Here is a 144,179-nt window from a genome sequence, read left to right as displayed (position 1 = left end):
ACCCTTCCCCGAAGCCTGACCCTCACCCGTCCCCAATCCTAACACGTACGCTAACACTAACCCGCGCCCTCACACGCACGCTCCCCCTAAAGCGTTGCCGTACCCTCACCTGGACCCTAAACCATCCCATGTCCCCTAACCCTAACCCTAGCCCGAACCCTAACCCTAACCCTTCCCCGAAGCCTGACCCTCACCCGTCCCCTAATCCTAACCCGTACGCTAACACTAAACCGCGCCCTCACACGCACGCTCCCCCTAAAGCGTTGCCGTACCCTCACCTGGACCCTAAACCGTCCCCGTCCCTTAACCCTAACCCTAGCCAGAACCCTAACCCTAACCCTTCCCCGAAGCCTGACCCTCACCCATCCCCTAATCCTAACCAGTACGCTAACACTACCCCGCGCCCTCACATGCACGCTCCCCCTAAAGCGTTGCCGTACCCTCACCTGGACGCTAAACCGTCCCCGTCACCTAACCCTAACCCTAGCCCGAACCCTAACCCTAACCCTTCCCCGAAGCATGACCCTCACCCATCCCCTAATCCTAAGCCATACGCTAACACTAACCCACGCCCTCACACACACGCTCCCCCTAAAGCGTTGCCGTACCGTCACCTGGACCCTAAACCGTCCCCGTCCCCTAACACTAACCCTAGCCCGAACGCTAACCCTAAACCTTCCCCGAAGCCTGACCCTCACCCGTCCCCTAATCCTAACCAGTACGCTAACACTACCCCGCGCCCTCACATGCACGCTCCCCCTAAAGCGTTGCCGTACCCTCACCTGGACCCTAAACCGTCCCCATCACCTAACCCTAACCCTAGCCCGAACCCTAACCCTAACCCTTCCCCGAAGCCTGACCCTCAACCGTCCCCTAATCCTAACCCGTACGCTAACACTAACCCACGCCCTCACACGCACGCTCCCCCTAAAGCATTGCCGTACCCTCACCTGGACCCTAAACCGTCCCCGTCCCCTAACCCTAACCCTAGCCCGAACCCTAACCCTAACCCTTCCCCGAAGCCTGACCCTCACCCGTCCCCTAATCCTAACCCGTACGCTAACACTAATCCGCGCCCTCACACGCACGCTGCCCCTAAAGCGTTGCCGTACCCTCACCTGGACCCTAAACCGTCCCCGTCCCTTAACCCTTACCCTAGCCCGAACCCTAACCCTAACCCTTCCCCGAAGCCTGACCCTCACCCGTCCCCTAATCCTAACCCGTACGCTAACACTAACCCGCGCCCTCACACGCACGCTCCCCCTAAAGCGTTGCCGTACCCTCACCTGGACCCTAAACCGTCCCCGTCCCCTAACCCTAACCCTAGCCCGAACCCTAACCCTAACCCTTCCCCGAAGCCTGACCCTCACCCGTCCCCTAATCCTAACCCGTACGCTAACACTAACCCGCGCCCTCACACGCACGCTCCCCCTAAAGCGTTGCCGTACCCTCACCTGGACCCGAAACCGTCCCCGTCCCCTAACCCTAACCCTAGCCCGAACCCTAACCCTAACCCTTCCCCGAAGCCTGACCCTCACCCATCCCCTAATCCTAACCCGTACGCTAACACTAACCCGCGCCCTCACACGCACGCTCCCCCTAAAGCGTTGCCGTACCCTCACCTGGACCCTAAACCGTCCCCGTCCCCTAACCCTAACCCTAGCCCGAACCCTAACCCTAACCCTTCCCCGAAGCCTGAACCTCACCCGTCCCCTAATCCTAACCCGTACGCTAACACTAACCCGCGCCCTCACACGCACGCTCCCCCTAAAGCGTTGCCGTACCCTCACCTGGACCCTAAACCGTCCCCGTCCCCTAACCCTAACCCTAGCCCGAACCCTAACCCTAACCCTTCCCCGAAGCCTGACCCTCACCCGTCCCCTAAAACTAACCCGTACGCTAACACTAACCCGCGCCCTCACACGCACGCTCCCCCTAAAGCGTTGCCGTACCCTCACCTGGACCCTAAACCGTCCCCGTCCCCTAACCCTAACCCTAGCCCGAACCCTAACCCTAACCCTTCCCCGAAGCCTGAACCTCACCCGTCCCCTAATCCTAACCCGTACGCGAACACTAACCCGCGCCCTCACACGCATGCTCCCCCTAAAGCGTTGCCGTACCCTCACCTGGACCCTAAACCGTCCCCGTCCCCTAACCCTAACCCTAGCCCGAACCCTAACCCTAACCCTTCCCCGAAGCCTGATCCTCACCCGTCCCCTAATCCTAACCCGTACGCTAAAACTAACCCGCGCCCTCACACGCACGCTCCCCCTAAAGCGTTGCCGTACCCTCACCTGGACCCTAAACCGTCCCCGTACCCTAACCCTAACCCTAGCCCGAACCCTAACCCTAACCCTTCCCCGAAGCCTGACCCTCACCCGTCCCCTAATCCTAACCAGGACGCTAACAGTACCCCGCCCCCTCACATGCACGCTCCCCCTAAAGCGTTGCCGTACCCTCACCTGGACCCTAAACCGTCCCTGTCCCGTAACCCTAACCCTAGCCCGAACCCTAACCCTAACCCTTCCCCGAAGCCTGACCCTCACCCGTCCCCTAATCCTAACCCGTACGCTAACACTAACCCGCGCCCTCACACGCACTCTCCCCCTAAAGTGTTTCCGTACCCTCACCTGGACCCTAAACCGTCCCCGTCCCCTAACCCTAACCCTAGCCCGAACCCTAACCCTAACCCTTCCCCGAAGCCTGACCCTCACCCGTCCCCTAATCCTAAGCCGTACGCTAACACTAACCCGCGCCCTCACACGCACGCTCCCTCTAAAGGTTTGCCGTACCCTCACCTGGACCCTAAACCGTCCCCGTCCCCTAACCCTAACCCTAGCCCGAACCCTAACCCTAACCCTTCCCCGAAGCCTGACCCTCACCCGTCCCCTAATCCTAAGCCGTACGCTAACACTAACCCGCGCCCTCACACGCACGCTCCCCCTGAAGCTTTGCCGTACCCTCACCTGGACTCTAAACCGTCCCCGTCCCCTAACACTAACCCTAGCCCGAACCCTAACCCTAACCCTTCCCCGAAGCCTGACCCTCACCCGTCCGCAATCCTAACACGTACGCTAACACTAACCCGCGCCCTCACACGCACGCTCCCCCTAAAGCGTTGCCGTACCCTCACCTGGACCCTAAACCATCCCATGTCCCCTAACCCTAACCCTAGCCCGAACCCTAACCCTAACCCTTCCCCGAAGCCTGACCCTCACCCGTCCCCTAATCCTAACCCGTACGCTAACACTAACCCGCGCCCTCACACGCACGCTCCCCCTAAAGCGTTGCCGTACCCTCACCTGGACCCTAAACCGTCCAGGTCCCTTAACCCTAACCCTAGCCAGAACCCTAACCCTAACCCTTCCCCGAAGCCTGACCCTCACCCGTCCCCTAATCCTAACCAGTACGCTAACACTACCCCGCGCCCTCACACGCACGCCTCCCCTAAAGCGTTGCCGTACCCTCACCTGGACCCTAAACCGTCCCCGTCACCTAACCCTAACCCTAGCCCGAACCCTAACCCTAACCCTTCCCCGAAGCCTGACCCTCACCCGTCCCCTAATCCTAACCCGTACACTAACACTAACCCGCACCCTCACACGCACGCTCCCCCTAAAGCGTTGCCGTACCCTCACCTGGACCCGAAACCGTCCCCGTCCCCTAACCCTAACCCTAGCCCGAACCCTAACCCTAACCCTTCCCCGAAGCCTGAACCTCACCCGTCCCCTAATCCTAACCCGTACGCGAACACTAACCCGCGCCCTCACACGCATGCTCCCCCTAAAGCGTTGCCGTACCCTCACCTGGACCCTAAACCGTCCCCGTCCCCTAACCCTAACCCTAGCCCGAACCCTAACCCTAACCCTTCCCCGAAGACTGACCCTCACCCGTCCCCTAATCCTAACCCGTACGCTAAAACTAACCCGCGCCCTCACACGCACGCTCCCCCTAAAGCGTTGCCGTACCCTCACCTGGACCCTTAACCGTCCCCGTTCCCTAACCCTAACCCTAGCCCCAACCCTAACCCTAACCCTTCCCCGAAGCCTGACCCTCACCCGTCCCCTAATCCTAACCCGTACGCTAACACTAACCCGCGCCCTCACACGCACGCTCCCCCTAAAGCGTTGCCGTACCCTCACCTGGACCCGAAACCGTCCCCGTCCCTTAACCCTTACCCTAGCCCAAACCCTATCCCTAACCCTTCCCCGAAGCCTGACCCTCACCCGTCCCCTAATCCTAACCCGTACGCTAACACTAACCCGCGCCCTCACACGCACGCTCCCCCTAAAGCGTTGCCGTACCCTCACCTGGACCCTAAACCGTCCCCGTCCCCTAACCCTAACCCTAGCCCGAACCCCAACCCTAACCCTTCCCCGAAGCCTGACCCTCACCCGTCCCCTAATCCTAACCCGTACGCTAACACTAACCCGCGCCCTCACACGCACGCTCCCCCTAAAGCGTTGCCGTACCCTCACCTGGACCCGAAACCGTCCCCGTCCCCTAACCCTAACCCTAGCCCGAACCCTAACCCTAACCCTTCCCCGTAGCCTGACCCTCACCCATTCCCTAATTCTAACCCGTACGCTAACACTAACCCGCGCCCTCACACGCACGCTCCCCCTAAAGCGTTGCCGTACCCTCACCTGGACCCTAAACCGTCCCCGTCCCCTAACCCTAACCGTAGCCCGAACCCTAACCCTAACCCTTCCCCGAAGCCTGACCCTCACCCGTCCCATAATCCTAACCCGTACGCTAACACTAACCCGCGCCCTCACACGCACGCTCCCCCTAAAGCGTTGCCGTACCCTCACCTGGACCCTAAACCGTCCCCGTCCCCTAACCCTAACCCTAGCCCGAACCCTAACCCTAACCCTTCCCCGAAGCCTGAACCTCACCCGTCCCCTAATCCTAACCCGTACGCGAACACTAACCCGCCCCCTCACACGCATGCTCCCCCTAAAGCGTTGCCGTACCCTCACGTGGACCCTAAACCGTCCCCGTCCCCTAACCCTATCCCTAGCCCGAACCCTAACCCTAACCCTTCCCCAAAGCCTGACCCTCACCCGTCCCCTAATACTAACCCGTACGCTAACATTAACCCGCGCCCTCACACGCACGCTCCCCCTAAAGCGTTGCCGTACCCTCACCTGGACCCTAAACCGTCCCCGTCCCCTAACCCTAACCCTAGCCCGAACCCTAACCCTAACCCTTCCCCGAAGCCTGACCCTCACCCGTCCCCTAATCCTAACCAGGACGCTAACACTACCCCGCGCCCTCACATGCACGCTCTCCCTAAAGCGTTGCCTTACCCTCACCTGGACCCTAAACCGTCCCTGTCCCGTAACCCTAACCCTAGCCCGAACCCTAACCCTAACCCTTCCCCGAAGCCTGAACCTCACCCGTCCCCTAATCCTAACCCGTACGCGAACACTAACCCGCGCCCTCACACGCACGCTGCCCCTAAAGCGTTGCCGTACCCTCACCTGGACCCTAAACCGTCCCCGTCCCTTAACCCTTACCCTAGCCCGAACCCTAACCCTAACCCTTCCCCGAAGCCTGACCCTCACCCGTCCCCTAATCCTAACCCGTACGCTAACACTAACCCGCGCCCTCACACGCACGCTCCCCCTAAAGCGTTGCCGTACCCTCACCTGGACCCTAAACCGTCCCCGTCCCCTGACCCTAACCCTAGCCCGAACCCTAACCCTAACCCTTCCCCGAAGCCTGACCCTCACCCGTCCCCTAATCCTAACCCGTACGCTAACACTAACCCGCGCCCTCACACGCACGCTCCCCCTAAAGCGTTGCCGTACCCTCACCTGGACCCGAAACCGTCCCCGTCCCCTAACCCTAACCCTAGCCCGAACCCTAACCCTAACCCTTCCCCGAAGCCTGACCCTCACCCATCCCCTAATCCTAACCCGTACGCTAACACTAACCCGCGTCCTCACACGCACGCTCCCCCTAAAGCGTTGCCGTACCCTCACCTGGACCCTAAACCGTCCCCGTCCCCTAACCCTAACCCTAGCCCGAACCCTAACCCTAACCCTTCCCCGAAGCCTGAACCTCACCCGTCCCCTAATCCTAACCCGTACGCTAACACTAACCCGCGCCCTCACACGCACGCTCCCCCTAAAGCGTTGCCGTACCCTCACCTGGACCCTAAACCGTCCCCGTCCCCTAACCCTAACCCTAGCCCGAACCCTAACCCTAACCCTTCCACGAAGCCTGACCCTCACCCGTCCCCTAAAACTAACCCGTACGCTAACACTAACCCGCGCCCTCACACGCACGCTCCCCCTAAAGCGTTGCCGTACCCTCACCTGGACCCTAAACCGTCTCCGTCCCCTAACCCTAACCCTAGCCCGAACCCTAACCCTAATCCTTCCCCGAAGCCTGAACCTCACCCGTCCCCTAATCCTAACCCGTACGCGAACACTAACCCGCGCCCTCACACGCATGCTCCCCCTAAAGCGTTGCCGTACCCTCACCTGGACCCTAAACCGTCCCCGTCCCCTAACCCTAACCCTAGCCCGAACCCTAACCCTAACCCTTCCCCGAAGCCTGATCCTCACCCGTCCCCTAATCCTAACCCGTACGCTAAAACTAACCCGCGCCCTCACACGCACGCTCCCCCTAAAGCGTTGCCGTACCCTCACCTGGACCCTAAACCGTCCCCGTACCCTAACCCTAACCCTAGCCCGAACCCTAACCCTAACCCTTCCCCGAAGCCTGACCCTCACCCGTCCCCTAATCCTAACCAGGACGCTAACAGTACCCCGCCCCCTCACATGCACGCTCCCCCTAAAGCGTTGCCGTACCCTCACCTGGACCCTAAACCGTCCCCGTCCCCTAACCCTAACCCTAGCCCGAACCCTAACCCTAACCCTTCCCCGAAGCCTGACCCTCACCCGTCCCCTAATCCTAACCCGTACGCTAACACTAACCCGCGCCCTCACACGCACTCTCCCCCTAAAGTGTTTCCGTACCCTCACCTGGACCCTAAACCGTCCCCGTCCCCTAACCCTAACCCTAGCCCGAACCCTAACCCTAACCCTTCCCCGAAGCCTGACCCTCACCCGTCCCCTAATCCTAAGCCGTACGCTAACACTAACCCACGCCCTCACACGCACGCTCCCTCTAAAGGTTTGCCGTACCCTCACCTGGACCCTAAACCGTCCCCGTCCCCTAACCCTAACCCTAGCCCGAACCCTAACCCTAACCCTTCCCCGAAGCCTGACCCTCACCCGTCCCCTAATCCTAAGCCGTACGCTAACACTAACCCGCGCCCTCACACGCACGCTCCCTCTAAAGGTTTGCCGTACCCTCACCTGGACCCTAAACCGTCCCCGTCCCCTAACCCTAACCCTAGCCCGAACCCTAACCCTAACCCTTCCCCGAAGCCTGACCCTCACCCGTCCCCTAATCCTAAGCCGTACGCTAACACTAACCCGCGCCCTCACACGCACGCTCCCCCTGAAGCTTTGCCGCACCCTCACCTGGACTCTAAACCGTCCCCGTCCCCTAACACTAACCCTAGCCCGAACCCTAACCCTAACCCTTCCCCGAAGCCTGACCCTCACCCGTCCGCAATCCTAACACGTACGCTAACACTAACCCGCGCCCTCACACGCACGCTCCCCCTAAAGCGTTGCCGTACCCTCACCTGGACCCTAAACCATCCCATGTCCCCTAACCCTAACCCTAGCCCGAACCCTAACCCTAACCCTTCCCCGAAGCCTGACCCTCACCCGTCCCCTAATCCTAACCCGTACGCTAACACTAACCCGCGCCCTCACACGCACGCTCCCCCTAAAGCGTTGCCGTACCCTCACCTGGACCCTAAACCGTCCAGGTCCCTTAACCCTAACCCTAGCCAGAACCCTAACCCTAACCCTTCCCCGAAGCCTGACCCTCACCCGTCCCCTAATCCTAACCAGTACGCTAACACTACCCCGCGCCCTCACACGCACGCCTCCCCTAAAGCGTTGCCGTACCCTCACCTGGACCCTAAACCGTCCCCGTCACCTAACCCTAACCCTAGCCCGAACCCTAACCCTAACCCTTCCCCGAAGCCTGACCCTCACCCGTCCCCTAATCCTAACCCGTACACTAACACTAACCCGCGCCCTCACACGCACGCTCCCCCTAAAGCGTTGCCGTACCCTCACCTGGACCCGAAACCGTCCCCGTCCCCTAACCCTAACCCTAGCCCGAACCCTAACCCTAACCCTTCCCCGAAGCCTGAACCTCACCCGTCCCCTAATCCTAACCCGTACGCGAACACTAACCCGCGCCCTCACACGCATGCTCCCCCTAAAGCGTTGCCGTACCCTCACCTGGACCCTAAACCGTCCCCGTCCCCTAACCCTAACCCTAGCCCGAACCCTAACCCTAACCCTTCCCCGAAGACTGACCCTCACCCGTCCCCTAATCCTAACCCGTACGCTAAAACTAACCCGCGCCCTCACACGCACGCTCCCCCTAAAGCGTTGCCGTACCCTCACCTGGACCCTTAACCGTCCCCGTTCCCTAACCCTAACCCTAGCCCCAACCCTAACCCTAACCCTTCCCCGAAGCCTGACCCTCACCCGTCCCCTAATCCTAACCCGTACGCTAACACTAACCCGCGCCCTCACACGCACGCTCCCCCTAAAGCGTTGCCGTACCCTCACCTGGACCCGAAACCGTCCCCGTCCCTTAACCCTTACCCTAGCCCAAACCCTATCCCTAACCCTTCCCCGAAGCCTGACCCTCACCCGTCCCCTAATCCTAACCCGTACGCTAACACTAACCCGCGCCCTCACACGCACGCTCCCCCTAAAGCGTTGCCGTACCCTCACCTGGACCCTAAACCGTCCCCGTCCCCTAACCCTAACCCTAGCCCGAACCCCAACCCTAACCCTTCCCCGAAGCCTGACCCTCACCCGTCCCCTAATCCTAACCCGTACGCTAACACTAACCCGCGCCCTCACACGCACGCTCCCCCTAAAGCGTTGCCGTACCCTCACCTGGACCCGAAACCGTCCCCGTCCCCTAACCCTAACCCTAGCCCGAACCCTAACCCTAACCCTTCCCCGTAGCCTGACCCTCACCCATTCCCTAATTCTAACCCGTACGCTAACACTAACCCGCGCCCTCACACGCACGCTCCCCCTAAAGCGTTGCCGTACCCTCACCTGGACCCTAAACCGTCCCCGTCCCCTAACCCTAACCCTAGCCCGAACCCTAACCCTAACCCTTCCCCGAAGCCTGACCCTCACCCGTCCCATAATCCTAACCCGTACGCTAACACTAACCCGCGCCCTCACACGCACGCTCCCCCTAAAGCGTTGCCGTACCCTCACCTGGACCCTAAACCGTCCCCGTCCCCTAACCCTAACCCTAGCCCGAACCCTAACCCTAACCCTTCCCCGAAGCCTGAACCTCACCCGTCCCCTAATCCTAACCCGTACGCGAACACTAACCCGCCCCCTCACACGCATGCTCCCCCTAAAGCGTTGCCGTACCCTCACGTGGACCCTAAACCGTCCCCGTCCCCTAACCCTATCCCTAGCCCGAACCCTAACCCTAACCCTTCCCCAAAGCCTGACCCTCACCCGTCCCCTAATACTAACCCGTACGCTAACATTAACCCGCGCCCTCACACGCACGCTCCCCCTAAAGCGTTGCCGTACCCTCACCTGGACCCTAAACCGTCCCCGTCCCCTAACCCTAACCCTAGCCCGAACCCTAACCCTAACCCTTCCCCGAAGCCTGACCCTCACCCGTCCCCTAATCCTAACCAGGACGCTAACACTACCCCGCGCCCTCACATGCACGCTCTCCCTAAAGCGTTGCCTTACCCTCACCTGGACCCTAAACCGTCCCTGTCCCGTAACCCTAACCCTAGCCCGAACCCTAACCCTAACCCTTCCCCGAAGCCTGAACCTCACCCGTCCCCTAATCCTAACCCGTACGCGAACACTAACCCGCGCCCTCACACGCACGCTGCCCCTAAAGCGTTGCCGTACCCTCACCTGGACCCTAAACCGTCCCCGTCCCTTAACCCTTACCCTAGCCCGAACCCTAACCCTAACCCTTCCCCGAAGCCTGACCCTCACCCGTCCCCTAATCCTAACCCGTACGCTAACACTAACCCGCGCCCTCACACGCACGCTCCCCCTAAAGCGTTGCCGTACCCTCACCTGGACCCTAAACCGTCCCCGTCCCCTAACCCTAACCCTAGCCCGAACCCTAACCCTAACCCTTCCCCGAAGCCTGACCCTCACCCGTCCCCTAATCCTAACCCGTACGCTAACACTAACCCGCGCCCTCACACGCACGCTCCCCCTAAAGCGTTGCCGTACCCTCACCTGGACCCGAAACCGTCCCCGTCCCCTAACCCTAACCCTAGCCCGAACCCTAACCCTAACCCTTCCCCGAAGCCTGACCCTCACCCATCCCCTAATCCTAACCCGTACGCTAACACTAACCCGCGTCCTCACACGCACGCTCCCCCTAAAGCGTTGCCGTACCCTCACCTGGACCCTAAACCGTCCCCGTCCCCTAACCCTAACCCTAGCCCGAACCCTAACCCTAACCCTTCCCCGAAGCCTGAACCTCACCCGTCCCCTAATCCTAACCCGTACGCTAACACTAACCCGCGCCCTCACACGCACGCTCCCCCTAAAGCGTTGCCGTACCCTCACCTGGACCCTAAACCGTCCCCGTCCCCTAACCCTAACCCTAGCCCGAACCCTAACCCTAACCCTTCCACGAAGCCTGACCCTCACCCGTCCCCTAAAACTAACCCGTACGCTAACACTAACCCGCGCCCTCACACGCACGCTCCCCCTAAAGCGTTGCCGTACCCTCACCTGGACCCTAAACCGTCTCCGTCCCCTAACCCTAACCCTAGCCCGAACCCTAACCCTAATCCTTCCCCGAAGCCTGAACCTCACCCGTCCCCTAATCCTAACCCGTACGCGAACACTAACCCGCGCCCTCACACGCATGCTCCCCCTAAAGCGTTGCCGTACCCTCACCTGGACCCTAAACCGTCCCCGTCCCCTAACCCTAACCCTAGCCCGAACCCTAACCCTAACCCTTCCCCGAAGCCTGATCCTCACCCGTCCCCTAATCCTAACCCGTACGCTAACACTAACCCGCGCCCTCACACGCACGCTCCCCCTAAAGCGTTGCCGTACCCTCACCTGGACCCTAAACCGTCCCCGTCCCCTAACCCTAACCCTAGCCCGAACCCTAACCCTAACCCTTCCCCGAAGCCTGAACCTCACCCGTCCCCTAATCCTAACCCGTACGCGAACACTAACCCGCGCCCTCACACGCATGCTCCCCCTAAAGCGTTGCCGTACCCTCACCTGGACCCTAAACCGTCCCCGTCCCCTAACCCTAACCCTAGCCCGAACCCTAACCCTAACCCTTCCCCGAAGACTGACCCTCACCCGTCCCCTAATCCTAACCCGTACGCTAAAACTAACCCGCGCCCTCACACGCACGCTCCCCCTAAAGCGTTGCCGTACCCTCACCTGGACCCTTAACCGTCCCCGTTCCCTAACCCTAACCCTAGCCCCAACCCTAACCCTAACCCTTCCCCGAAGCCTGACCCTCACCCGTCCCCTAATCCTAACCCGTACGCTAACACTAACCCGCGCCCTCACACGCACGCTCCCCCTAAAGCGTTGCCGTACCCTCACCTGGACCCGAAACCGTCCCCGTCCCTTAACCCTTACCCTAGCCCAAACCCTATCCCTAACCCTTCCCCGAAGCCTGACCCTCACCCGTCCCCTAATCCTAACCCGTACGCTAACACTAACCCGCGCCCTCACACGCACGCTCCCCCTAAAGCGTTGCCGTACCCTCACCTGGACCCTAAACCGTCCCCGTCCCCTAACCCTAACCCTAGCCCGAACCCCAACCCTAACCCTTCCCCGAAGCCTGACCCTCACCCGTCCCCTAATCCTAACCCGTACGCTAACACTAACCCGCGCCCTCACACGCACGCTCCCCCTAAAGCGTTGCCGTACCCTCACCTGGACCCGAAACCGTCCCCGTCCCCTAACCCTAACCCTAGCCCGAACCCTAACCCTAACCCTTCCCCGTAGCCTGACCCTCACCCATTCCCTAATTCTAACCCGTACGCTAACACTAACCCGCGCCCTCACACGCACGCTCCCCCTAAAGCGTTGCCGTACCCTCACCTGGACCCTAAACCGTCCCCGTCCCCTAACCCTAACCCTAGCCCGAACCCTAACCCTAACCCTTCCCCGAAGCCTGACCCTCACCCGTCCCATAATCCTAACCCGTACGCTAACACTAACCCGCGCCCTCACACGCACGCTCCCCCTAAAGCGTTGCCGTACCCTCACCTGGACCCTAAACCGTCCCCGTCCCCTAACCCTAACCCTAGCCCGAACCCTAACCCTAACCCTTCCCCGAAGCCTGAACCTCACCCGTCCCCTAATCCTAACCCGTACGCGAACACTAACCCGCCCCCTCACACGCATGCTCCCCCTAAAGCGTTGCCGTACCCTCACGTGGACCCTAAACCGTCCCCGTCCCCTAACCCTATCCCTAGCCCGAACCCTAACCCTAACCCTTCCCCAAAGCCTGACCCTCACCCGTCCCCTAATACTAACCCGTACGCTAACATTAACCCGCGCCCTCACACGCACGCTCCCCCTAAAGCGTTGCCGTACCCTCACCTGGACCCTAAACCGTCCCCGTCCCCTAACCCTAACCCTAGCCCGAACCCTAACCCTAACCCTTCCCCGAAGCCTGACCCTCACCCGTCCCCTAATCCTAACCAGGACGCTAAAACTACCCCGCGCCCTCACATGCACGCTCTCCCTAAAGCGTTGCCTTACCCTCACCTGGACCCTAAACCGTCCCTGTCCCGTAACCCTAACCCTAGCCCGAACCCTAACCCTAACCCTTCCCCGAAGCCTGAACCTCACCCGTCCCCTAATCCTAACCCGTACGCGAACACTAACCCGCGCCCTCACACGCACGCTGCCCCTAAAGCGTTGCCGTACCCTCACCTGGACCCTAAACCGTCCCCGTCCCTTAACCCTTACCCTAGCCCGAACCCTAACCCTAACCCTTCCCCGAAGCCTGACCCTCACCCGTCCCCTAATCCTAACCCGTACGCTAACACTAACCCGCGCCCTCACACGCACGCTCCCCCTAAAGCGTTGCCGTACCCTCACCTGGACCCTAAACCGTCCCCGTCCCCTAACCCTAACCCTAGCCCGAACCCTAACCCTAACCCTTCCCCGAAGCCTGACCCTCACCCGTCCCCTAATCCTAACCCGTACGCTAACACTAACCCGCGCCCTCACACGCACGCTCCCCCTAAAGCGTTGCCGTACCCTCACCTGGACCCGAAACCGTCCCCGTCCCCTAACCCTAACCCTAGCCCGAACCCTAACCCTAACCCTTCCCCGAAGCCTGACCCTCACCCGTCCCCTAATCCTAACCCGTACGCTAACACTAACCCGCGTCCTCACACGCACGCTCCCCCTAAAGCGTTGCCGTACCCTCACCTGGACCCTAAACCGTCCCCGTCCCCTAACCCTAACCCTAGCCCGAACCCTAACCCTAACCCTTCCCCGAAGCCTGAACCTCACCCGTCCCCTAATCCTAACCCGTACGCGAACACTAACCCGCGCCCTCACACGCACGCTCCCCCTAAAGCGTTGCCGTACCCTCACCTGGACCCTAAACCGTCCCCGTCCCCTAACCCTAACCCTAGCCCGAACCCTAACCCTAACCCTTCCACGAAGCCTGACCCTCACCCGTCCCCTAAAACTAACCCGTACGCTAACACTAACCCGCGCCCTCACACGCACGCTCCCCCTAAAGCGTTGCCGTACCCTCACCTGGACCCTAAACCGTCTCCGTCCCCTAACCCTAACCCTAGCCCGAACCCTAACCCTAATCCTTCCCCGAAGCCTGAACCTCACCCGTCCCCTAATCCTAACCCGTACGCGAACACTAACCCGCGCCCTCACACGCATGCTCCCCCTAAAGCGTTGCCGTACCCTCACCTGGACCCTAAACCGTCCCCGTCCCCTAACCCTAACCCTAGCCCGAACCCTAACCCTAACCCTTCCCCGAAGCCTGATCCTCACCCGTCCCCTAATCCTAACCCGTACGCTAAAACTAACCCGCGCCCTCACACGCACGCTCCCCCTAAAGCGTTGCCGTACCCTCACCTGGACCCTAAACCGTCCCCGTACCCTAACCCTAACCCTAGCCCGAACCCTAACCCTAACCCTTCCCCGAAGCCTGACCCTCACCCGTCCCCTAATCCTAACCAGGACGCTAACAGTACCCCGCCCCCTCACATGCACGCTCCCCCTAAAGCGTTGCCGTACCCTCACCTGGACCCTAAACCGTCCCCGTCCCCTAACCCTAACCCTAGCCCGAACCCTAACCCTAACCCTTCCCCGAAGCCTGACCCTCACCCGTCCCCTAATCCTAACCCGTACGCTAACACTAACCCGCGCCCTCACACGCACTCTCCCCCTAAAGTGTTTCCGTACCCTCACCTGGACCCTAAACCGTCCCCGTCCCCTAACCCTAACCGTAGCCCGAACCCTAACCCTAACCCTTCCCCGAAGCCTGACCCTCACCCGTCCCCTAATCCTAAGCCGTACGCTAACACTAACCCGCGCCCTCACACGCACGCTCCCTCTAAAGGTTTGCCGTACCCTCACCTGGACCCTAAACCGTCCCCGTCCCCTAACCCTAACCCTAGCCCGAACCCTAACCCTAACCCTTCCCCGAAGCCTGACCCTCACCCGTCCCCTAATCCTAAGCCGTACGCTAACACTAACCCGCGCCCTCACACGCACGCTCCCCCTGAAGCTTTGCCGTACCCTCACCTGGACTCTAAACCGTCCCCGTCCCCTAACACTAACCCTAGCCCGAACCCTAACCCTAACCCTTCCCCGAAGCCTGACCCTCACCCGTCCGCAATCCTAACACGTACGCTAACACTAACCCGCGCCCTCACACGCACGCTCCCCCTAAAGCGTTGCCGTACCCTCACCTGGACCCTAAACCATCCCATGTCCCCTAACCCTAACCCTAGCCCGAACCCTAACCCTAACCCTTCCCCGAAGCCTGACCCTCACCCGTCCCCTAATCCTAACCCGTACGCTAACACTAACCCGCGCCCTCACACGCACGCTCCCCCTAAAGCGTTGCCGTACCCTCACCTGGACCCTAAACCGTCCAGGTCCCTTAACCCTAACCCTAGCCAGAACCCTAACCCTAACCCTTCCCCGAAGCCTGACCCTCACCCGTCCCCTAATCCTAACCAGTACGCTAACACTACCCCGCGCCCTCACACGCACGCCTCCCCTAAAGCGTTGCCGTACCCTCACCTGGACCCTAAACCGTCCCCGTCACCTAACCCTAACCCTAGCCCGAACCCTAACCCTAACCCTTCCCCGAAGCCTGACCCTCACCCGTCCCCTAATCCTAACCCGTACGCTAACACTAACCCGCGCCCTCAGACGCACGCTCCCCCTAAAGCGTTGCCGTACCCTCACCTGGACCCGAAACCGTCCCCGTCCCCTAACCCTTACCCTAGCCCGAACCCTAACCCTAACCCTTCCCCGAAGCCTGACCCTCACCCGTCCCCTAATCCTAACCCGTATGCTAACACTAACCCGCGCCCTCACACGCACGCTCCCCCTAAAGCGTTGCCGTACCCTCACCTGGACCCTAAACCGTCCCCGTCCCCTAACCCTAACCCTAGCCCGAACCCTAACCCTAACCCTTCCCCGAAGCCTGACCCTCACCCGTCCCCTAATCCTAACCCGTACACTAACACTAACCCGCGCCCTCACACGCACGCTCCCCCTAAAGCGTTGCCGTACCCTCACCTGGACCCTAAACCGTCCCCGTCCCCTAACCCTAACCCTAGCCCGAACCCTAACCCTAACCCTTCCCCGAAGCCTGAACCTCACCCGTCCCCTAATCCTAACCCGTACGCGAACACTAACCCGCGCCCTCACACGCATGCTCCCCCTAAAGCGTTGCCGTACCCTCACCTGGACCCTAAACCGTCCCCGTCCCCTAACCCTAACCCTAGCCCGAACCCTAACCCTAACCCTTCCCCGAAGACTGACCCTCACCCGTCCCCTAATCCTAACCCGTACGCTAAAACTAACCCGCGCCCTCACACGCACGCTCCCCCTAAAGCGTTGCCGTACCCTCACCTGGACCCTTAACCGTCCCCGTTCCCTAACCCTAACCCTAGCCCGAACCCTAACCCTAACCCTTCCCCGAAGCCTGACCCTCACCCGTCCCCTAATCCTAACCCGTACGCTAACACTAACCCGCGCCCTCACACGCACGCTCCCCCTAAAGCGTTGCCGTACCCTCACCTGGACCCGAAACCGTCCCCGTCCCTTAACCCTTACCCTAGCCCAAACCCTATCCCTAACCCTTCCCCGAAGCCTGAACCTCACCCGTCCCCTAATCCTAACCCGTACGCTAACACTAACCCGCGCCCTCACACGCACGCTCCCCCTAAAGCGTTGCCATACCCTCACCTGGACCCTAAACCGTCCCCGTCCCCTAACCCTAACCCTAGCCCGAACCCCAACCCTAACCCTTCCCCGAAGACTGACCCTCACCCGTCCCCTAATCCTAACCCGTACGCTAACACTAACCCGCGCCCTCACACGCACGCTCCCCCTAAAGCGTTGCCGTACCCTCACCTGGACCCGAAACCGTCCCCGTCCCCTAACCCTAACCCTAGCCCGAACCCTAACCCTAACCCTTCCCCGAAGCCTGACCCTCACCCGTCCCCTAATCCTAACCAGGACGCTAACACTACCCCACGCCCTCACATGCACGCTCTCCCTAAAGCGTTGCCGTACCCTCACCTGGACCCTAAACCGTCCCTGTCCCGTAACCCTAACCCTAGCCCGAACCCTAACCCTAACCCTTCCCCGAAGCCTGAACCTCACCCGTCCCCTAATCCTAACCCGTACGCGAACACTAACCCGCGCCCTCACACGCATGCTCCCCCTAAAGCGTTGCCGTACCCTCACCTGGACCCTAAACCGTCCCCGTCCCCTAACCCTAACCCTAGCCTGAACCCTAACCCTAACCCTTCCCCGAAGCCTGATCCTCACCCGTCCCCTAATCCTAAACCGTACGCTAAAACTAACCCGCGCCCTCACACGCACGCTCCCCCTAAAGCGTTGCCGTACCCTCACCTGGACCCTAAACCGTCCCCGTACCCTAACCCTAACCCTAGCCCGAACCCTAACCCTAACCCTTCCCCGAAGCCTGACCCTCACCCGTCCCCTAATCCTAACCAGGACGCTAACAGTACCCCGCGCCCTCACATGCACGCTCCCCCTAAAGCGTTGCCGTACCCTCACCTGGACCCTAAACCGTCCCTGTCCCGTAACCCTAACCCTAGCCCGAACCCTAACCCTAACCCTTCCCCGAAGCCTGACCCTCACCCGTCCCCTAATCCTAACCCGTACGCTAACACTAACCCGCGCCCTCACACGCACTCTCCCCCTAAAGTGTTGCCGTACCCTCACCTGGACCCTAAACCGTCCCCGTCCCCTAACCCTAACCCTAGCCCGAACCCTAACCCTAACCCTTCCCCGAAGCCTGACCCTCACCCGTCCCCTAATCCTAACCCGTACGCTAACACTAACCCGCGCCCTCACACGCACGCTCCCACTAAAGCGTTGCCGTACCCTCACCTGGACCCTAAACCGTCCCCGTCCCCTAACCCTAACCCTAGCCCGAACCCCAACCCTAACCCTTCCCCGAAGCCTGACCCTCACCCGTCCCCTAATCCTAACCCGTACGCTAACACTAACCCGCGCCCTCACACGCACGCTCCCCCTAAAGCGTTGCCGTACCCTCACCTGGACCCGAAACCGTCCCCGTCCCCTAACCCTAACCCTAGCCGGACCCCTAACCCTAACCCTTCCCCGTAGCCTGACCCTCACCCATTCCCTAATTCTAACCCGTACGCTAACACTAACCCGCGCCCTCACACGCACGCTCCCCCTAAAGCGTTGCCGTACCCTCACCTGGACCCTAAACCGTCCCCGTCCCCTAACCCTAACCCTAGCCCGAACCCTAACCCTAACCCTTCCCCGAAGCCTGACCCTCACCCGTCCCCTAATCCTAACCAGGACGCTAACACTACCCCGCGCCCTCACATGCACGCTCCCCCTAAAGCGTTGCCGTACCCTCACCTGGACCCTAAACCGTCCCTGTCCCGTAACCCTAACCCTAGCCCGAACCCTAACCCTAACCCTTCCCCGAAGCCTGACCCTCACCCGTCCCCTAATCCTAACCTGTATGCTAACACTAACCCGCGCCCTCACACGCACTCTCCCCCTAAAGTGTTGCCGTACCCTCACCTGGACCCTAAACCGTCCCCGTCCCCTAACCCTAACCCTAGCCCGAACCCTAACCCTAACCCTTCCCCGAAGCCTGACCCTCACCCGTCCCCAATCCTAACACGTACGCTAACACTAACCCGCGCCCTCACACGCACGCTCCCCCTAAAGCGTTGCCGTACCCTCACCTGGACCCTAAACCATCCCATGTCCCCTAACCCTAACCCTAGCCCGAACCCTAACCCTAACCCTTCCCCGAAGCCTGACCCTCACCCGTCCCCTAATCCTAACCCGTACGCTAACACTAACCCGCGCCCTCACACGCACGCTCCCCCTAAAGCGTTGCCATACCCTCACCTGGACCCTAAACCGTCCCCGTCCCTTAACCCTAACCCTAGCCAGAACCCTAACCCTAACCCTTCCCCGAAGCCTGACCCTCACCCGTCCCCTAATCCTAACCAGTACGCTAACACTACCCCGCGCCCTCACATGCACGCTCCCCCTAAAGCGTTGCCGTACCCTCACCTGGACCCTAAACCGTCCCCGTCACCTAACCCTAACCCTAGCCCGAACCCTAACCCTAACCCTTCCCCGAACCATGACCCTCACCCATCCCCTAATCCTAAGCCATACGCTAACACTAACACACGCCCTCACACACACGCTCCCCCTAAAGCGTTGCCGTACCCTCACCTGGACCCTAAACTGTCCCCGTACCCTAACCTTAAACCTAGCCCGAACCCTAACCCTAACCCTTCCCCGAAGCCTGACCCTCACCCGTCCCCTAATCCTAACCAGTATGCTAACACTACCCCGCGCCCTCACATGCACGCTCCCCCTAAAGCGTTGCCGTACCCTCACCTGCACTCTAAACCGTCCCCGTCCCCTAACACTAACCCTAGCCCGAACCCTAACCCTAACCCTTCCCCGAAGCCTGACCCTCACCCGTCCCCAATCCTAACACGTACGCTAACACTAACCCACGCCCTCACACGCACGCTCCCCCTAAAGCGTTGCCGTACCCTCACCTGGACCCTAAACCATCCCATGTCCCCTAACCCTAACCCTAGCCCGAACCCTAACCCTAACCCTTCCCCGAAGCCTGAGCCTCACCCGTCCCCTAATCCTAACCCGTACGCTAACACTAACCCGCGCCCTCACACGCACGCTCCCCCTAAAGCGTTGCCGTACTCTCACCTGGACCCTAAACCGTCCCCGTCCCTTAACCCTAACCCTAGCCAGAACCCTAACCCTAACCCTTCCCCGAAGCCTGACCCTCACCCGTCCCCTCATCCTAACCAGTACGCTAACACTACCCCGCGCCCTCACATGCACGCTCCCCCTAAAGCGTTGCCGTACCCTCACCTGGACCCTAAACCGTCCCCGTCACCTAACCCTAACCCTAGCCCGAACCCTAACCCTAACCCTTCCCCGAAGCATGACCCTCACCCATCCCCTAATCCTAAGCCATACGCTTACACTAACCCACGCCCTCACACACACGCTCCCCCTAAAGCGTTGCCGTACCCTCACCTGGACCCTAAACCGTCCCCGTACCCTAACCCTAACCCTAGCCCGAACCCTAACCCTAACCCTTCCCCGAAGCCTGACCCTCACCCGTCCCCTAATCCTAACCAGTACGCTAACACTACCCCGCGCCCTCACATGCACGCTCCCCCTAAAGCGTTGCCGTACCCTCACCTGGACCCTAAACCGTCCCCATCACCTAACCCTAACCCTAGCCCGAACCCTAACCCTAACCCTTCCCCGAAGCCTGACACTCACCCGTCCCCAATCCTAACACGTACGCTAACACTAACCCGCGCCCTCACACGCACGCTCCCCCTAAAGCGTTGCCGTACCCTCACCTGGACCCTAAACCGTCCCCGTCCCTTAACCCTAACCCTAGCCAGAACCCTAACCCTAACCCTTCCCCGAAGCCTGACCCTCACCCGTCCCCTAATCCTAACCAGTACGCTAACACTACCCCGCGCCCTCACATGCACGCTCCCCCTAAAGCGTTGCCGTACCCTCACCTGGACCCTAAACTGTCCCCGTCACCTAACCCTAACCCTAGCCCGAACCCTAACCCTAACCCTTCCCCGAAGCATGACCCTCACCCATCCCCTAATCCTAAGCCATACGCTAACACTAACCCACGCCCTCACACACACGCACCCCCTAAAGCGTTGCCGTACCCTCACCTGGACCCTAAACCGTCCCCGTACCCTAACCCTAACCCTAGCCCGAACCCTAACCCTAACCCTTCCCCGAAGCCTGACCCTCACCCGTCCCCTAATCCTAACCAGTACGCTAACACTACCCCGCGCCCTCACATGCACGCTCCCCCTAAAGCGTTGCCGTACCCTCACCTGGACCCTAAACCGTCCCCATCACCTAACCCTAACCCTAGCCCGAACCCTAACCCTAACCCTTCCCCGAAGCCTGACCCTCAACCGTCACCTAATCCTAACCCGTACGCTAACACTAACCCACGCCCTCACACGCACGCTCCCCCTAAAGCGTTGCCGTACCCTCACCTGGACCCTAAACCGTCCCCGTCCCCTAACCCTAACCCTAGCCCGAACCCTAACCCTAACCCTTCCCCGAAGCCTGACCCTCACCCGTCCCCTAATCCTAACCCGTACGCTAACACTAACCCGCGCCCTCACACGCACGCTCCCCCTAAAGCGTTGCCGTACCCTCACCTGGACCCTAAACCGTCCCCGTCCCCTAACCCTAACCCTAGCCCGAACCCTAACCCTAACCCTTCCCCGAAGCCTGACCCTCACCCGTCCCCTAATCCTAACCCGTACGCGAACACTAACCCGCGCCCTCACACGCACGCTCCCCCTAAAGCGTTGCCGTACCCTCACCTGGACCCTAAACCGTCCCCGTCCCCTAACCCTAACCCTAGCCCGAACCCTAACCCTAACCCTTCCCCGAAGCCTGACCCTCACCCGTCCCCTAATCCTAACCCGTACGCTAACACTAACCCGCGCCCTCACACGCACGATCCCCCTAAAGCGTTGCCGTACCCTCACCTGGACCCTAAACCGTCCCCGTCACTTAACCCTAACCCTAGCCAGAACCCTAACCATAACCCTTCCCCGAAGCCTGACCCTCACCCGTCCCCTAATCCTAACACGTACACTAACACTAACCCTCGCCCTCACACGCACGCTCCCCCTAAAGCGTTGCTGTACTCTTACCTGCACCCTAAAGCGTCCCCATCCCCTAACCCTAACACTAGCCCGAACCCTATCCCTAACCCTTCCCCGAAGCCTGACCCTCAACCGTCCCCTAATCCTAACCAGTACGCTAACACTACCCCGCGCCCTCACATGCTCGCTCCCCCTAAAGCGTTGCCGTACCCTCACCTGGACCCTAAACCGTCCCCGTCACCTAACCCTAACCCTAGCCCGAACCCTAACCCTAAACCTTCCCCGAAGCATGACCCTCACCAATCCCCTAATCCTAAGCCATACGCTAACACTAACCCGCGCCCTCACACACACGCTCCCCCTAAAGCGTTGCCGTACCCTCACCTGGACCCTAAACCGTCCCCGTCCCCTAACCCTAACCCTAGGCCGAACCCTAACCCTAACCCTTCCCCGAAGCCTGACCCTCACCCGTCCCCTAATCCTAACCAGTACGCTAACACTACCCCGCGCCCTCACATGCACGCTCCCCCTAAAGCGTTGCCGTACCCTCACCTGGACCCTAAACCGTCCCCGTCACCTAACCCTAACCCTAGCCCGAACCCTAACCCTAACCCTTCCCCGAAGCCTGACCCTCAACCGTCCCCTAATCCTAACCCGTACGCTAACACTAACCCACGCCCTCACACGCACGCTCCCCCTAAAGCGTTGCCGTACCCTCACCTGGACCCTAAACCGTCCCCGTCCCCTAACCCTAACCCTAGCCCGAACCCTAAACCTAACCCTTCCCCGAAGCCTGACCCTCAACCGTCCCCTAATCCTAACCCGTACGTTAATACTAACCCGCGCCCTCACACGCACGCTCCCCCTAAAGCGTTGCCGTACCCTCACCTGGACCCTAAACCGTCCCCGTCCCCTAACCCTAACCCTAGCCCGAACCCTAACCCTAACCCTTCCCCGAAGCCTGACCCTCACCCGTCACCTAATCCTAACCCATTCGCTAACACTAACCCGCGCCCTCACACGCACGCTCCCCCTAAAGCGTTGCCGTACCCTCACCTGGACCCTAAACCGTCCCCGTCCCTTAACCCTAACCCTAGCCCGAACCCTAACCCTAACCCTTCCCCGAAGCCTGACACTCACCCGTCCCTTAATCCTAACCCGTACGCTAACACTAACCCGCGCCCTCACACTCACGCTCCCCCTAAAGCGTTGCCGTACCCTCACCTGGACCCTAAACAGTCCCCGTCCCCTAACCCTAACCCTAGCCCGAACCCTAACCCTAATCCTTCCCCGAAGCCTGACCCTCACCCGTCCCCTAATCCTAACCCGTACGCTAACACTAACCAGCACCCTCACACGCACGCTCCCCCTAAAGCGTTGCCGTACCCTCACCTGGACCCTAAACCGTCCCCGTCCCCTAACCCTAACCCTAGCCCGAACCCTAACCCTAAATCTTCCCCGAAGCCTGACCCTCACCCGTCCCCTAATCCTAACCCGTACGCTAACACTAACCCGCGCCCTCACACGCACGCTCCCCCTAAAGCGTTGCCGTACCCTCACCTGGACCCTAAACCGTCCCCGTCCCCTAACCCTAACCCTAGCCCGAACCCTAACCCTAACCCTTCCCCGAAGCCTGACCCTCACCCGTCCCTTAATCCTAACCCGTACGCTAACACTACCCCGCGCCCTCACATGCACGCTCCCCCTAAAGCGTTGCCGTACCCTCACCTGGACCCTAAACCGTCCCCATCACCTAACCCTAACCCTAGGCCGAACCCTAACCCTAACCCTTCCCCGAAGCCTGACCCTCAACCGTCACCTAATCCTAACCCGTACGCTAACACTAACCCACGCCCTCACACGCACGCTCCCCCTAAAGCGTTGCCGTACCCTCACCTGGACCCTAAACCGTCCCCGTCCCCTAACCCTAACCCTAGCCCGAACCCTAACCCTAACCCTTCCCCGAAGCCTGACCCTCACCCGTCCCCTAATCCTAACCCGTACGCTAACACTAACCCGCGCCCTCACACGCACGCTCCCCCTAAAGCGTTGCCGTACCCTCACCTGGACCCTAAACCGTCCCCGTCCCCTAACCCTAACCCTAGCCCGAACCCTAACCCTAACCCTTCCCCGAAGCCTGACCCTCACCCGTCCCCTAATCCTAACCCGTACGCGAACACTAACCCGCGCCCTCACACGCACGCTCCCCCTAAAGCGTTGCCGTACCCTCACCTGGACCCTAAACCGTCCCCGTCCCCTAACCCTAACCCTAGCCCGAACCCTAACCCTAACCCTTCCCCGAAGCCTGACCCTCACCCGTCCCCTAATCCTAACCCGTACGCTAACACTAACCCGCGCCCTCACACGCACGATCCCCCTAAAGCGTTGCCGTACCCTCACCTGGACCCTAAACCGTCCCCGTCACTTAACCCTAACCCTAGCCAGAACCCTAACCATAACCCTTCCCCGAAGCCTGACCCTCACCCGTCCCCTAATCCTAACACGTACGCTAACACTAACCCTCGCCCTCACACGCACGCTCCCCCTAAAGCGTTGCTGTACTCTTACCTGCACCCTAAAGCGTCCCCATCCCCTAACCCTAACACTAGCCCGAACCCTATCCCTAACCCTTCCCCGAAGCCTGACCCTCAACCGTCCCCTAATCCTAACCAGTACGCTAACACTACCCCGCGCCCTCACATGCTCGCTCCCCCTAAAGCGTTGCCGTACCCTCACCTGGACCCTAAACCGTCCCCGTCACCTAACCCTAACCCTAGCCCGAACCCTAACCCTAAACCTTCCCCGAAGCATGACCCTCACCAATCCCCTAATCCTAAGCCATACGCTAACACTAACCCGCGCCCTCACACACACGCTCCCCCTAAAGCGTTGCCGTACCCTCACCTGGACCCTAAACCGTCCCCGTCCCCTAACCCTAACCCTAGGCCGAACCCTAACCCTAACCCTTCCCCGAAGCCTGACCCTCACCCGTCCCCTAATCCTAACCAGTACGCTAACACTACCCCGCGCCCTCACATGCACGCTCCCCCTAAAGCGTTGCCGTACCCTCACCTGGACCCTAAACCGTCCCCGTCACCTAACCCTAACCCTAGCCCGAACCCTAACCCTAACCCTTCCCCGAAGCCTGACCCTCAACCGTCCCCTAATCCTAACCCGTACGCTAACACTAACCCACGCCCTCACACGCACGCTCCCCCTAAAGCGTTGCCGTACCCTCACCTGGACCCTAAACCGTCCCCGTCCCCTAACCCTAACCCTAGCCCGAACCCTAAACCTAACCCTTCCCCGAAGCCTGACCCTCAACCGTCCCCTAATCCTAACCCGTACGTTAATACTAACCCGCGCCCTCACACGCACGCTCCCCCTAAAGCGTTGCCGTACCCTCACCTGGACCCTAAACCGTCCCCGTCCCCTAACCCTAACCCTAGCCCGAACCCTAACCCTAACCCTTCCCCGAAGCCTGACCCTCACCCGTCACCTAATCCTAACCCATTCGCTAACACTAACCCGCGCCCTCACACGCACGCTCCCCCTAAAGCGTTGCCGTACCCTCACCTGGACCCTAAACCGTCCCCGTCCCTTAACCCTAACCCTAGCCCGAACCCTAACCCTAACCCTTCCCCGAAGCCTGACACTCACCCGTCCCTTAATCCTAACCCGTACGCTAACACTAACCCGCGCCCTCACACTCACGCTCCCCCTAAAGCGTTGCCGTACCCTCACCTGGACCCTAAACAGTCCCCGTCCCCTAACCCTAACCCTAGCCCGAACCCTAACCCTAATCCTTCCCCGAAGCCTGACCCTCACCCGTCCCCTAATCCTAACCCGTACGCTAACACTAACCAGCACCCTCACACGCACGCTCCCCCTAAAGCGTTGCCGTACCCTCACCTGGACCCTAAACCGTCCCCGTCCCCTAACCCTAACCCTAGCCCGAACCCTAACCCTAAATCTTCCCCGAAGCCTGACCCTCACCCGTCCCCTAATCCTAACCCGTACGCTAACACTAACCCGCGCCCTCACACGCACGCTCCCCCTAAAGCGTTGCCGTACCCTCACCTGGACCCTAAACCGTCCCCGTCCCCTAACCCTAACCCTAGCCCGAACCCTAACCCTAACCCTTCCCCGAAGCCTGACCCTCACCCGTCCCTTAATCCTAACCCGTACGCTAACACTACCCCGCGCCCTCACATGCACGCTCCCCCTAAAGCGTTGCCGTACCCTCACCTGGACCCTAAACCGTCCCCATCACCTAACCCTAACCCTAGGCCGAACCCTAACCCTAACCCTTCCCCGAAGCCTGACCCTCAACCGTCACCTAATCCTAACCCGTACGCTAACACTAACCCACGCCCTCACACGCACGCTCCCCCTAAAGCGTTGCCGTACCCTCACCTGGACCCTAAACCGTCCCCGTCCCCTAACCCTAACCCTAGCCCGAACCCTAACCCTAACCCTTCCCCGAAGCCTGACCCTCACCCGTCCCCTAATCCTAACCCGTACGCTAACACTAACCCGCGCCCTCACACGCACGCTCCCCCTAAAGCGTTGCCGTACCCTCACCTGGACCCTAAACCGTCCCCGTCCCCTAACCCTAACCCTAGCCCGAACCCTAACCCTAACCCTTCCCCGAAGCCTGACCCTCACCCGTCCCCTAATCCTAACCCGTACGCGAACACTAACCCGCGCCCTCACACGCACGCTCCCCCTAAAGCGTTGCCGTACCCTCACCTGGACCCTAAACCGTCCCCGTCCCCTAACCCTAACCCTAGCCCGAACCCTAACCCTAACCCTTCCCCGAAGCCTGACCCTCACCCGTCCCCTAATCCTAACCCGTACACTAACACTAACCCGCGCCCTCACACGCACGCTCCCCCTAAAGCGTTGCCGTACCCTCACCTGGACCCTAAACCGTCCCCGTCCCTTAACCCTAACCCTAGCCAGAACCCTAAACCTAACCATTCCCCGAAGCCTGACCCTCACCCGTCCCCTAATCCTAACCAGTACGCTAACACTACCCCGCGCCCTCACATGCACGCTCCCCCTAAAGTGTTGCCATACCCTCACCTGGACCCTAAACCGTCCCCGTCCCCTAACCCTAACCCTAGCCCGAACCCTAAACCTAACCCTTCCCCGAAGCATGACCCTCACCCATCCCCTAATCCTAAGCCATACGCTAACACTAACCCGCGCCCTCACACACACGCTCCCCCTAAAGCGTTGCCGTACCCTCACCTGGACCCTAAACCGTCCCCGTCCCTTAACCCTAACCCTAGCCAGAACCCTAACCATAACCCTTCCCCGAAGCCTGACCCTCACCCGTCCCCTAATCCTAACCCGTATGCTAACACTAACCCGCGCCCTCACACGCACGCTCCCCCTAAAGCGTTGCCGTACCCTCACCTGGACCCTAAACCGTCCCCGTCCCCTAACCCTAACCCTAGCCCGAACCCTAACCCTAACCCTTCCCCGAAGCCTGACCCTCACCCGTCCCCTAATCCTAACCCGTACGCGAACACTAACCCGCGCCCTCACACGCACGCTCCCCCTAAAGCGTTGCCGTACCCTCAACTGGACCCTAAACCGTCCCCGTCCCCTAACCCTAACCCTAGCCCGAACCCTAACCCTAACCCTTCCCCGAAGCCTGACCCTCACCCGTCCCCTAATCCTAACCCGTACGCTAACACTAACCCGCGCCCTCACACGCACGCTCCCCCTAAAGCGTTGCCGTACCCTCACCTGGACCCTAAACCGTCCCCGTCCCTTAACCCTAACCCTAGCCAGAACCCTAACCATAACCCTTCCCCGAAGCCTGACCCTCACCCGTCCCCTAATCCTAACACGTACGCTAACACTAACCCTCGCCCTCACACGCACGCTCCCCCTAAAGCGTTGCTGTACTCTTACCTGCACCCTAAACCGTCCCCATCCCCTAACCCTAACCCTAGCCCGAACCGTATCCCTAACCCTTCCCCGAAGCCTGACCCTCAACCGTCCCCTAATCCTAACCAGTACGCTAACACTACCCCGCGCCCTCACATGCTCGCTCCCCCTAAAGCGTTGCCGTACCCTCACCTGGACCCTAAACCGTCCCCGTCACCTAACCCTAACCCTAGCCCGAACCCTAACCCTAACCCTTCCCCGAAGCATGACCCTCACCAATCCCCTAATCCTAAGCCATACGCTAACACTAACCCGCGCCCTCACATGCACGCTCCCCCTAAAGCGTTGCCGTACCCTCACCTGGACCCTAAACCGTCCCCGTCACCTAACCCTAACCCTAGCCCGAACCCTAACCCTAACCCTTCCCCGAAGCCTGACCCTCAACCGTCCCCTAATCCTAACCCGTACGCTAACACTAACCCACGCCCTCACACGCACGCTCCCCCTAAAGCGTTGCCGTACCCTCACCTGGACCCTAAACCGTCCCCATCCCCTAACCCTAACCCTAGCCCGAACCCTAAACCTAACCCTTCCCCGAAGCCTGACCCTCAACCGTCCCCTAATCCTAACCCGTACGTTAATACTAACCCGCGCCCTCACACGCACGCTCCCCCTAAAGCGTTGCCGTACCCTCACCTGGACCCTAAACCGTCCCCGTCCCCTAACCCTAACCCTAGCCCGAACCCTAACCCTAACCCTTCCCCGAAGCCTGACCCTCACCCGTCACCTAATCCTAACCCATACGCTAACACTAACCCGCGCCCTCACACGCACGCTCCCCCTAAAGCGTTGCCGTACCCTCACCTGGACCCTAAACCGTCCCCGTCCCTTAACCCTAACCCTAGCCCGAACCCTAACCCTAACCCTTCCCCGAAGCCTGACCCTCACCCGTCCCTTAATCCTAACCCGTACGCTAACACTAACCCGCGCCCTCACACTCACGCTCCCCCTAAAGCGTTGCCGTACCCTCACCTGGACCCTAAACAGTCCCCGACCCCTAACCCTAACCCTAGCCCGAACCCTAACCCTAACCCTTCCCCGAAGCCTGACCCTCACCCGTCCCCTAATCCTAACCCGTACGCTAACACTAACCAGCGCCCTCACACGCACGCTCCCCCTAAAGCGTTGCCGTACCCTCACCTGGACCCTAAACCGTCCCCGTCCCCTAACCCTAACCCTAGCCCGAACCCTAACCCTAACTCTTCCCCGAAGCCTGACCCTCACCCGTCCCCTAATCCTAACCCGTACGCTAACACTAACCCGCGCCCTCACACGCACGCTCCCCCTAAAGCGTTGCCGTACCTTCACCTGGACCCTAAACCGTCCCCGTCCCCTAACCCTAACCCTAGCCCGAACCCTAACCCTAACCCTTCCCCGAAGCCTGACCCTCACCCGTCCCTTAATCCTAACCCGTACGCTAACACTACCCCGCGCCCTCACATGCACGCTCCCCCTAAAGCGTTGCCGTACCCTCACCTGGACCCTAAACCGTCCCCATCACCTAACCCTAACCCTAGCCCGAACCCTAACCCTAACCCTTCCCCGAAGCCTGACCCTCAACCGTCACCTAATCCTAACCCGTACGCTAACACTAACCCACGCCCTCACACGCACGCTCCCCCTAAAGCGTTGCCGTACCCTCACCTGGACCCTAAACCGTCCCCGTCCCCTAACCCTAACCCTAGCCCGAACCCTAACCCTAACCCTTCCCCGAAGCCTGACCCTCACCCGTCCCCTAATCCTAACCCGTACGCTAACACTAACCCGCGCCCTCACACGCACGCTCCCCCTAAAGCGTTGCCGTACCCTCACCTGGACCCTAAACCGTCCCCGTCCCCTAACCCTAACCCTAGCCCGAACCCTAACCCTAACCCTTCCCCGAAGCCTGACCCTCACCCGTCCCCTAATCCTAACCCGTACGCGAACACTAACCCGCGCCCTCACACGCACGCTCCCCCTAAAGCGTTGCCGTACCCTCACCTGGACCCTAAACCGTCCCCGTCCCCTAACCCTAACCCTAGCCCGAACCCTAACCCTAACCCTTCCCCGAAGCCTGACCCTCACCCGTCCCCTAATCCTAACCCGTACGCTAACACTAACCCGCGCCCTCACACGCACGCTCCCCCTAAAGCGTTGCCGTACCCTCACCTGGACCCTAAACCGTCCCCGTCCCTTAACCCTAACCCTAGCCAGAACCCTAAACCTAACCCTTCCCCGAAGCCTGACCCTCACCCGTCCCCTAATCCTAACCAGTACGCTAACACTACCCCGCGCCCTCACATGCACGCTCCCCCTAAAGTGTTGCCGTACCCTCACCTGGACCCTAAACCGTCCCCGTCCCCTAACCCTAACCCTAGCCCGAACCCTAACCCTAACTCTTCCCCGAAGCCTGACCCTCACCCGTCCCCTAATCCTAACCCGTACGCTAACACTAACCCGCGCCCTCACACGCACGCTCCCCCTAAAGCGTTGCCGTACCCTCACCTGGACCCTAAACCGTCCCCGTCCCCTAAGCCTAACCCTAGCCCGAACCCTAACCCTAACCCTTCCCCGAAGCCTGACCCTCACCCGTCCCCTAATCCTAACCCGTACGCTAACACTAACCCGCGCCCTCACATGCACGCTCCCCCTAAAGCGTTGCCGTACCCTCACCTGGACCCTAAACCGTCCCTGTCCCGTAACCCTAACCCTAGCCCGAACCCTAACCCTAACCCTTCCCCGAAGCCTGACCCTCACCCGTCCCCTAATCCTAACCCGTACGCTAACACTAACCCGCGCCCTCACACGCATTCTCTCCCTAAAGTGTTGCCGTACCCTCACCTGGACCCTAAACCGTCCCCGTCCCCTAACCCTAACCCTAGCCCGAACACTAACCCTAACCCTTCCCCGAAGCCTGACCCTCACCCGTCCCCTAATCCTAAGCCGTACGCTAACACTAACCCGCGCCCTCACACGCACGCTCCTTCTAAATCTTTGCCGTACCCTCACCTGGACCCTAAACCGTCCCCGTCCCCTAACCCTAACCCTAGCCCGAACCCTAACACTAACCCTTCCCCGAAGCCTGACCCTCACCCGTCCCCAATCCTAACACGTACGCTAACACTAACCCGCGCCCTCACACGCACGCTCCCCCTAAAGCGTTGCCGTACCCTAACCTGGACCCTAAACCATCCCCGTCCCCTAACCCTAACCCTAGCCCGAACCCTAACCCTAACCCTTCCCCGAAGCCTGACCCTCACCCGTCCCCTAATCCTAACCCGTACGCTAACACTAACCCGCGCCCTCACACGCACGCTCCCCCTCAAGCGTTGCCGTACCCTCACCTGGACCCTAAACCGTCCCCGTCCCTTAACCCTAATCCTAGCCAGAACCCTAACCCTAACCCTTCCCCGAAGCCTGACCCTCACCCGTCCCCTAATCCTAACACGTACGCTAACACTAACCCTCGCCCTCACATGCACGCTCCCCCTAAAGCGTTGCTGTACTCTTACCTGCACCCTAAACCGTCCCCATCCCCTAACCCTAACCCTAGCCCGAACCCTATCCCTAACCCTTCCCCGAAGCCTGACCCTCAACCGTCCCCTAATCCTAACCAGTACGCTAACACTACCCCGCGCCCTCACATGCTCGCTCCCCCTAAAGCGTTGCCGTACCCTAACCTGGACCCTAAACCATCCCCGTCCCCTAACCCTAACCCTAGCCCGAAACCTAACCCTAACCCTTCCCCGAAGCCTGACCCTCACCCGTCCCCTAATCCTAACCCGTACGCTAACACTAACCCGCGCCCTCACACGCACGCTCCCCCTAAAGCGTTGCCGTACCCTCACCTGGACCCTAAACCGTCCCCGTCCCTTAACCCTAACCCTAGCCAGAACCCTAACCCTAACCCTTCCCCGAAGCCTGACCCTCACCCGTCCCCTAATCCTAACACGTACGCTAACACTAACCCTCGCCCTCACACGCACGCTCCCCCTAAAGCGTTGCTGTACTCTTACCTGCACCCTAAACCGTCCCCATCCCCTAACCCTAACCCTAGCCCGAACCCTATCCCTAACCCTTCCCCGAAGCCTGACCCTCAACCGTCCCCTAATCCTAAACAGTACGCTAACACTACCCCGCGCCCTCACATGCTCGCTCCCCCTAAAGCGTTGCCGTACCCTCACCTGGACCCTAAACCGTCCCCGTCACCTAACCCTAACCCTAGCCCGAACCCTAACCCTAACCCTTCCCCGAAGCATGACCCTCACCCATCCCCTAATCCTAAGCCATACGCTAACACTAACCCGCGCCCTGACACACACGCTCCCCCTAAAGCGTTGCCGTACCCTCACCTGGACCCTAAACCGTCCCCGTCCCCTAACCCTAACCCTAGCCCGAACCCTAACCCTAACCCTTCCCCGAAGCCTGACCCTCACCCGTCCCCTAATCCTAACCAGTACGTTAATACTAACCCGCGCCCTCACACGCACGCTCCCCCTAAAGCGTTGCCATACCCTCACCTGGACTCTAAACCGTCCCCGTCCCCTAACCCTAACCCTAGCCCGAACCCTAACCCTAACCCTTCCCCGAAGCATGACCCTCACCCATCCCCTAATCCTAACCCGTACGCTAACACTAACCCACGCCCTCACACGCACGCTCCCCCTAAAGCGTTGCCGTACCCTCACCTGGACCCTAAACCATCCCCGTCCCCTAAACCTAACCCTAGCCCGAACCCTAAACCTAACCCTTCCCCGAAGCCTGACCCTCAACCGTCCCCTAATCCTAACCCGTACGTTAATACTAACCCGCGCCCTCACACGCACGCTCCCCCTAAAGCGTTGCCATACCCTCACCTGGACTCTAAACCGTCCCCGTCCCCTAACTCTAACCCTAGCCCGAACCCTAACCCTAACCCTTCCCCGAAGCCTGACCCTCACCCGTCACCTAATCCTAACCCATACGCTAACACTAACCCGCGCCCTCACACGCACGCTCCCCCTAAAGCGTTGCCGTACCCTCACCTGGACCCTAAACCGTCCCCGTCCCTTAACCCTAACCCTAGCCCGAACCCTAACCCTAATCCTTCCCCGAAGCCTGACCCTCACCCGTCCCCTAATCCTAACCCGTACGCTAACACTAACCCGCGCCCTCACACTCACGCTCCCCCTAAAGCGTTGCCGTACCCTCACCTGGACCCTAAACATTCCCCGTCCCCTAACCCTAACCCTAGCCCGAACCCTAACCCTAATCCTTCCCCGAAGCCTGACCCTCACCCGTCCCCTAATCCTAACCCGTACGCTAACACTAACCAGCGCCCTCACACGCACGCTCCCCCTAAAGCGTTGCCGTACCCTCACCTGGACCCTAAACCGTCCCCGTCCCCTAACCCTAACCCTAGCCCGAACCCTAACCCTAACTCTTCCCCGAAGCCTGACCCTCACCCGTCCCCTAATCCTAACCCGTACGCTAACACTAACCCGCGCCCTCACACGCACGCTCCCCCTAAAGCGTTGCCGTACCCTCACCTGGACCCTAAATCGTCCCCGTACCCTAACCCTAACCCTAGCCCGAACCCTAAGCCTAACCCTTCACCGAAGCCTGACCCTCACCCGTCCCCTAATCCTAACCCGTACGCTAACACTAACCCGCGCCCTCACACGCACGCTCCCCCTAAAGCGTTGCCGTACCCTCACCTGGACCCTGAACCGTCCCCGTCCCCTAACCCTAACCCTAGCCCGAACCCTAACCCTAAACCTTCCCCAAAGCCTGACCCTCACCCGTCCCCTAATCCTAACCCGTACGTTAATACTAACCCGCGCCCTCACACGCACGCTCCCCCTAAAGCGTTGCCATACCCTCACCTGGACCCTAAACCGTCCCCGTCCCCTAACCCTAACCCTAGCCCGAACCCTAACCCTAACCCTTCCCCGAAGCCTGACCCTCACCCGTCACTTAATCCTAACCCGTACGCTAACACTAACCCGCGCCCTCACACGCACGCTCCCCCTAAAGCGTTGCCGTACCCTCACCTGGACCCTAAACCGTCCCCGTCCCCTAACCCTAACCCTAGCCCGAACCCTAACCCTAACCCTTCCCCGAAGCCTGACCCTCACCCGTCCCTTAATCCTAACCCGTATGCTAACACTAACCCGCGCCCTCACACGCACGCTCCCCCTAAAGCGTTGCCGTACCCTCACCTGGACCCTAAACCGTCCCCGTCCCCTAACCCTAACCCTAGCCCGAACCCTAACCCTAATCCTTCCCCGAAGCCTGACCCTCACCCGTCCCCTAATCCTAACCCGTACGCTAACACTAACCAGCGCCCTCACACGCACGCTCCCCCTAAAGCGTTGCCGTACCCTCACCTGGACCCTAAACCGTCCCCGTCCCCTAACCCTAACCCTAGCCCGAACCCTAACCCTAACTCTTCCCCGAAGCCTGACCCTCACCCGTCCCCTAATCCTAACCCGTACGCTAACACTAACCCGCGCCCTCACACGCACGCTCCCCCTAAAGCGTTGCCGTACCCTCACCTGGACCCTAAACCGTCCCCGTCCCCTAACCCTAACCCTAGCCCGAACCCTAACCCTAACCCTTCCCCGAAGCCTGACCCTCACCCGTCCCCTAATCCTAACCCGTACGCTAACACTAACCCGCGCCCTCACACGCACGCTCCCCCTAAAGCGTTGCCGTACCCTCACCTGGACCCTAAACCGTTCCCGTCCCCTAACCCTAACCCTAGCCCAAACCCTAACCCTAACCCTTCCCCGAAGCCTGACCCTCACCCGTCCCCTAATCCTAAGCCGTACGCTAACACTACCCCGTGCCCTCACACGCACGCTCCCCCTAAAGCGTTGCCGTACCCTCACCTGGACCCTAAACCGTCCCCGTCCCCTAACCCTAACCCTAGCCCGAACACTAACCCTAACCCTTCCCCGATGCCTGACCCTCACCTGTCCCCTAATCCTAAGCCGTACGCTAACACTAACGCGCGCCCTCACACGCACACTCCCCCTAAAGCGTTGCCGTACCCTCACCTGGACCCTAAACCGTCCCCGTCCCCTAACCCTAACCCTAGCCCGAACCCTAACCCTAACCCTTCCCCGAAGCCTGACCCTCACCCGTCCCCTAATCCTAACCCGTACGCTAACACTAACGCGCGCCCTCACACGCACGCTCCCCCTAAAGCGTTGCCGTACCCTCACCTGGACCCTAAACCGTCCCCGTCCCCTAACCCTAACCCTAGCCCGAACCCTAACCCTAACCCTTCCCCGAAGCCTGACCCTCACCCGTCCCCTAATCCTAACCCGTACGCTAACACTAACCCGCGCCCTCACACGCACGCTCCCCCTAAAGCGTTGCCGTACCCTCACCTGGACCCTAAACCGTCCCCGTCCCCTAACCCTAACCCTAGCCCAAACCCTAACCCTAACCCTTCCCCGAAGCCTGACCCTCACCCGTCCCCTAATCCTAAGCCGTACGCTAACACTAACCCGCGCCCTCACACGCACGCTCCCCCTAAAGCGTTGCCGTACCCTCACCTGGACCCGAAACCGTCCCCGTCCCCTAACCCTAACCCTAGCTCGAACCCTAACACTAACACTTCCCCGAAGCCTGACCCTCACCCGTCCCTTAATCCTAACCCGTACGCTAACACTAACCCGCGCCCTCACACTCACGCTCCCCCTAAAGCGTTGCCATACCCTCACCTGGACCCTAAACCGTCCCCGTCCCCTAACCCTAACCCTAGCCCGAACCCTAAACCTAACCCTTCCCCGAAGCCTGACCCTCAACCGTCCCCTAATCCTAACCCGTACGTTAATACTAACCCGCGCCCTCACACGCACGCTCCCCCTAAAGCGTTGCCATACCCTCACCTGGACTCTAAACCGTCCCCGTCCCCTAACCCTAACCCTAGCCCGAACCCTAACCCTAACCCTTCCCCGAAGCCTGACCCTCACCCGTCACCTAATCCTAACCCATACGCTAACACTAACCCGCGCCCTCACACGCACGCTCCCCCTAAAGCGTTGCCGTACCCTCACCTGGACCCTAAACCGTCCCCGTCCCTTAACCCTAACCCTAGCCCGAACCCTAACCCTAACCCTTCCCCGAAGCCTGACCCTCACCCGTCCCTTAATCCTAACCCGTACGCTAACACTAACCCGCGCCCTCACACTCACGCTCCCCCTAAAGCGTTGCCGTACCCTCACCTGGACCATATACATTCCCCGTCCCCTAACCCTAACCCTAGCCCGAACCCTAACCCTAATCCTTCCCCGAAGCCTGACCCTCACCCGTCCCCTAATCCTAACCCGTACGCTAACACTAACCAGCGCCCTCACACGCACGCTCCCCCTAAAGCGTTGCCGTACCCTCACCTGGACCCTAAACCGTCCCCGTCCCCTAACCCTAACCCTAGCCCGAACCCTAACCCTAACTCTTCCCCGAAGCCTGACCCTCACCCGTCCCATAATCCTAACCCGTACGCTAACACTAACCCGCGCCCTCACACGCACGCTCCCCCTAAAGCGTTGCCGTACCCTCACCTGGACCCTAAATCGTCCCCGTCCCCTAACCCTAACCCTAGCCCGAACCCTAAGCCTAACCCTTCCCCGAAGCCTGACCCTCACCCGTCCCCTAATCCTAACCCGTACGCTAACACTAACCCACGCCCTCACACGCACGCTGCCCCTAAAGCGTTGCCGTACCCTCACCTGGATCCTAAACCGTCCCCGTCCCCTAAGCCTAACCCTAGCCCGAACCCTAACCCTAACCCTTCCCCGAATCCTGACCCTCACCCGTCCCCTAATCCTAACCCGTACGCTAACACTAACCCGCGCCCTCACACGCACGCTCCCCCTAAAGCGTTGCCGTACCCTCACCTGGACCCTAAACCGTCCCTGTCCCCTAACCCTAACCCTAGCCCGAACCCTAACCCTAACCCTTCCCCGAAGCCTGACCCTCACCCGTCCCCTAATCCTAACCCGTACGCTAACACTAACCCGCGCCCTCACACGCACGCTCCCCCTAAAGCGTTGCCGTACCCTCACCTGGACCCTAAACCGTTCCCGTCCCCTAACCCTAACCCTAGCCCGAACCCTAACCCTAACCCTTCCCCGAAGCCTGACCCTCACCCGTCCCCTAATCCTAAGCCGTACGCTAACACTACCCCGCGCCCTCACACGCACGCTCCCCCTAAAGCGTTGCCGTACCCTCACCTGGACCCTAAACCATCCCCGTCCCCTAACCCTAACCCTAGCCCGAACACTAACCCTAACCCTTCCCCGATGCCTGACCCTCACCTGTCCCCTAATCCTAAGCCGTACGCTAACACTAACGCGCGCCCTCACACGCACACTCCCCCTAAAGCGTTGCCGTACCCTCACCTGGACCCTAAACCGTCCCCGTCCCCTAACCCTAACCCTAGCCCGAACCCTAACCCTAACCCTTCCCCGAAGCCTGACCCTCACCCGTCCCCTAATCCTAACCCGTACGCTAACACTAACGCGCGCCCTCACACGCACGCTCCCCCTAAAGCGTTGCCGTACCCTCACCTGGACCCTAAACCGTCCCCGTCCCCTAACCCTAACCCTAGCCCGAACCCTAACCCTAACCCTTCCCCGAAGCCTGACCCTCACCCGTCCCCTAATCCTAACCCGTACGCTAACACTAACCCGCGCCCTCACACGCACGCTCCCCCTAAAGCGTTGCCGTACCCTCACCTGGACCCTAAACCGTCCCCGTCCCCTAACCCTAACCCTAGCCCAAACCCTAACCCTAACCCTTCCCCGAAGCCTGACCCTCACCCGTCCCCTAATCCTAAGCCGTACGCTAACACTAACCCGCGCCCTCACACGCACGCTCCCCCTAAAGCGTTGCCGTACCCTCACCTGGACCCGAAACCGTCCCCGTCCCCTAACCCTAACCCTAGCTCGAACCCTAACCCTAACACTTCCCCGAAGCCTGACCCTCACCCGTCCCCTAATCCTAACCCGTACGCTAACACTAACCCGCGCCCTCACACGCACGCTCCCCCTAAAGCGTTGCCGTACCCTCACCTGGACCCTGAACCGTCCCCGTCCCCTAACCCTAACCCTAGCCCGAACCCTAACCCTAACCCTTCCCCAAAGCCTGACCCTCACCCGTCCCCTAATCCTAACCCGTACGCTAACACTAACCCGCGCCCTCACACGCACGCTCCCCCTAAAGCGTTGTCGTACCCTCACCTGGACCCTAAACCGTCCCCGTCCCCTAACCCTAACCCTAGCCCGAACCCTAACCCTAACCCTTCCCCGAAGCCTGACCCTCACCCGTCCACTAATCCTAACCCGTACGCTAACACTAACCCGCGCCCTCACACGCACACTCCCCATAAAGCGTTGCCGTACCCTCACCTGGACCCTAAACCGTCCCCGTCCCCTAACCCTAACCCTAGCCCGAACCCTAACCCTAACCCTTCCCCGAAGCCTGACCCTCACCCGTCCCCTAATCCTAACCCGTACGCTAACACTAACCCACGCCCTCACACGTACGATCCCCCTAAAGCGTTGCCGTACCCTCACCTGGACCCTAAACCGTCCCCGTCCCCTAACCCTAACCCTAGCCCGAACCCTAACCCTAACCCTTCCCCGAAGCCTGACCCTCACCCGTCCCCTAATCCTAACCAGTACGCTAACACTAACCCGCGTCCTCACACGCATGCTCCCCCTAAAGCGTTGCCGTACCCTCTCCTGGACTCGAAACCGTCCCCGTCCCTTAACCCTTACCCTAGCACGAAGCCTAACCCTAACCCTTCCCCGAAGCCTGACCCTCACCCGTCCCCTAATCCTAACCCGTACGCTAACACTAACCCGCGCCCTCACACGCACGCTCCCCCTAAAGCGTTGCCGTACCCTCACCTGGACCCTAAACCGTCCCCGTCTCCTAAGCCTAACCCTAGCCCGAACCCTAACCCTAACCCTTCCCCGAATCCTGACCCTCACCCGTCCCCTAATCCTAACCCGTACGCTAACACTAACCCGCGCCCTCACACGCACGCTCCCCCTAAAGCGTTGCCGTAACCTCACCTGGACCCTAAACCGTCCCCGTCCCCTAACCCTAACCCTAGCCCGAACCCTAACCCTAACCCTTCACCGAAGCCTGACCCTCACCCGTCCCCTAATCCTAACCCGTACGCTAACACTAACCCGCGCCCTCACACGCACGCTCCCCCTAAAGCGTTGCCGTACCCTCACCTGGACCCTAAACCGTCCCCGTCCCCTAACCCTAACCCTAGCCCGAACACTAACCCTAACCCTTCCCCGAAGCCTGACCCTCACCCGTCCCCTAATCCTAAGCCGTACGCTAACACTAACCCGCGCCCTCACACGCACGCTCCCCCTAAAGCGTTGCCGTACCCTCACCTGGACCCTAAACCGTCCCCGTCCCCTAACCCTAACCCTAGCCCGAACCCTAACCCTAACCCTTCCCCGAAGCCTGACCCTCACCTGTCCCCTAATCCTAAGCCGTACGCTAACACTAACGCGCGCCCTCACACGCACACTCCCCCTAAAGCGTTGCCGTACCCTCACCTGGACCCTAAACCGTCCCCGTCCCCTAACACTAACCCTGGCCCGAACCCTAACCCTAACCCTTCCCCGAAGCCTGACCCTCACCCGTCCCCTAATCCTAACCCGTACGCTAACACTAACCCGCGCCCTCACACGCACGCTCCCTCTAAAGCGTTGCCGTACCCTCACCTGGACCCTAAACCGTCCCCGTCCCCTAACCCTAACCGTAGACCGAACCCTAACCCTAACCCTTCCCCGAAGCCTGACCCTCACCCGTCCCCTAATCCTAACCCGTACGCTAACACTAACCCGCGCCCTCACACGCACGCTCCCCCTAAAGCGTTGCCGTACCCTCACCTGGACCCGAAACCGTCCCCGTCCCTTAACCCTTACCCTAGCCCGAACCCTAAACCTAACCCTTCCCCGAAGCCTGACCCTCACCCGTCCCCTAATCCTAACCCGTACGCTAACACTAACACGCGCCCTCACACGCACGCTCCCCCTAAAGCGTTGCCGTACCCTCACCTGGACCCTAAACCTTCCCCGTCCCCTAACCCTAACCCTAGCCCGAACCCTAACCCTAACCCTTCCCCGAGGCCTGACCCTCACCCGTCCCCTAATCCTAACCCGTACGCTAACACTAACCCGCGCCCTCACACGCACGCTCCCCCTAAAGCGTTGTCGTACCCTCACCTGGACCCTAAACCGTCCCCGTCCCCTAACCCTAACCCTAGCCCGAACCCTAACCCTAACCCTTCCCCGAAGCCTGACCCTCACCCGTCCCCTAATCCTAACCCGTACGCTAACACTAACACGCGCCCTCACACGCACGCTCCCCATAAAGCGTTGCCATACCCTCACCTGGACCCTGAACCGTCCCCGTCCCCTAACCCTAACCCTAGCCCGAACCCTAACCCTTACCCTTCCCCGAAGCCTGACCCTCACCCGTCCCCTAATCCTAACCCGTACGCTAACACTAACCCGCGCCCTCACACGTACGCTCCCCATAAAGCTTTGCCGTACCCTCACCTGGACCCTAAACCGTCCCCGTCCCCTAACCCTAACCCTAGCCCGAACCCTAACCCTAACCCTTCCCCGAATCCTGACCCTCACCCGTCCCCTAATCCTAACCAGTACGCTAACACTAACCCGCGTCCTCACACGCATGCTCCCCCTAAAGCGTTGCCGTACCCTCTCCTGGACTCGAAACCGTCCCCGTCCCTTAACCCTTACCCTAGCACGAACCCTAACCCTAACCCTTCCCCGAAGCCTGACCCTCACCCGTCCCCTAATCCTAACCCGTACGCTAACACTAACCCGCGCCCTCACACGCACGCTCTCCCTAAAGCGTTGCCGTACCCTCACCTGGACCCTAAACCTTCCCCATCCCCTAACCCTAACCCTAGCCCGAACCCTAACCCTAACCCTTACCCGAAGCCTGACCCTCACCCGTCCCCTAATCCTAACCCGTACGCTAACACTAACCCGCGCCCTCACACGCACGCTCCCCCTAAAGTGTTGCCGTACCCTCACCTGGACCCTAAACCGTCCCCGTCCCCTAACCCTAACCCTAGCCCGAACCCTAACCCTAACCCTTCCCCGAAGCCTGACCCTTACCCGTCCCCTAATCTTAACCCGTAAGCTAACACTAACCCGCGCCCTCACACGCACGCTCCCCCTAAAACGTTGCCGTATCCTCACCTGGACCCTAAACCGTCCCCGTCCCCTAACCCTAACCCTAGCCCGAACCCTAACCCTAACACTTCCCAGAAGCCTGACCCTCACCCGTCCCCTAATCCTAACCCGTACGCTAACACTAACCCGCGCGCTCACACGCACGCTCCCCCTAAAGCGTTGCCGTACCCTCACCTGGACCCTAAACCGTCCCCGTCCCCTAACCCTAACCCTAGCCCGAACCCTAACCCTAACCCTTCCCCGAAGCCTGACCCTCACCCGTCCCCTAATCCTAACCCGTACGCTATCACTAACCCGCGCCCTCACACGCACGCTCCCCCTAAAACGTTGCCGTACCCTCACCTGGACCCGAAACCGTCCCCGTCCCCTAACCCTAACCCTAGCCCGAACCCTAACCCTAACCCTTCCCCGAAGCCTGACCCTCACCCGTCCCCTAATCCTAACCGTACGCTAACACTAACCCGCGCCCTCACACGCACGCTCCCCCTAAAGCGTTGCCGTACCCTCACCTGGACCCTAAACCGTCCCCGTCCCCTAACCCTAACCCTAGCCCGAACCCGAACCCTAACCCTTCCCCGAAGCCTGACCCTCACCCGTCCCCTAATCCTAAGCCATACGCTAACACTAACCCGCGCCCTCACACGCACGCTCCCCCTAAAGCGTTGCCGTACCCTCACCTGGACCCTAAACCGTCCCCGTCCCCTAACCCTAACCCTAGCCCGAACCCTAACCCTAACCCTTCCCCGAAGCCTGACCCTCACCCGTCCCCTAATCCTAAGCCGTACGCTAACACTAACACGCGCCCTCACACGCACGCTCCCCCTAAAGCGTTGCCGTACCCTCACCTGGACCCTAAACCTTCCCCGTCCCCTAACCCTAACCCTAGCCCGAACCCTAACCCTAACCCTTCCCCGAGGCCTGACCCTCACCCGTCCCCTAATCCTAACCCGTACGCTAACACTAACCCGCCCCCTCACACGCACGCTCCCCCTAAAGCGTTGCCGTACCCTCACCTGGACCCTAAACCGTCCCCGTCCCCTAACCCTAACCCTAGCCCGACCCCTAACCCTAACCCTTCACCGAAGCCTGACCCTCACCCATCCCCTAATCCTAACCCGTACGCTAACACTAACCCGCGCCCTCACACGCACGCTCCCCCTAAAGCGTTGTCGTACCCTCACCTGGACCCTAAACCGTCCCCGTCCCCTAACCCTAACCCTAGCCCGAACCCTAACCCTAACCCTTCCCCGAAGCCTGACACTCACCCGTCCCCTAATCCTAACCCGTACGCTAACACTAACCTGCGCCCTCACACGCACGCTCCCCATAAAGCGTTGCCATACCCTCACCTGGACCCTGAACCGTCCCCGTCCCCTAACCCTAACCCTAGCCCGAACCCTAACCCTTACCCTTCCCCGAAGCCTGACCCTCACCCGTCCCCTAATCCTAACCCGTACGCTAACACTAACCCGCGCCCTCACACGTACGCTCCCCATAAAGCTTTGCCGTACCCTCACCTGGACCCTAAACCGTCCCCGTCCCCTAACCCTAACCCTAGCCCGAACCCTAACCCTAACCCTTCCCCGAAGCCTGACCCTCACCCGTCCCCTAATCCTAACCAGTACGCTAACACTAACCCGCGTCCTCACACGCATGCTCCCCCTAAAGCGTTGCCGTACCCTCTCCTGGACTCGAAACCGTCCCCGTCCCTTAACCCTTACCCTAGCACGAACCCTAACCCTAACCCTTCCCCGAAGCCTGACCCTCACCCGTCCCCTAATCCTAACCCGTACGCTAACACTAACCCGCGCCCTCACACGCACGCTCCCCCTAAAGCGTTGGCGTACCCTCACCTGGACCCTAAACCTTCCCCATCCCCTAACCCTAACCCTAGCCCGAACCCTAACCCTAACCCTTACCCGAAGCCTGACCCTCACCCGTCCCCTAATCCTAACCCGTACGCTAACACTAACCCGCGCCCTCACACGCACGCTCCCCCTAAAGTGTTGCCGTACCCTTACCTGGACCCTAAACCGTCCCCGTCCCCTAACCCTAACCCTAGCCCGAACCCTAACCCTAACCCTTCCCCGAAGCCTGACCCTTACCCGTCCCCTAATCTTAACCCGTAAGCTAACACTAACCCGCGCCCTCACACGCACGCTCCCCCTAAAACGTTGCCGTATCCTCACCTGGACCCTAAACCGTCCCCGTCCCCTAACCCTAACCCTAGCCCGAACCCTAACCCTAACACTTCCCAGAAGCCTGACCCTCACCCGTCCCCTAATCCTAACCCGTACGCTAACACTAACCCGCGCGCTCACACGCACGCTCCCCCTAAAGCGTTGCCGTACCCTCACCTGGACCCTAAACCGTCCCCGTCCCCTAACCCTAACCCTAGCTCGAACCCTAACCCTAACCCTTCCCCGAAACCTGACCCTCACCCGTCCCCTAATCCTAACCCGTACGCTATCACTAATCCGCGCCCTCACACGCACGCTCCCCCTAAAACGTTGCCGTACCCTCACCTGGACCCGAAACCGTCCCCGTCCCCTAACCCTAACCCTAGCCCGAACCCTAACCCTAACCCTTCCCCGAAGCCTGACCCTCACCCGTCCCCTAATCCTAACCGTACGCTAACACTAACCCGCGCCCTCACACGCACGCTCCCCCTAAAGCGTTGCTGTACCCTCACCTGGACCCTAAACCGTCCCCGTCCCCTAACCCTAACCCTAGCCCGAACCCTAACCCTAACCCTTCCCCGAAGCCTGACCCTCACCCGTCCCCTAATCCTAAGCCGTACGCTAACACTAACCCGCGCCCTCACACGCACGCTCCCCCTAAAGCGTTGCCGTACCCTCACCTGGACCCTAAACCGTCCCCGTCCCCTAACCCTAACCCTAGCCCGAACCCTAACCCTAACCCTTCCCCGAAGCCTGACCCTCACCCGTCCCCTAATCCTAAGCCGTACGCTAACACTAACGCACGCCCTCACACGCACGCTCCCCCTAAAGCGTTGCCGTACCCTCACCTGGACCCTAAACCGTCCCAGTCCCCTAACCCTAACCCTAGCCCGAACCCTAACCCTAACCCTTCCCCGAAGCCTGACCCTCACCCGTCCCCTAATCCTAACCCGTACGCTAACACTAACACGCGCCCTCACACGCACGCTCCCCCTAAAGCGTTGCCGTACCCTCACCTGGACACTAAACCGTCCCCATCCCCTAACCCTAACCCTAGCCCGAACCCTAACCCTAACCCTTCCCCGAAGCCTGACCCTCACCCGTCCCCTAATCCTAACCCGTACGCTAACACTAACCAGCGCCCTCACACGCACGCTCCCCCTAAAGCGTTGCCGTACCCTCACCTGGACCCTAAACCGTCCCCGTCCCCGAACCCTAACCCTAGCCCGAACCTTAACCCTAACCCTTCCCCGCTGCCTGACCCTCACCCGTCCCCTAATCCTAACCCGTACGCTAACACTAACCCGCGCCCTCACACGCACGCTCCCCCTAAAGCGTTGCCGTACCCTCACTTGGACCCTATACCGTCCCCGTCCCCTAACCCTAACCCTAGCCCGAACCCTAACCTTAACCCTTCCCCGAAGCCTGACCCTCACCCGTCCCCTAATCCTAACCCGTACGCTAACACTAACCCGCGCCCTCACACGCACGCTCCCCCTAAAGCGTTGCCGTACCCTCACCTGGACCCTAAACCGTCCCCGTCCCCTAACCCTAACCCTAGCCCGAACCCTAAACCTAACCCTTCCCCGAAGCCTGACCCTCACCCGTCCCCTAATCCTAACCCGTACGCTAACACTAACCCGCGCCCTCACACGCACGCTCCCCCTAAAGCGTTGTTGTACCCTCACCTGGACCCGAAACCGTCCCCGTCCCCTAACCCTAACCCTAGCCCGAACCCTAACCCTAACCCTTCCCCGAAGCCTGACCCTCACCCGTCCCCTAATCCTAACCCGTACGCTAACACTAACCCGCGCCCTCACACGCACGCTCCCCCTAAAGCGTTGCCGTACCCTCACCTGGACCCTAAACCGTCCCCGTCCCCTAACCCTAACCCTAGCCCGAACCCTAACCCTAACCCTTCCCCGAAGCCTGACACTCACCCGTCCCCTAATCCTAACCCGTACGCTAACACTAACCCGCGCCCTCACACGCACGCTCCCCCTAAAGCGTTGCCGTACCCTCACCTGGACCCTAAACCGTCCCCGTCCCCTAAACCTAACCCTAGCCCGAACCCTAACCCTAACCCTTCCCCGAAGCCTGACCCTCACCCGTCCCCTAATCCTAACCCGTACGCTAACACTAACGCGCGCCCTCACACGCACGCTCCCCCTAAAGCTTTGCCGTACCCTCACCTGGACCCTAAACCGTCCCCGTCCCCTAACCCTAACCCTAGCCCGAACCCTAACCCTAACCCTTCCCCGAAGCCTGACCCTCACCCGTCCCCTAATCCTAACCCGTACGCTAACACTAACCCGCGCCCTCACACGCACGCTCCCCCTAAAGCGTTGCCGTACCCTCACCTGGACCCTAAACCGTCCCCGTCCCCTAACCCTAACCCTAGACCGAACCCTAACCCTAACCCTTCCCCGAAGCATGACCCTCAACCATCCCCTAATCCTAACCCGTACGCTAACACTAACCCGCGCCCTCACACGCACGCTCCCCCTAAAGCGTTGCCGTTCCCTCACCTGGACCCTAAACCGTCCCCGTCCCCTAACCCTAACCCTAGCCCGAACCCTAACCCTAACCCTTCCCCGAAGCCTGACCCTCACCCGTCCCCTAATCCTAACCCGTACGCTAACACTAACCCGCGCCCTCACATGCACGCTCCCCCTAAAGCGTTGCCGTACCCTCACCTGGACCCTAAACCGTCCCCGTCCCCTAACCCTAACCCTAGCCCGAACCCTAACCCTAACCCTTCCCCGAAGCCTGACCCTCACCCGTCCCCTAATCCTAACCCGTACGCTAACACTAACCCGCGCCCTCACACGCACGCTCCCCCTAAAGCGTTGCCGTACCCTCACCTGGACCCTAAACCGTCCCCGTCCCCTAACCCTAACCCTAGCCCGAACCCTAACCCTAACACTTCCCCGAAGCCTGACCCTCACCCGTCCCCTAATCCTAACCCGTACGCTAACACTAACCCGCGCCCTCACACGCACGCTCCCCCTAAAGCGTTGCCGTACCCTCACCTGGACCCTAAACCGTGCCCGTCCCCTAACCCTAACCCTAGCCCGAACCCTAACCCTAACCCTACCCCAAAGCCTGACCCTCACCCGTCCCCTAATCCTAACCCGTACGCTAACACTAACCCGCGCCCTCACACGCACGCTCCCCCTAAAGCGTTGCCGTACCCTCACTTGGACCCTATACCGTCCCCGTCCCCTAACCCTAACCCTAGCCCGAAACCTAACCCTAACCCTTCCCCGAAGCCTGACCCTCACCCGTCCCCTAATCCTAACCCGTACGCTAACACTAACCCGCGCCCTCACACGCACGCTCCCCCTAAAGCGTTGCCGTACCCTCACCTGGACCCTAAACCGTCCCCGTCCCCTAACCCTAACCCTAGCCCGAACCCTAACCCTAACCCTTCCCCGAAGCCTGACCCTCACCCGTCCCCTAATCCTAAACCGTACGCTAACACTAACCCGTGCCCTCACACGCACGCTCCCCCTAAAGCGTTGCCGTACCCTCACCTGGACCCTAAACCGTCCCCGTCCCCTAACCCTAACCCTAGCCCGAACCCTAACCCTAACCCTTCCCCGAAGCCTGACCCTCACCCGTCCCCTAATCCTAACCCGTACGCTAACACTAACCCGCGCCCTTACACGCACGCTCCCCCTAAAGCGTTGCCGTACCCTCACCTGGACCCTAAACCGTCCCCGTCCCCTAACCCTAAACCTAGCCCGAACCCTAACCCTAACACTTCCCCGAAGCCTGACCCTCACCCGTCCCCTAATCCTAACCCGTACGCTAACACTAACCCGCGCCCTCACACGCACGCTCCCCCTAAAGCGTTGCCGTACCCTCACCTGGACCCGAAACCGTCCCCGTCCCCTAACCCTAACCCTAGCCCGAACCCTAACCCTAACCCTTCCCCGAAGCCTGACCCTCACCCGTCCCCTAATCCTAACCCGTACGCTAACACTAACGCGCGCCCTCACACGCACGCTCCCCCTAAAGCCTTGCCGTACCCTCACCTGGACCCTAAACCGTCCCCGTCCCCTAACCCTCACCCTAACCCGAACCCTAACCCTAACCCTTCCCCGAAGCCTGACCCTCACCCGTACCCTAATCCTAACCCGTACGCTAACACTAACCCGCGCCCTCATACGCACGCTCCCCTTAAAGCGTTGCCGTACCCTCACCTGGACCCTAAACCGTCCCCGTCCCCTAACCCTAACCCTAGCCCGAACCCTAACCCTAACCCTTCCCCGAAGCCTGACCCTCACCCGTCCCCTAATCCTAACCCGTACGCTAACACTATCCTGCGCCCTCACACGCACGCTCCCCCTAAAGCGTTGCCGTTCCCTCACCTGGACCCTAAACCGTCCCCGTACCCTAACCCTAACCCTAGCCCGAACCCTAACACTTCCCAGAAGCCTGACCCTCACCCGTCCCCTAATCCTAACCCGTACGCTAACACTAACCCGCGCCCTCACACGCACGCTCCCCCTAAAGCGTTGCCGTACCCTCACCTGGACCCTAAACCGTCCCCGTCCCCTAACCCTAACCCTAGCCCGAACCCTAACCCTAACCCTTCCCCGAAGCCTGACCCTCACCCGTCCCCTAATCCTAACCAGTACGCTAACACTAACCCGCGCCCTCACACGCACGCTCCCCCTAAAGCATTGCCGTACCCTCACCTGGACCCTAAACCGTCCCCGTCCCCTAACCCTAACCCTAGCCCGAACCCTAACCCTAACCCTTCCCCGAAGCCTGACCCTCACCCGTCCCCTAATCCTAAACCGTACGCTAACACTAACCCGCGCCCTCACACGCACGCTCCCCCTAAAGCGTTGCCGTACCCTCACCTGGACCCTAAACCGTCCCCGTCCCCTAAACCTAACCCTAGCCCGAACCCTAACCCTAACCCTTCCCCGAAGCCTGACCCTCACCCGTCCCCTAATCCTAACCCGTACGCTAACACTAACCCGCGCCCTCACACGCACGCTCCCCCTAAAGCGTTGCCGTACCCTCACCTGGACCCTAAACCGTCCCCGTCCCCTAACCCTAACCCTAGCCCGAACCCTAACCCTAACCCTTCCCCGAAGCCTGACCCTCACCCGTCCCCTAATCCTAACCCGTACGCTAACACTAACCCGCGCCCTCACACGCACGCTCCCCCTAAAGCGTTGCCGTACCCTCAACTGGACCCTAAACCGTCCCCGTCCCCTAACCCTAACCCTAGCCCGAACCCTAACCCTAACCCTTCCCCGAAGCCTGACCCTCACCCATCCCCTAATCCTAACCCGTACGCTAACACTAACCCGCGCCCTCACACGCACGCTCCCCCTAAAGCGTTGCCGTTCCCTCACCTGGACCCTAAACCGTCCCCGTCCCCTAACCCTAACCCTAGCCCGAACCCTAACCCTAACCCTTCCCCGAAGCCTGACCCTCACCTGTCCCCTAATCCTAACCCGTACGCTAACACTATCCCGCGCCCTCACACGCACGCTCCCCCTAAAGCGTTGCCGTACCCTCACCTGGACCCGAAACCGTCCCCGTCCCCTAACCCTAACCCTAGCCCGAACCCTAACCCTAACCCTTCCCCGAAGCCTGACCCTCACCCATCCCCTAATCCTAACCCGTACGCTAACACTAACCCGCGCCCTCACACGCACGCTCCCCCTAAAGCGTTGCCGTACCCTCACCTGGACCCTGAACCGTCCCCGTCCCCTAACCCTAACCCTAGCCCGAACCCTAACCCTAACCCTTCCCCAAAGCCTGACCCTCACCCGTCCCCTAATCCTAACCCGTACGCTAACACTAAACCGCGGCCTCACACGCACGCTCCCCCTAAAGCGTTGCCGTACCCTCACCTGGACCCTAAACCGTCCCCGTCCCCTAACCCTAACCCTAGCCCGAACCCTAAACCTAACCCTTTCCCGAAGCCTGACCCTCACCCGTCCCCTAATCCTAACCCGTACGCTCACACTAACCCGCGCCCTCACACGCACGCTCCCCCTAAAGCGTTGCCGTACCCTCACCTGGACCCTAAACCGTCCCCGTCCCCTAACCCTAACCCTAGCCCGAACCCTAACCCTAACCCTTCCCCGAAGCCTGACCCTCACCCGTCCCCTAATCCTAACCCGTACGCTAACACTAACCCGCGCCCTCACACGCACGCTCCCCCTAAAGCGTTGCCGTACCCTCACCTGGACCCGAAACCGTCCCCGTCCCTTAACCCTTACCCTAGCCCGAACTCTAACCCTAACCCTTCCCCGAAGCCTGACCCTCACCCGTCCCCTAATCCTAACCCGTACGCTAACACTAACCCGCGCCCTCACACGCACGCTCCCCCTAAAGCGTTGCCGTCCCCTCACCTGGACCCTAAACCGTCCCCGTCCCCTAACCCTAACCCTAGCCCGAATCCTAACCCTAACCCTTCCCCGAGGCCTGACCCTCACCCGTCCCCTAATCCTAACCCGTACGCTAACACTAACCCGCGCCCTCACACGCACGCTCCCCCTGAAGCGTTGCCGTACCCTCACCTGGACCCTAAACCGTCCCCGTCCCCTAACCCTAACCCTAGCCCGAACCCTAACCCTAACCCTTCCCCGAAGCCTGACCCTCACCCATCCCCTAATCCTAACCCGTACGCTAACACTAACCCGCGCCCTCACACGCACGCTCCCCCTAAAGCGTTGTCGTACCCTCACCTGGACCCTAAACCGTCCCCGTCCCCTAACCCTAACCCTAGCCCGAACCCTAACCCTAACCCTTCCCCGAAGCCTGACCCTCACCCGTCCCCTAATCCTAACCCGTACGCTAACACTAACCCGCGCCCTACAAAGCACGCTCCCCATAAAGCGTTGCCGTACCCTCACCTGGACCCTGAACCGTCCCCATCCCCTAACCCTAACCCTAGCCCGAACCCTAACCCTAACCTTTCCCCGAAGCCTGACCCTCACCCGTCCCCTAATCCTAAACCGTACGCTAACACTAACCCGCGCCCTCACACGTATGCTTCCCCTAAAGCGTTGCCGTACCCTCACCTGGACCCTAAACCGTCCCCGTCCCCTAACCCTAACCCTAGCCCGAACCCTAACCCTAACCCTTCCCCGAAGCCTGACCCTCACCCGTCCCCTAATCCTAACCCGTACGCTAACACTAACCCGCGTCCTCACACGCATGCTCCCCCTAAAGCGTTGCCGTACCCTCTCCTGGACTCGAAACCGTCCCCGTCCCTTAACCCTTACCCTAGCACGAACCCTAACCCTAACCCTTCCCCGAAGCCTGACCCTCACCCGTCCCCTAATCCTAACCCGTACGCTAACACTAACCCGCGCCCGCACACGCACGCTCCCCCTAAAGCGTTGCCGTACCCTCACCTGGACCCTAAACCGTCCCCGTCCCCTAACCCTAACCCTAGCCAGAACCCTAACCCTAACCCTTCCCCGAAGCCTGACCCTCACCCGTCCCCTAATCCTAACCCGTACGCTAACACTAACCCGCGCCCTCACACGCACGCTCCCCCTAAAGCGTTGCCGTACCCTCAACTGGACCCTAAACCGTCCCCGTCCCCTAACCCTAACCCTAGCCCGAACCCTAACCCTAACCCTTCCCCGAAGCCTGACCCTCACCCGTCCCCTAATCCTAAACCATACGCTAACACTAACCCGCGCCCTCACACGCACGCTCCCCCTAAAGCGTTGCCGTACCCTCACCTGGACCCTAAACCGTCCCCGTCCCCTAACCCTAACCCTAGCCCGAACCCTAACCCTAACACTTCCCCGAAGCCTGACCCTCACCCGTCCCCTAATCCTAACCCGTACGCTAACACTAACCCGCGCCCTCACACGCACGTTCCCCCTAAAGCGTTGCCGTACCCTCACCTGGACCCTAAACCGTCCCCGTCCCCTAACCCTAACCCTAGCCCGAACCCTAACCCTAACCCTTCCCCGAAGCCTGACCCTCACCCGTCCCCTAATCCTAACCCGTACGCTATCACTAACCCGCGCCCTCACACGCACGCTCCCCCTAAAGCGTTGCCATACCCTCACCTGGACCCTAAACCGTCCCCGTCCCCTAACACTAACCCTAGCCCGAACCCTAACCCTAACCCTTCCCCGAAGCCTGACCCTCACCCGTCCCCTAATCCTAACCCGTACGCTAACACTAACCCGCGCCCTCACATGCACGCTCCCCCTAAAGCGTTGCCGTACCCTCACCTGGACCCGAAACCGTCCCCGTCCCCTAACACTAACCCTAACCCTAGCCCGAACCCTAACCCTAACCCTTCCCCGAAGCCTGACCCTCACCCGTCCCCTAATCCTAACCCGTACGCTAACACTAACCCGCGCCCTCACACGCACGCTCCCCCTAAAGCGTTGCCGTACCCTCACCTGGACCCTAAACCGTCCCCGTCCCCTAACCCTAACCCTAGCCCGAACCCTAACCCTAACCCTTCCCCAAAGCCTGACCCTCACCCGTCCCCTAATCCTAACCCGTACGCTAACACTAACCCGCGCCCTCACACGCACGCTCCCCCTAAAGCGTTGCCGTACCCTCACCTGGACCCTAAACCGTCCCCGTCCCTTAACCCTTACCCTAGCCCGAACTCTAACCCTAACCCTTCCCCGAAGCCTGACCCTCACCCGTCCCCTAATCCTAACCCGTACGCTAACACTAACCCGCGCCCTCACACGCACGCTCCCCCTAAAGCGTTGCCGTCCCCTCACCTGGACCCTAAACCGTCCCCGTCCCCTAACCCTAACCCTAGCCCGAATCCTAACCCTAACCCTTCCCCGAGGCCTGACCCTCACCCGTCCCCTAATCCTAACCCGTACGCTAACACTAACCCGCGCCCTCACACGCACGCTCCCCCTGAAGCGTTGCCGTACCCTCACCTGGACCCTAAACCGTCCCCGTCCCCTAACCCTAACCCTAGCCCGAACCCTAACCCTAACCCTTCCCCGAAGCCTGACCCTCACCCATCCCCTAATCCTAACCCGTACGCTAACACTAACCCGCGCCCTCACACGCACGCTCCCCCTAAAGCGTTGTCGTACCCTCACCTGGACCCTAAACCGTCCCCGTCCCCTAACCCTAACCCTAGCCCGAACCCTAACCCTAACCCTTCCCCGAAGCCTGACCCTCACCCGTCCCCTAATCCTAACCCGTACGCTAACACTAACCCGCGCCCTACAAAGCACGCTCCCCATAAAGCGTTGCCGTACCCTCACCTGGACCCTGAACCGTCCCCGTCCCCTAACCCTAACCCTAGCCCGAACCCTAACCCTAACCCTTCCCCGAAGCCTGACCCTCACCCGTCCCCTAATCCTAAACCGTACGCTAACACTAACCCGCGCCCTCACACGTATGCTTCCCCTAAAGCGTTGCCGTACCCTCACCTGGAGCCTAAACCGTCCCCGTCCCCTAACCCTAACCCTAGCCCGAACCCTAACCCTAACCCTTCCCCGAAGCCTGACCCTCACCCGTCCCCTAATCCTAACCAGTACGCTAACACTAACCCGCGTCCTCACACGCATTCTCCCCCTAAAGCGTTGCCGTACCCTCTCCTGGACTCGAAACCGTCCCCGTCCCTTAACCCTTACCCTAGCACGAACCCTAACCCTAACCCTTCCCCGAAGCCTGACCCTCACCCGTCCCCTAATCCTAACCCGTACGCTAACACTAACCCGCGCCCTCACACGCACGCTCCCCCTAAAGCGTTGCCGTACCCTCACCTGGACCCTAAACCGTCCCCGTCCCCTAACCCTAACCCTAGCCAGAACCCTAACCCTAACCCTTCCCCGAAGCCTGACCCTCACCCGTCCCCTAATCCTAACCCGTACGCTAACACTAACCCGCGCCCTCACACGCACGCTCCCCCTAAAGCGTTGCCGTACCCTCAACTGGACCCTAAACCGTCCCCGTCCCCTAACCCTAACCCTAGCCCGAACCCTAACCCTAACCCTTCCCCGAAGCCTGACCCTCACCCGTCCCCTAATCCTAAACCATACGCTAACACTAACCCGCGCCCTCACACGCACGCTCCCCCTAAAGCGTTGCCATACCCTCACCTGGACCCTAAACCGTCCCCGTCCCCTAACCCTAACCCTAGCCCGAACCCTAACCCTAACACTTCCCCGAAGCCTGACCCTCACCCGTCCCCTAATCCTAACCCGTGCGCTAACACTAACCCGCGCCCTCACACGCACGTTCCCCCTAAAGCGTTGCCGTACCCTCACCTGGACCCTAAACCGTCCCCGTCCCCTAACCCTAACCCTAGCCCGAACCCTAACCCTAACCCTTCCCCGAAGCCTGACCCTCACCCGTCCCCTAATCCTAACCCGTACGCTAACACTAACCCGCGCCCTCACACGCACGCTCCCCCTAAAGCGTTGCCGTCCCCTCACCTGGACCCTAAACCGTCCCCGTCCCCTAACCCTAACCCTAGCCCGAATCCTAACCCTAACCCTTCCCCGAGGCCTGACCCTCACCCGTCCCCTAATCCTAACCCGTACGCTAACACTAACCCGCGCCCTCACACGCACGCTCCCCCTAAAGCGTTGTCGTACCCTCACCTGGACCCTAAACCGTCCCCGTCCCCTAACCCTAACCCTAGCCCGAACCCTAACCCTAACCCTTCCCCGAAGCCTGACCCTCACCCGTCCCCTAATCCTAACCCGTACGCTAACACTAACCCGCGCCCTACAAAGCACGCTCCCCATAAAGCGTTGCCGTACCCTCACCTGGACCCTGAACCGTCCCCGTCCCCTAACCCTAACCCTAGCCCGAACCCTAACCCTAACCCTTCCCCGAAGCCTGACCCTCACCCGTCCCCTAATCCTAAACCGTACGCTAACACTAACCCGCGCCCTCACACGTATGCTTCCCCTAAAGCGTTGCCGTACCCTCACCTGGACCCTAAACCGTCCCCGTCCCCTAACCCTAACCCTAGCCCGAACCCTCACCCTAACCCTTCCCCGAAGCCTGACCCTAACCCGTCCCCTAATCCTAACCAGTACGCTAACACTAACCCGCGTCCTCACACGCATGCTCCCCCTAAAGCGTTGCCGTACCCTCTCCTGGACTCGAAACCGTCCCCGTCCCTTAACCCTTACCCTAGCACGAACCCTAACCCTAACCCTTCCCCGAAGCCTGACCCTCACCCGTCCCCTAATCCTAACCCGTACGCTAACACTAACCCGCGCCCTCACACGCACGCTCCCCCTAAAGCGTTGCCGTACCCTCACCTGAACCCTAAACCGTCCCCGTCCCCTAACCCTAACCCTAGCCAGAACCCTAACCCTAACCCTTCCCCGAAGCCTGACCCTCACCCGTCCACTAATCCTAACCCGTACGCTAACACTAACCCGCGCCCTCACACGCACGCTCCCCCTAAAGCGTTGCCGTACCCTCAACTGGACCCTAAACCGTCCCCGTCCCCTAACCCTAACCCTAGCCCGAACCCTAACCCTAACCCTTCCCCGAAGCCTGACCCTCACCCGTCCCCTAATCCTAAACCATACGCTAACACTAACCCGCGCCCTCACACGCACGCTCCCCCTAAAGCGTTGCCGTACCCTCACCTGGACCCTAAACCGTCCCCGTCCCCTAACCCTAACCCTAGCCCGAACCCTAACCCTAACACTTCCCCGAAGCCTGACCCTCACCCGTCCCCTAATCCTAACCCGTGCGCTAACACTAACCCGCGCCCTCACACGCACGTTCCCCCTAAAGCGTTGCCGTACCCTCACCTGGACCCTAAACCGTCCCCGTCCCCTAACCCTAACCCTAGCCCGAACCCTAACCCTAACCCTTCCCCGAAGCCTGACCCTCACCCGTCCCCTAATCCTAACCCGTACGCTAACACTAACCAGCGCCCTCACACGCACGCTCCCCCTAAAGCGTTGCCGTACCCTCACCTGGACCCTAAACCGTCCCCGTCCCCTAACCCTAACCCTAGCCCGAACCCTAACCCTAACCCTTCCCCGAAGCCTGACCCTCACCCGTCCCCTAATCCTAACCCGTACGCTAACACTAACCCGCGCCCTCACACGCACGCTCCCCCTAAAGCGTTGCCGTACCCTCACCTGGACCCGAAACCGTCCCCGTCCCCTAACCCTAACCCTAGCCCGAACCCTAACCCTAACCCTTCCCCGAAGCCTGACCCTCACCCGTCCCCTAATCCTAACCCGTACGCTAACACTAACCCGCGCCCTCACACGCACGGTCCCCCTAAAGCGTTGCCGTACCCTCACCTGGACCCTAAACCGTCCCCGTCCCCTAACCCTAACCCTAGCCCGAACCCTAACCCTAACCCTTCCCCGAAGCCTGACCCTCACCCGTCCCCTAATCCTAACCCGTACGCTAACACTAACCCGCGCCCTCACACGCACGCTCCCCCTAAAGCGTTGCCGTACCCTCACCTGGACCCTAAACCGTCCCCGTCCCCTAACCCTAACCCTAGCCCGAACCCTAACCCTAACCCTTCCCCGAAGCCTGACCCTCACCCGTCCCCTAATCCTAACCCGTACGCTAACACTAACCCGCGCCCTCACACGCACGCTCCCCCTAAAGTGTTGCCGTACCCTCACCTGGACCCTAAACCGTCCCCGTCCCCTAACCCTAACCCTAGCCCGAACCCTAACCCTAACCCTTCCCCGAAGCCTGACACTCACCCGTCCCCTAATCCTAACCCGTACGCTAACACTAACCCGCGCCCTCACACGCACGCTCCCCCTAAAGCGTTGCCGTACCCTCACCTGGACCCTAAACCGTCCCCGTCCCCTAAACCTAACCGTAGCCCGAACCCTAACCCTAACCCTTCCCCGAAGCCTGACCCTCACCCGTCCCCTAATCCTAACCCGTACGCTAACACTAACGCGCGCCCTCACACGCACGCTCCCCCTAAAGCGTTGCCGTACCCTCACCTGGACCCTAAACCGTCCCCATCCCCTAACCCTAACCCTAGCCCGAACCCTAACCCTAACCCTTCCCCGAAGCCTGACCCTCACCCGTCCCCTAATCCTAACCCGTACGCTAACACTAAGCCGCGCCCTCACACGCACGCTCCCCCTAAAGCGTTGCCGTATCCTCACCTGAACCCTAAACCGTCCCCGTCCCCTAACCCTAACCCTAGCCCGAACCCTAACCCTAACCCTTCCCCGAAACCTGACCCTCACCCATCCCCTAATCCTAACCCGTACGCTAACACTAACCCGCGCCCTCACATGCACGCTCCCCCTAAAGCGTTGCCGTACCCTCACCTGGACCCGAAACCGTCCCCGTCCCCTAACACTAACCCTAACCCTAGCCCGAACCCTAACCCTAACCCTTCCCCGAAGCCTGACCCTCACCCGTCCCCTAATCCTAACCCGTACGCTAACACTAACCCGCGCCCTCACACGCACGCTCCCCCTAAAGCGTTGCTGTACCCTCACCTGGACCCTAAACCGTCCCCGTCCCCTAACCCTAACCCTAGCCCGAACCCTAACCCTAACCCTTCCCCAAAGCCTGACCCTCACCCGTCCCCTAATCCTAACCCGTACGCTAACACTAACCCGCGCCCTCACACGCACACTCCCCCTAAAGCGTTGCCGTACCCTCACCTGGACCCTAAACCGTCCCCTAACCCTAACCCTAGCCCGAACCCTAACCCTAACCCTTCCCCGAAGCCTGACCCTCACCCGTCCCCTAATCCTAAACCGTACGCTAACACTAACCCGTGCCCTCACACGCACGCTCCCCCTAAAGCGTTGCCGTACCCTCACCTGGACCCTAAACCGTCCCCGTCCCCTAACCCTAACCCTAGACCGAACCCTAACCCTAACCCTTCCCCGAAGCCTGACCCTCACCCGTCCCCTAATCCTAACCCGTACGCTAACACTAACCCGCGCCCTCACACGCACGCTCCCCCTAAAGCGTTGCCGTACCCTCACCTGGACCCTAAACCGTCCCCGTCCCCTAACCCTAACCCTAGCCCGAAACCTAACCCTAACCCTTCCCCGAAGCCTGACCCTCACCCGTCCCCTAATCCTAACCCGTACGCTAACACTAACCCGCGCCCTCACACGCACGCTCCCCCTAAAGCGTTGCCGTACCCTCACCTGGACCCTAAACCGTCCCCGTCCCCTAACCCTAACCCTAGCCCGAACCCTAACCCTAACCCTTCCCCGAAGCCTGACCCTCACCCGTCCCCTAATCCTAAACCGTACGCTAACACTAACCCGTGCCCTCACACGCACGCTCCCCCTAAAGCGTTGCCGTACCCTCACCTGGACCCTAAACCGTCCCCGTCCCCTAACCCTAACCCTAGCCCGAACCCTAACCCTAACCCTTCCCCGAAGCCTGACCCTCACCCGTCCCCTAATCCTAACCCGTACGCTAACACTAACCCGCGCCCTTACACGCACGCTCCCCCTAAAGCGTTGCCGTACCCTCACCTGGACCCTAAACCGTCCCCGTCCCCTAACCCTAAACCTAGCCCGAACCCTAACCCTAACCCTTCCCCGAAGCCTGACCCTCACCCGTCCCCTAATCCTAACCCGTACGCTAACACTAACCCGCGCCCTCACACGCACGCTCCCCCTAAAGCGTTGCCGTACCCTCACCTGGACCCGAAACCGTCCCCGTCCCCTAACCCTAACCCTAGCCCGAACCCTAACCCTAACCCTTCCCCGAAGCCTGACCCTCACCCGTCCCCTAATCCTAACCCGTACGCTAACACTAACGCGCGCCCTCACACGCACGCTCCCCCTAAAGCGTTGCCGTACCCTCACCTGGACCCTAAACCGTCCCCGTCCCCTAACCCTAACCCTAACCCAAACCCTAACCCTAACCCTTCCCCGAAGCCTGACCCTCACCCGTACCCTAATCCTAACCCGTACGCTAACACTAACCCGCGCCCTCATACGCACGCTCCCCTTAAAGCGTTGCCGTACCCTCACCTGGACCCTAAACCGTCCCCGTCCCCTAACCCTAACCCTAGCCCGAACCCTAACCCTAACCCTTCCCCGAAGCCTGACCCTCACCCGTCCCCTAATCCTAACCCGTACACTAACACTATCCTGCGCCCTCACACGCACGCTCCCCCTAAAGCGTTGCCGTTCCCTCACCTGGACCCTAAACCGTCCCCGTACCCTAACCCTAACCCTAGCCCGAACCCTAACACTTCCCAGAAGCCTGACCCTCACCCGTCCCCTAATCCTAACCCGTACGCTAACACTAACCCGCGCCCTCACACGCACGCTCCCCCTAAAGCGTTGCCGTACCCTCACCTGGACCCTAAACCGTCCCCGTCCCCTAACCCTAACCCTAGCCCGAACCCTAACCCTAACCCTTCCCCGAAGCCTGACCCTCACCCGTCCCCTAATCCTAACCAGTACGCTAACACTAACCCGCGCCCTCACACGCACGCTCCCCCTAAAGCATTGCCGTACCCTCACCTGGACCCTAAACCGTCCCCGTCCCCTAACCCTAACCCTAGCCCGAACCCTAACCCTAACCCTTCCCCGAAGCCTGACCCTCACCCGTCCCCTAATCCTAAACCGTACGCTAACACTAACCCGCGCCCTCACACGCACGCTCCCCCTAAAGCGTTGCCGTACCCTCACCTGGACCCTAAACCGTCCCCGTCCCCTAAACCTAACCCTAGCCCGAACCCTAACCCTAACCCTTCCCCGAAGCCTGACCCTCACCCGTCCCCTAATCCTAACCCGTACGCTAACACTAACCCGCGCCCTCACACGCACGCTCCCCCTAAAGCGTTGCCGTACCCTCACCTGGACCCTAAACCGTCCCCGTCCCCTAACCCTAACCCTAGCCCGAACCCTAACCCTAACCCTTCCCCGAAGCCTGACCCTCACCCGTCCCCTAATCCTAACCCGTACGCTAACACTAACCCGCGCCCTCACACGCACGCTCCCCCTAAAGCGTTGCCGTACCCTCAACTGGACCCTAAACCGTCCCCGTCCCCTAACCCTAACCCTAGCCCGAACCCTAACCCTAACCCTTCCCCGAAGCCTGACCCTCACCCATCCCCTAATCCTAACCCGTACGCTAACACTAACCCGCGCCCTCACACGCACGCTCCCCCTAAAGCGTTGCCGTTCCCTCACCTGGACCCTAAACCGTCCCCGTCCCCTAACCCTAACCCTAGCCCGAACCCTAACCCTAACCCTTCCCCGAAGCCTGACCCTCACCTGTCCCCTAATCCTAACCCGTACGCTAACACTAACCCGCGCCCTCACACGCACGCTCCCCCTAAAGCGTTGCCGTACCCTCACCTGGACCCGAAACCGTCCCCGTCCCCTAACCCTAACCCTAGCCCGAACCCTAACCCTAACCCTTCCCCGAAGCCTGACCCTCACCCATCCCCTAATCCTAACCCGTACGCTAACACTAACCCGCGCCCTCACACGCACGCTCCCCCTAAAGCGTTGCCGTACCCTCACCTGGACCCTGAACCGTCCCCGTCCCCTAACCCTAACCCTAGCCCGAACCCTAACCCTAACCCTTCCCCAAAGCCTGACCCTCACCCGTCCCCTAATCCTAACCCGTACGCTAACACTAAACCGCGGCCTCACACGCACGCTCCCCCTAAAGCGTTGCCGTACCCTCACCTGGACCCTAAACCGTCCCCGTCCCCTAACCCTAACCCTAGCCCGAACCCTAAACCTAACCCTTTCCCGAAGCCTGACCCTCACCCGTCCCCTAATCCTAACCCGTACGCTCACACTAACCCGCGCCCTCACACGCACGCTCCCCCTAAAGCGTTGCCGTACCCTCACCTGGACCCTAAACCGTCCCCGTCCCCTAACCCTAACCCTAGCCCGAACCCTAACCCTAACCCTTCCCCGAAGCCTGACCCTCACCCGTCCCCTAATCCTAACCCGTACGCTAACACTAACCCGCGCCCTCACACGCACGCTCCCCCTAAAGCGTTGCCGTACCCTCACCTGGACCCGAAACCGTCCCCGTCCCTTAACCCTTACCCTAGCCCGAACTCTAACCCTAACCCTTCCCCGAAGCCTGACCCTCACCCGTCCCCTAATCCTAACCCGTACGCTAACACTAACCCGCGCCCTCACACGCACGCTCCCCCTAAAGCGTTGCCGTCCCCTCACCTGGACCCTAAACCGTCCCCGTCCCCTAACCCTAACCCTAGCCCGAATCCTAACCCTAACCCTTCCCCGAGGCCTGACCCTCACCCGTCCCCTAATCCTAACCCGTACGCTAACACTAACCCGCGCCCTCACACGCACGCTCCCCCTGAAGCGTTGCCGTACCCTCACCTGGACCCTAAACCGTCCCCGTCCCCTAACCCTAACCCTAGCCCGAACCCTAACCCTAACCCTTCCCCGAAGCCTGACCCTCACCCATCCCCTAATCCTAACCCGTACGCTAACACTAACCCGCGCCCTCACACGCACGCTCCCCCTAAAGCGTTGTCGTACCCTCACCTGGACCCTAAACCGTCCCCGTCCCCTAACCCTAACCCTAGCCCGAACCCTAACCCTAACCCTTCCCCGAAGCCTGACCCTCACCCGTCCCCTAATCCTAACCCGTACGCTAACACTAACCCGCGCCCTACAAAGCACGCTCCCCATAAAGCGTTGCCATACCCTCACCTGGACCCTGAACCGTCCCCGTCCCCTAACCCTAACCCTAGCCCGAACCCTAACCCTAACCTTTCCCCGAAGCCTGACCCTCACCCGTCCCCTAATCCTAAACCGTACGCTAACACTAACCCGCGCCCTCACACGTATGCTTCCCCTAAAGCGTTGCCGTACCCTCACCTGGACCCTAAACCGTCCCCGTCCCCTAACCCTAACCCTAGCCCGAACCCTAACCCTAACCCTTCCCCGAAGCCTGACCCTCACCCGTCCCCTAATCCTAACCAGTACGCTAACACTAACCCGCGTCCTCACACGCATGCTCCCCCTAAAGCGTTGCCGTACCCTCTCCTGGACTCGAAACCGTCCCCGTCCCTTAACCCTTACCCTAGCACGAACCCTAACCCTAACCCTTCCCCGAAGCCTGACCCTCACCCGTCCCCTAATCCTAACCCGTACGCTAACACTAACCCGCGCCCTCACACGCACGCTCCCCCTAAAGCGTTGCCGTACCCTCACCTGGACCCTAAACCGTCCCCGTCCCCTAACCCTAACCCTAGCCAGAACCCTAACCCTAACCCTTCCCCGAAGCCTGACCCTCACCCGTCCCCTAATCCTAACCCGTACGCTAACACTAACCCGCGCCCTCACACGCACGCTCCCCCTAAAGCGTTGCCGTCCCCTCACCTGGACCCTAAACCGTCCCCGTCCCCTAACCCTAACCCTAGCCCGAATCCTAACCCTAACCCTTCCCCGAGGCCTGACCCTCACCCGTCCCCTAATCCTAACCCGTACGCTAACACTAACCCGCGCCCTCACACGCACGCTCCCCCTGAAGCGTTGCCGTACCCTCACCTGGACCCTAAACCGTCCCCGTCCCCTAACCCTAACCCTAGCCCGAACCCTAACCCTAACCCTTCCCCGAAGCCTGACCCTCACCCATCCCCTAATCCTAACCCGTACGCTAACACTAACCCGCGCCCTCACACGCACGCTCCCCCTAAAGCGTTGTCGTACCCTCACCTGGACCCTAAACCGTCCCCGTCCCCTAACCCTAACCCTAGCCCGAACCCTAACCCTAACCCTTCCCCGAAGCCTGACCCTCACCCGTCCCCTAATCCTAACCCGTACGCTAACACTAACCCGCGCCCTACAAAGCACGCTCCCCATAAAGCGTTGCCGTACCCTCACCTGGACCCTGAACCGTCCCCGTCCCCTAACCCTAACCCTAGCCCGAACCCTAACCCTAACCCTTCCCCGAAGCCTGACCCTCACCCGTCCCCTAATCCTAAACCGTACGCTAACACTAACCCGCGCCCTCACACGTATGCTTCCCCTAAAGCGTTGCCGTACCCTCACCTGGACCCTAAACCGTCCCCGTCCCCTAACCCTAACCCTAGCCCGAACCCTAACCCTAACCCTTCCCCGAAGCCTGACCCTCACCCGTCCCCTAATCCTAACCAGTACGCTAACACTAACCCGCGTCCTCACACGCATGCTCCCCCTAAAGCGTTGCCGTACCCTCTCCTGGACTCGAAACCGTCCCCGTCCCTTAACCCTTACCCTAGCACGAAGCCTAACCCTAACCCTTCCCCGAAGCCTGACCCTCACCCGTCCCCTAATCCTAACCCGTACGCTAACACTAACCCGCGCCCTCACACGCACGCTCCCCCTAAAGCGTTGCCGTACCCTCACCTGGACCCTAAACCGTCCCCGTCCCCTAACCCTAACCCTAGCCAGAACCCTAACCCTAACCCTTCCCCGAAGCCTGACCCTCACCCGTCCCCTAATCCTAACCCGTACGCTAACACTAACCCGCGCCCTCACACGCACGCTCCCCCTAAAGCGTTGCCGTACCCTCAACTGGACCCTAAACCGTCCCCGTCCCCTAACCCTAACCCTAGCCCGAACCCTAACCCTAACCCTTCCCCGAAGCCTGACCCTCACCCGTCCCTTAATCCTAAACCATACGCTAACACTAACCCGCGCCCTCACACGCACGCTCCCCCTAAAGCGTTGCCATACCCTCACCTGGACCCTAAACCGTCCCCGTCCCCTAACCCTAACCCTAGCCCGAACCCTAACCCTAACACTTCCCCGAAGCCTGACCCTCACCCGTCCCCTAATCCTAACCCGTGCGCTAACACTAACCCGCGCCCTCACACGCACGTTCCCCCTAAAGCGTTGCCGTACCCTCACCTGGACCCTAAACCGTCCCCGTCCCCTAACCCTAACCCTAGCCCGAACCCTAACCCTAACCCTTCCCCGAAGCCTAACCCTCACCCGTCCCCTAATCCTAACCCGTACGCTAACACTAACCCGCGCCCTCACACGCACGCTCCCCCTAAAGCGTTGCCGTCCCCTCACCTGGACCCTAAACCGTCCCCGTCCCCTAACCCTAACCCTAGCCCGAACAAAAAACCCTAACCCTTCCCCGAGGCCTGACCCTCACCCGTCCCCTAATCCTAACCCGTACGCTAACACTAACCCGCGCCCTCACACGCACGCTCCCCCTGAAGCGTTGCCGTACCCTCACCTGGACCCTAAACCGTCCCCGTCCCCTAACCCTAACCCTAGCCCGAACCCTAACCCTAACCCTTCCCCGAAGCCTGACCCTCACCCATCCCCTAATCCTAACCCGTACGCTAACACTAACCCGCGCCCTCACACGCACGCTCCCCCTAAAGCGTTGTCGTACCCTCACCTGGACCCTAAACCGTCCCCGTCCCCTAACCCTAACCCTAGCCCGAACCCTAACCCTAACCCTTCCCCGAAGCCTGACCCTCACCCGTCCCCTAATCCTAACCCGTACGCTAACACTAACCCGCGCCCTACAAAGCACGCTCCCCATAAAGCGTTGCCGTACCCTCACCTGGACCCTGAACCGTCCCCGTCCCCTAACCCTAACCCTAGCCCGAACCCTAACCCTAACCCTTCCCCGAAGCCTGACCCTCACCCGTCCCCTAATCCTAAACCGTACGCTAACACTAACCCGCGCCCTCACACGTATGCTTCCCCTAAAGCGTTGCCGTACCCTCACCTGGACCCTAAACCGTCCCCGTCCCCTAACCCTAACCCTAGCCCGAACCCTAACCCTAACCCTTCCCCGAAGCCTGACCCTCACCCGTCCCCTAATCCTAACCAGTACGCTAACACTAACCCGCGTCCTCACACGCATGCTCCCCCTAAAGCGTTGCCGTACCCTCTCCTGGACTCGAAACCGTCCCCGTCCCTTAACCCTTACCCTAGCACGAACCCTAACCCTAACCCTTCCCCGAAGCCTGACCCTCACCCGTCCCCTAATCCTAACCCGTACGCTAACACTAACCCGCGCCCTCACACGCACGCTCCCCCTAAAGCGTTGCCGTACCCTCACCTGGACCCTAAACCGTCCCCGTCCCCTAACCCTAACCCTAGCCAGAACCCTAACCCTAACCCTTCCCCGAAGCCTGACCCTCACCCGTCCCCTAATCCTAACCCGTACGCTAACACTAACCCGTGCCCTCACACGCACGCTCCCCCTAAAGCGTTGCCGTACCCTCAACTGGACCCTAAACCGTCCCCGTCCCGTAACCCTAACCCTAGCCCGAACCCTAACCCTAACCCTTCCCCGAAGCCTGACCCTCACCCGTCCCCTAATCCTAAACCATACGCTAACACTAACCCGCGCCCTCACACGCACGCTCCCCCTAAAGCGTTGCCGTACCCTCACCTGGACCCTAAACCGTCCCCGTCCCCTAACCCTAACCCTAGCCCGAACCCTAACCCTAACACTTCCCCGAAGCCTGACCCTCACCCGTCCCCTAATCCTAACCCGTGCGCTAACACTAACCCGCGCCCTCACACGCACGTTCCCCCTAAAGCGTTGCCGTACCCTCACCTGGACCCTAAACCGTCCCCGTCCCCTAACCCTAACCCTAGACCGAACCCTAACCCTAACCCTTCCCCGAAGCCTGACCCTCACCCGTCCCCTAATCCTAACCCGTACGCTATCACTAACCCGCGCCCTCACACGCACGCTCCCCCTAAAGCGTTGCCGTACCCTCACCTGGACCCTAAACCGTCCCCGTCCCCTAACACTAACCCTAGCCCGAACCCTAACCCTAACCCTTCCCCGAAGCCTGACCCTCACCCGTCCCCTAATCCTAACCCGTACGCTAACACTAACCCGCGCCCTCACATGCACGCTCCCCCTAAAGCGTTGCCGTACCCTCACCTGGACCCGAAACCGTCCCCGTCCCCTAACACTAACCCTAACCCTAGCCCGAACCCTAACCCTAACCCTTCCCCGAAGCCTGACCCTCACCCGTCCCCTAATCCTAACCCGTACGCTAACACTAACCCGCGCCCTCACACGCACGCTTCCCCTAAAGCGTTGCCGTACCCTCACCTGGACCCTAAACCGTCCCCGTCCCCTAACCCTAACCCTAGCCCGAACCCTAACCCTAACCCTTCCCCAAAGCCTGACCCTCACCCGTCCCCTAATCCTAACCCGTACGCTAACACTAACCCGCGCCCTCACACGCACACTCCCCCTAAAGCGTTGCCGTACCCTCACCTGGACCCTAAACCGTCCCCGTCCCCTAACCCTAACCCTAGCCCGAACCCTAACCCTAACCCTTCCCCGAAGCCTGACCCTCACCCGTCCCCTAATCCTAAACCGTACGCTAACACTAACCCGTGCCCTCACACGCACGCTCCCCCTAAAGCGTTGCCGTACCCTCACCTGGACCCTAAACCGTCCCCGTCCCCTAACCCTAACCCTAGACCGAACCCTAACCCTAACCCTTCCCCGAAGCCTGACCCTCACCCGTCCCCTAATCCTAACCCGTACGCTAACACTAACCCGCGCCCTCACACGCACGCTCCCCCTAAAGCATTGCCGTACCCTCACCTGGACCCTAAACCGTCCCCGTCCCCTAACCCTAACCCTAGCCCGAACCCTAACCCTAACCCTTCCCCGAAGCCTGACCCTCACCCGTCCCCTAATCCTAACCCGTACGCTAACACTAACCCGCGCCCTCACACGCACGCTCCCCCTAAAGCGTTGCCGTACCCTCACCTGGACCCTAAACCGTCCCCGTCCCCTAACCCTAACCCTAGCCCGAACCCTAACCCTAACCCTTCCCCGAAGCCAGACCCTCACCCGTCCCCTAATCCTAAACCGTACGCTAACACTAACCCGTGCCCTCACACGCACGCTCCCCCTAAAGCGTTGCCGTACCCTCACCTGGACCCTAAACCGTCCCCGTCCCCTAATCCTAACCCTAGCCCGAACCCTAACCCTAACCCTTCCCCGAAGCCTGACCCTCACCCGTCCCCTAATCCTAACCCGTACGCTAACACTAACCCGCGCCCTCACACGCACGCTCCCCCTAAAGCGTTGCCGTACCCTCACCTGGACCCTAAACCGTCCCCGTCCCCTAACCCTAAACCTAGCCCGAACCCTAACCCTAACACTTCCCCGAAGCCTGACCCTCACCCGTCCCCTAATCCTAACCCGTACGCTAACACTAACCCACGCCCTCACACGCACGCTCCCCCTAAAGCGTTGCCGTACCCTCACCTGGACCCGAAACCGTCCCCGTCCCCTAACCCTAACCCTAGCCCGAACCCTAACCCTAACCCTTCCCCGAAGCCTGACCCTCACCCGTCCCCTAATCCTAACCCGTACGCTAACACTAACGCGCGCCCTCACACGCACGCTCCCCCTAAAGCGTTGCCGTACCCTCACCTGGACCCTAAACCGTCCCCGTCCCCTAACCCTAACCCTAACCCGAACCCTAACCCTAACCCTTCCCCGAAGCCTGACCCTCACCCGTACCCTAATCCTAACCCGTACGCTAACACTAACCCGCGCCCTCACACGCACGCTCCCCTTAAAGCGTTGCCGTACCCTCACCTGGACCCTAAACCGTCCCCGTCCCCTAACCCTAACCCTAGCCCGAACCCTAACCCTAACCCTTCCCCGAAGCCTGACCCTCACCCGTCCCCTAATCCTAACCCGTACGCTAAAACTAACCTGCGCCCTCACACGCACGGTCCCCCTAAAGCGTTGCCGTTCCCTCACCTGGACCCTAAACCGTCCCCGTACCCTAACCCTAACCCTAGCCCGAACCCTAACCCTTCCCAGAAGCCTGACCCTCACCCGTCCCCTAATCCTAACCCGTACGCTAACACTAACCCGCGCCCTCACACGCACGCTCCCCCTAAAGCGTTGCCGTACCCTCACCTGGACCCTAAACCGTCCCCGTCCCCTAACCCTAACCCTAGCCCGAACCCTAACCCTAACCCTTCCCCGAAGCCTGACCCTCACCCGTCCCCTAATCCTAACCCGTACGCTAACACTAACCCGCGCCCTCACACGCACGCTCCCCCTAAAGCATTGCCGTACCCTCACCTGGACCCTAAACCGTCCCCGTCCCCTAACCCTAACCCTAGCCCGAACCCTAACCCTAACCCTTCCCCGAGGCCTGACCCTCACCCGTCCCCTAATCCTAACCCGTACGCTAACACTAACCCGCGCCCTCACACGCACGCTCCCCCTGAAGCGTTGCCGTACCCTCACCTGGACCCTAAACCGTCCCCGTCCCCTAACCCTAACCCTAGCCCGAACCCTAACCCTAACCCTTCCCCGAAGCCTGACCCTCACCCATCCCCTAATCCTAACCCGTACGCTAACACTAACCCGCGCCCTCACACGCACGCTCCCCCTAAAGCGTTGTCGTACCCTCACCTGGACCCTAAACCGTCCCCGTCCCCTAACCCTAACCCTAGCCCGAACCCTAACCCTAACCCTTCCCCGAAGCCTGACCCTCACCCGTCCCCTAATCCTAACCCGTACGCTAACACTAACCCGCGCCCTACAAAGCACGCTCCCCATAAAGCGTTGCCGTACCCTCACCTGGACCCTGAACCGTCCCCGTCCCCTAACCCTAACCCTAGCCCGAACCCTAACCCTAACCCTTCCCCGAAGCCTGACCCTCACCCGTCCCCTAATCCTAAACCGTACGCTAACACTAACCCGCGCCCTCACACGTATGCTTCACCTAAAGCGTTGCCGTACCCTCACCTGGACCCTAAACCGTCCCCGTCCCCTAACCCTAACCCTAGCCCGAACCCTAACCCTAACCCTTCCCCGAAGCCTGACCCTCACCCGTCCCCTAATCCTAACCAGTACGCTAACACTAACCCGCGTCCTCACACGCATGCTCCCCCTAAAGCGTTGCCGTACCCTCTCCTGGACTCGAAACCGTCCCCGTCCCTTAACCCTTACCCTAGCACGAACCCTAACCCTAACCCTTCCCCGAAGCCTGACCCTCACCCGTCCCCTAATCCTAACCCGTACGCTAACACTAACCCGCGCCCTCACACGCACGCTCCCCCTAAAGCGTTGCCGTACCCTCACCTGGACCCTAAACCGTCCCCGTCCCCTAACCCTAACCCTAGCCAGAACCCTAACCCTAACCCTTCCCCGAAGCCTGACCCTCACCCGTCCCCTAATCCTAACCCGTACGCTAACACTAACCCGCGCCCTCACACGCACGCTCCCCCTAAAGCGTTGCCGTACCCTCAACTGGACCCTAAACCGTCCCCGTCCCCTAACCCTAACCCTAGCCCGAACCCTAACCCTAACCCTTCCCCGAAGCCTGACCCTCACCCGTCCCCTAATCCTAAACCATACGCTAACACTAACCCGCGCCCTCACACGCACGCTCCCCCTAAAGCGTTGCCGTACCCTCACCTGGACCCTAAACCGTCCCCGTCCCCTAACCCTAACCCTAGCCCGAACCCTAACCCTAACACTTCCCCGAAGCCTGACCCTCACCCGTCCCCTAATCCTAACCCGTGCGCTAACACTAACCCGCGCCCTCACACGCACGTTCCCCCTAAAGCGTTGCCGTACCCTCACCTGGACCCTAAACCGTCCCCGTCCCCTAACCCTAACCCTAGCCCGAACCCTAACCCTAACCCTTCCCCGAAGCCTGACCCTCACCCGTCCCCTAATCCTAACCCGTACGCTATCACTAACTCGCGCCCTCACACGCACGCTCCCCCTAAAGCGTTGCCGTACCCTCACCTGGACCCTAAACCGTCCCCGTCCCCTAACACTAACCCTAGCCCGAACCCTAACCCTAACCCTTCCCCGAAGCCTGACCCTCACCCGTCCCCTAATCCTAACCCGTACGCTAACACTAACCCGCGCCCTCACATGCACGCTCCCCCTAAAGCGTTGCCGTACCCTCACCTGGACCCGAAACCGTCCCCGTCCCCTAACACTAACCCTAACCCTAGCCCGAACCCTAACCCTAACCCTTCCCCGAATCCTGACCCTCACCCGTCCCCTAATCCTAACCCGTACGCTAACACTAACCCGCGCCCTCACACGCACGCTTCCCCTAAAGCGTTGCCGTACCCTCACCTGGACCCTAAACCGTCCCCGTCCCCTAACCCTAACCCTAGCCCGAACCCTAACCCTAACCCTTCCCCAAAGCCTGACCCTCACCCGTCCCCTAATCCTAACCCGTACGCTAACACTAACCCGCGCCCTCACACGCACACTCCCCCTAAAGCGTTGCCGTACCCTCACCTGGACCCTAAACCGTCCCCGTCCCCTAACCCTAACCCTAGCCCGAACCCTAACCCTAACCCTTCCCCGAAGCCTGACCCTCACCCGTCCCCTAATCCTAAACCGTACGCTAACACTAACCCGTGCCCTCACACGCACGCTCCCCCTAAAGCGTTGCCGTACCCTCACCTGGACCCTAAACCGTCCCCGTCCCCTAACCCTAACCCCAGACCGAACCCTAACCCTAACCCTTCCCCGAAGCCTGACCCTCACCCGTCCCCTAATCCTAACCCGTACGCTAACACTAACCCGCGCCCTCACACGCACGCTCCCCCTAAAGCGTTGCCGTACCCTCACCTGGACCCTAAACCGTCCCCGTCCCCTAACCCTAACCCTAGCCCGAACCCTAACCCTAACCCTTCCCCGAAGCCTGACCCTCACCCGTCCCCTAATCCTAACCCGTACGCTAACACTAACCCGCGCCCTCACACGCACGCTCCCCCTAAAGCGTTGCCGTACCCTCACCTGGACCCTAAACCGTCCCCGTCCCCTAACCCTAACCCTAGCCCGAACCCTAACCCTAACCCTTCCCCGAAGCCTGACCCTCACCCGTCCCCTAATCCTAAACCGTACGCTAACACTAACCCGTGCCCTCACACGCACGCTCCCCCTAAAGCGTTGCCGTACCCTCACCTGGACCCTAAACCGTCCCCGTCCCCTAACCCTAACCCTAGCCCGAACCCTAACCCTAACCCTTCCCCGAAGCCTGACCCTCACCCGTCCCCTAATCCTAACCCGTACGCTAACACTAACCCGCGCCCTCACACGCACGCTCCCCCTAAAGCGTTGCCGTACCCTCACCTGGACCCTAAACCGTCCCCGTCCCCTAACCCTAAACCTAGCCCGAACCCTAACCCTAACACTTCCCCGAAGCCTGACCCTCACACGTCCCCTAATCCTAACCCGTACGCTAACACTAACCCACGCCCTCACACGCACGCTCCCCCTAAAGTGTTGCCGTACCCTCACCTGGACCCGAAACCGTCCCCGTCCCCTAACCCTAACCCTAGCCCGAACCCTAAACCTAACCCTTCCCCGAAGCCTGACCCTCACCCGTCCCCTAATCCTAACCCGTACGCTAACACTAACGCGCGCCCTCACACGCACGCTCCCCCTAAAGCGTTGCCGTACCCTCACCTGGACCCTAAACCGTCCCCGTCCCCTAACCCTAACCCTAACCCGAACCCTAACCCTAACCCTTCCCCGAAGCCTGACCCTCACCCGTACCCTAATCCTAACCCGTACGCTAACACTAACCCGCGCCCTCACACGCACGCTCCCCTTAAAGCGTTGCCGTACCCTCACCTGGACCCTAAACCGTCCCCGTCCCCTAACCCTAACCCTAGCCCGAACCCTAACCCTAACCCTTCCCCGAAGCCTGACCCTCACCCGTCCCCTAATCCTAACCCGTACGCTAAAACTAACCTGCGCCCTCACACGCACGGTCCCCCTAAAGCGTTGCCGTTCCCTCACCTGGACCCTAAACCGTCCCCTTATCCTAACCCTAACCCTAGCCCGAACCCTAACCCTTCCCAGAAGCCTGACCCTCACCCGTCCCCTAATCCTAACCCGTACGCTAACACTAACCCGCGCCCTCACACGCACGCTCCCCCTAAAGCGTTGCCGTACCCTCACCTGGACCCTAAACCGTCCCCGTCCCCTAACCCTAACCCTAGCCCGAACCCTAACCCTAACCCTTCCCCGAAGCCTGACCCTCACCCGTCCCCTAATCCTAACCCGTACGCTAACACTAACCCGCGCCCTCACACGCACGCTCCCCCTAAAGCATTGCCGTACCCTCACCTGGACCCTAAACCGTCCCCGTCCCCTAACCCTAACCCTAGCCCGAACCCTAACCCTAACCCTTCCCCGAAGCCTGACCCTCACCCGTCCCCTAATCCTAAACCGTACGCTAACACTAACCCGCGCCCTCACACGCACGCTCCCCCTAAAGCGTTGCCGTACCCTCACCTGGACCCTAAACCGTCCCCGTCCCCTAAACCTAACCCTAGCCCGAACCCTAACCCTAACCCTTCCCCGAAGCCTGACCCTCACCCGTCCCCTAATCCTAACCCGTACGCTAACACTAACGCGCGCCCTCACACGCACGCTCCCCCTAAAGCGTTGCCGTACCCTCACCTGGACCCTAAACCGTCCCCGTCCCCTAACCCTAACCCTAGCCCGAACCCTAACCCTAACCCTTCCCCGAAGCCTGACCCTCACCCGTCCCCTAATCCTAACCCGTACGCTAACACTAACCCGCGCCCTCACACGCACGCTCCCCCTAAAGCGTTGCCGTACCCTCACCTGGACCCTAAACCGTCCCCGTCCCCTAACCCTAACCCTAGCCCGAACCCTAACCCTAACCCTTCCCCGAAGCCTGACCCTCACCCATCCCCTAATCCTAACCCGTACGCTAACACTAACCCGCGCCCTCACACGCACGCTCCCCCTAAAGCGTTGCCGTTCCCTCACCTGGACCCTAAACCGTCCCCGTCCCCTAACCCTAACCCTAGCCCGAACCCTAACCCTAACCCTTCCCCGAAGCCTGACACTCACCTGTCCCCTAATCCTAACCCGTACGCTAACACTAACCCGCGCCCTCACACGCACGCTCCCCCTAAAGCGTTGCCGTACCCTCACCTGGACCCGAAACCGTCCCCGTCCCCTAACCCTAACCCTAGCCCGAACCCTAACCCTAACCCTTCCCCGAAGCCTGACCCTCACCCGTCCCCTAATCCTAACCCGTACGCTAACACTAACCCGCGCCCTCACACGCACGCTCCCCCTAAAGCGTTGCCGTACCCTCACCTGGACCCTGAACCGTCCCCGTCCCCTAACCCTAACCCTAGCCCGAACCCTAACCCTAACCCTTCCCCAAAGCCTGACCCTCACCCGTCCCCTAATCCTAACCCGTACGCTAACACTAAACCGCGGCCTCACACGCACGCTCCCCCTAAAGCGTTGCCGTACCCTCACCTGGACCCTAAACCGTCTCCGTCCCCTAACCCTAACCCTAGCCCGAACCCTAAACCTAACCCTTTCCCGAAGCCTGACCCTCACCCGTCCCCTAATCCTAACCCGTACGCTCACACTAACCCGCGCCCTCACACGCACGCTCCCCCTAAAGCGTTGCCGTACCCTCACCTGGACCCTAAACCGTCCCCGTCCCCTAACCCTAACCCTAGCCCGAACCCTAACCCTAACCCTTCCCCGAAGACTGACCCTCACCCGTCCCCTAATCCTAACCCGTACGCTAACACTAACCCGCGCCCTCACACGCACGCTCCCCCTAAAGCGTTGCCGTACCCTCACCTGGACCCGAAACCGTCCCCGTCCCTTAACCCTTACCCTAGCCCGAACTCTAACCCTAACCCTTCCCCGAAGCCTGACCCTCACCCGTCCCCTAATCCTAACCCGTACGCTAACACTAACCCGCGCCCTCACACGCACGCTCCCCCTAAAGCGTTGCCGTCCCCTCACCTGGACCCTAAACCGTCCCCGTCCCCTAACCCTAACCCTAGCCCGAATCCTAACCCTAACCCTTCCCCGAGGCCTGACCCTCACCCGTCCCCTAATCCTAACCCGTACGCTAACACTAACCCGCGCCCTCACACGCACGCTCCCCCTGAAGCGTTGCCGTACCCTCACCTGGACCCTAAACCGTCCCCGTCCCCTAACCCTAACCCTAGCCCGAACCCTAACCCTAACCCTTCCCCGAAGCCTGACCCTCACCCATCCCCTAATCCTAACCCGTACGCTAACACTAACCCGCGCCCTCACACGCACGCTCCCCCTAAAGCGTTGTCGTACCCTCACCTGGACCCTAAACCGTCCCCGTCCCCTAACCCTAACCCTAGCCCGAACCCTAACCCTAACCCTTCCCCGAAGCCTGACCCTCACCCGTCCCCTAATCCTAACCCGTACGCTAACACTAACCCGCGCCCTACAAAGCACGCTCCCCATAAAGCGTTGCCGTACCCTCACCTGGACCCTGAACCGTCCCCGTCCCCTAACCCTAACCCTAGCCCGAACCCTAACCCTAACCCTTCCCCGAAGCCTGACCCTCACCCGTCCCCTAATCCTAAACCGTACGCTAACACTAACCCGCGCCCTCACACGTATGCTTCCCCTAAAGCCTTGCCGTACCCTCACCTGGACCCTAAACCGTCCCCGTCCCCTAACCCTAACCCTAGCCCGAACCCTAACCCTAACCCTTCCCCGAAGCCTGACCCTCACCCGTCCCCTAATCCTAACCAGTACGCTAACACTAACACGCGTCCTCACACGCATGCTCCCCCTAAAGCGTTGCCGTACCCTCTCCTGGACTCGAAACCGTCCCCGTCCCTTAACCCTTACCCTAGCACGAACCCTAACCCTAACCCTTCCCCGAAGCCTGACCCTCACCCGTCCCCTAATCCTAACCCGTACGCTAACACTAACCCGCGCCCTCACACGCACGCTCCCCCTAAAGCGTTGCCGTACCCTCACCTGGACCCTAAACCGTCCCCGTCCCCTAACCCTAACCCTAGCCAGAACCCTAACCCTAACCCTTCCCCGAAGCCTGACCCTCACCCGTCCCCTAATCCTAACCCGTACGCTAACACTAACCGGCGCCCTCACACGCACGCTCCCCCTAAAGCGTTGCCGTACCCTCAACTGGACCCTAAATCGTCCCCGTCCCCTAACCCTAACCCTAGCCCGAACCCTAACCCTAACCCTTCCCCGAAGCCTGACCCTCACCCGTCCCCTAATCCTAAACCATACGCTAACACTAACCCGCGCCCTCACACGCACGCTCCCCCTAAAGCGTTGCCGTACCCTCACCTGGACCCTAAACCGTCCCCGTCCCCTAACCCTAACCCTAGCCCGAACCCTAACCCTAACACTTCCCCGAAGCCTGACCCTCACCCGTCCCCTAATCCTAACCCGTGCGCTAACACTAACCCGCGCCCTCACACGCACGTTCCCCCTAAAGCGTTGCCGTACCCTCACCTGGACCCTAAACCGTCCCCGTCCCCTAACCCTAACCCTAGCCCGAACCCTAACCCTAACCCTTCCCCGAAGCCTGACCCTCACCCGTCCCGTAATCCTAACCCGTACGCTAACACTAACCCGCGCCCTCACACGCACGCTCCCCCTAAAGCGTTGCCGTACCCTCACCTGGACCCTAAACCGTCCCCGTCCCCTAACACTAACCCTAGCCCGAACCCTAACCCTAACACTTCCCCAAAGCCTGACCCTCACCCGTCCCCTAATCCTAACCCGTACGCTAACACTAACCCGCGCCCTCACACGCACGCTCCCCCTAAAGCGTTGCCGTACCCTCACCTGGACCCTAAACCGTCCCCGTCCCCTAAACCTAACCGTAGCCCGAACCCTAACCCTAACCCTTCCCCGAAGCCTGACCCTCACCCGTCCCCTAATCCTAACCCGTACGCTAACACTAACGCGCGCCCTCACACGCACGTTCCCCCTAAAGCGTTGCCGTACCCTCACCTGGACCCTAAACCGTCCCCATCCCCTAACCCTAACCCTAGCCCGAACCCTAAACCTTCCCAGAAGCCTGACCCTCACCCGTCCCCTAATCCTAAACCGTACGCTAACACTAACCCGCGCCCTCACACGCACGCTCCCCCTAAAGCGTTGCCGTCCCCTCACCTGGACCCTAAACCGTCCCCGTCCCCTAACCCTAACCCTAGCCCGAATCCTAACCCTAACCCTTCCCCGAGGCCTGACCCTCACCCGTCCCCTAATCCTAACCCGTACGCTAACACTAACCCGCGCCCTCACACGCACGCTCCCCCTGAAGCGTTGCCGTACCCTCACCTGGACCCTAAACCGTCCCCGTCCCCTAACCCTAACCCTAGCCCGAACCCTAACCCTAACCCTTCCCCGAAGCCTGACCCTCACCCATCCCCTAATCCTAACCCGTACGCTAACACTAACCCGCGCCCTCACACGCACGCTCCCCCTAAAGCGTTGTCGTACCCTCACCTGGACCCTAAACCGTCCCCGTCCCCTAACCCTAACCCTAGCCCGAACCCTAACCCTAACCCTTCCCCGAAGCCTGACCCTCACCCGTCCCCTAATCCTAACCCGTACGCTAACACTAACCCGCGCCCTACAAAGCACGCTCCCCATAAAGCGTTGCCGTACCCTCACCTGGACCCTGAACCGTCCCCGTCCCCTAACCCTAACCCTAGCCCGAACCCTAACCCTAACCCTTCCCCGAAGCCTGACCCTCACCCGTCCCCTAATCCTAAACCGTACGCTAACACTAACCCGCGCCCTCACACGTATGCTTCCCCTAAAGCCTTGCCGTACCCTCACCTGGACCCTAAACCGTCCCCGTCCCCTAACCCTAACCCTAGCCCGAACCCTAACCCTAACCCTTCCCCGAAGCCTGACCCTCACCCGTCCCCTAATCCTAACCAGTACGCTAACACTAACACGCGTCCTCACACGCATGCTCCCCCTAAAGCGTTGCCGTACCCTCTCCTGGACTCGAAACCGTCCCCGTCCCTTAACCCTTACCCTAGCACGAACCCTAACCCTAACCCTTCCCCGAAGCCTGACCCTCACCCGTCCCCTAATCCTAACCCGTACGCTAACACTAACCCGCGCCCTCACACGCACGCTCCCCCTAAAGCGTTGCCGTACCCTCACCTGGACCCTAAACCGTCCCCGTCCCCTAACCCTAACCCTAGCCAGAACCCTAACCCTAACCCTTCCCCGAAGCCTGACCCTCACCCGTCCCCTAATCCTAACCCGTACGCTAACACTAACCGGCGCCCTCACACGCACGCTCCCCCTAAAGCGTTGCCGTACCCTCAACTGGACCCTAAATCGTCCCCGTCCCCTAACCCTAACCCTAGCCCGAACCCTAACCCTAACCCTTCCCCGAAGCCTGACCCTCACCCGTCCCCTAATCCTAAACCATACGCTAACACTAACCCGCGCCCTCACACGCACGCTCCCCCTAAAGCGTTGCCGTACCCTCACCTGGACCCTAAACCGTCCCCGTCCCCTAACCCTAACCCTAGCCCGAACCCTAACCCTAACACTTCCCCGAAGCCTGACCCTCACCCGTCCCCTAATCCTAACCCGTGCGCTAACACTAACCCGCGCCCTCACACGCACGTTCCCCCTAAAGCGTTGCCGTACCCTCACCTGGACCCTAAACCGTCCCCGTCCCCTAACCCTAACCCTAGCCCGAACCCTAACCCTAACCCTTCCCCGAAGCCTGACCCTCACCCGTCCCGTAATCCTAACCCGTACGCTAACACTAACCCGCGCCCTCACACGCACGCTCCCCCTAAAGCGTTGCCGTACCCTCACCTGGACCCTAAACCGTCCCCGTCCCCTAACACTAACCCTAGCCCGAACCCTAACCCTAACACTTCCCCAAAGCCTGACCCTCACCCGTCCCCTAATCCTAACCCGTACGCTAACACTAACCCGCGCCCTCACACGCACGCTCCCCCTAAAGCGTTGCCGTACCCTCACCTGGACCCTAAACCGTCCCCGTCCCCTAAACCTAACCGTAGCCCGAACCCTAACCCTAACCCTTCCCCGAAGCCTGACCCTCACCCGTCCCCTAATCCTAACCCGTACGCTAACACTAACGCGCGCCCTCACACGCACGTTCCCCCTAAAGCGTTGCCGTACCCTCACCTGGACCCTAAACCGTCCCCATCCCCTAACCCTAACCCTAGCCCGAACCCTAACCCTAACCCTTCCCCGAAGCCTGACCCTCACCCGTCCCCTAATCCTAACCCGTACGCTAACACTAAGCCGCGCCCTCACACGCACGCTCCCCCTAAAGCGTTGCCGTACCCTCACCTGAACCCTAAACCGTCCCCGTCCCCTAACCCTAACCCTAGCCCGAACCCTAACCCTAACCCTTCCCCGAAACCTGACCCTCACCCGTCCCCTAATCCTAACCCGTACGCTAACACTAACCCGCGCCCTCACATGCACGCTCCCCCTAAAGCGTTGCCGTACCCTCACCTGGACCCGAAACCGTCCCCGTCCCCTAACCCTAACCCTAGCCCGAACCCTAACCCTAACCCTTCCCCGAAGCCTGACCCTCACCCGTCCCCTAATCCTAACCCGTACGCTAACACTAACCCGCGCCCTCACACGCACGCTCCCCCTAAAGCGTTGCCGTACCCTCACCTGGACCCTAAACCGTCCCCGTCCCCTAACCCTAACCCTAGCCCGAACCCTAACCCTAACCCTTCCCCAAAGCCTGACCCTCACCCGTCCCCTAATCCTAACCCGTACGCTAACACTAACCCGCGCCCTCACACGCACACTCCCCCTAAAGCGTTGCCGTACCCTCACCTGGACCCTAAACCGTCCCCGTCCCCTAACCCTAACCCTAGCCCGAACCCTAACCCTAACCCTTCCCCGAAGCCTGACCCTCACCCGTCCCCTAATCCTAAACCGTACGCTAACACTAACCCGGGCCCTCACACGCACGCTCCCCCTAAAGCGTTGCCGTACCCTCACCTGGACCCTAAACCGTCCCCGTCCCCTAACCCTAACCCTAGACCGAACCCTAACCCTAACCCTTCCCCGAAGCCTGACCCTCAACCGTCCCCTAATCCTAACCCGTACGCTAACACTAACCCGCGCCCTCACACGCACGCTCCCCCTAAAGCGTTGCCGTACCCTCACCTGGACCCTAAACCGTCCCCGTCCCCTAACCCTAACCCTAGCCCGAACCCTAACCCTAACCCTTCCCCGAAGCCTGACCCTCACCCGTCCCCTAATCCTAACCCGTACGCTAACACTAACCCGCGCCCTCACACGCACGCTCCCCCTAAAGCGTTGCCGTACCCTCACCTGGACCCTAAACCGTCCCCGTCCCCTAACCCTAACCCTAGCCCGAACCCTAACCCTAACCCTTCCCCGAAGCCTGACCCTCACCCGTCCCCTAATCCTAAACCGTACGCTAACACTAACCCGTGCCCTCACACGCACGCTCCCCCTAAAGCGTTGCCGTACCCTCACCTGGACCCTAAACCGTCCCCGTCCCCTAACCCTAACCCTACCCCGAACCCTAACCCTAACCCTTCCCCGAAGCCTGACCCTCACCCGTCCCCTAATCCTAACCCGTACGCTAACACTAACCCGCGCCCTCACACGCACGCTCCCCCTAAAGCGTTGCCGTACCCTCACCTGGACCCTAAACCGTCCCCGTCCCCTAACCCTAACCCTAGCCCGAACCCTAACCCTAACCCTTCCCCGAAGCCTGACCCTCACCCGTCCCCTAATCCTAACCCGTACGCTAACACTAATGCGCGCCCTCACACGCACGCTCCCCCTAAAGCGTTGCCGTACCCTCACCTGGACCCTAAACCGTCCCCGTCCCCTAACCCTAACCCTACCCCGAACCCTAACCCTAACCCTTCCCCGAAGCCTGACCCTCACCCGTCCCCTAATCCTAACCCGTACGCTAACACTAACCCGCGCCCTCACACGCACGCTCCCCCTAAAGCTTTGCCGTACCCTCACCTGGACCCGAAACCGTCCCCGTCCCCTAACCCTAACCCTAGCCCGAACCCTAACCCTAACCCTTCCCCGAAGCCTGACCCTCACCCGTCCCCTAATCCTAACCCGTACGCTAACACTAACGCGCGCCCTCACACGCACGCTCCCCCTAAAGCGTTGCCGTACCCTCACCTGGACCCTAAACCGTCCCCGTCCCCTAACCCTAACCCTAACCCGAACCCTAACCCTAACCCTTCCCCGAAGCCTGACCCTCACCCGTACCCTAATCCTAACCCGTACGCTAACACTAACCCGCGCCCTCACACGCACGCTCCCCTTAAAGCGTTGCCGTACCCTCACCTGGACCCTAAACCGTCCCCGTCCCCTAATCCTAACCCTAGCCCGAACCCTAACCCTAACCCTTCCCCGAAGCCTGACCCTCACCCGTCCCCTAATCCTAACCCGTACGCTAACACTAACCTGCGCCCTCACACGCACGCTCCCCCTAAAGCGTTGCCGTTCCCTCACCTGGACCCTAAACCGTCCCCGTACCCTAACCCTAACCCTAGCCCGAACCCTAACCCTTCCCAGAAGCCTGACCCTCACCCGTCCCCTAATCCTAACCCGTACGCTAACACTAACCCGCGCCCTCACACGCACGCTCCCCCTAAAGCGTTGCCGTACCCTCACCTGGACCCTAAACCGTCCCCGTCCCCTAACCCTAACCCTAGCCCGAACCCTAACCCTAACCCTTCCCCGAAGCCTGACCCTCACCCGTCCCCTAATCCTAACCCGTACGCTAACACTAACGCGCGCCCTCACACGCACGCTACCCCTAAAGCGTTGCCGTACCCTCAACTGGACCCTAAACCGTCCCCGTCCCCTAACCCTAACCCTAGCCCGAACCCTAACCCTAACCTTTCCCCGAAGCCTGACCCTCACCCGTCCCCTAATCCTAACCCGTACGCTAACACTAACCCGCGCCCTCACATGCACGCTCCCCCTAAAGCGTTGCCGTACCCTCACCTGGACCCGAAACCGTCCCCGTCCCCTAACCCTAACCCTAGCCCGAACCCTAACCCTAACCCTTCCCCGAAGCCTGACCCTCACCCGTCCCCTAATCCTAACCCGTACGCTAACACTAACGCGCGCCCTCACACGCACGCTCCCCCTAAAGCGTTGCCGTACCCTCACCTGGACCCTAAACCGTCCCCGTCCCCTAACCCTAACCCTAACCCGAACCCTAACCCTAACCCTTCCCCGAAGCCTGACCCTCACCCGTACCCTAATCCTAACCCGTACGCTAACACTAACCCGCGCCCTCACACGCACGCTCCCCTTAAAGCGTTGCCGTACCCTCACCTGGACCCTAAACCGTCCCCGTCCCCTAATCCTAACCCTAGCCCGAACCCTAACCCTAACCCTTCCCCGAAGCCTGACCCTCACCCGTCCCCTAATCCTAACCCGTACGCTAACACTAACCTGCGCCCTCACACGCACGCTCCCCCTAAAGCGCTGCCGTTCCCTCACCTGGACCCTAAACCGTCCCCGTACCCTAACCCTAACCCTAGCCCGAACCCTAAACCTTCCCAGAAGCCTGACCCTCACCCGTCCCCTAATCCTAAACCGTACGCTAACACTAACCCGCGCCCTCACACGCACGCTCCCCCTAAAGCGTTGCCGTACCCTCACCTGGACCCTAAACCGTCCCCGTCCCCTAACCCTAACCCTAGCCCGAACCCTAACCCTAACCCTTCCCCGAAGCCTGACCCTCACCCGTCCCCTAATCCTAACCCGTACGCTAACACTAACGCGCGCCCTCACACGCACGCTACCCCTAAAGCGTTGCCGTACCCTCAACTGGACCCTAAACCGTCCCCGTCCCCTAACCCTAACCCTAGCCCGAACCCTAACCCTAACCTTTCCCCGAAGCCTGACCCTCACCCGTCCCCTAATCCTAACCCGTACGCTAACACTAACCCGCGCCCTCACATGCACGCTCCCCCTAAAGCGTTGCCGTACCCTCACCTGGACCCGAAACCGTCCCCGTCCCCTAACCCTAACCCTAGCCCGAACCCTAACCCTAACCCTTCCCCGAAGCCTGACCCTCACCCGTCCCCTAATCCTAACCCGTACGCTATCACTAACCCGCGCCCTCACACGCACGCTCCCCCTAAAGCGTTGCCGTACCCTCACCTGGACCCTAAACCGTCCCCGTCCCCTAACCCTAACCCTAGCCCGAACCCTAACCCTAACGCTTCCCCAAAGCCTGACCCTCACCCGTCCCCTAATCCTAACCCGTACGCTAACACTAACCCGCGCCCACACACGCACACTCCCCCTAAAGCGTTGCCGTACCCTCACCTGGACCCTAAACCGTCCCCGTCCCCTAACCCTAACCCTAGCCCGAACCCTAACCCTAACCCTTCCCCGAAGCCTGACCCTCACCCGTCCCCTAATCCTAAACCGTACGCTAACACTAACCCGTGCCCTCACACGCACGCTCCCCCTAAAGCGTTGCCGTACCCTCACCTGGACCCTAAACCGTCCCCGTCCCCTAACCCTAACCCTAGACCGAACCCTAACCCTAACCCTTCCCCGAAGCCTGACCCTCACCCGTCCCCTAATCCTAACCCGTACGCTAACACTAACCCGCGCCCTCACACGCACGCTCCCCCTAAAGCGTTGCCGTACCCTCACCTGGACCCTAAACCGTCCCCGTCCCCTAACCCTAACCCTAGCCCGAACCCTAACCCTAACCCTTCCCCGAAGCCTGACCCTCACCCGTCCCCTAATCCTAACCCGTACGCTAACACTAACCCGCGCCCTCACACGCACGCTCCCCCTAAAGCGTTGCCGTACCCTCACCTGGACCCTAAACCGTCCCCGTCCCCTAACCCTAACCCTAGCCCGAACCCTAACCCTAACCCTTCCCCGAAGCCTGACCCTCACCCGTCCCCTAATCCTAAACCGTACGCTAACACTAAACCGTGCCCTCACACGCACGCTCCCCCTAAAGCGTTGCCGTACCCTCACCTGGACCCTAAACCGTCCCCGTCCCCTAACCCTAACCCTACCCCGAACCCTAACCCTAACCCTTCCCCGAAGCCTGACCCTCACCCGTCCCCTAATCCTAACCCGTACGCTAACACTAACCCGCGCCCTCACACGCACGCTCCCCCTAAAGCGTTGCCGTACCCTCACCTGGACCCTAAACCGTCCCCGTCCCCTAACCCTAACCCTAGCCCGAACCCTAACCCTAACCCTTCCCCGAAGCCTGACCCTCACCCGTCCCCTAATCCTAACCCGTACGCTAACACTAACGCGCGCCCTCACACGCACGCTCCCCCTAAAGCGTTGCCGTACCCTCACCTGGACCCTAAACCGTCCCCGTCCCCTAACCCTAACCCTACCCCGAACCCTAACCCTAACGCTTCCCCGAAGCCTGACCCTCACCCGTCCCCTAATCCTAACCCGTACGCTAACACTAACCCGCGCCCTCACACGCACGCTCCCCCTAAAGCGTTGCCGTACCCTCACCTGGACCCGAAACCGTCCCCGTCCCCTAACCCTAACCCTAGCCCGAACCCTAACCCTAACCCTTCCCCGAAGCCTGACCCTCACCCGTCCCCTAATCCTAACCCGTACGCTAACACTAACGCGCGCCCTCACACGCACGCTCCCCCTAAAGCGTTGCCGTACCCTCACCTGGACCCTAAACCGTCCCCGTCCCCTAACCCTAACCCTAACCCGAACCCTAACCCTAACCCTTCCCCGAAGCCTGACCCTCACCCGTACCCTAATCCTAACCCGTACGCTAACACTAACCCGCGCCCTCACACGCACGCTCCCCTTAAAGCGTTGCCGTACCCTCACCTGGACCCTAAACCGTCCCCGTCCCCTAACCCTAACCCTAGCCCGAACCCTAACCCTAACCCTTCCCCGAAGCCTGACCCTCACCCGTCCCCTAATCCTAACCCGTACGCTAACACTAACCTGCGCCCTCACACGCACGCTCCCCCTAAAGCGTTGCCGTTCCCTCACCTGGACCCTAAACCGTCCCCGTACCCTAACCCTAACCCTAGCCCGAAACCTAACCCTTCCCAGAAGCCTGACCCTCACCCGTCCCCTAATCCTAACCCGTACGCTAACACTAACCCGCGCCCTCACACGCACGCTCCCCCTAAAGCGTTGCCGTACCCTCACCTGGACCCTAAACCGTCCCCGTCCCCTAACCCTAACCCTAGCCCGAACCCTAACCCTAACCCTTCCCCGAAGCCTGACCCTCACCCGTCCTCTAATCCTAACCCGTACGCTAACACTAACCCGCGCCCTACAAAGCACGCTCCCCATAAAGCGTTGCCGTACCCTCACCTGGACCCTGAACCGTCCCCGTCCCCTAACCCTAACCCTAGCCCGAACCCTAACCCTAACCCTTCCCCGAAGCCTGACCCTCACCCGTCCCCTAATCCTAAACCGTACGCTAACACTAACCCGCGCCCTCACACGTACGCTTCCCCTAAAGCGTTGCCGTACCCTCACCTGGACCCTAAACCGTCCCCGTCCCCTAACCCTAACCCTAGCCCGAACCCTAACCCTAACCCTTCCCCGAAGCCTGACCCTCACCCGTCCCCTAATCCTAACCAGTACGCTAACACTAACCCGCGTCCTCACACGCATGCTCCCCCTAAAGCGTTGCCGTACCCTCTCCTGGACTCGAAACCGTCCCCGTCCCTTAACCCTTACCCTAGCACGAACCCTAACCCTAACCCTTCCCCGAAGCCTGACCCTCACCCGTCCCCTAATCCTAACCCGTACGCTAACACTAACCCGCGCCCTCACACGCACGCTCCCCCTAAAGCGTTGCCGTACCCTCACCTGGACCCTAAACCGTCCCCGTCCCCTAACCCTAACCCTAGCCAGAACCCTAACCCTAACCCTTCCCCGAAGCCTGACCCTCACCCGTCCCCTAATCCTAACCCGTACGCTAACACTAACCCGCGCCCTCACACGCACGCTCCCCCTAAAGCGTTGCCGTACCCTCAACTGGACCCTAAACCGTCCCCGTCCCCTAACCCTAACCCTAGCCCGAACCCTAACCCTAACCCTTCCCCGAAGCCTGACCCTCACCCGTCCCCTAATCCTAAACCATACGCTAACACTAACCCGCGCCCTCACACGCACGCTCCCCCTAAAGCGTTGCCGTACCCTCACCTGGACCCTAAACCGTCCCCGTCCCCTAACCCTAACCCTAGCCCGAACCCTAACCCTAACACTTCCCCGAAGCCTGACCCTCACCCGTCCCCTAATCCTAACCCGTACGCTAACACTAACCCGCGCCCTCACACGCACGTTCCCCCTAAAGCGTTGCCGTACCCTCACCTGGACCCTAAACCGTCCCCGTCCCCTAACCCTAACCCTAGCCCGAACCCTAACCCTAACCCTTCCCCGAAGCCTGACCCTCACCCGTCCCCTAATCCTAACCCGTACGCTAACACTAACCCGGGCCCTCACACGCACGCTCCCCCTAAAGCGTTGCTGTACCCTCACCTGGACCCTAAACCGTCCCCGTCCCCTAACCCTAACCCTAGCCCGAACCCTAACCCTAACCCTTCCCCGAAGCCTGACCCTCACCCGTCCCCTAATCCTAACCCGTACGCTAACACTAACCCGCGCCCTCACAGGCACGCTTCCCCTAAAGTGTTGCCGTACCCTCACCTGGACCCTAAACCGTCCCCGTCCCCTAACCCTAACCCTAGCCCGAACCCTAACCCTAACCCTTCCCCGAAGCCTGACCCTCACCCGTCCCCTAATCCTAACCCGTACGCTAACACTAACCCGCGCCCTCACACGCACGCTCCCCCTAAAGCGTTGCCGTACCCTCACCTGGACCCTAAACCGTCCCCGTCCCCTAACCCTAACCCTAGCCCAAACCCTAACCCTAACCCTTCCCCGAAGCCTGACCCTCACCCGTCCCCTAATCCTAACCCGTACGCTAACACTAACCCGCGCCCTCACACGCACGCTCCCCCTAAAGCGTTGCCGTACCCTCACCTGGACCCGAAACCTTCCCCGTCCCCTAACCCTAACCCTAGCCCGAACCCTAACCCTAACACTTCCCCGAAGCCTGACCCTCACCCGTCCCCTAATCCTAACCCGTACGCTAACACTAACCCGCGCCCTCACACGCACGCTCCCCCTAAAGCGTTGCCGTACCCTCACCTGGACCCTAAACCGTCCCCGTCCCCTAACCCTAACCCTAGCCCGAACCCTAACCCTAACCCTTCCCCAAAGCCTGACCCTCACCCGTCCCCTAATCCTAACCCGTACGCTAACACTAAACCGCGGCCTCACACGCACGCTCCCCCTAAAGCGTTGCCGTACCCTCACCTGGACCCTAAACCGTCCCCGTCCCCTAACCCTAACCCTAGCCCGAACCCTAAACCTAACCCTTTCCCGAAGCCTGACCCTCACCCGTCCCCTAATCCTAACCCGTACGCTCACACTAACCCGCGCCCTCACACGCACGCTCCCCCTAAAGCGTTGCCGTACCCTCACCTGGACCCTAAACCGTCCCCGTCCCCTAACCCTAACCCTAGCCCGAACCCTAACCCTAACCCTTCCCCGAAGCCTGACCCTCACCCGTCCCCTAATCCTAACCCGTACGCTAACACTAACCCGCGCCCTCACACGCACGCTCCCCCTAAAGCGTTGCCGTACCCTCACCTGGACCCTAAACCGTCCCCGTCCCCTAACCCTAACCCTAGCCCGAACTCTAACCCTAACCCTTCCCCAAAGCCTGACCCTCACCCGGCCCCTAATCCTAACCCGTACGCTAACACTAACCCGCGCCCTCACACGCACGCTCCCCCTAAAGCGTTGCCGTACCCTCACCTGGACCCGAAACCTTCCCCGTCCCTTAACCCTTACCCTAGCCCGAACTCTAACCCTAACACTTCCCCGAAGCCTGACCCTCACCCGTCCCCTAATCCTAACCCGTACGCTAACACTAACCCGCGCCCTCACACGCACGCTCCCCCTAAAGCGTTGCCGTACCCTCAACTGGACCCTAAACCGTCCCCGTCCCCTAACCCTAACCCTAGCCCGAACCCTAACCCTAACCCTTCCCCGAAGCCTGACCCTCACCCGTCCCCTAATCCTAAACCATACGCTAACACTAACCCGCGCCCTCACACGCACGCTCCCCCTAAAGCGTTGCCGTACCCTCACCTGGACCCTAAACCGTCCCCGTCCCCTAACCCTAACCCTAGCCCGAACCCTAACCCTAACACTTCCCCGAAGCCTGACCCTCACCCGTCCCCTAATCCTAACCCGTACGCTAACACTAACCCGCGCCCTCACACGCACGTTCCCCCTAAAGCGTTGCCGTACCCTCACCTGGACCCTAAACCGTCCCCGTCCCCTAACCCTAACCCTAGCCCGAACCCTAACCCTAACCCTTCCCCGAAGCCTGACCCTCACCCGTCCCCTAATCCTAACCCGTACGCTAACACTAACCCGGGCCCTCACACGCACGCTCCCCCTAAAGCGTTGCCGTACCCTCACCTGGACCCTAAACCGTCCCCGTCCCCTAACCCTAACCCTAGCCCGAACCCTAACCCTAACCCTTCCCCGAAGCCTGACCCTCACCCGTCCCCTAATCCTAACCCGTACGCTAACACTAACCCGCGCCCTCACAGGCACGCTTCCCCTAAAGTGTTGCCGTACCCTCACCTGGACCCTAAACCGTCCCCGTCCCCTAACCCTAACCCTAGCCCGAACCCTAACCCTAACCCTTCCCCGAAGCCTGACCCTCACCCGTCCCCTAATCCTAACCCGTACGCTAACACTAACCCGTGCCCTCACACGCACGGTCCCCCTAAAGCGTTGCCGTACCCTCACCTGGACCCTAAACCGTCCCCGTCCCCTAACCCTAACCCTAGCCCGAACCCTAACCCTAACCCTTCCCCGAAGCCTGACCCTCACCCGTCCCCTAATCCTAACCCGTACGCTAACACTAACCCGCGCCCTCACACGCACGCTCCCCTTAAAGCGTTGCCGTACCCTCACCTGGACCCTAAACCGTCCCCGTCCCCTAACCCTAACCCTAGCCCGAACCCTAACCCTAACCCTTCCCCGAAGCCTGACCCTCACCCGTCCCCTAATCCTAACCCGTACGCTAACACTAACCCGCGCCCTCACACGCACGCTCCCCCTAAAGCGTTGCCGTACCCTCACCTGGACCCTAAACCGTCCCCGTCCCCTAACCCTAACCCTAGCCCGAACCCTAACCCTAACCCTTCCCCGAAGCCTGACACTCACCCGTCCCCTAATCCTAACCCGTACGCTAACACTAACCCGCGCCCTCACACGCACGCTCCCCCTAAAGCGTTGCCGTACCCTCACCTGGACCCTAAACCGTCCCCGTCCCCTAAACCTAACCGTAGCCCGAACCCTAACCCTAACCCTTCCCCGAAGCCTGACCCTCACCCGTCCCCTAATCCTAACCCGTACGCTAACACTAACGCGCGCCCTCACACGCACGCTCCCACTAAAGCGTTGCCGTACCCTCACCTGGACCCTAAACCGTCCCCGTCCCCTAACCCTAACCCTAGCCCGAACCCTAACCCTAACCCTTCCCAGAAGCCTGACCCTCACCCGTCCCCTAATCCTAACCCGTACGCTAACACTAACCCGCGCCCTCACACGCACGCTCCCCCTAAAGCGTTGCCGTACCCTCACCTAGACCCTAAACCGTCCCCGTCCCCTAACCCTAACCCTAGCCCGAACCCTAACCCTAACCCTTCCCCGAAGCCTGACCCTCACCCGTCCCCTAATCCTAACCCGTACGCTAACACTAACCGGCGCCCTCACACGCACGCTCCCCCTAAAGCGTTGCCGTACCCTCACCTGGACCCTAAACCGTCCCCGTCCCCTAACCCTAACCCTAGCCCGAACCCTAACCCTAACCCTTCCCCGAAGCCTGAACCTCACCCGTCCCCTAATCCTAACCCGTACGCTAACACTAACCCGCGCCCTCACATGCACGCTCCCCCTAAAGCGTTGCCGTACCCTCACCTGGACCCTAAACCGTCCCCGTCCCCTAACCCTAACCCTAGCCCGAACCCTAACCCTAACCCTTCCCCGAAGCCTGACCCTCACCCGTCCCCTAATCCTAACCCGTACGCTAACACTAACCCGCGCCCTCACACGCACGCTCCCCCTAAAGCGTTGCCGTACCCTCACCTGGACCCTAAACCGTCCCCGTCCCCTAACCCTAACCCTAGCCCGAACCCTAACCCTAACCCTTCCCCGAAGCCTGACCCTCACCCATCCCCTAATCCTAACCCGTACGCTAACACTAACCCGCACCCTCACACGCACGCTCCCCCTAAAGCATTGCCGTACCCTCACCTGGACCCTAAACCGTCCCCGTCCCCTAACCCTAACCCTAGCCCGAACCCTAACCCTAACCCTTCCCCGAAGCCTGACCCTCACCCGTCCCCTAATCCTAAACCGTACGCTAACACTAACCAGCGCCCTCACACGCACGCTCCCCCTAAAGCGTTGCCGTACCCTCACCTGGACCCTAAACCGTCCCCGTCCCCTAACCCTAACCCTAGCCCGAACCCTAACCCTAACCCTTCCCCGAAGCCTGACCCTCACCCGTCCCCTAATCCTAACCCGTACGCTAACACTAACCCGCGCCCTCACACGCACGCTCCCCCTAAAGCGTTGCCGTACCCTCACCTGGACCCTAAACCGTCCCCGTCCCCTAACCTTAACCCTAGCCCGAACCCTAACCCTAACCCTTCCCCGAAGCCTGACCCTCACCCGTCCCCTAATCCTAACCCGTACGCTAACACTAACCCACGCCCTCACACGCACGCTCCCCCTAAAGCGTTGCCGTACCCTCACCTGGACCCTAAACCGTCCCCGTCCCCTAACCCTAACCCTAGCCCGAACCCTAACCCTAACCCTTCCCCGAAGCCTGACCCTCACCCGTCCCCTAATCCTAACCCGTACGCTAACACTAACCCGCGCCCTCACACGCACGCTCCCCCTAAAGCATTGCCGTACCCTCACCTGGACCCTAAACCGTCCCCGTCCCCTAACCCTAACCCTAGCCCGAACCCTAACCCTAACCCTTCCCCGAAGCCTGACACTCACCCATCCCCTAATCATAACCCGTACGCTAACACTAACCCGCGCCCTCACACGCACGCTCCCCCTAAAGCGTTGCCGTACCCTCACCTGGACCCTAAACCGTCCCCGTCCCCTAACCCTAACCCTAGCCCGAACCCTAACCCTAACCCTTCCCCGAAGCCTGACCCTCACCCGTCCCCTAATCCTAACCCGTACGCTAACACTAACGCGCGCCCTCACACGCACGCTCCCCCTAAAGCGTTGCCGTACCCTCACCTGGACCCTAAACCGTCCCCGTCCCCTAACCCTAACCCTAGCCCGAACCCTAACCCTAACCCTTCCCCGAAGCCTGAACCTCACCCGTCCCCTAATCCTAACCCATACGCTAACACTAACCCGCGCCCTCACATGCACGCTCCCCCTAAAGCGTTGCCGTACCCTCACCTGGACCCTAAACCGTCCCCGTCCCCTAACCCTAACCCTAGCCCGAACCCTAACCCTAACCCTTCCCCGAAGCCTGACCCTCACCCGTCCCCTAATCCTAACCCTTACGCTAACACTAACCCGCGCCCTCACACGCTCGCTCCCCCTAAAGCGTTGCCGTACCTTCACCTGGATCCTGAACCGTCCCCGTCCCCTAACCCTAACCCTAGCCCGAACCCTAACCCTAACACTTCCCCGAAGCCTGACCCTCACCCGTCCCCTAATCCTAACCCGTACGCTAACACTAACAGGCGCCCTCACACGTACACTCCCCCTAAAGTGTTGCCGTACCCTCACCTGGACCCTAAACCGTCCCCGTCCCCTAACCCTAACCCTAGCCCGAACCCTAACCCTAACCCTTCCCCGAAGCCTGACCCTCACCCGTCCCCTAATCCTAACCCGTACGCTAACACTAACCCGCGCCCTCACACGCACGCTCCCCCTAAAGCCTTGCCGTACCCTCACCTGGACCCTAAACCGTCCCCGTCCCCTAACCCTAACCCTAGCCCGAACCCTAACCCTAACCCTTCCCCGAAGCCTGACCCTCACCCATCCCCTAATCCTAACCCGTACGCTAACACTAACCCGCGCCCTCACACGCACGCTCCCCCTAAAGCATTGCCGTACCCTCACCTGGACCCTAAACCGTCCCCGTCCCCTAACCCTAACCCTAGCCCGAACCCTAACCCTAACCCTTCCCCGAAGCCTGACCCTCACCCGTCCCCTAATCCTAAACCGTACGCTAACACTAACCCGCGCCCTCACACGCACGCTCCCCCTAAAGCGTTGCCGTACCCTCACCTGGACCCTAAACCGTCCCCGTCCCCTAAACCTAACCCTAGCCCGAACCCTAACCCTAACCCTTCCCCGAAGCCTGACCCTCACCCGTCCCCTAATCCTAACCCGTATGCTAACACTAACCCGCGCCCTCACACGCACGCTCCCCCTAAAGCGTTGCCGTTCCCTCACCTGGACCCTAAACCGTCCCCGTCCCCTAACCCTAACCCTAGCCCGAACCCTAACCCTAACACTTCCCCGAAGCCTGACCCTCACCTGTCCCCTAATCCTAACCCGTACGCTAACACTAACCCGCGCCCTCACACGCACGCTCCCCCTAAAGCGTTGTCGTACCCTCACCTGGACCCTAAACCGTCCCCGTCCCCTAACCCTAACCCTAGCCCGAACCCTAACCCTAACCCTTCCCCGAAGCCTGACCCTCACCCGTCCCCTAATCCTAACCCGTACGCTAACACTAACCCGCGCCCTACAAAGCACGCTCCCCATAAAGCGTTGCCGTACCCTCACCTGGACCCTGAACCGTCCCCGTCCCCTAACCCTAACCCTAGCCCGAACCCTAACCCTAACCCTTCCCCGAAGCCTGACCCTCACCCGTCCCCTAATCCTAAACCGTACATTAACACTAACCCGCGCCCTCACACGTATGCTTCCCCTAAAGCGTTGCCGTACCCTCACCTGGACCCTAAACCGTCCCCGTCCCCTAACCCTAACCCTAGCCCGAACCCTAACCCTAACCCTTCCCCGAAGCCTGACCCTCACCCGTCCCCTAATCCTAACCAGTACGCTAACACTCACCCGCGTCCTCACACGCATGCTCCCCCTAAAGCGTTGCCGTACCCTCTCCTGGACTCGAAACCGTCCCCGTCCCTTAACCCTTACCCTAGCACGAACCCTAACCCTAACCCTTCCCCGAAGCCTGACCCTCACCCGTCCCCTAATCCTAACCCGTACGCTAACACTAACCCGCGCCCTCACACGCACGCTCCCCCTAAAGCGTTGCCGTACACTCACCTGGACCCTGAACCGTCCCCTTCCCCTAACCCTAACCCTAGCCCGAACCCTAACCCTAACCCTTCCCCAAAGCCTGACCCTCACCCGTCCCCTAATCCTAACCCGTACGCTAACACTAAACCGCGGCCTCACACGCACGCTCCCCCTAAAGCGTTGCCGTACCCTCACCTGGACCCTAAACCGTCCCCGTCCCCTAACCCTAACCCTAGCCCGAACCCTAAACCTAACCCTTTCCCGAAGCCTGACCCTCACCCGTCCCCTAATCCTAACCCGTACGCTCACACTAACCCGCGCCCTCACACGCACGCTCCCCCTAAAGCGTTGCCGTACCCTCACCTGGACCCTAAACCGTCCCCGTCCCCTAACCCTAACCCTAGCCCGAACCCTAACCCTAACCCTTCCCTGAAGCCTGACCCTCACCCGTCCCCTAATCCTAACCCGTACGCTAACACTAACCCGCGCCCTCACACGCACGCTCCCCCTAAAGCGTTGCCGTACCCTCACCTGGACCCTAAACCGTCCCCGTCCCCTAACCCTAACCCTAGCCCGAACCCTAACCCTAACCCTTCCCCGAAGCCTGACCCTCACCCGTCCCCTAATCCTAACCCGTACGCTAACACTAACCCGCGCCCTCACACGCACGCTCCCCCTAAAGCGTTGCCGTACCCTCACCTGGACCCGAAACCGTCCCCGTCCCTTAACCCTTACCCTAGCCCGAACTCTAACCCTAACCCTTCCCCGAAGCCTGACCCTCACCCGTCCCCTAATCCTAACCCGTACGCTAACACTAACCCGCGCCCTCACACGCACGCTCCCCCTAAAGCGTTGCCGTCCCCTCACCTGGACCCTAAACCGTCCCCGTCCCCTAACCCTAACCCTAGCCCGAACCCTAACCCTAACCCTTCCCCGAAGCCTGACCCTCACCCGTCCCCTAATCCTAACCCGTACGCTAACACTAACCCGCGCCCTACAAAGCACGCTCCCCATAAAGCGTTGCCGTACCCTCACCTGGACCCTGAACCGTCCCCGTCCCCTAACCCTAACCCTAGCCCGAACCCTAACCCTAACCCTTCCCCGAAGCCTGACCCTCACCCGTCCCCTAATCCTAAACCGTACGCTAACACTAACCCGCGCCCTCACACGTATGCTTCCCCTAAAGCGTTGCCGTACCCTCACCTGGACCCTAAACCGTCCCCGTCCCCTAACCCTAACCCTAGCCCGAACCCTAACCCTAACCCTTCCCCGAAGCCTGACCCTCACCCGTCCCCTAATCCTAACCAGTACGCTAACACTAACCCGCGTCCTCACACGCATGCTCCCCCTAAAGCGTTGCCGTACCCTCTCCTGGACTCGAAACCGTCCCCGTCCCTTAACCCTTACCCTAGCACGAACCCTAACCCTAACCCTTCCCCGAAGCCTGACCCTCACCCGTCCCCTAATCCTAACCCGTACGCTAACGCTAACACTAACCCGCGCCCTCACACGCACGCTCCCCCTAAAGCGTTGCCGTACCCTCACCTGGACCCTAAACCGTCCCCGTCCCCTAACCCTAACCCTAGCCAGAACCCTAACCCTAACCCTTCCCCGAAGCCTGACCCTCACCCGTCCCCTAATCCTAACCCGTACGCTAACACTAACCCGCGCCCACACGCACGCTCCCCCTAAAGCGTTGCCGTACCCTCAACTGGACCCTAAACCGTCCCCGTCCCCTAACCCTAACCCTAGCCCGAACCCTAACCCTAACCCTTCCCCGAAGCCTGACCCTCACCCGTCCCCTAATCCTAAACCATACGCTAACACTAACCCGCGCCCTCACACGCACGCTCCCCCTAAAGCGTTGCCGTACCCTCACCTGGACCCTAAACCGTCCCCGTCCCCTAACCCTAACCCTAGCCCGAACCCTAACCCTAACACTTCCCCGAAGCCTGACCCTCACCCGTCCCCTAATCCTAACCCGTACGCTAACACTAACCCGCGCCCTCACACGCACGTTCCCCCTAAAGCGTTGCCGTACCCTCACCTGGACCCTAAACCGTCCCCGTCCCCTAACCCTAACCCTAGCCCGAACCCTAACCCTAACCCTTCCCCGAAGCCTGACCCTCACCCGTCCCCTAATCCTAACCCGTACGCTAACACTAACCCGCGCCCTCACACGCACGCTCCCCCTAAAGCGTTGCCGTACCCTCACCTGGACCCTAAACCGTCCCCGTCCCCTAACCCTAACCCTAGCCCGAACCCTAACCCTAACCCTTCCCCGAAGCCTGACCCTCACGCGTCCCCTAATCCTGACCCGTACGCTAACACTAACCCGCGCCCTCACACGCACGCTCCCCCTAAAGCGTTGCCGTACCCTCACCTGGACCCGAAACCGTCCCTGTCCCCTAACCCTAACCCTAGCCCGAACCCTAACCCTAACCCTTCCCCGAAGCCTGACCCTCACCCGTCCCCTAATCCTAACCCGTACGCTAACACTAACCCGCGCCCTCACACGCACGGTCCCCCTAAAGCGTTGCCGTACCCTCACCTGGACCCTAAACCGTCCCCGTCCCCTAACCCTAACCCTAGCCCGAACCCTAACCCTAACCCTTCCCCGAAGCCTGACCCTCACCCGTCCCCTAATCCTAACCCGTACGCTAACACTAACCCGCGCCCTCACACGCACGCTCCCCCTAAAGCGTTGCCGTACCCTCACCTGGACCCTAAACCGTCCCCGTCCCCTAACCCTAACCCTAGCCCGAACCCTAACCCTAACCCTTCCCCGAAGCCTGACCCTCACCCGTCCCCTAATCCTAACCCGTACGCTAACACTAACCCGCGCCCTCACACGCACGCTCCCCCTAAAGTGTTGCCGTACCCTCACCTGGACCCTAAACCGTCCCCGTCCCCTAACCCTAACCCTAGCCCGAACCCTAACCCTAACCCTTCCCCGAAGCCTGACACTCACCCGTCCCCTAATCCTAACCCGTACGCTAACACTAACCCGCGCCCTCACACGCACGCTCCCCCTAAAGCGTTGCCGTACCCTCACCTGGACCCTAAACCGTCCCCGTCCCCTAAACCTAACCGTAGCCCGAACCCTAACCCTAACCCTTCCCCGAAGCCTGACCCTCACCCGTCCCCTAATCCTAACCCGTACGCTAACACTAACGCACGCCCTCACACGCACGCTCCCCCTAAATCGTTGCCGTACCCTCACCTGGACCCTAAACCGTCCCCATCCCCTAACCCTAACCCTAGCCCGAACCCTAACCCTAACCCTTCCCCGAAGCCTGACCCTCACCCGTCCCCTAATCCTAACCCGTACGCTAACACTAAGCCGCGCCCTCACACGCACGCTCCCCCTAAAGCGTTGCCGTACCCTCACCTGAACCCTAAACCGTCCCCGTCCCCTAACCCTAACCCTAGCCCGAACCCTAACCCTAACCCTTCCCCGAAACCTGACCCTCACCCGTCCCCTAATCCTAACCCGTACGCTAACACTAACCCGCGCCCTCACATGCACGCTCCCCCTAAAGCGTTGCCGTACCCTCACCTGGACCCGAAACCGTCCCCGTCCCCTAACCCTAACCCTAGCCCGAACCCTAACCCTAACCCTTCCCCGAAGCCTGACCCTCACCCGTCCCCTAATCCTAACCCGTACGCTAACACTAACCCGCGCCCTCACACGCACGCTCCCCCTAAAGCGTTGCCGTACCCTCACCTGGACCCTAAACCGTCCCCGTCCCCTAACCCTAACCCTAGCCCGAACCCTAACCCTAACCCTTCCCCAAAGCCTGACCCTCACCCGTCCCCTAATCCTAACCCGTACGCTAACACTAACCCGCGCCCTCACACGCACACTCCCCCTAAAGCGTTGCCGTACCCTCACCTGGACCCTAAACCGTCCCCGTCCCCTAACCCTAACCCTAGCCCGAACCCTAACCCTAACCCTTCCCCGAAGCCTGACCCTCACCCGTCCCCTAATCCTAAACCGTACGCTAACACTAACCCGTGCCCTCACACGCACGCTCCCCCTAAAGCGTTGCCGTACCCTCACCTGGACCCTAAACCGTCCCCGTCCCCTAACCCTAACCCTAGACCGAACCCTAACCCTAACCCTTCCCCGAAGCCTGACCCTCACCCGTCCCCTAATCCTAAGCCGTACGCTAACACTAACGCGCGCCCTCACACGCACGCTCCCCCTAAAGCGTTGCCGTACCCTCACCTGGACCCTAAACCGTCCCCGTCCCCTAACCCTAACCCTAGCCCGAACCCTAACCCTAACCCTTCCCCGAAGCCTGACCCTCACCCGTCCCCTAATCCTAACCCGTACGCTAACACTAACCCGCGCCCTCACACGCACGCTCCCCCTAAAGCGTTGCCGTACCCTCACCTGGACCCTAAACCGTCCCCGTCCCCTAACCCTAACCCTAGCCCGAACCCTAACCCTAACCCTTCCACGAAGCCTGACCCTCACCCGTCCCCTAATCCTAAACCGTACGCTAACACTAACCCGTGCCCTCACACGCACGCTCCCCCTAAAGCGTTGCCGTACCCTCACCTGGACCCGAAACCGTCCCCGTCCCCTAACCCTAACCCTAGCCCGAACCCTAACCCTAACCCTTCCCCGAAGCCTGACCCTCACCCGTCCCCTAATCCTAACCCGTACGCTAACACTAACGCGCGCCCTCACACGCACGCTCCCCCTAAAGCGTTGCCGTACCCTCACCTGGACCCTAAACCGTCCCCGTCCCCTAACCCTAACCCTAACCCGAACCCTAACCCTAACCCTTCCCCGAAGCCTGACCCTCACCCGTACCCTAATCCTAACCCGTACGCTAACACTAACCCGCGCCCTCACACGCACGCTCCTCTTAAAGCGTTGCCGTACCCTCACCTGGACCCTAAACCGTCCCCGTCCCCTAACCCTAACCCTAGCCCGAACCCTAACCCTAACCCTTCCCCGAAGCCTGACCCTCACCCGTCCCCTAATCCTAACCCGTACGCTAACACTAACCCGCGCCCTCACACGCACGCTCCCCCTAAAGCGTTGCCGTACCCTCACCTGGACCCTAAACCGTCCCCGTCCCCTAACCCTAACCCTAGCCCGAACCCTAACCCTAACCCTTCCCCGAAGCCTGACCCTCACCCGTCCCCTAATCCTAACACGTACGCTAACACTAACCCGCGCCCTCACACGCACGCTCCCCCTAAAGCGTTGCCGTACCCTCACCTGGACCCTAAACCGTCCTAGTCCCCTAACCCTAACCCTAGCCCGAACCCTAACCCTAACCCTTCCCCAAAGCCTGACCCTCACCCGTCCCCTAATCCTAACCCGTACGCTAACACTAACCCGCGCCCTCACACGCACGCTCCCCCTAAAGCGTTGCCGTACCCTCACCTGGACCCTAAACCGTCCCCGTCCCCTAACCCTAACCCTAGCCCGAACCCTAACCCTAACCCTTCCCCGAAGCCTGACCCTCACCCGTCCCCTAATCCTAACCCGTACGCTAACACTAACCCGCGCCCTCACACGCACGCTCCCCCTAAAGCGTTGCCGTACCCTCACCTGGACCCTAAACCGTCCCCGTCCCCTAACCCTAACCCTAGCCCAAACCCTAACCCTAACCCTTCCCCGAAGCCTGACCCTCACCCGTCCCCTAATCCTAACCCGTACGCTAACACTAACCCGTGCCCTCACATGCACGCTCCCCCTAAAGCGTTGCCGTACCCTCACCTGGACCCGAAACCGTCCCCGTCCCCTAACCCTAACCCTAGCCCGAACCCTAACCCTAACCCTTCCCCGAAGCCTGACCCTCACCCGTCCCCTAATCCTAACCCGTACGCTAACACTAACCCGCGCCCTCACACGTACGCTCCCCCTAAAGCGTTGCCGTACCCTCACCTGGACCCTAAACCGTCCGCGTCCCCTAACCCTAACCCTAGCCCGAACCCTAACCCTAACCCTTCCCCGAAGCCTGACCCTCAGCCGTCCCCTAATCCTAACCCGTACGCTAACACTAACCCGCGCCCTCACACGCACGCTCCCCCTAAAGCGTTGCCGTACCCTCACCTGGACCCTAAACCGTCCCCGTCCCCTAACCCTAACCCTAGCCCGAACCCTAACCCTAACCCTTCCCCGAAGCCTGACCCTCACCCGTCCCCTAATCCTAACCCGTACGCTAACACTAACCCGCGCCCTCACACGCACGCTCCCCCTAAAGCGTTGCCGTACCCTCACCTGGACCCTAAACCGTCCCCGTCCCCTAACCCTAACCCTAGCCCGAACCCTAACCCTAACCCTTCCCCGAAGCCTGACCCTCACCCGTCCCCTAATCCTAACCCGTATGCTAACACTAACCAGCGCCCTCACACGCACGCTCCCCCTAAAGCGTTGCCGTACCCTCACCTGGACCCTAAACCGTCCCCGTCCCCTAACCCTAACCCTAGCCCGAACCCTAACCCTAACCCTTTCCCGAAGCCTGACCCTCACCCGTCCCCTAATCCTAACCCGTACGCTAACACTAACCCGCGCCCTCACACGCACGCTCCCCCTAAAGCGTTGCCGTACCCTCACCTGGACCCTAAACCGTCCCCGTCCCCTAACCCTAACCCTAGCCCGAACCCTAACCCTAACCCTTCCCCGAAGCCTGACACTCACCCGTCCCCTAATCCTAACCCGTACGCTAACACTAACCCGCACCCTCACACGCACGCTCCCCCTAAAGCGTTGCCGTACCCTCACCTGGACCCTAAACCGTCCCCGTCCCCTAAACCTAACCCTAGCCCGAACCCTAACCCTAACCCTTCCCCGAAGCCTGACCCTCACCCGTCCCCTAATCCTAACCCGTACGCTAACACTAACACGCGCCCTCACACGCACGCTCCCCCTAAAGCGTTGCCGTACCCTCACCTGGACCCTAAACCGTCCCCGTCCCCTAACCCTAACCCTAGCCCGAACCCTAACCCTAACCCTTCCCCGAAGCCTGACCCTCACCCATCCCCTAATCCTAACCCGTACGCTAACACTAACCCGCGCCCTCACACGCACGCTCCCCCTAAAGCGTTGCCGTACCCTCACCTGGACCCTAAACCGTCCCCGTCCCCTAACCCTAACCCTAGCCCGAACCCTAACCCTAACCCTTCCCCGAAGCCTGACCCTCACCCATCCCCTAATCCTAACCCGTACGCTAACACTAACCCGCGCCCTCACACGCACGCTCCCCCTAAAGCGTTGCCGTTCCCTCACCTGGACCCTAAACCGTCCCCGTCCCCTAACCCTAACCCTAGCCCGAACCCTAACCCTAACCCTTCCCCGAAGCCTGACCCTCACCTGTCCCCTAATCCTAACCCGTACGCTAACACTAACCCGCGCCCTCACACGCACGCTCCCCCTAAAGCGTTGCCGTACCCTCACCTGGACCCTAAACCGTCCCCATCCCCTAACCCTAACCCTAGCCCGAACCCTAACCCTAACCCTTCCCCGAAGCCTGACCCTCACCCGTCCCCTAATCCTAACCCGTACGCTAACACTAACCCGCGCCCTCACACGCACGCTCCCTCTAAAGTGTTGCCGTACCCTCACCTGGACCCTAAACCGTCCCCGTCCCCTAACCCTAACCCTAGCCCGAACCCTAACCCTAACCCTTCCCCGAAGCCTGAACCTCACCCGTCCCCTAATCCTAACCCATACGCTAACACTAACCCGCGCCCTCACATGCACGCTCCCCCTAAAGCGTTGCCGTACCCTCACCTGAACCCTAAACCGTCCCCGTCCCCTAACCCTAACCCTAGCCCGAACCCTAACCCTAACCCTTCCCCGAAGCCTGACCCTCACCCGTCCCCTAATCCTAACCCTTACGCTAACACTAACCCGCGCCCTCACACGCTCGCTCCCCCTAAAGCGTTGCCGTACCTTCACCTGGACCCTGAACCGTCCCCGTCCCCTAACCCTAACCCTAGCCCGAACCCTAACCCTAACCCTTCCCCGAAGCCTGACCCTCACCCGTCCCCTAATCCTAACCCGTACGCTAACACTAACACGCGCCCTCACACGTACACTCCCCCTAAAGCGTTGCCGTACCCTCACCTGGACCCTAAACCGTCCCCGTCCCCTAACCCTAACCCTAGCCCGAACCCTAACCCTAACCCTTCCCCGAAGCCTGACCCTCACCCGTCCCCTAATCCTAACCCGTACGCTAACACTAACCCGCGCCCTCACACGCACGCTCCCCCTAAAGCCTTGCCGTACACTCACCTGGACCCTAAACCGTCCCCGTCCCCTAACCCTAACCCTAGCCCGAACCCTAACCCTAACCCTTCCCCGAAGCCTGACCCTCACCCATCCCCTAATCCTAACCCGTACGCTAACACTAACCCGCACCCTCACACGCACGCTCCCCCTAAAGCATTGCCGTACCCTCACCTGGACCCTAAACCGTCCCCGTCCCCTAACCCTAACCCTAGCCCGAACCCTAACCCTAACCCTTCCCCGAAGCCTGACCCTCACCCGTCCCCTAATCCTAAACCGTACGCTAACACTAACCCGCGCCCTCACACGCACGCTCCCCCTAAAGCGTTGCCGTACCCTCACCTGGACCCTAAACCGTCCCCGTCCCCTAAACCTAACCCTAGCCCGAACCCTAACCCTAACCCTTCCCCGAAGCCTGACCCTCACCCGTCCCCTAATCCTAACCCGTACGCTAACACTAACGCGCGCCCTCACACGCACGCTCCCCCTAAAGCGTTGCCGTACCCTCACCTGGACCCTAAACCGTCCCCGTCCCCTAACCCTAACCCTAGCCCGAACCCTAACCCTAACCCTTCCCCGAAGCCTGACCCTCACCCGTCCCCTAATCCTAACCCGTACGCTAACACTAACCCGCGCCCTCACACGCACGCTCCCCCTAAAGCGTTGCCGTACCCTCACCTGGACCCTAAACCGTCCCCGTCCCCTAACCCTAACCCTAGCCCGAACCCTAACCCTAACCCTTCCCCGAAGCCTGACCCTCACCCATGCCCTAATACTAACCCGTACGCTAACACTAACCCGCGCCCTCACACGCACGCTCCCCCTAAAGCGTTGCCGTTCCCTCACCTGGACCCTAAACCGTCCCCGTCCCCTAACCCTAACCCTAGCCCGAACCCTAACCCTAACCCTTCCCCGAAGCCTGACCCTCACCTGTCCCCTAATCCTAACCCGTACGCTAACACTAACCCGCGCCCTCACACGCACGCTCCCCCTAAAGCGTTGCCGTACCCTCACCTGGACCCGAAACCGTCCCCGTCCCCTAACCCTAACCCTAGCCCGAACCCTAACCCTAACCCTTCCCCGAAGCCTGACCCTCACCCGTCCCCTAATCCTAACCCGTACGCTAACACTAACCCGCGCCCTCACACGCACGCTCCCCCTAAAGCGTTGCCGTACCCTCACCTGGACCCTGAACCGTCCCCGTCCCCTAACCCTAACCCTAGCCCGAACCCTAACCCTAACCCTTCCCCAAAGCCTGACCCTCACCCGTCCCCTAATCCTAACCCGTACGCTAACACTAAACCGCGGCCTCACACGCACGCTCCCCCTAAAGCGTTGCCGTACCCTCACCTGGACCCTAAACCGTCCCCGTCCCCTAAACCTAACCCTAGCCCGAACCCTAACCCTAACCCTTCCCCGAAGCCTGACCCTCACCCGTCCCCTAATCCTAACCCGTACGCTAACACTAACACGCGCCCTCACACGCACGCTCCCCCTAAAGCGTTGCCGTACCCTCACCTGGACCCTAAACCGTCCCCGTCCCCTAACCCTAACCCTAGCCCGAACCCTAACCCTAACCCTTCCCCGAAGCCTGACCCTCACCCGTCCCCTAATCCTAACCCGTACGCTAACACTAACCCGCGCCCTCACACGCACGCTCCCTCTAAAGTGTTGCCGTACCCTCACCTGGACCCTAAACCGTCCCCGTCCCCTAACCCTAACCCTAGCCCGAACCCTAACCCTAACCCTTCCCCGAAGCCTGACCCTCACCCGTCCCCTAATCCTAACCCATACGCTAACACTAACCCGCGCCCTCACATGCACGCTCCCCCTAAAGCGTTGCCGTACCCTCACCTGAACCCTAAACCGTCCCCGTCCCCTAACCCTAACCCTAGCCCGAACCCTAACCCTAACCCTTCCCCGAAGCCTGACCCTCACCCGTCCCCTAATCCTAACCCTTACGCTAACACTAACCCGCGCCCTCACACGCTCGCTCCCCCTAAAGCGTTGCCGTACCCTCACCTGGACCCTGAACCGTCCCCGTCCCCTAACCCTAACCCTAGCCCGAACCCTAACCCTAACCCTTCCCCGAAGCCTGACCCTCACCCGTCCCCTAATCCTAACCCGTACGCTAACACTAACACGCGCCCTCACACGTACACTCCCCCTAAAGCGTTGCCGTACCCTCACCTGGACCCTAAACCGTCCCCGTCCCCTAACCCTAACCCTAGCCCGAACCCTAACCCTAACCCTTCCCCGAAGCCTGACCCTCACCCGTCCCCTAATCCTAACCCGTACGCTAACACTAACCCGCGCCCTCACACGCACGCTCCCCCTAAAGCCTTGCCGTACACTCACCTGGACCCTAAACCGTCCCCGTCCCCTAACCCTAACCCTAGCCCGAACCCTAACCCTAACCCTTCCCCGAAGCCTGACCCTCACCCATCCCCTAATCCTAACCCGTACGCTAACACTAACCCGCACCCTCACACGCACGCTCCCCCTAAAGCATTGCCGTACCCTCACCTGGACCCTAAACCGTCCCCGTCCCCTAACCCTAACCCTAGCCCGAACCCTAACCCTAACCCTTCCCCGAAGCCTGACCCTCACCCGTCCCCTAATCCTAAACCGTACGCTAACACTAACCCGCGCCCTCACACGCACGCTCCCCCTAAAGCGTTGCCGTACCCTCACCTGGACCCTAAACCGTCCCCGTCCCCTAAACCTAACCCTAGCCCGAACCCTAACCCTAACCCTTCCCCGAAGCCTGACCCTCACCCGTCCCCTAATCCTAACCCGTACGCTAACACTAACGCGCGCCCTCACATGCACGCTCCCCCTAAAGCGTTGCCGTACCCTCACCTGGACCCTAAACCGTCCCCGTCCCCTAACCCTAACCCTAGCCCGAACCCTAACCCTAACCCTTCCCCGAAGCCTGACCCTCACCCGTCCCCTAATCCTAACCCGTACGCTAACACTAACCCGCGCCCTCACACGCACGCTCCCCCTAAAGCGTTGCCGTACCCTCACCTGGACCCTAAACCGTCCCCGTCCCCTAACCCTAACCCTAGCCCGAACCCTAACCCTAACCCTTCCCCGAAGCCTGACCCTCACCCATCCCCTAATACTAACCCGTACGCTAACACTAACCCGCGCCCTCACACGCACGCTCCCCCTAAAGCGTTGCCGTTCCCTCACCTGGACCCTAAACCGTCCCCGTCCCCTAACCCTAACCCTAGCCCGAACCCTAACCCTAACCCTTCCCCGAAGCCTGACCCTCACCTGTCCCCTAATCCTAACCCGTACGCTAACACTAACCCGCGCCCTCACACGCACGCTCCCCCTAAAGCGTTGCCGTACCCTCACCTGGACCCGAAACCGTCCCCGTCCCCTAACCCTAACCCTAGCCCGAACCCTAACCCTAACCCTTCCCCGAAGCCTGACCCTCACCCGTCCCCTAATCCTAACCCGTACGCTAACACTAACCCGCGCCCTCACACGCACGCTCCCCCTAAAGCGTTGCCGTACCCTCACCTGGACCCTGAACCGTCCCCGTCCCCTAACCCTAACCCTAGCCCGAACCCTAACCCTAACCCTTCCCCAAAGCCTGACCCTCACCCGTCCCCTAATCCTAACCCGTACGCTAACACTAAACCGCGGCCTCACACGCACGCTCCCCCTAAAGCGTTGCCGTACCCTCACCTGGACCCTAAACCGTCCCCGTCCCCTAACCCTAACCCTAGCCCGAACCCTAAACCTAACCCTTTCCCGAAGCCTGACCCTCACCCGTCCCCTAATCCTAACCCGTACGCTCACACTAACCCGCGCCCTCACATGCACGCTCCCCCTAAAGCGTTGCCGTACCCTCACCTGGACCCTAAACCGTCCCCGTCCCCTAACCCTAACCCTAGCCCGAACCCTAACCCTAACCCTTCCCCGAAGCCTGACCCTCACCCGTCCCCTAATCCTAACCCGTACGCTAACACTAACCCGCGCCCTCACACGCACGCTCCCCCTAAAGCGTTGCCGTACCCTCACCTGGACCCTAAACCGTCCCCGTCCCCTAACCCTAACCCTAGCCCGAACCCTAACCCTAACCCTTCCCCGAAGCCTGACCCTCACCCGTCCCCTAATCCTAACCCGTACGCTAACACTAACCCGCGCCCTCACACGCACGCTCCCCCTAAAGCGTTGCCGTACCCTCACCTGGACCCGAAACCGTCCCCGTCCCTTAACCCTTACCCTAGCCCGAACTCTAACCCTAACCCTTCCCCGAAGCCTGACCCTCACCCGTCCCCTAATCCTAACCCGTACGCTAACACTAACCCGCGCCCTCACACGCACGCTCCCCCTAAAGCGTTGCCGTCCCCTCACCTGGACCCTAAACCGTCCCCGTCCCCTAACCCTAACCCTAGCCCGAATCCTAACCCTAACCCTTCCCCGAGGCCTGACCCTCACCCGTCCCCTAATCCTAACCCGTACGCTAACACTAACCCGCGCCCTCACACGCACGCTCCCCCTGAAGCGTTGCCGTACCCTCACCTGGACCCTAAACCGTCCCCGTCCCCTAACCCTAACCCTAGCCCGAACCCTAACCCTAACCCTTCCCGAAGCCTGACCCTCACCCATCCCCTAATCCTAACCCGTACGCTAACACTAACCCGCGCCCTCACACGCACGCTCCCCCTAAAGCGTTGTCGTACCCTCACCTGGACCCTAAACCGTCCCCGTCCCCTAACCCTAACCCTAGCCCGAACCCTAACCCTAACCCTTCCCCGAAGCCTGACCCTCACCCGTCCCCTAATCCTAACCCGTACGCTAACACTAACCCGCGCCCTACAAAGCACGCTCCCCATAAAGCGTTGCCGTACCCTCACCTGGACCCTGAACCGTCCCCGTCCCCTAACCCTAACCCTAGCCCGAACCCTAACCCTAACCCTTCCCCGAAGCCTGACCCTCACCCGTCCCCTAATCCTAAACCGTACGCTAACACTAACCCGCGCCCTCACACGTACGCTTCCCCTAAAGCGTTGCCGTACCCTCACCTGGACCCTAAACCGTCCCCGTCCCCTAACCCTAACCCTAGCCCGAACCCTAACCCTAACCCTTCCCCGAAGCCTGACCCTCACCCGTCCCCTAATCCTAACCAGTACGCTAACACTAACCCGCGTCCTCACACGCATGCTCCTCCTAAAGCGTTGCCGTACCCTCTCCTGGACTCGAAACCGTCCCCGTCCCTTAACCCTTACCCTAGCACGAACCCTAACCCTAACCCTTCCCCGAAGCCTGACCCTCACCCGTCCCCTAATCCTAACCCGTACGCTAACACTAACCCGCGCCCTCACACGCACGCTCCCCCTAAAGCGTTGCCGTACCCTCACCTGGACCCTAAACCGTCCCCGTCCCCTAACCCTAACCCTAGCCAGAACCCTAACCCTAACCCTTCCCCGAAGCCTGACCCTCACCCGTCCCCTAATCCTAACCCGTACGCTAACACTAACCCGCGCCCTCACACGCACGCTCCCCCTAAAGCGTTGCCGTACCCTCACCTGGACCCTAAACCGTCCCCGTCCCCTAACCCTAACCCTAGCCCGAACCCTAACCCTAACCCCTCCCCGAAGCCTGACCCTCACCCATCCCCTAATCCTAACCCGTACGCTAACACTAACCCGCGCCCTCACACGCACGCTCCCCCTAAAGCGTTGCCGTACCCTCACCTGGACCCTAAACCGTCCCCGTCCCCTAACCCTAACCCTAGCCAAAACCCTAACCCTAACCCTTCCCCGAAGCCTGACCCTCACCCGTCCCCTAATCCTAACCCGTACGCTAACACTAACCCGCGCCCTCACACACACGCTCCCCCTAAAGCGTTGCCGTACACTCACCTGGACCCTAAACCGTCCCCGTCCCCTAACCCTAACCCTAGCCCGAACCCTAACCCTAACCCTTCCCCGAAGCCTGACCCTCACCCATCCCCTAATCCTAACCCGTATGCTAACACTAACCCGCGCCCTCACACGCACGCTCCCCCTAAAGCGTTGCCGTTCCCTCACCTGGACCCTAAACCGTCCCCGTCCCCTAACCCTAACCCTAGCCCGAACCCTAACCCTAACCCTTCCCCGAAGCCTGACCCTCACCTGTCCCCTAATCCTAACCCGTACGCTAACACTAACCCGCGCCCTCACACGCACGCTCCCCCTAAAGCGTTGCCGTACCCTCACCTGGACCCGAAACCGTCCCCGTCCCCTAACCCTAACCCTAGCCCGAACCCTAACCCTAACCCTTCCCCGAAGCCTGACCCTCACCCGTGCCCTAATCCTAACCCGTACGCTAACACTAACCCGCGCCCTCACACGCACGCTCCCCCTAAAGCGTTGCCGTACCCTCACCTGGACCCTGAACCGTCCCCGTCCCCTAACCCTAACCCTAGCCCGAACCCTAACCCTAACCCTTCCCCAAAGCCTGACCCTCACCCGTCCCCTAATCCTAACCCGTACGCTAACACTAAACCGCGGCCTCACACGCACGCTCCCCCTAAAGCGTTGCCGTACCCTCACCTGGACCCTAAACCGTCCCCGTCCCCTAACCCTAACCCTAGCCCGAACCCTAAACCTAACCCTTTCCCGAAGCCTGACCCTCACCCGTCCCCTAATCCTAACCCGTACGCTCACACTAACCCGCGCCCTCACACGCACGCTCCCCCTAAAGCGTTGCCGTACCCTCACCTGGACCCTAAACCGTCCCCGTCCCCTAACCCTAACCCTAGCCCGAACCCTAACCCTAACCCTTCCCCGAAGCCTGACCCTCACCCGTCCCCTAATCCTAACCCGTACGCTAACACTAACCCGCGCCCTCACACGCACGCTCCCCCTAAAGCGTTGCCGTACCCTCACCTGGACCCTAAACCGTCCCCGTCCCCTAACCCTAACCCTAGCCCGAACCCTAACCCTAACCCTTCCCCGAAGCCTGACCCTCACCCGTCCCCTAATCCTAACCCGTACGCTAACACTAACCCGCGCCCTCACACGCACGCTCCCCCTAAAGCGTTGCCGTACCCTCACCTGGACCCGAAACCGTCCCCGTCCCTTAACCCTTACCCTAGCCCGAACTCTAACCCTAACCCTTCCCCGAAGCCTGACCCTCACCCGTCCCCTAATCCTAACCCGTACGCTAACACTAACCCGCGCCCTCACACGCACGCTCCCCCTAAAGCGTTGCCGTCCCCTCACCTGGACCCTAAACCGTCCCCGTCCCCTAACCCTAACCCTAGCCCGAATCCTAACCCTAACCCTTCCCCGAGGCCTGACCCTCACCCGTCCCCTAATCCTAACCCGTACGCTAACACTAACCCGCGCCCTCACACGCACGCTCCCCCTGAAGCGTTGCCGTACCCTCACCTGGACCCTAAACCGTCCCCGTCCCCTAACCCTAACCCTAGCCCGAACCCTAACCCTAACCCTTCCCCGAAGCCTGACCCTCACCCATCCCCTAATCCTAACCCGTACGCTAACACTAACCCGCGCCCTCACACGCACGCTCCCCCTAAAGCGTTGTCGTACCCTCACCTGGACCCTAAACCGTCCCCGTCCCCTAACCCTAACCCTAGCCCGAACCCTAACCCTAACCCTTCCCCGAAGCCTGACCCTCACCCGTCCCCTAATCCTAACCCGTACGCTAACACTAACCCGCGCCCTACAAAGCACGCTCCCCATAAAGCGTTGCCGTACCCTCACCTGGACCCTGAACCGTCCCCGTCCCCTAACCCTAACCCTAGCCCGAACCCTAACCCTAACCCTTCCCCGAAGCCTGACCCTCACCCGTCCCCTAATCCTAAACCGTACGCTAACACTAACCCGCGCCCTCACACGTATGCTTCCCCTAAAGCGTTGCCGTACCCTCACCTGGACCCTAAACCGTCCCCGTCCCCTAACCCTAACCCTAGCCCGAACCCTAACCCTAACCCTTCCCCGAAGCCTGACCCTCACCCGTCCCCTAATCCTAACCAGTACGCTAACACTAACCCGCGTCCTCACACGCATGCTCCCCCTAAAGCGTTGCCGTACCCTCTCCTGGACTCGAAACCGTCCCCGTCCCTTAACCCTTACCCTAGCACGAACCCTAACCCTAACCCTTACCCGAAGCCTGACCCTCACCCGTCCCCTAATCCTAACCCGTACGCTAACACTAACCCGCGCCCTCACACGCACGCTCCCCCTAAAGCGTTGCCGTACCCTCACCTGGACCCTAAACCGTCCCCGTCCCCTAACCCTAACCCTAGCCAGAACCCTAACCCTAACCCTTCCCCGAAGCCTGACCCTCACCCGTCCCCTAATCCTAACCCGTACGCTAACACTAACCCGCGCCCTCACACGCACGCTCCCCCTAAAGCGTTGCCGTACCCTCAACTGGACCCTAAACCGTCCCCGTCCCCTAACCCTAACCCTAGCCCGAACCCTAACCCTAACCCTTCCCCGAAGCCTGACCCTCACCCGTCCCCTAATCCTAAACCATACGCTAACACTAACCCGCGCCCTCACACGCACGCTCCCCCTAAAGCGTTGCCGTACCCTCACCTGGACCCTAAACCGTCCCCGTCCCCTAACCCTAACCCTAGCCCGAACCCTAACCCTAACACTTCCCCGAAGCCTGACCCTCACCCGTCCCCTAATCCTAACCCGTACGCTAACACTAACCCGCGCCCTCACACACACGTTCCCCCTAAAGCGTTGCCGTACCCTCACCTGGACCCTAAACCGTCCCCGTCCCCTAACCCTAACCCTAGCCCGAACCTTAACCCTAACCCTTCCCCGAAGCCTGACCCTCACCCGTCCCCTAATCCTAACCCGTACGCTAACACTAAGCCGCGCCCTCACACGCACGCTCCCCCTAAAGCGTTGCCGTACCCTCACCTGAACCCTAAACCGTCCCCGTCCCCTAACCCTAACCCTAGCCCGAACCCTAACCCTAACCCTTCCCCGAAACCTAACCCTCACCCGTCCCCTAATCCTAACCCGTACGCTAACACTAACCCGCGCCCTCACACGCACACTCCCCCTAAAGCGTTGCCGTACCCTCACCTGGACCCTAAACCGTCCCCGTCCCCTAACCCTAACCCTAGCCCGAACCCTAACCCTAACCCTTCCCCGAAGCCTGACCCTCACCCGTCCCCTAATCCTAAACCGTACGCTAACACTAACCCGTGCCCTCACACGCACGCTCCCCCTAAAGCGTTGCCGTACCCTCACCTGGACCCTAAACCTTCCCCGTCCCCTAACCCTAACCCTAGACCGAACCCTAACCCTAACCCTTCCCCGAAGCCTGACCCTCACCCGTCCCCTAATCCTAACCCGTACGCTAACACTAACCCGCGCCCTCACACGCACGCTCCCCCTAAAGCGTTGCCGTACCCTCACCTGGACCCTAAACCGTCCCCGTCCCCTAACCCTAACCCTAGCCCGAACCCTAACCCTAACCCTTCCACGAAGCCTGACCCTCACCCGTCCCCTAATCCTAAACCGTACGCTAACACTAACCCGTGCCCTCACACGCACGCTCCCCCTAAAGCGTTGCCGTACCCTCACCTGGACCCTAAACCGTCCCCGTCCCCTAACCCTAACCCTAGCCCGAACCCTAACCCTAACCCTTCCCCGAAGCCTGACCCTCACCCGTCCCCTAATCCTAACCCGTACGCTAACACTAACGCGCGCCCTCACACGCACGCTCCCCCTAAAGCGTTGCCGTACCCTCACCTGGACCCTAACCCGTCCCCGTCCCCTAACCCTAACCCTAACCCGAACCCTAACCCTAACCCTTCCCCGAAGCCTGACCCTCACCCGTACCCTAATCCTAACCCGTACGCTAACACTAACCCGCGCCCTCACACGCACGCTCCCCTTAAAGCGTTGCCGTACCCTCACCTGGACCCTAAACCGTCCCCGTCCCCTAACCCTAACCCTAGCCCGAACCCTAACCCTAACCCTTCCCCGAAGCCTGACCCTCACCCGTCCCCTAATCCTAACCCGTACGCTAACACTAACCTGCGCCCTCACACGCACGCTCCCCCTAAAGCGTTGCCGTTCCCTCACCTGGACCCTAAACCGTCCCCGTACCCTAACCCTAACCCTAGCCCGAACCCTAACCCTTCCCAGAAGCCTGACCCTCACCCGTCCCCTAATCCTAACCCGTACGCTAACACTAACCCGCGCCCTCACACGCACGCTCCCCCTAAAGCGTTGCCGTACCGTCACCTGGACCCTAAACCGTCCCCGTCCCCTAACCCTAACCCTAGCCCGAACCCTAACCCTAACCCTTCCCCGAAGCCTGACCCTCACCCGTCCCCTAATCCTAACCCGTACGCTAACACTAACCCGCGCCCTCACACGCACGCTCCCCCTAAAGCGTTGCCGTACCCTCACCTGGACCCTAAACCGTCCTAGTCCCCTAACCCTAACCCTAGCCCGAACCCTAACCCTAACCCTTCCCCAAAGCCTGACCCTCACCCGTCCCCTAATCCTAACCCGTACGCTAACACTAACCCGCGCCCTCACACGCACGCTCCCCCTAAAGCGTTGCCGTACCCTCACCTGGACCCTAAACCGTCCCCGTCCCCTAACCCTAACCCTAGCCCGAACCCTAAACCTAACCCTTCCCCGAAGCCTGACCCTCACCCGTCCCCTAATCCTAACCCGTACGCTAACACTAACCCGTGCCCTCACATGCACGCTCCCCCTAAAGCGTTGCCGTACCCTCACCTGGACCCGAAACCGTCCCCGTCCCCTAACCCTAACCCTAGCCCGAACCCTAACCCTAACCCTTCCCCGAAGCCTGACCCTCACCCGTCCCCTAATCCTAACCCGTACGCTAACACTAACCCGCGCCCTCACACGTACGCTCCCCCTAAAGCGTTGCCGTACCCTCACCTGGACCCTAAACCGTCCCCGTCCCCTAACCCTAACCCTAGCCCGAACCCTAACCCTAACCCTTCCCCGAAGCCTGACCCTCAGCCGTCCCCTAATCCTAACCCGTACGCTAACACTAACCCGCGCCCTCACACGCACGCTCCCCCTAAAGCGTTGCCGTACCCTCACCTGGACCCTAAACCGTTCCCGTCCCCTAACCCTAACCCTAGCCCGAACCCTAACCCTAACCCTTCCCCGAAGCCTGACCCTCACCCGTCCCCTAATCCTAACCCGTACGCTAACACTAACCCGCGCCCTCACACGCACGCTCCCCCTAAAGCGTTGCCGTACCCTCACCTGGACCCTAAACCGTCCCCGTCCCCTAACCCTAACCCTAGCCCGAACCCTAACCCTAACCCTTCCCCGAAGCCTGACCCTCACCCGTCCCCTAATCCTAACCCGTATGCTAACACTAACCCGCGCCCTCACACGCACGCTCCCCCTAAAGCGTTGCCGTACCCTCACCTGGACCCTAAACCGTCCCCGTCCCCTAACCCTAACCCTAGGCGAACAAAAAACCCTAACCCTTTCCCGAAGCCTGACCCTCACCCGTCCCCTAATCCTAACCCGTACGCTAACACTAACCCGCGCCCTCACACGCACGCTCCCCCTAAAGCGTTGCCGTACCCTCACCTGGACCCTAAACCGTCCCCGTCCCCTAACCCTAACCCTAGCCCGAACCCTAACCCTAACACTTCCCCGAAGCCTGACACTCACCCGTCCCCTAATCCTAACCCGTACGCTAACACTAACCCGCACCCTCACACGCACGCTCCCCCTAAAGCGTTGCCGTACCCTCACCTGGACCCTAAACCGTCCCCGTCCCCTAAACCTAACCCTAGCCCGAACCCTAACCCTAACCTTTCCCCGAAGCCTGACCCTCACCCGTCCCCTAATCCTAACCCGTACGCTAACACTAACACGCGCCCTCACACGCACGCTCCCCCTAAAGCGTTGCCGTACCGTCACCTGGACCCTAAACCGTCCCCGTCCCCTAACCCTAACCCTAGCCCGAACCCTAACCCTAACCCTTCCCCGAAGCCTGACCCTCACCCGTCCCCTAATCCTAACCCGTACGCTAACACTAACCCGCGCCCTCACACGCACGCTCCCCCTAAAGCGTTGCCGTACCCTCACCTGGACCCTAAACCGTCCCCGTCCCCTAACCCTAACCCTAGCCCGAACCCTAACCCTAACCCTTCCCCGAAGCCTGACCCTCACCCATCCCCTAATCCTAACCCGTACGCTAACACTAACCCGCGCCCTCACACGCACGCTCCCCCTAAAGCGTTGCCGTTCCCTCACCTGGACCCTAAACCGTCCCCGTCCCCTAACCCTAACCCTAGCCCGAACCCTAACCCTAACCCTTCCCCGAAGCCTGACCCTCACCTGTCCCCTAATCCTAACCCGTACGCTAACACTAACCCGCGCCCTCACACGCACGCTCCCCCTAAAGCGTTGCCGTACCCTCACCTGGACCCTAAACCGTCCCCGTCCCCTAACCCTAACCCTAGCCCGAACCCTAACCCTAACCCTTCCCCGAAGCCTGACCCTCACCCGTCCCCTAATCCTAACCCGTACGCTAACACTAACCCGCGCCCTCACACGCACGCTCCCTCTAAAGTGTTGCCGTACCCTCACCTGGACCCTAAACCGTCCCCGTCCCCTAACCCTAACCCTAGCCCGAACCCTAACCCTAACCCTTCCCCGAAGCCTGAACCTCACCCGTCCCCTAATCCTAACCCATACGCTAACACTAACCCGCGCCCTCACATGCACGCTCCCCCTAAAGCGTTGCCGTACCCTCACCTGAACCCTAAACCGTCCCCGTCCCCTAACCCTAACCCTAGCCCGAACCCTAACCCTAACCCTTCCCCGAAGCCTGACCCTCACCCGTCCCCTAATCCTAACCCTTACGCTAACACTAACCCGCGCCCTCACACGCTCGCTCCCCCTAAAGCGTTGCCGTACCTTCACCTGGACCCTGAACCGTCCCCGTCCCCTAACCCTAACCCTAGCCCGAACCCTAACCCTAACCCTTCCCCGAAGCCTGACCCTCACCCGTCCCCTAATCCTAACCCGTACGCTAACACTAACACGCGCCCTCACACGTACACTCCCCCTAAAGCGTTGCCGTACCCTCACCTGGACCCTAAACCGTCCCCGTCCCCTAACCCTAACCCTAGCCCGAACCCTAACCCTAACCCTTCCCCGAAGCCTGACCCTCACCCGTCCCCTAATCCTAACCCGTACGCTAACACTAACCCGCGCCCTCACACGCACGCTCCCCCTAAAGCCTTGCCGTACACTCACCTGGACCCTAAACCGTCCCCGTCCCCTAACCCTAACCCTAGCCCGAACCCTAACCCTAACCCTTCCCCGAAGCCTGACCCTCACCCATCCCCTAATCCTAACCCGTACGCTAACACTAACCCGCACCCTCACACGCACGCTCCCCCTAAAGCATTGCCGTACCCTCACCTGGACCCTAAACCGTCCCCGTCCCCTAACCCTAACCCTAGCCCGAACCCTAACCCTAACCCTTCCCCGAAGCCTGACCCTCACCCGTCCCCTAATCCTAAACCGTACGCTAACACTAACCCGCGCCCTCACACGCACGCTCCCCCTAAAGCGTTGCCGTACCCTCACCTGGACCCTAAACCGTCCCCGTCCCCTAAACCTAACCCTAGCCCGAACCCTAACCCTAACCCTTCCCCGAAGCCTGACCCTCACCCGTCCCCTAGTCCTAACCCGTACGCTAACACTAACGCGCGCCCTCACACGCACGCTCCCCCTAAAGCGTTGCCGTACCCTCACCTGGACCCTAAACCGTCCCCGTCCCCTAACCCTAACCCTAGCCCGAACCCTAACCCTAACCCTTCCCCGAAGCCTGACCCTCACCCGTCCCCTAATCCTAACCCGTACGCTAACACTAACCCGCGCCCTCACACGCACGCTCCCCCTAAAGCGTTGCCGTACCCTCACCTGGACCCTAAACCGTCCCCGTCCCCTAACCCTAACCCTAGCCCGAACCCTAACCCTAACCCTTCCCCGAAGCCTGACCCTCACCCATCCCCTAATACTAACCCGTACGCTAACACTAACCCGCGCCCTCACACGCACGCTCCCCCTAAAGCGTTGCCGTTCCCTCACCTGGACCCTAAACCGTCCCCGTCCCCTAACCCTAACCCTAGCCCGAACCCTAACCCTAACCCTTCCCCGAAGCCTGACCCTCACCTGTCCCCTAATCCTAACCCGTACGCTAACACTAACCCGCGCCCTCACACGCACGCTCCCCCTAAAGCGTTGCCGTCCCCTCACCTGGACCCTAAACCGTCCCCGTCCCCTAACCCTAACCCTAGCCCGAATCCTAACCCTAACCCTTCCCCGAGGCCTGACCCTCACCCGTCCCCTAATCCTAACCCGTACGCTAACACTAACCCGCGCCCTCACACGCACGCTCCCCCTGAAGCGTTGCCGTACCCTCACCTGGACCCTAAACCGTCCCCGTCCCCTAACCCTAACCCTAGCCCGAACCCTAACCCTAACCCTTCCCGAAGCCTGACCCTCACCCATCCCCTAATCCTAACCCGTACGCTAACACTAACCCGCGCCCTCACACGCACGCTCCCCCTAAAGCGTTGTCGTACCCTCACCTGGACCCTAAACCGTCCCCGTCCCCTAACCCTAACCCTAGCCCGAACCCTAACCCTAACCCTTCCCCGAAGCCTGACCCTCACCCGTCCCCTAATCCTAACCCGTACGCTAACACTAACCCGCGCCCTACAAAGCACGCTCCCCATAAAGCGTTGCCGTACCCTCACCTGGACCCTGAACCGTCCCCGTCCCCTAACCCTAACCCTAGCCCGAACCCTAACCCTAACCCTTCCCCGAAGCCTGACCCTCACCCGTCCCCTAATCCTAAACCGTACGCTAACACTAACCCGCGCCCTCACACGTACGCTTCCCCTAAAGCGTTGCCGTACCCTCACCTGGACCCTAAACCGTCCCCGTCCCCTAACCCTAACCCTAGCCCGAACCCTAACCCTAACCCTTCCCCGAAGCCTGACCCTCACCCGTCCCCTAATCCTAACCAGTACGCTAACACTAACCCGCGTCCTCACACGCATGCTCCCCCTAAAGCGTTGCCGTACCCTCTCCTGGACTCGAAACCGTCCCCGTCCCTTAACCCTTACCCTAGCACGAACCCTAACCCTAACCCTTCCCCGAAGCCTGACCCTCACCCGTCCCCTAATCCTAACCCGTACGCTAACACTAACCCGCGCCCTCACACGCACGCTCCCCCTAAAGCGTTGCCGTACCCTCACCTGGACCCTAAACCGTCCCCGTCCCCTAACCCTAACCCTAGCCAGAACCCTAACCCTAACCCTTCCCCGAAGCCTGACCCTCACCCGTCCCCTAATCCTAACCCGTACGCTAACACTAACCCGCGCCCTCACACGCACGCTCCCCCTAAAGCGTTGCCGTACCCTCACCTGGACCCTAAACCGTCCCCGTCCCCTAACCCTAACCCTAGCCCGAACCCTAACCCTAACCCCTCCCCGAAGCCTGACCCTCACCCATCCCCTAATCCTAACCCGTACGCTAACACTAACCCGCGCCCTCACACGCACGCTCCCCCTAAAGCGTTGCCGTTCCCTCACCTGGACCCTAAACCGTCCCCGTCCCCTAACCCTAACCCTAGCCCGAACCCTAACCCTAACCCTTGCCCGAAGCCTGACCCTCACCTGTCCCCTAATCCTAACCCGTACGCTAACACTAACCCGCGCCCTCACACGCACGCTCCCCCTGAAGCGTTGCCGTACCCTCACCTGGACCCTAAACCGTCCCCGTCCCCTAACCCTAACCCTAGCCCGAACCCTAACCCTAACCCTTCCCCGAAGCCTGACCCTCACCCATCCCCTAATCCTAACCCGTACGCTAACACTAACCCGCGCCCTCACACGCACGCTCCCCCTAAAGCGTTGTCGTACCCTCACCTGGACCCTAAACCGTCCCCGTCCCCTAACCCTAACCCTAGCCCGAACCCTAACCCTAACCCTTCCCCGAAGCCTGACCCTCACCCGTCCCCTAATCCTAACCCGTACGCTAACACTAACCCGCGCCCTACAAAGCACGCTCCCCATAAAGCGTTGCCGTACCCTCACCTGGACCCTGAACCGTCCCCGTCCCCTAACCCTAACCCTAGCCCGAACCCTAACCCTAACCCTTCCCCGAAGCCTGACCCTCACCCGTCCCCTAATCCTAAACCGTACGCTAACACTAACCCGCGCCCTCACACGTACGCTTCCCCTAAAGCGTTGCCGTACCCTCACCTGGACCCTAAACCGTCCCCGTCCCCTAACCCTAACCCTAGCCCGAACCCTAACCCTAACCCTTCCCCGAAGCCTGACCCTCACCCGTCCCCTAATCCTAACCAGTACGCTAACACTAACCCGCGTCCTCACACACATGCTCCCCCTAAAGCGTTGCCGTACCCTCTCCTGGACTCGAAACCGTCCCCGTCCCTTAACCCTTACCCTAGCACGAACCCTAACCCTAACCCTTCCCCGAAGCCTGACCCTCACCCGTCCCCTAATCCTAACCCGTACGCTAACACTAACCCGCGCCCTCACACGCACGCTCCCCCTAAAGCGTTGCCGTACCCTCACCTGGACCCTAAACCGTCCCCGTCCCCTAACCCTAACCCTAGCCAGAACCCTAACCCTAACCCTTCCCCGAAGCCTGACCCTCACCCGTCCCCAAATCCTAACCCGTACGCTAACACTAACCCGCGCCCTCACACGCACGCTCCCCCTAAAGCGTTGCCGTACCCTCAACTGGACCCTAAACCGTCCCCGTCCCCTAACCCTAACCCTAGCCCGAACCCTAACCCTAACCCTTCCCCGAAGCCTGACCCTCACCCGTCCCCTAATCCTAAACCATACGCTAACACTAACCCGCGCCCTCACACGCACGCTCCCCCTAAAGCGTTGCCGTACCCTCACCTGGACCCTAAACCGTCCCCTAATCCTAACCCTAACCCTAGCCCGAACCCTAACCCTAACACTTCCCCGAAGCCTGACCCTCACCCGTCCCCTAATCCTAACCCGTACGCTAACACTAACCCGCGCCCTCACTCGCACGTTCCCCCTAAAGCGTTGCCGTACCCTCACCTGGACCCTAAACCGTCCCCGTCCCCTAACCCTAACCCTAGCCCGAACCCTAACCCTAACACTTCCCCGAAGCCTGACCCTCACCCGTCCCCTAATCCTAACCCGTACGCTAACACTAACCCGCGCCCTCACACGCACGCTCCCCCTAAAGCGTTGCCGTACCCTCACCTGGACCCTAAACCGTCCCCGTCCCCTAACCCTAACCCTAGCCCGAACCCTAACCCTATCCCTTCCCCGAAGCCTGACCCTCACCCGTCCCCTAATCCTAACCCGTACGCTAACACTAACCCGCGCCCTCACACGCACGCTCCCCCTAAAGCGTTGCCGTACCCTCACCTGGACCCGAAACCGTCCCCGTCCCCTAACCCTAACCCTAGCCCGAACCCTAACCCTAACCCTTCCCCGAAGCCTGACCCTCACCCGTCCCCTAATCCTAACCCGTACGCTAACACTAACCCGCGCCCTCACACGCACGGTCCCCCTAAAGCGTTGCCGTACCCTCACGTGGACCCTAAACCGTCCCCGTCCCCTAACCCTAACCCTAGCCCGAACCCTAACCCTAACCCTTCCCCGAAGCCTGACCCTCACCCATCCCCTAATCCTAACCCGTACGCTAACACTAACCCGCGCCCTCACACGCACGCTCCCCCTAAAGCGTTGCCGTACCCTCACCTGGACCCTAAACCGTCCCCGTCCCCTAACCCTAACCCTAGCCCGAACCCTAACCCTAACCCTTCCCCGAAGCCTGACCCTCACCCGTCCCCTAATCCTAACCCGTACGCTAACACTAACCCGGGCCCTCACACGCACACTCCCCCTAAAGCGTTGCCGTACCCTCACCTGGACCCTAAACCGTCCCCGTCCCCTAACCCTAACCCTAGCCCGAACCCTAACCCTAACCCTTCCCCGAAGGCTGACACTCACCCGTCCCCTAATCCTAACCCGTACGCTAACACTAACCCGCGCCCTCACACGCACGCTCCCCCTAAAACGTTGCCGTACCCTCACCTGGACCCTAAACCGTCCCCGTCCCCTAAACCTAACCGTAGCCCAAACCCTAACCCTAACCCTTCCCCGAAGCCTGACCCTCACCCGTCCCCTAATCCTAACCCGTACGCTAACACTAACGCGCGCCCTCACACGCACGCTCCCCCTAAAGCGTTGCCGTACCCTCACCTGGACCCTAAACCGTCCCCATCCCCTAACCCTAACCCTAGCCCGAACCCTAACCCTAAACCTTCCGCGAAGCCTGACCCTCACCCGTCCCCTAATCCTAACCCGTACGCTAACACTAAGCCGCACCCTCACACGCACGCTCCCCCTAAAGCGTTGCCGTACCCTCACCTGAACCCTAAACCGTCCCCGTCCCCTAACCCTAACCCTAGCCCGAACCCTAACCCTAACCCTTCCCCGAAACCTGACCCTCACCCGTCCCCTAATCCTAACCCGTACGCTAACACTAACCCGCGCCCTCACATGCACGCTCCCCCTAAAGCGTTGCCGTACCCTCACCTGGACCCGAAACCGTCCCCGTCCCCTAACCCTAACCCTAGCCCGAACCCTAACCCTAACCCTTCCCCGAAGCCTGACCCTCACCCGTCCCCTAATCCTAACCTGTACGCTAACACTAACCCGCGCCCTCACACGCACGCTCCCCCTAAAGCGTTGCCGTACCCTCACCTGGACCCTAAACCGTCCCCGTCCCCTAACCCTAACCCTAGCCCGAACCCTAACCCTAACCCTTCCCCAAAGCCTGACCCTCACCCGTCCCCTAATCCTAACCCGTACGCTAACACTAACCCGCGCCCTCACACGCACACTCCCCCTAAAGCGTTGCCGTACCCTCACCTGGATCCTAAACCGTCCCCGTCCCCTAACCCTAACCCTAGCCCGAACCCTAACCCTAACCCTTCCCCGAAGCCTGACCCTCACCCGTCCCCTAATCCTAAACCGTACGCTAACACTAACCCGTGCCCTCACACGCACGCTCCCCCTAAAGCGTTGCCGTACCCTCACCTGGACCCTAAACCGTCCCCGTCCCCTAACCCTAACCCTAGCCCGAACCCTAACCCTAACCCTTCCCCGAAGCCTGACCCTCACCCGTCCCCTAATCCTAACCCGTACGCTAACACTAACCCGCGCCCTCACACGCACGCTCCCCCTAAAGCGTTGCCGTACCCTCACCTGGACCCTAAACCGTCCCCGTCCCCTAACCCTAACCCTAGCCCGAACCCTAACCCTAACCCTTCCCCGAAGCCTGACCCTCACCCGTCCCCTAATCCTAACCCGTACGCTAACACTAACCCGCGCCCTCACACGCACGCTCCCCCTAAAGCGTTGCCGTACCCTCACCTGGACCCTAAACCGTCCCCGTCCCCTAACCCTAACCCTAGCCCGAACCCTAACCCTAACCCTTCCCCGAAGCCTGACCCTCACCCGTCCCCTAATCCTAAACCGTACGCTAACACTAACCCGTGCCCTCACACGCACGCTCCCCCTAAAGCGTTGCCGTACCCTCACCTGGACCCTAAACCGTCCCCGTCCCCTAACCCTAACCCTAGCCCGAACCCTAACCCTAACCCTTCCCCGAAGCCTGACCCTCACCCGTCCCCTAATCCTAACCCGTACGCTAACACTAACCCGCGCCCTCACACGCACGCTCCCCCTAAAGCGTTGCCGTACACTCACCTGGACCCTAAACCGTCCCCGTCCCCTAACCCTAACCCTAGCCCGAACCCTAACCCTAACAATTCCCCGAAGCCTGACCCTCAGCCGTCCCCTAATCCTAACCCGTACGCTAACACTAACCCGCGCCCTCACACGCACGCTCCCCCTAAAGCGTTGCCGTACCCTCACCTGGACCCTAAACCGTCCCCGTCCCCTAACCCTAACCCTAGCCCGAACCCTAACCCTAACCCTTCCCCGAAGCCTGACCCTCACCCGTCCCCTAATCCTAACCCGTACGCTAACACTAAGCCGCACCCTCACACGCACGCTCCCCCTAAAGCGTTGCCGTACCCTCACCTGAACCCTAAACCGTCCCCGTCCCCTAACCCTAACCCTAGCCCGAACCCTAACCCTAACCCTTCCCCGAAACCTGACCCTCACCCGTCCCCTAATCCTAACCCGTACGCTAACACTAACCCGCGCCCTCACATGCACGCTCACCCTAAAGCGTTGCCGTACCCTCACCTGGACCCGAAACCGTCCCCGTCCCCTAACCCTAACCCTAGCCCGAACCCTAACCCTAACCCTTCCCCGAAGCCTGACCCTCACCCGTCCCCTAATCCTAACCTGTACGCTAACACTAACCCGCGCCCTCACACGCACGCTCCCCCTAAAGCGTTGCCGTACCCTCACCTGGACCCTAAACCGTCCCCGTCCCCTAACCCTAACCCTAGCCCGAACCCTAACCCTAACCCTTCCCCAAAGCCTGACCCTCACCCGTCCCCTAATCCTAACCCGTACGCTAACACTAACCCGCGCCCTCACACGCACGCTCCCACTAAAGCGTTGCCGTACCCTCACCTGGACCCTAAACCGTCCCCGTCCCCTAACCCTAACCCTAGCCCGAACCCTAACCCTAACCCTTCCCCGAAGCCTGACCCTCACCCGTCCCCTAATCCTAAACCGTACGCTAACACTAACCCGTGCCCTCACACGCACGCTCCCCCTAAAGCGTTGCCGTACCCTCACCTGGACCCTAAACCGTCCCCGTCCCCTAACCCTAACCCTAGCCCGAACCCTAACCCTAACCCTTCCCCGAAGCCTGACCCTCACCCGTCCCCTAATCCTAACCCGTACGCTAACACTAACCCGCGCCCTCACACGCACGCTCCCCCTAAAGCGTTGCCGTACCCTCACCTGGACCCTAAACCGTCCCCGTCCCCTAACCCTAACCCTAGCCCGAACCCTAACCCTAACCCTTCCCCGAAGCCTGACCCTCACCCGTCCCCTAATCCTAACCCGTACGCTAACACTAACCCGCGCCCTCACACGCACGCTCCCCCTAAAGCGTTGCCGTACCCTCACCTGGACCCTAAACCGTCCCCGTCCCCTAACCCTAACCCTAGCCCGAACCCTAACCCTAACCCTTCCCCGAAGCCTGACCCTCACCCGTCCCCTAATCCTAAACCGTACGCTAACACTAACCCGTGCCCTCACACGCACGCTCCCCCTAAAGCGTTGCCGTACCCTCACCTGGACCCTAAACCGTCCCCGTCCCCTAACCCTAACCCTAGCCCGAACCCTAACCCTAACCCTTCCCCGAAGCCTGACCCTCACCCGTCCCCTAATCCTAACCCGTACGCTAACACTAACCCGCGCCCTCACACGCACGCTCCCCCTAAAGCGTTGCCGTACCCTCACCTGGACCCTAAACCGTCCCCGTCCCCTAACCCTAACCCTAGCCCGAACCCTAACCCTAACCCTTCCCCGAAGCCTGACCCTCACCCGTCCCCTAATCCTAACCCGTACGCTAACACTAACCCGCGCCCTCACACGCACGCTCCCCCTAAAGCGTTGCCGTACCCTCACCTGGACCCTAAACCGTCCCCGTCCCCTAACCCTAACCCTAGCCCGAACCCTAACCCTAACCCTTCCCCGAAGCCTGACCCTCACCCGTACCCTAATCCTAACCCGTACGCTAACACTAACCCGCGCCCTCACACGCACGCTCCCCTTAAAGCGTTGCCGTACCCTCACCTGGACCCTAAACCGTCCCCGTCCCCTAACCCTAACCCTAGCCCGAACCCTAACCCTAACCCTTCCCCGAAGCCTGACCCTCACCCGTCCCCTAATCCAACCGGTACGCTAACACTAACCTGTGCCCTCACACGCACGCTCCCCCTAAAGCGTTGCCGTTCCCTCACCTGGACCCTAAACCGTCCCCGTACCCTAACCCTAACCCTAGCCCGAACCCTAACCATTCCCAGAAGCCTGACCCTCACCCGTCCCCTAATCCTAACCCGTACGCTAACACTAACCCGCGCCCTCACACGCACGCTCCCCCTAAAGCGTTGCCGTACCCTCACCTGGACCCTAAACCGTCCCCATCCCCTAACCCTAACCCTAGCCCGAACCCTAACCCTAACCCTTCCCCGAAGCCTGACCCTCACCCGTCCCCTAATCCTAACCCGTACGCTAACACTAAACCGCGCCCTCACACGCACGCTCCCCCTAAAGCGTTGCCGTACCCTCACCTGGACCCTAAACCGTCCCCGTCCCCTAACCCTAACCCTAGCCCGAACCCTAACCCTAACCCTTCCCCGAAGCCTGACCCTCACCCGTCCCCTAATCCTAACCCGTACGCTAACACTAACCCGTGCCCTCACATGCACGCTCCCCCTAAAGCGTTGCCGTACCCTCACCTGGACCCTAAACCGTCCCCGTCCCCTAACCCTAACCCTAGCCCGAACCCTAACCCTAACCCTTCCCCGAAGCCTGACCCTCACCCGTCCCCTAATCCTAACCCGTACGCTAACACTAACCCGCGCCCTCACACGTACGCTCCCCCTAAAGCGTTGCCGTACCCTCACCTGGACCCTAAACCGTCCCCGTCCCCTAACCCTAACCCTAGCCCGAACCCTAACCCTAACCCTTCCCCGAAGCCTGACCCTCAGCCGTCCCCTAATCCTAACCCGTACGCTAACACTAACCCGCGCCCTCACACGCACTCTCCCCCTAAAGCGTTGCCGTACCCTCACCTGGACCCTAAACCGTCCCCGTCCCCTAACCCTAACCCTAGCCCGAACCCTAACCCTAACCCTTCCCCGAAGCCTGACCCTCACCCGTCCCCTAATCCTAACCCGTACGCTAACACTAACCCGCGCCCTCACACGCACGCTCCCCCTAAAGCGTTGCCGTACCCTCACCTGGACCCTAAACCGTCCCCGTCCCCTAACCCTAACCCTAGCCCGAACCCTAACCCTAACCCTTCCCCGAAGCCTGACCCTCACCCATCCCCTAATCCTAACCCGTACGCTAACACTAACCCGCACCCTCACACGCACGCTCCCCCTAAAGCATTGCCGTACCCTCACCTGGACCCTAAACCGTCCCCGTCCCCTAACCCTAACCCTAGCCCGAACCCTAACCCTAACCCTTCCCCGAAGCCTGACCCTCACCCGTCCCCTAATCCTAAACCGTACGCTAACACTAACCCGCGCCCTCACACGCACGCTTCCCCTAAAGCGTTGCCGTACCCTCACCTGGACCCTAAACCGTCCCCGTCCCCTAACCCTAACCCTAGCCCGAACCCTAACCCTAACCCTTCCCCGAAGCCTGACACTCACCCGTCCCCTAATCCTAACCCATATGCTAACATTAACCCGCGCCCTCACACGCACGCTCCCCCTAAAGCGTTGCCGTACCCTCACCTGGACCCTAAACCGTCCCCGTCCCCTAACCCTAACCCTAGCCCGAACCCTAACCCTAACCCTTCCCCGAAGCCTGACCCTCACCCGTCCCCTAATCCTAACCCGTACGCTAAAACTAACCCACGCCCTCACACGCACGCTCCCCCTAAAGCGTTGCCGTACCCTCACCTGGACCCTAAACCGTCCCCGTCCCCTAACCCTAACCCTAGCCCGAACCCTAACCCTAACCCTTCCCCGAAGCCTGACCCTCACCCGTCCCCTAATCCTAACCCGTACGCTAACACTAACCCGCGCCCTCACACGCACGCTCCCCCTAAAGAGTTGCCGTACCCTCACCTGGACCCTAAACCGTCCCCGTCCCCTAACCCTAATCCTAGCCCGAACCCTAACCCTAACGCTTCCCCGAAGCCTGACACTCACCCGTCCCCTAATCCTAACCCGTACGCTAACACTAACCCGCACCCTCACACGCACGCTCCCCCTAAAGCGTTGCCGTACCCTCACCTGGACCCTAAACCGTCCCCGTCCCCTAACCCTAACCCTAGCCCGAACCCTAACCCTAACCCTTCCCCGAAGCCTGACCCTCACCCGTCCCCTAATCCTAACCCGTACGCTAACACTAACCCGCGCCCTCACACGCACGCTCCCCCTAAAGCGTTGCCGTACCCTCACCTGGACCCTAAACCGTCCCCGTCCCCTAACCCTAACCCTAGCCCGAACCCTAACCCTAACCCTTCCCCGAAGCCTGACCCTCACCCATCCCCTAATCCTAACCCGTACGCTAACACTAACCCGCGCCCTCACACGCACGCTCCCCCTAAAGCGTTGCCGTTCCCTCACCTGGACCCTAAACCGTCCCCGTCCCCTAACCCTAACCCTAGCCCGAACCCTAACCCTAACCCTTCCCCGAAGCCTGACCCTCACCTGTCCCCTAATCCTAACCCGTACGCTAACACTAACCCGCGCCCTCACACGCACGCTCCCCCTAAAGCGTTGCCGTACGCTCACCTGGACCCTAAACCGTCCCAGTCCCCTAACCCTAACCCTAGCCCGAACCCTAACCCTAACCCTTCCCCAAAGCCTGACCCTCACCCGTCCCCTAATCCTAACCCGTACGCTAACACTAACCCGTGCCCTCACACGCACGCTCCCCCTAAAGCGTTGCCGTACCCTCACCTGGACCCTAAACCGTCCCCGTCCCCTAACCCTAACCCTAGCCCGAACCCTAACCCTAACCCTTCCCCGAAGCCTGACCCTCACCCGTCCCCTAATCCTAACCCGTACGCTAACACTAACCCGCGCCCTCACACGTACGCTCCCCCTAAAGCGTTGCCGTACCCTCACCTGGACCCTAAACCGTCCCCGTCCCCTAACCCTAACCCTAGCCCGAACCCTAACCCTAACCCTTCCCCGAAGCCTGACCCTCAGCCGTCCCCTAATCCTAACCCGTACGCTAACACTAACCCGCGCCCTCACACGCACTCTCCCCCTAAAGCGTTGCCGTACCCTCACCTGGACCCTAAACCGTCCCCGTCCCCTAACCCTAACCCTAGCCCGAACCCTAACCCTAACCCTTCCCCGAAGCCTGACCCTCACCCGTCCCCTAATCCTAACCCGTACGCTAACACTAACCCGCGCCCTCACACGCACGCTCCCCCTAAAGCGTTGCCGTACCCTCACCTGGACCCTAAACCGTCCCCGTCCCCTAACCCTAACCCTAGCCCGAACCCTAACCCTAACCCTTCCCCGAAGCCTGACCCTCACCCATCCCCTAATCCTAACCCGTACGCTAACACTAACCCGCACCCTCACACGCACGCTCCCCCTAAAGCATTGCCGTACCCTCACCTGGACCCTAAACCGTCCCCGTCCCCTAACCCTAACCCTAGCCCGAACCCTAACCCTAACCCTTCCCCGAAGCCTGACCCTCACCCGTCCCCTAATCCTAAACCGTACGCTAACACTAACCCGCGCCCTCACACGCACGCTTCCCCTAAAGCGTTGCCGTACCCTCACCTGGACCCTAAACCGTCCCCGTCCCCTAACCCTAACCCTAGCCCGAAACCTAACCCTAACCCTTCCCCGAAGCCTGACCCTCACCCGTCCCCTAATCCTAACCCATATGCTAACATTAACCCGCGCCCTCACACGCACGCTCCCCCTAAAGCGTTGCCGTACCCTCACCTGGACCCTAAACCGTCCCCGTCCCCTAACCCTAACCCTAGCCCGAACCCTAACCCTAACCCTTCCCCGAAGCCTGACCCTCACCCGTCCCCTAATCCTAACCCGTACGCTAAAACTAACCCACGCCCTCACACGCACGCTCCCCCTAAAGCGTTGCCGTACCCTCACCTGGACCCTAAACCGTCCCCGTCCCCTAACCCTAACCCTAGCCCGAACCCTAACCCTAACCCTTCCCCGAAGCCTGACCCTCACCCGTCCCCTAATCCTAACCCGTACGCTAACACTAACCCGCGCCCTCACACGCACGCTCCCCCTAAAGCGTTGCCGTACCCTCACCTGGACCCTAAACCGTCCCCGTCCCCTAACCCTAATCCTAGCCCGAACCCTAACCCTAACCCTTCCCCGAAGCCTGACACTCACCCGTCCCCTAATCCTAACCCGTACGCTAACACTAACCCGCACCCTCACACGCACGCTCCCCCTAAAGCGTTGCCGTACCCTCACCTGGACCCTAAACCGTCCCCGTCCCCTAACCCTAACCCTAGCCCGAACCCTAACCCTAACCCTTCCCCGAAGCCTGACCCTCACCCGTCCCCTAATCCTAACCCGTACGCTAACACTAACCCGCGCCCTCACACGCACGCTCCCCCTAAAGCGTTGCCGTACCCTCACCTGGACCCTAAACCGTCCCCGTCCCCTAACCCTAACCCTAGCCCGAACCCTAACCCTAACCCTTCCCCGAAGCCTGACCCTCACCCATCCCCTAATCCTAACCCGTACGCTAACACTAACCCGCGCCCTCACACGCACGCTCCCCCTAAAGCGTTGCCGTTCCCTCACCTGGACCCTAAACCGTCCCCGTCCCCTAACCCTAACCCTAGCCCGAACCCTAACCCTAACCCTTCCCCGAAGCCTGACCCTCACCTGTCCCCTAATCCTAACCCGTACGCTAACACTAACCCGCGCCCTCACACGCACGCTCCCCCTAAAGCGTTGCCGTACGCTCACCTGGACCCTAAACCGTCCCAGTCCCCTAACCCTAACCCTAGCCCGAACCCTAACCCTAACCCTTCCCCAAAGCCTGACCCTCACCCGTCCCCTAATCCTAACCCGTACGCTAACACTAACCCGTGCCCTCACACGCACGCTCCCCCTAAAGCGTTGCCGTACCCTCACCTGGACCCTAAACCGTCCCCGTCCCCTAACCCTAACCCTAGCCCGAACCCTAACCCTAACCCTTCCCCGAAGCCTGACCCTCACCCGTCCCCTAATCCTAACCCGTACGCTAACACTAACCCGCGCCCTCACACGCACGCTCCCCCTAAAGCGTTGCCGTACCCTCACCTGGACCCGAAACCGTCCCCGTCCCCTAACCCTAACCCTAGCCCGAACCCTAACCCTAACCCTTCCCCGAAGCCTGACCCTCACCCGTCCCCTAATCCTAACCCGTACGCTAACACTAACCCGTGCCCTCACATGCACGCTCCCCCTAAAGCGTTGCCGTACCCTCACCTGGACCCGAAACCGTCCCCGTCCCCTAACCCTAACCCTAGCCCGAACCCTAACCCTAACCCTTCCCCGAAGCCTGACCCTCACCCGTCCCCTAATCCTAACCCGTACGCTAACACTAACCCGCGCCCTCACACGTACGCTCCCCCTAAAGCGTTGCCGTACCCTCACCTGGACCCTAAACCGTCCCCGTCCCCTAACCCTAACCCTAGCCCGAACCCTAACCCTAACCCTTCCCCGAAGCCTGACCCTCACCCGTCCCCTAATCCTAACCCGTACGCTAACACTAACCCGCGCCCTCACACGCACGCTCCCCCTAAAGCGTTGCCGTACCCTCACCTGGACCCTAAACCGTCCCCGTCCCCTAACCCTAACCCTAGCCCGAACCCTAACCCTAACCCTTCCCCGAAGCCTGACCCTCACCCGTCCCCTAATCCTAACCCGTACGCTAACACTAACCCGCGCCCTCACACGCACGCTCCCCCTAAAGCGTTGCCGTACCCTCACCTGGACCCTAAACCGTCCCCGTCCCCTAACCCTAACCCTAGCCCGAACCCTAACCCTAACCCTTCCCCGAAGCCTGACCCTCACCCATCCCCTAATCCTAACCCGTACGCTAACACTAACCCGCAACCTCACACGCACGCTCCCCCTAAAGCATTGCCGTACCCTCACCTGGACCCTAAACCGTCCCCGTCCCCTAACCCTAACCCTAGCCCGAACCCTAACCCTAACCCTTCCCCGAAGCCTGACCCTCACCCGTCCCCTAATCCTAAACCGTACGCTAACACTAACCCGCGCCCTCACACGCACGCTCCCCCTAAAGCGTTGCCGTACCCTCACCTGGACCCTAAACCGTCCCCGTCCCCTAACCCTAACCCTAGCCCGAACCCTAACCCTAACCCTTCCCCGAAGCCTGACCCTCACCCGTCCCCTAATCCTAACCCGTACGCTAACACTAACCCGCGCCCTCACACGCACGCTCCCCCTAAAGCGTTGCCGTACCCTCACCTGGACCCTAAACCGTCCCCGTCCCCTAACCCTAACCCTAGCCCGAACCCTAACCCTAACCCTTCCCCGAAGCCTGACCCTCACCCGTCCCCTAATCCTAACCCGTACGCTAACACTAACCCACGCCCTCACACGCACGCTCCCCCTAAAGCGTTGCCGTACCCTCACCTGGACCCTAAACCGTCCCCGTCCCCTAACCCTAACCCTAGCCCGAACCCTAACCCTAACCCTTCCCCGAAGCCTGACCCTCACCCGTCCCCTAATCCTAACCCGTACGCTAACACTAACCCGCGCCCTCACACGCACGCTCCCCCTAAAGCGTTGCCGTACCCTCACCTGGACCCTAAACCGTCCCCGTCCCCTAACCCTAACCCTAGCCCGAACCCTAACCCTAACCCTTCCCCGAAGCCTGACACTCACCCGTCCCCTAATCCTAACCCGTACGCTAACACTAACCCGCACCCTCACACGCACGCTCCCCCTAAAGCGTTGCCGTACCCTCACCTGGACCCTAAACCGTCCCCGTCCCCTAAACCTAACCGTAGCCCGAACCCTAACCCTAACCCTTCCCCGAAGCCTGACCCTCACCCGTCCCCTAATCCTAACCCGTACGCTAGCACTAACACGCGCCCTCACACGCACGCTCCCCCTAAAGCGTTGCCGTACCCTCACCTGGACCCTAAACCGTCCCCGTCCCCTAACCCTAACCCTAGCCCGAACCCTAACCCTAACCCTTCCCCGAAGCCTGACCCTCACCCGTCCCCTAATCCTAACCCGTACGCTAACACTAACCCGCGCCCTCACACGCACGCTCCCCCTAAAGCGTTGCCGTACCCTCACCTGGACCCTAAACCGTCCCCGTCCCCTAACCCTAACCCTAGCCCGAACCCTAACCCTAACCCTTCCCCGAAACCTGACCCTCACCCATCCCCTAATCCTAACCCGTACGCTAACACTAACCCGCGCCCTCACACGCACGCTCCCCCTAATGCGTTGCCGTTCCCTCACCTGGACCCTAAACCGTCCCCGTCCCCTAACCCTAACCCTAGCCCGAACCCTAACCCTAACCCTTCCCCGAAGCCTGACCCTCACCTGTCCCCTAATCCTAACCCGTACGCTAACACTAACCCGCGCCCTCACACGCACGCTCCCCCTAAAGCGTTGCGTACCCTCACCTGGACCCTAAACCGTCCCCGTCCCCTAACCCTAACCCTAGCCCGAACCCTAACCCTAACCCTTCCCCGAAGCCTGACCCTCACCCGTCCCCTAATCCTAACCCGTACGCTAACACTAACCCGCGCCCTCACACGCACGCTCCCTCTAAAGTGTTGCCGTACCCTCACCTGGACCCTAAACCGTCCCCGTCCCCTAACCCTAACCCTAGCCCGAACCCTAACCCTAACCCTTCCCCGAAGCCTGAACCTCACCCGTCCTCTAATCCTAACCCATACGCTAACACTAACCCGCGCCCTCACATGCACGCTCCCCCTAAAGCGTTGCCGTACACTCACCTGGACCCTAAACCGTCCCCGTCCCCTAACCCTAACCCTAGCCCGAACCCTAACCCTAAACCTTCCCCGAAGCCTGACCCTCACCCGTCCCCTAATCCTAACCCTTACGCTAACACTAACCCGCGCCCTCACACGCTCGCTCCCCCTAAAGCGTTGCCGTACCTTCACCTGGACCCTGAACCGTCCCCGTCCCCTAACCCTAACCCTAGCCCGAACCCTAACCCTAACCCTTCCCCGAAGCCTGACCCTCACCCGTCCCCTAATCCTAACCCGTACGCTAACACTAACCCGCGCCCTCACACGCACCCTCCCCCTAAAGCCTTGCCGTACCCTCACCTGGACCCTAAACCGTCCCCGTCCCCTAACCCTAACCCTAGCCCGAACCCTAACCCTAACCCTTCCCCGAAGCCTGACCCTCACCCATCCCCTAATCCTAACCCGTACGCTAACACTAACCCGCACCCTCACACGCACGCTCCCCCTAAAGCATTGCCGTACCCTCACCTGGACCCTAAACCGTCCCCGTCCCCTAACCCTAACCCTAGCCCGAACCCTAACCCTAACCCTTCCCCGAAGCCTGACCCTCACCCGTCCCCTAATCCTAACCCGTACGCTAACACTAACGCGCGCCCTCACACGCACGCTCCCCCTAAAGCGTTGCCGTACCCTCACCTGGACCCTAAACCGTCCCCGTCCCCTAACCCTAACCCTAGCCCGAACCCTAACCCTAACCCTTCCCCGAAGCCTGACCCTCACCCGTCCCCTAATCCTAACCCGTACGCTAACACTAACCCGCGCCCTCACACGCACGCTCCCCCTAAAGCGTTGCCGTACCCTCACCTGGACCCTAAACCGTCCCCGTCCCCTAACCCTAACCCTAGCCCGAACCCTAACCCTAACCCTTCCCCGAAGCCTGACCCTCACCCATCCCCTAATCCTAACCCGTACGCTAACACTAACCCGCGCCCTCACATGCACGCTCCCCCTAAAGCGTTGCCGTTCCCTCACCTGGACCCTAAACCGTCCCCGTCCCCTAACCCTAACCCTAGCCCGAACCCTAACCCTAACCCTTCCCCGAAGCCTGACCCTCACCCGTCCCCTAATCCTAACCCGTACGCTAACACTAACCCGCGCCCTCACACGCACGCTCCCCCTAAAGCGTTGCCGTACCCTCACCTGGACCCTAAACCGTCCCAGTCCCCTAACCCTAACCCTAGCCCGAACCCTAACCCTAACCCTTCCCCAAAGCCTGACCCTCACCCGTCCCCTAATCCTAACCCGTACGCTAACACTAACCCGCGCCCTCACACGCACGCTCCCCCTAAAGCGTTGCCGTACCCTCACCTGGACCCTAAACCGTCCCCGTCCCCGTCCCCTAACCATAGCCCGAACCCTAACCCTAACACTTCCCCGAAGCCTGACCCTCACCCGTCCCCTAATCCTAACCCGTACGCTAACACTAACCCGCGCCCTCACACGCACGCTCCCTCTAAAGTGTTGCCGTATCCTCACCTGGACCCTAAACCGTCCCCGTCCCCTAACCCTAACCCTAGCCCGAACCCTAACCCTAACCCTTCCCCGAAGCCTGACCCTCACCCGTCCACTAATCCTAACCCGTACGCTAACACTAACCCACGCCCTCACACGCACGCTCCCCCTAAAGCGTTGCCGTACCCTCACCTGGACCCTAAACCGTCCCAGTCCCCTAACCCTAACCCTAGCCCGAACCCTAACCCTAACCCTTCCCCAAAGCCTGACCCTCACCCGTCCCCTAATCCTAACCCGTACGCTAACACTAACCCGCGCCCTCACACACACGCTCCCCCTAAAGCGTTGCCGTACCCTCACCTGGACCCTAAACCGTCCCCGTCCCCTAACCCTAACCCTAGCCCGAACCCTAACCCTAACCCTTCCCCGAAGCCTGACCCTCACCCGTCCCCTAATCCTAACCCGTACGCTAACACTAACCCGCGCCCTCACACGCACGCTCCCCCTAAAGCGTTGCCGTACCCTCACCTGGACCCTAAACCGTCCCCGTCCGCTAACCCTAACCCTAGCCCGAACCCTAACCCTAACCCTTCCCCGAAGCCTGACCGTCACCCGTCCCCTAATCCTAACCCGTACGCTAACACTAACCCGTGCCCTCACATGCACGCTCCCCCTAAAGCGTTGCCGTACCCTCACCTGGACCCGAAACCGTCCCCGTCCCCTAACCCTAACCCTAGCCCGAACCCTAACCCTAACCCTTCCCCGAAGCCTGACCCTCACCCGTCCCCTAATCCTAACCCGTACGCTAACACTAACCCGCGCCCTCACACGCACGCTCCCCCTAAAGCGTTGCCGTACCCTCACCTGGACCCTAAACCGTCCCCGTCCCCTAACCCTAACCCTAGCCCGAACCCTAACCCTAACCCTTCCCCGAAGCCTGACCCTCACCCGTCCCCTAATCCTAACCCGTACACTAACACTAACCCGCGCCCTCACACGCACGCTCCCCCTAAAGCGTTGCCGTACCCTCACCTGGACCCTAAACCGTCCCCGTCCCCTAACCCTAACCCTAGCCCGTACCCTAACCCTAACCCTTCCCCGAAGCCTGACCCTCACCCATCCCCTAATCCTAACCCGTACGCTAACACTAACCCGCACCCTCACACGCACGCTCCCCCTAAAGCATTGCCGTACCCTCACCTGGACCCTAAACCGTCCCCGTCCCCTAACCCTAACCCTAGCCCGAACCCTAACCCTAACCCTTCCCCGAAGCCTGACCCTCACCCGTCCCCTAATCCTAAACCGTACGCTAACACTAACAAGCGCCCTCACACGCACGCTCCCCCTAAAGCGTTGCCGTACCCTCACCTGGACCCTAAACCGTCCCCGTCCCCTAACCCTAACCCTAGCCCGAACCCTAACCCTAACCCTTCCCCGAAGCCTGACCCTCACCCGTCCCCTAATCCTAACCCGTATGCTAACACTAACCCGCGCCCTCACACGCACGCTCCCTCTAAAGCGTTGCCGTACCCTCACCTGGACCCTAAACCGTCCCCGTCCCCTAACCCTAACCCTAGCCCGAACCCTAACCCTAACCCTTCCCCGAAGCCTGACCCTCACCCGTCCCGTAATCCTAACCCGTACGCTAACACTAACCCACGCCCTCACACGCACGCTCCCCCTAAAGCGTTGCCGTACCCTCACCTGGACCCTAAACCGTCCCCGTCCCCTAACCCTAACCCTAGCCCGAACCCTAACCCTAACCCTTTCCCGAAGCCTGACCCTCACCCGTCCCCTAATCCTAACCCGTACGCTAACACTAACCCGCGCCCTCACACGCACGCTCCCCCTAAAGCGTTGCCGTACCCTCACCTGGACCCGAAACCGTCCCCGTCCCCTAACCCTAACCCTAGCCCGAACCCTAACCCTAACCCTTCCCCGAAGCCTGACCCTCACCCGTCCCCTAATCCTAACCCGTACGCTAACACTAACCCGTGCCCTCACATGCACGCTCCCCCTAAAGCGTTGCCGTACCCTCACCTGGACCCGAAACCGTCCCCGTCCCCTAACCCTAACCCTAGCCCGAACCCTAACCCTAACCCTTCCCCGAAGCCTGACCCTCACCCGTCCCCTAATCCTAACCCGTACGCTAACACTAACCCGCGCCCTCACACGTACGCTCCCCCTAAAGCGTTGCCGTACCCTCACCTGGACCCTAAACCGTCCCCGTCCCCTAACCCTAACCCTAGCCCGAACCCTAACCCTAACCCTTCCCCGAAGCCTGACCCTCAGCCGTCCCCTAATCCTAACCCGTACGCTAACACTAACCCGCGCCCTCACACGCACGCTCCCCCTAAAGCGTTGCCGTACCCTCACCTGGACCCTAAACCGTCCCCGTCCCCTAACCCTAACCCTAGCCCGAACCCTAACCCTAACCCTTCCCCGAAGCCTGACCCTCACCCGTCCCCTAATCCTAACCCGTACGCTAACACTAACCCGCGCCCTCACACGCACGCTCCCCCTAAAGCGTTGCCGTACCCTCACCTGGACCCTAAACCGTCCCCGTCCCCTAACCCTAACCCTAGCCCGAACCCTAACCCTAACCCTTCCCCGAAGCCTGACCCTCACCCATCCCCTAATCCTAACCCGTACGCTAACACTAACCCGCACCCTCACACGCACGCTCCCCCTAAAGCATTGCCGTACCCTCACCTGGACCCTAAACCGTCCCCGTCCCCTAACCCTAACCCTAGCCCGAACCCTAACCCTAACCCTTCCCCGAAGCCTGACCCTCACCCGTCCCCTAATCCTAAACCGTACGCTAACACTAACCCGCGCCCTCACACGCACGCTCCCCCTAAAGCGTTGCCGTACCCTCACCTGGACCCTAAACCGTCCCCGTCCCCTAACCCTAACCCTAGCCCGAACCCTAACCCTAACCCTTCCCCGAAGCCTGACCCTCACCCGTCCCCTAATCCTAACCCGTATGCTAACACTAACCCGCGCCCTCACACGCACGCTCCCCCTAAAGCGTTGCCGTACCCTCACCTGGACCCTAAACCGTCCCCGTCCCCTAACCCTAACCCTAGCCCGAACCCTAACCCTAACCCTTCCCCGAAGCCTGACCCTCACCCGTCCCCTAATCCTAACCCGTACGCTAACACTAACCCACGCCCTCACACGCACGCTCCCCCTAAAGCGTTGCCGTACCCTCACCTGGACCCTAAACCGTCCCCGTCCCCTAACCCTAACCCTAGCCCGAACCCTAACCCTAACCCTTCCCCGAAGCCTGACCCTCACCCGTCCCCTAATCCTAACCCGTACGCTAACACTAACCCGCGCCCTCACACGCACGCTCCCCCTAAAGCGTTGCCGTACCCTCACCTGGACCCTAAACCGTCCCCGTCCCCTAACCCTAACCCTAGCCCGAACCCTAACCCTAACCCTTCCCCGAAGCCTGACACTCACCCGTCCCCTAATCCTAACCCGTACGCTAACACTAACCCGCACCCTCACACGCACGCTCCCCCTAAAGCGTTGCCGTACCCTCACCTGGACCCTAAACCGTCCCCGTCCCCTAAACCTAACCCTAGCCCGAACCCTAACCCTAACCCTTCCCCGAAGCCTGACCCTCACCCGTCCCCTAATCCTAACCCGTACGCTAGCACTAACACGCGCCCTCACACGCACGCTCCCCCTAAAGCGTTGCCGTACCCTCACCTGGACCCTAAACCGTCCCCGTCCCCTAACCCTAACCCTAGCCCGAACCCTAACCCTAACCCTTCCCCGAAGCCTGACCCTCACCCGTCCCCTAATCCTAACCCGTACGCTAACACTAACCCACGCCCTCACACGCACGCTCCCCCTAAAGCGTTGCCGTACCCTCACCTGGACCCTAAACCGTCCCCGTCCCCTAACCCTAACCCTAGCCCGAACCCTAACCCTAACCCTTCCCCGAAACCTGACCCTCACCCGTCCCCTAATCCTAACCCGTACGCTAACACTAACCCGCGCCCTCACACGCACGCTCCCCCTAAAGCGTTGCCGTTCCCTCACCTGGACCCTAAACCGTCCCCGTCCCCTAACCCTAACCCTAGCCCGAACCCTAACCCTAACCCTTCCCCGAAGCCTGACCCTCACCTGTCCCCTAATCCTAACCCGTACGCTAACACTAACCCGCGCCCTCACACGCACGCTCCCCCTAAAGCGTTGCCGTACCCTCACCTGGACCCTAAACCGTCCCCGTCCCCTAACCCTAACCCTAGCCCGAACCCTAACCCTAACCCTTCCCCGAAGCCTGACCCTCACCCGTCCCCTAATCCTAACCCGTACGCTAACACTAACCCGCGCCCTCACACGCACGCTCCCTCTAAAGTGTTGCCGTACCCTCACCTGGACCCTAAACCGTCCCCGTCCCCTATCCCTAACCCTAGCCCGAACCCTAACCCTAACCCTTCCCCGAAGCCTGAACCTCACCCGTCCCCTAATCCTAACCCATACGCTAACACTAACCCGCGCCCTCACATGCACGCTCCCCCTAAAGCGTTGCCGTACCCTCACCTGGACCCTAAACCGTCCCCGTCCCCTAACCCTAACCCTAGCCCGAACACTAACCCTAACCCTTCCCCGAAGCCTGACCCTCACCCGTCCCCTAATCCTAACCCTTACGCTAACACTAACCCGCGCCCTCACACGCTCGCTCCCCCTAAAGCGTTGCCGTACCTTCACCTGGACCCTGAACCGTCCCCGTCCCCTAACCCTAACCCTAGCCCGAACCCTAACCCTAACCCTTCCCCGAAGCCTGACCCTCACCCGTCCCCATAATCCTAACCCGTACGCTAACACTAACCCGCGCCCTCACACGCACCCTCCCCCTAAAGCCTTGCCGTGCCCTCACCTGGACCCTAAACTGTCCCCGTCCCCTAACCCTAACCCTAGCCCGAACCCTAACCCTAACCCTTCCCCGAAGCCTGACCCTCACCCATCCCCTAATCCTAACCCGTACGCTAACACTAACCCGCACCCTCACACGCACGCTCCCCCTAAAGCATTGCCGTACCCTCACCTGGACCCTAAACCGTCCCCGTCCCCTAACCCTAACCCTAGCCCGAACCCTAACCCTTCCCCGAAGCCTGACCCTCACCCGTCCCCTAATCCTAAACCGTACGCTAACACTAACCCGCGCCCTCACACGCACGCTCCCCCTAAAGCGTTGCCGTACCCTCACCTGGACCCTAAACCGACCCCGTCCCCTAAACCTAACCCTAGCCCGAACCCTAACCCTAACCCTTCCCCGAAGCCTGACCCTCACCCGTCCCCTAATCCTAACCCGTACGCTAACACTAACTCGCGCCCTCACACGCACGCTCCCCCTAAAGCGTTGCCGTACCCTCACCTGGACCCTAAACCGTCCCCGTCCCCTAACCCTAACCCTAGCCCGAACCCTAACCCTAACCCTTCCCCGAAGCCTGACCCTCACCCGTCCCCTAATCCTAACCCGTACGCTAACACTAACCCGCGCCCTCACACGCACGCTCCCCCTAAAGCGTTGCCGTACCCTCACCTGGACCCTAAACCGTCCCCGTCCCCTAACCCTAACCCTAGCCCGAACCCTAACCCTAACCCTTCCCCGAAGCCTGACCCTCACCCATCCCCTAATCCTAACCCGTACGCTAACACTAACCCGCGCCCTCACACGCACGCTCCCCCTAAAGCGTTGCCGTTCCCTCACCTGGACCCTAAACCGTCCCCGTCCCCTAACCCTAACCCTAGCCCGAACCCTAACCCTAACCCTTCCCCGAAGCCTGACCCTCACCTGTCCCCTAATCCTAACCCGTATGCTAACACTAACCCGCGCCCTCACACGCACGCTCCCCCTAAAGCGTTGCCGTACCCTCACCTGGACCCTAAACCGTCCCCGTCCCCTAACCCTAACCCTAGCCCGAACCCTAACCCTAACCCTTCCCCGAAGCCTGACCCTCACCCGTCCCCTAATCCTAACCCGTACGCTAACACTAACCCGCGCCCTCACACGCACGCTCCCTCTAAAGTGTTGCCGTACCCTCACCTGGACCCTAAACCGTCCCCGTCCCCTAACCCTAACCCTAGCCCGAACCCTAACCCTAACCCTTCCCCGAAGCCTGACCCTCACCCGTCCCCTAATCCTAACCCATACGCTAACACTAACCCGCGCCCTCACACGCACGCTCCCCCTAAAGCGTTGCCGTACCCTCACCTGGACCCTAAACCGTCCCAGTCCCCTAACCCTAACCCTAGCCCGAACCCTAACCCTAACCCTTCCCCAAAGCCTGACCCTCACCCGTCCCCTAATCCTAACCCGTACGCTAACACTAACCCGCGCCCTCACACGCACGCTCCCCCTAAAGCGTTGCCGTACCCTCACCTGGACCCTAAACCGTCCCCGTCCCCTAACCCTAACCCTAGCCCGAACCCTAACCCTAACCCTTCCCCGAAGCCTGACCCTCACCCGTCCCCTAATCCTAACCCGTACGCTAACACTAACCCGCGCCCTCACACGCACGCTCCCCCTAAAGCGTTGCCGTACCCTCACCTGGACCCTAAACCGTCCCCGTCCCCTAACCCTAACCCTAGCCCGAACCCTAACCCTAACCCTTCCCCGAAGCCTGACCCTCACCCGTCCCCTAATCCTAACCCGTACGCTAACACTAACCCGTGCCCTCACATGCACGCTCCCCCTAAAGCGTTGCCGTACCCTCACCTGGACCCGAAACCGTCCCCGTCCCCTAACCCTAACCCTAGCCCGAACCCTAACCCTAACCCTTCCCCGAAGCCTGACCCTCACCCGTCCCCTAATCCTAACCCGTACGCTAACACTAACCCGCGCCCTCACACGCACGCTCCCCCTAAAGCGTTGCCGTACCCTCACCTGGACCCTAAACCGTCCCCGTCCCCTAACCCTAACCCTAGCCCGAACCCTAACCCTAACCCTTCCCCGAAGCCTGACCCTCAGCCGTCCCCTAATCCTAACCCGTACGCTAACACTAACCCGCGCCCTCACACGCACGCTCCCCCTGAAGCGTTGCCGTACCCTCACCTGGACCCTAAACCGTCCCCGTCCCCTAACCCTAACCCTAGCCCGAACCCTAACCCTAACCCTTCCCCGAAGCCTGACCCTCACCCGTCCCCTAATCCTAAACCGTACACTAACACTAACCCGCGCCCTCACACGCACGCTCCCCCTAAAGCGTTGCCGTACCCTCACCTGGACCCTAAAACGTCCCCGTCCCCTAACCCTAACCCTAGCCCGTACCCTAACCCTAACCCTTCCCCGAAGCCTGACCCTCACCCATCCCCTAATCCTAACCCGTACGCTAACACTAACCCGCACCCTCACACGCACGCTCCCCCTAAAGCATTGCCGTACCCTCACCTGGACCCTAAACCGTCCCCGTCCCCTAACCCTAACCCTAGCCCGAACCCTAACCCTAACCCTTCCCCGAAGCCTGACCCTCACCCGTCCCCTAATCCTAAACCGTACGCTAACACTAACCCGCGCCCTCACACGCACGCTCCCCCTAAAGCGTTGCCGTACCCTCACCTGGACCCTAAACCGTCCCCGTCCCCTAACCCTAACCCTAGCCCGAACCCTAACCCTAACCCTTCCCCGAAGCCTGACCCTCACCCGTCCCCTAATCCTAACCCGTATGCTAACACTAACCCGCGCGCTCACACGCACGCTCCCCCTAAAGCGTTGCCGTACCCTCACCTGGACCCTAAACCGTCCCCGTCCCCTAACCCTAACCCTAGCCCGAACCCTAACCCTAACCCTTCCCCGAAGCCTGACCCTCACCCGTCCCCTAATCCTAACCCGTACGCTAACACTAACCCACGCCCTCACACGCACGCTCCCCCTAAAGCGTTGCCGTACCCTCACCTGGACCCTCAACCGTCCCCGTCCCCTAACCCTAACCCTAGCCCGAACCCTAACCCTAACCCTTTCCCGAAGCCTGACCCTCACCCGTCCCCTAATCCTAACCCGTACGCTAACACTAACCCGCGCCCTCACACGCACGCTCCCCCTAAAGCGTTGCCGTACCCTCACCTGGACCCTAAACCGTCCCCGTCCCCTAACCCTAACCCTAGCCCGAACCCTAACCCTAACCCTTCCCCGAAGCCTGACACTCACCCGTCCCCTAATCCTAACCCGTACGCTAACACTAACCCGCACCCTCACACGCACGCTCCCCCTAAAGCGTTGCCGTACCCTCACCTGGACCCTAAACCGTCCCCGTCCCCTAAACCTAACCCTAGCCCGAACCCTAACCCTAACCCTTCCCCGAAGCCTGACCCTCACCCGTCCCCTAATCCTAACCCGTACGCTAACACTAACACGCGCCCTCACACGCACGCTCCCCCTAAAGCGTTGCCGTACCCTCACCTGGACCCTAAACCGTCCCCGTCCCCTAACCCTAACCCTAGCCCGAACCCTAACCCTAACCCTTCCCCGAAGCCTGACCCTCACCCGTCCCCTAATCCTAACCCGTACGCTAACACTAACCCGCGCCCTCACACGCACGCTCCCCCTAAAGCGTTGCCGTACCCTCACCTGGACCCTAAACCGTCCCCGTCCCCTAACCCTAACCCTAGCCCGAACCCTAACCCTAACCCTTCCCCGAAGCCTGACCCTCACCCATCCCCTAATCCTAAACCGTACGCTAACACTAACCCGCGCACTCACACGCACGCTCCCCCTAAAGCGTTGCCGTTCCCTCACCTGGACCCTAAACCGTCCCCGTCCCCTAACCCTAACCCTAGCCCGAACCCTAACCCTAACCCTTCCCCGAAGCCTGACCCTCACCTGTCCCCTAATCCTAACCCGTACGCTAACACTAACCCGCGCCCTCACACGCACGCTCCCCCTAAAGCGTTGCCGTACCCTCACCTGGACCCTAAACCGTCCCCGTCCCCTAACCCTAACCCTAGCCCGAACCCTAACCCTAACCCTTCCCCGAAGCCTGACCCTCACCCGTCCCCTAATCCTAACCCGTACGCTAACACTAACCCGCGCCCTCACACGCACGCTCCCTCTAAAGTGTTGCCGTACCCTCACCTGGACCCTAAACCGTCCCCGTCCCCTAACCCTAACCCTAGCCCGAACCCTAACCCTAACCCTTCCCCGAAGCCTGAACCTCACTCGTCCCCTAATCCTAACCCATACGCTAACACTAACCCGCGCCCTCACATGCACGCTCCCCCTAAAGCGTTGCCGTACCCTCACCTGGACCCTAAACCGTCCCCGTCCCCTAACCCTAACCCTAGCCCGAACCCTAACCCTAACCCTTCCCCGAAGCCTGACCCTCACCCGTCCCCTAATCCTAACCCTTACGCTAACACTAACCCGCGCCCTCACACGCTCGCTCCCCCTAAAGCGTTGCCGTACCTTCACCTGGACCCTGAACCGTCCCCGTCCCCTAACCCTAACCCTAGCCCGAACCCTAACCCTAACCCTTCCCCGAAGCCTGACCCTCACCCGTCCCCTAATCCTAACCCGTACGCTAACACTAACCCGCGCCCTCACACGCACCCTCCCACTAAAGCCTTGCCGTACCCTCACCTGGACCCTAAACCGTCCCCGTCCCCTAACCCTAACCCTAGCCCGAACCCTAACCCTAACCCTTCCCCGAAGCCTGACCCTCACCCATCCCCTAATCCTAACCCGTACGCTAACACTAACCCGCACGCTCACACGCACGCTCCCCCTAAAGCATTGCCGTACCCTCACCTGGACCCTAAACCGTCCCCGTCCCCTAACCCTAACCCTAGCCCGAACCCTAACCCTAACCCTTCCCCGAAGCCTGACCCTCACCCGTCCCCTAATCCTAAACCGTACGCTAACACTAACCCGCGCCCTCACACGCACGCTCCCCCTAAAGCGTTGCCGTACCCTCACCTGGACCCTAAACCGACCCCGTCCCCTAAACCTAACCCTAGCCCGAACCCTAACCCTAACCCTTCCCCGAAGCCTGACCCTCACCCGTCCCCTAATCCTAACCCGTACGCTAACACTAACGCGCGCCCTCACACGCACGCTCCCCCTAAAGCGTTGCCGTACCCTCACCTGGACCCTAAACCGTCCCCGTCCCCTAACCCTAACCCTAGCCCGAACCCTAACCCTAACCCTTCCCCGAAGCCTGACCCTCACCCGTCCCCTAATCCTAACCCGTACGCTAACACTAACCCGCGCCCTCACACGCACGCTCCCCCTAAAGCGTTGCCGTACCCTCACCTGGACCCTAAACCGTCCCCGTCCCCTAACCCTAACCCTAGCCCGAACCCTAACCCTAACCCTTCCCCGAAGCCTGACCCTCACCCATCCCCTAATCCTAACCCGTACGCTAACACTAACCCGCGCCCTCACACGCACGCTCCCCCTAAAGCGTTGCCGTTCCCTCACCTGGACCCTAAACCGTCCCCTTCCCCTAACCCTAACCCTAGCCCGAACCCTAACCCTAACCCTTCCCCGAAGCCTGACCCTCACCTGTCCCCTAATCCTAACCCGTATGCTAACACTAACCCGCGCCCTCACACGCACGCTCCCCCTAAAGCGTTGCCGTACCCTCACCTGGACCCTAAACCGTCCCCGTCCCCTAACCCTAACCCTAGCCCGAACCCTAACCCTAACCCTTCCCCGAAGCCTGACCCTCACCCGTCCCCTAATCCTAACCCGTACGCTAACACTAACCCGCGCCCTCACACGCACGCTCCCTCTAAAGTGTTGCCGTACCCTCACCTGGACCCTAAACCGTCCCCGTCCCCTAACCCTAACCCTAGCCCGAACCCTAACCCTAACCCTTCCCCGAAGCCTGACCCTCACCCGTCCCCTAATCCTAACCCGTACGCTAACACTAACCCGCGCCCTCACACGCACGCTCCCCCTAAAGCGTTGCCGTACCCTCACCTGGACCCTAAACCGTCCCAGTCCCCTAACCCTAACCCTAGCCCGAACCCTAACCCTAACCCTTCCCCAAAGCCTGACCCTCACCCGTCCCCTAATCCTAACCCGTACGCTAACACTAACCCGCGCCCTCACACGCACGCTCCCCCTAAAGCGTTGCCGTACCCTCACCTGGACCCTAAACCGTCCCCGTCCCCTAACCCTAACCCTAGCCCGAACCCTAACCCTAACCCTTCCCCGAAGCCTGACCCTCACCCGTCCCCTAATCCTAACCCGTACGCTAACACTAACCCGCGCCCTCACACGCACGCTCCCCCTAAAGCGTTGCCGTACCCTCACCTGGACCCTAAACCGTCCCCGTCCCCTAACCCTAACCCTAGCCCGAACCCTAACCCTAACCCTTCCCCGAAGCCTGACCCTCACCCGTCCCCTAATCCTAACCCGTACGCTAACACTAACCCGTGCCCTCACATGCACGCTCCCCCTAAAGCGTTGCCGTACCCTCACCTGGACCCGAAACCGTCCCCGTCCCCTAACCCTAACCCTAGCCCGAACCCTAACCCTAACCCTTCCCCGAAGCCTGACCCTCACCCGTCCCCTAATCCTAACCCGTACGCTAACACTAACCCGCGCCCTCACACGCACGCTCCCCCTAAAGCGTTGCCGTACCCTCACCTGGACCCTAAACCGTCCCCGTCCCCTAACCCTAACCCTAGCCCGAACCCTAACCCTAACCCTTCCCCGAAGCCTGACCCTCAGCCGTCCCCTAATCCTAACCCGTACGCTAACACTAACCCGCGCCCTCACACGCACGCTCCCCCTAAAGCGTTGCCGTACCCTCACCTGGACCCTAAACCGTCCCCGTCCCCTAACCCTAACCCTAGCCCGAACCCTAACCCTAACCCTTCCCCGAAGCCTGACCCTCACCCGTCCCCTAATCCTAACCCGTACACTAACACTAACCCGCGCCCTCACACGCACGCTCCCCCTAAAGCGTTGCCGTACCCTCACCTGGACCCTAAAACGTCCCCGTCCCCTAACCCTAACCCTAGCCCGTACCCTAACCCTAACCCTTCCCCGAAGCCTGACCCTCACCCATCCCCTAATCCTAACCCGTACGCTAACACTAACCCGCACCCTCACACGCACGCTCCCCCTAAAGCATTGCCGTACCCTCACCTGGACCCTAAACCGTCCCCGTCCCCTAACCCTAACCCTAGCCCGAACCTTAACCCTAACCCTTCCCCGAAGCCTGACCCTCACCCGTCCCCTAATCCTAAACCGTACGCTAACACTAACCCACGCCCTCACACGCACGCTCCCCCTAAAGCGTTGCCGTACCCTCACCTGGACCCTCAACCATCCCCGTCCCCTAACCCTAACCCTAGCCCGAACCCTAACCCTAAACCTTTCCCGAAGCCTGACCCTCACCCGTCCCCTAATCCTAACCCGTACGCTAACACTAACCCGCGCCCTCACACGCACGCTCCCCCTAAAGCGTTGCCGTACCCTCACCTGGACCCTAAACCGTCCCCGTCCCCTAACCCTAACCCTAGCCCGAACCCTAACCCTAACCCTTCCCCGAAGCCTGACACTCACCCGTCCCCTAATCCTAAACCGTACGCTAACACTAACCCGCACCCTCACACGCACGCTCCCCCTAAAGCGTTGCCGTACCCTCACCTGGACCCTAAACCGTCCCCGTCCCCTAAACCTAACCCTAGCCCGAACCCTAACCCTAACACTTCCCCGAAGCCTGACCCTCACCCGTCCCCTAATCCTAACCCGTACGCTAACACTAACACGCGCCCTCACACGCACGCTCCCCCTAAAGCGTTGCCGTACCCTCACCTGGACCCTAAACCGTCCCCGTCCCCTAACCCTAACCCTAGCCCGAACCCTAACCCTAACGCTTCCCCGAAGCCTGACCCTCACCCATCCCCTAATCCTAACCCGTACGCTAACACTAACCCGCGCACTCACACGCACGCTCCCCCTAAAGCGTTGCCGTTCCCTCACCTGGACCCTAAACCGTCCCCGTCCCCTAACCCTAACCCTAGCCCGAACCCTAACCCTAACCCTTCCCCGAAGCCTGACCCTCACCTGTCCCCTAATCCTAACCCGTACGCTAACACTAACCCGCGCCCTCACACGCACGCTCCCCCTAAAGCGTTGCCGTACCCTCACCTGGACCCTAAACCGTCCCCGTCCCCTAACCCTAACCCTAGCCCAAACCCTAACCCTAACCCTTCCCCGAAGCCTGACCCTCACCCGTCCCCTAATCCTAACCCGTACGCTAACACTAACCCGCGCCCTCACACGCACGCTCCCTCTAAAGTGTTGCCGTACCCTCACCTGGACCCTAAACCGTCCCCGTCCCCTAACCCTAACCCTAGCCCGAACCCTAACCCTAACCCTTCCCCGAAGCCTGAACCTCACTCGTCCCCTAATCCTAACCCATACGCTAACACTAACCCACGCCCTCACATGCACGCTCCCCCTAAAGCGTTGCCGTACCCTCACCTGGACCCTAAACCGTCCCCGTCCCCTAACCCTAACCCTAGCCCGAACCCTAACCCTAACCCTTCCCCGAAGCCTGACCCTCACCCGTCCCCTAATCCGAACCCTTACGCTAACACTAACCCGCGCCCTCACACGCTCGCTCC

The sequence above is a fragment of the Stenella coeruleoalba genome (assembly GCF_951394435.1).
Source record: "Stenella coeruleoalba genome assembly, contig: scaffold_40, whole genome shotgun sequence".
NCBI lineage: Eukaryota > Metazoa > Chordata > Mammalia > Artiodactyla > Delphinidae > Stenella > Stenella coeruleoalba.
This window is presented reverse-complemented; position numbering follows the sequence as displayed.